Source organism: Embiotoca jacksoni, unplaced genomic scaffold (assembly GCF_022577435.1).
Source record: "Embiotoca jacksoni isolate LCO1_2020_lvr unplaced genomic scaffold, fEmbJac1.0.p SCAF_13, whole genome shotgun sequence".
NCBI classification, from domain to species: domain Eukaryota; kingdom Metazoa; phylum Chordata; class Actinopteri; family Embiotocidae; genus Embiotoca; species Embiotoca jacksoni.
In genome coordinates, this window is record NW_027185263.1 from 15,404,282 (window position 1) to 15,545,255 (window position 140,974).

Consider the following 140,974-nt stretch of genomic DNA (forward strand, 5'->3'; position numbering starts at 1 on the left):
ACACGACACGTCTGAAACCTGAAGTTTTTCCAGTGAAGTGGTGACACCTGGTGGTGAAAAATGTAAACATCTTGGACGGTGGGTTCGTGACTCCTGGCTCGTACAGTTGTATTATTGCTCATCCCCCTTATCCCCCCCCTCCACACACACACAACCATTTAAATCATATAATATCGTTTAATACCAATATGTTCTATAACCAGACGTTGTAATGTCATTTCGTGCAATAGTAGTGTGTTAGTGTTGTGCTTTGGACCGGTCGTTCGTTCATTCAGCCAATCAGAGAGTTTTTGTTGTTGACGGAGCAAATGACCAATTGAGAGAAATGCCAGCGCTGCAGTCGATGTGTCAGCTGTTCTTCACCAATAAGAATGAAAACTCGATACGTGTGCGAAATGAAACTTCACTTTTTTGTGTGCCTATTTGCATTGCATTAGGGAGAGCTCGGCGGTGTGTGTCGGTTTAGACGGTCTATATGAAATGTACGCGTTACGGAGTAAAAGATAAAACGAAGGGAGAGCAGGAAACGTGGCTATAGAGCTTGCCCGCGACGTGCGCTTCAAAATAAAAGTCGCCGGAAGTGACGCTTGAAGATGTTACGTTTTCATTAGACAGTTAAGGCCGTTGGGATGTGGTCTCATAACTGTTGTTGCAAGATCAATTTGGTTAATAGTAATGAAGTACAAAGGGATAAAACGGTTTATTTGTTGTTGTTTTTTTTAAACCACTGCCTTTGTGGAGATGGGAGTCATTATAGGTCTGGCTCACACCGGTGTTTAACCAAGCTGTGACCTATCATAATGTATTTTCATGAGTGTTATGAAGAAAGGTTTCCCCTTTTGGTGTTGAAGGGCTCAAAAACCTGATTGCTATTAACGAAAATGGTTAAGACACAGAGGTGGTCACGAATGTAAACAGGGGTTATAGCACAGACTGCGGTGCACAGGTGGGTCTGTGATGCAACCCAGCTGGAGATATTAACATAATCCTTTGGTGTCACAGAATCTGACAGGTTCAAGATTGTGGTTTATCGAGATACTACGGAGGCACAGTTTTAGGCTACAGTACACTGTATCACTGCATTTAGCCTGATTTATACTGGATCACTTGAAATAGAGGTTTACTAGCTCTCTGTAGTTGAAGTTTAAAACCTGCATAAACATTTAGATTACACACAGACACAGATCAGTTAAATAAAACTATTGTGCGTGCTGTGAAGATTTCAGTCACACGAATTTAAGAATCAGTTATCGTGACCTCCATCACGTTATGGCTCTTCTTACTGTTTGAGAGAGGATTACAGTTTCAACAGCAGATAGATGGGACGTACCATTTGTGCGTTTGAGTGTGTGGCCTCATAACTGGTGTACGTGTCAGTCTGTGAGAGTTCTAGTGTGAGTTTTAGGGTGTGAGGGTCAGTGACGGACTATAAACAAGACTCTGGACGAATGCAGAAATGTGCACTTTTATGGCTCCCGGTCTTCATGTATTTTTGGCACACTTACAAGGATCAATTAAGGAAAGAGGTTTATGTTTGTAATAAATTTATGCTTATTCACACAGGTCAGATAAGGTCCCAGAATTGCAGTCAAAATTGCATCTTCCCATTGTTGCACACCCACAAAAGCACATGAAGCACACACAAAAGTACAAGTTGTCATAGTTACTGTTTTTCCAATATACATATATTTCATGATGTTCATCAATATAATAAGACATTGATAGATTTACACTACAATTATTTTATGTACTTTAGTTTTTCATTCAGTCTCCTCTCCTTTACGTTGAGTCAACCTTGTTTAGTTTCTAATCCCATAACCAAATGACAGCACAATAAATCTATCAATAAATAAAAGAAAAAAAAAAGAAATAAAACTTGAGCACATTGCCCGTGAGCCTCCAGTCCTGTCCCTCCTGTAAGACCAGATGAACAGGGGCAATATGGGCCTGCATCCCAAAACAAAAACAACAAAAAAACACTTCCCAAGAAGAAATCAAAGTCTTTCCTCAAAAATAAACAGATTTAAACAAAAAATAGATCTTGTAGATACAAACGGCAATTTGATGTAAACTGTAGAATCATTCCAAGCGTTCTGGACAATTGAAGGTAAAAATACTTTTCCCCCTCCCCCCCAATAACTTCCTTTTTTTTTTTTTTTTTTTTACCTTTACCCATCAGTGCTGACACATAAATAATTCAGTGACATCTGGAGTTGTTACTGGACGGATGCAAAATAAAAACACAATATTCGGTTCAAAAAAAATAAAACATGTTAACAGATGTTGAGCAGAATATTGTACGTTTATAGCCAGCCGGAGAACATTCAGAGACTCAAAAGGTTCCCTCCTGTTGCTGCGTTCATCCCTTTTGGGGGTACTTGCTAAATGTTGGGAAGCATCCTGCACATATTACACTATACCTTTGGGTCTTCTGTCGGCCTCTTTCTTTCTGCTCGTTTCCTTTCAAGTTTGAATTACAAGTTCGCGAGTCATAACTCAAACCTGGATAAGACTTCTTCCGTGTTAGCGACCCCCCCAAACGACCTGAATGCGGCATTGAGATCGCTGAACAGTCCTCGAGGTTGACATAAGACAATATCCTCCATCGACACAAAGTTCCCATCCCTCCGAAATGAACGAATCACAACAGAAAAAAAAAAAAAAAAGTGCCACGGTGTTAAAATATATGCACACTTCTTTTTCATACAGACAATAAAGCAACAGAAAATAAAAAGAGAGCACTCGCTTCATTTTCACTATTGTGACCGAACTCGGTTGAGCACTCACAGGACAACAGTTGGATTTATGGAGAACACAGAAGTCCTACCCCAATCAGTAGTGTTATTTCACTTCAGTCCACTGTGTGGTTAACCCCTGTAAGATGGCTAAAAGGACCACATTTATAACCCTTTAAGGATTTTATATTGCCTAAAAAAAAAATTTAAAAAAAAAAAAAAAAAAAAATCCAATTTTACAGTTTGCTTATATAGTTTTTGTCCTCATATATATTTTGGTAAATTGCTAAGACCTTAAACCTGAGGATATAGGACCCCCTACCCCCCAAAACACCCCCGTATTACAACACCAAACGATGCAGATTTGTTATGCTTTTCTTGGTTATGTCTAATAGCTATAGTTAGTTTGTATGTCTTTTCCTTTGAAAACATGGCAGCATTATGGAGACACAGAAAAAAGAAGACTTGTGCTATAATTAGTTACAGGATCATGTGTCTAAAAACTTGTTACGGATTAAAGAGGCTCCTCAGACCTGGGTACACTTGATGAGGGGAGACTGTATTTGAGATTTGAAGCATGCGGTCCTCATGTTTTGGTTTAACTTGCATATGTTTGAATGGCACACTCACAAGCCAAACTGACGCGCCACAGAAATAGTGTGTCGTCGTTAAAAGGTCCTACAGACAGGGTCACGGTGTAAGCTATTTAAAACAGACTGGGATAGGTCAGATAACCTGTTTCTCTTCGCTTGTTTTTGATGGCAATAATTGGCAGCGTAAGCATGGAAGTCTGGTCTTTGGTAATCTTCTGGAGTTTACTTTTGGAGAAAATACATGTCAGGGGAGAGGAGGGGGGGGGGGAGCGAAGGAGGAGCAGGCTTTGTTAAGGTTGGATTCCTTTCTAATAGAACTGGCCGGCAGGACTGCAGCCTCTCTGCTTGTGTACTGCAGTGATCAAGGAAACAACACGCCCTCACTGAGATTTAAGCGGCCTAAGCTGTCGGGATAAACTGGGGATATTCCCAAGACAGAGCTATTCTAACACACACACATTGAAGCACCTGCACGCACACACACACACACACACACACACACACACACACACACACACACACACACACACACACACACACACACACACACACACACACACACACACACACACACTGTAGGAATCTGAATCAGTGAGTTGAGCAAAGGGGGGCAGGTGTGTCTACTCAGCTGGTGGTGAAGATAAAAAGTCATGTTCAAAAGAGACGAGGCCACCAAGGCTTTACACACACTTTTTTTTTTTTGTTGAAATATTGTAATTCTTCCTGTGTGACTTAAAAAGTACATTTATACAATTAAGGATTGTTAACAGTGGCATTAGTGGCCGTGAATCTTCCTGCACACTTAAGAAACCTCCATTTCACCAAACATAGATTTGACTGAGTAACTAAACTGCAACTATTTCAGAGCTTTGATTTACCACAACCACAAGAGAAACTTTGAAGTCCTGCTGTGGTTGGAAGCAAAGTGGTTTCAAATCCCCCCCAAAATGCCTTTTTTCAGTTTGAAGGAATTTCATATTCATGCCTTCTCAAGCTCGTGTGAAAGGCCTTAGTTTGACGCTGCGTCCAAAAAGTCCAAACTTAAGTGCATCGTATCGCCCTGCTCTCCTGCTCATAAAGTAGCCAAAAGGGTATTATACACAGGAGAAGATGCCGAAATAAAAAAAGTCAGAGAATAGTTCAAGACCAAACCAGTGAGGGCACCAATGAGGGAAACAACTGCAATAAAGATAGAAGCCTCTCCCTTGATGCTTGGCAGTGTATAACGCACAGAGCTGAATTACAAAAAACACAGCAGACAAGAGGTAAAGAGGAGCTCGCTGCTGTCGGCAGCAACCGGTACTGATCGCCCCACTTCCTCTTTACCTGTCTGTTCCACACAAAAATATACTATAATTAAAAAATAGAATCTATTATATTTAAAAAAGAAAAAAGGCCTTAACTAGAGGGAGAAACACTGAGACAGAACCACTGCGCTAGCAAAACACTCTTCTTAGGAATGCTACCATTTTATGAACAATTGCTTCTTGTCGCCGAGCTTTGACGGCAAATTTCTGAACCTACCTCAAAGTTAGCAGACTGCTGGACCAAAACTCAAACTGTGAATTCTCGTCACTAGCGTCCGTCCCTGTTCCTGGATCTGCAGGGCTTAATTGTCTCTCTCTCTCTCTCTTTTTATTTTTTTTTATTTATTTTTTTTTTTAATGTGCTCTTCATGTGGAGAGGTTTTGCTGCACCGAGATCTCCTATGGCCAGGCTATGGACCAGCCAGACAGCGCCATCAAAAACAAGGTTGTTTGTGCATTTTAAACAGATTACTTTTCTGCAGTCAGCCACTCCCCCGACACCGACTAAAACGTGCGGAGGGGTGCTTGACTGGAAATAACCTACAGTAAGAAATGACTGAAGTCTAAGGCTTTTCAGTGTCCACAAAGGGGAATGGGTGAGATTTAGCCTTTGCTTCGCGGCAATTAATCAATCAGCAATTTATGCAACGGTACCGTTTCATCCCCTGGCGTTTTTCCAGCCCATATCCACAGTTTAATGTGAACACATCTCCACAGTATATTGTGTGTAAAGTGTAATGTTGAGATAACATCACTAATATTACAAAAGAAAATCCTTTGGACAGATTGAAAGGCTAATCCCGTCTATCCAAAATGTACCCTTACAGCTATATAACTGGAACTATTTTCTCCTATGGTTTGCATGACCGACGTTTTCGACACAAGTTTCATCGCATGTATTTTTTTTTTTTTTTTTTTCCCCTCAAAGATACTTCCACTTACATGTGCTACAGTAAGAGCGTTTGCACTAGACTGCAATGAAGGAATGTTTTCGAAATAAGACACTACGTAATATTTAAATAAATTAAAAAAAGAAACATCTACAGACATTGGTCCGACTGTACTATGGCAGTTTTGAAATTATCAGAAGAAATTGAGGTGTCCGAGCATGCCGAGAGACAGAGGAGGATCAGGGCGTTAAAGACACTACAGATGAATGGCGTTAAAGAGAGAAATGTCAAAAGACAAATGGAGGCAATCAGATGGACGGGGATGATGATTACTAGAGATTAGTTTCACAATTCATGCAAAACATTTTTTATGTCTGATCATTATTAGGGAGCATTAACTCTCTCAAAAAGCCACAAAAGAAGCTAAAACTTGATTGTTGTTTTTTTTTAATGGTATCAAGTTATAGAAAACTGGAGCTGAACTCAGGAGTAACCTGGGGAATTTTTAAGGGCAGTTCAGTCTGTAAAATAGCTCCAATTACTGTGACTTGATACCGGAGTTTTTAGCACAAGTTTTAGTTCTCTGACTTATTATTTTGGACTGTCTTGGTGGGTACGAGTAACACAGATTAAAAAATAGAATTGGTATTCCAATTAAGTTAAATGGAGACCGACTCCCCTGTGCAAAAATACACCAAAAAGAGAGAATAAGCAGGAGACAGACGGATGATGAGAACATGCAAAATACACACTTCTATTAATAGGCAGTAGTTAACGCTGAAGCATACGTAAAATTAATACAAAAAATAAAAAGTACAAAATGCACACACACACACACACACACACGCACACACACCTACAAAACAGTATATATCAGAATAAAACTCTACAAATAACTATATATATATATCAGTTATGTAACAATTATCGCCAATCGTTGTTTCCTTTTCTGTTGTTGCGTCGTCACAAGTGTTTGGTTCTCAGTATGGCAGGTTAGAAAAGCCAAGAGTACCCAGAAAGGAGACAGGGCCACACACTCACAGGACAAATATTGACAGGGGTCCAGAGGCGAGGTGGTGGAAGTGGGAGAGCCATGGGGCCCTGAAGGGTTGAGGGGTGTTATATCGAGGCTAATCGGGGAGATATTTATCTATATATATCATAAATTAATTATCTGTGGTTAATTTCGTCATCAATTCGAGGTTTTTTTTTCTTCTGCAGTAAGGAAGTTGGGATCAGACTGGGGTAGGAGCAACTCTTCTTAGGTGCTGAAGTACACTGTGGAAAGAAAGAGAAAAAAAAAAAAAAAAAGAAGAAGAGGAAAAGTGATTCAGTCTAGTTCATCATTTTGTATTTTTCTGCAAGTAAGAAACTGAAAAGCCAGTGAGGCAAACGGTGTCAATAACATTGTTTCGAGAATTTAAAAAAAAAGCTATTAAAGCAACATGTACTTTACCGAGTAATTCCGTTGAGGTAACTGCGTAAAAATCAATGTGTTCTTACCAATAATGACGATGAGGACAATCAGGCATATCACACCCAGGATAATCATCATCTGTAGTCGGTGAATGGTCAGAAAAGAAGTCATTAGAAACAAAGTCTCGACCACCACTTCAATCTACGTAAACAAAGTCTTAAAAGTACCAAAAACATGAAACCGAGTCAACCGTAAACTGTACGTAGTTCACTCCTTCGTTACCACGAACACGTCAACATTTCACCTGCCCGAGGGAATTCTTTTTCATGCTCATATATTCTCAATTTCTCTCATCTTTTTTGCTCCCTGGCATGAAGTGGCAGCACAGTGATTCTTAGCTCATGCCATTGTGTAATCCCACGATGATGTAGATGATATATTTCAACCTTCTACCCCACAACAAGTAGTTAAAACAAAAGCGATGCTTGTGATCGAAGCCGAGAGCAGAAATCGACATTGGCTACACATTTCCTGGAGCCTCTGCTGTTTGTTTTTTTTATATTATTATTTGTAAACAAGACAGTCTGAGGCAGCTTTAATAAACCCATATTCCTGTAAGCATGTCTGCATATCCTCACCTTGGCGTTCTTCCACCAGTATTTATTCTTCAGTTTCGCAGCGCTGGTCTCAAACTGAGAGGCTCCAGCCTGCAGGGCGTCAGCCCTGTCGTCCAGTTCTGACAGCTTCTGATCACGCTCCAGAACCTTGTCCACGTTTACACGCATGATGTCCACCACCTGGGGAACGACACGGGAAGCAATGTGGCGTACTCAGCGACCGAGACGGGATGACGGCGTGCGAGGGTTCGACAGGACGGAGCAGGACTGATCGACGCGAGTTGCGACTGAAAGTCGCGCCGATCGACAGTTTGAATCATGATGCAAGCGATTTACAGTCGAACCCAGATGTGTGTGTGTTTATGTTCAGTTTGTTTAAGTACGTGGGGAAAGCAGAAGACTGAGTTACCTCAGACTGTTACGTGACCATTGAACGGGGGTTGTGGAGGATCTATCCAGGACGCTGACTTGACAGAATATGACTTTGTGTTCGCCGCGTACTCACCTCGTCCACCTGTGCCTGCGTCTGCTGCAGACGGCGGTTGCTGGTGAGGTTGGGAGGGCCCTGACTCCCTCCCTCTGGTGCAGGAGCTCCGGCTGGGGCAGACCTGATCATAAACAAACAAACAAACAAACAAACAAACAAACAAAAAAATACAAATATTTAGTTATTCATATTGGATACAACATAAATGACTTAACGATGCAAACGAGAAGGACCGATGTTCTCCATTCACAAAAAAGGAAAGACTGCAACAAAAGGAGAAAAAAAAAAGAAGAAAACGTTTGTGCTTATTACAACATGTTACTTGACTGCAAAATTGTTTCAGTGTGCAATAGCATGTCTAATTCCGCCTGTCTCGATTAAACCAATAAACTTGAAATAATAAAAAAAACAAAACAGCTTTAACACAAAGTAACCTGATCAATAGTGGGAATACATATCAAACGTCTCAGATGGCTTTGCCCCAGTGTTGCGCTACATTACATCATATAGATGATACACCATACATTATGTACTCCAGGAAAAGGTGAAGCACAAAAGGGGAGGTCACAAAACACATCACTTGAGACAGTCCTCATTTAATACTCTTCTAGTTGTTATTTAATTTGTCGACAGAGTGGGGAGTTTCTCTGTGAACTGAGCAGCACTGGGAGCTTTACAATAATGGTTCTGTAACTGAGACACGACTGTCACAGTAGCTGTATCAGAGGGAGGGAAGAGCGCTCACAGTAACACGGTGACATCGAGATTTAAGGCTGGATCAGGTCTGATTTGGAACATTTTGAGTCTTCACCGGGTCAAGCAAAGAAATTCAGCAGGATTTCATCAATGTATTGGCAATATCATCAGGAATATGTGGCAGAGGGCGACAGAGTTACACTCTATTACAAAAAGAATCAACAAGGCTTTACAAAAGTCAAGTTGATTTGTCATGAGCTGTTGTATTGTGGCCTACATAGACCTATTCTTTAGGAAGCACTGTGCAGAGATAATGACCTCAGTGAGAGACAGAGTTTAAGTGAGAGTGTCATTTGACACTGGAAAGTGAAAGCTCCATGAAAAATGCCTTTCCCTCATGTTAACATGGTTCTAGTGCTAGACTGCTCTTTGCTGCAAGAGGAGCAAATACACCAGAACAATTAAGAACATCTACCATTCATGAATGGCTTTTATTTCTTTGTTCTTTTCTTTAGTGGATTTGAATGTGAATCCTTTTTTCATCAAACATCTGTCTTTGATTGTGTAAATCGTACGTGAATGACTGAAAAACAGTAACTATAACTGTCATGATCCCAAACCAATGAAAAATACAGAGCACGTCATCATGTAGCAACTTAGCCACCATCTTCCTACACAAACAATACTGTTCTCCTGATTCTCTGCCAGGCTATCCTTTTTTAACATCAGAAATCATAGAAATGCAATTTTACTTTTATTTTTCTTCAGAAATGATTATTACCTGGATTCATATAATAAAAAAATTAAAAAAAAAAAAAAAACATTTCAAAGAGGCCACAAAATGGGTATAAAAAAAAAAATACTATTCATAGCCATCCCTAAATATACGAGGATGTTTACCAGTGAACGTTATCTTCAAAATAACATCTCAGCTTTTGTTTTTGGAAAGGACTAGAATTTGTCCTTGATGATACCAAATGTGCACAACATTTATCTCTATTTCCAGGTAAGACTCTTTTCTGTACAGTCGTACGACTGCTGGTGGAAGCATTTTGTTTTTGTGGTAAATCAGTAGAGGCACAGTTGTCTAATTTAAAGATGGGAAATTTCAGCCTGCATATTATCAGCGAGCACAATTACAACCACACAAAGCAAGCATAAAAACATCAAATACGTTTTCTATCAATAATAATATGAGTCCTTATCACATAAAACTCAATAGAGCAGCAGATACAAGTACAAGAAACCATTAAAAGCCTTAAAATACTTCTATTTTTTCGTGGAGTGTGGAGCTCAACATGTTTAATCCGTCATATATTTTTATTGTTATCTATCAATCCAAATGAAATCAACAATCACAAAGTGAAACTGTAAACGTGCACTCTATGATAAAGCTATGGCTATCGTGATGAATATGCTGGAGTTGTAACTGAACCATTCTGGTAGCGCGAGACAAAACTCTGTATAAAGGTCACCTTTACACGCTCACACATTACTAATCCTCTAACAACAACAAATCCCTTCAAATAGTAGGCCTGATGGTGCTGGTGGTCTCGATCAGCTGCCAATCAGGCCAAAGAAAAGGACACAACAAAACACTCCAGGCTACTTTTGAGAGCTATATTACATTTTTATTTCTTAAAAGACTTACTGTATATGTAGAAAACATATAGTGCAAAAAGCTAAAGATTTTTTTATTTTTTTATTATTCCATTCACTGCTTAATATTAAACTATATAACATCTATCTCATTAGTGTAATTCTTCTATCCACTTGCCAGCAACGAGTTTTACCATAAAGTGTGTGCAGAGGTTGACACCGTCATCACACGTGACCTGGCACCAGGAAGAGTTCCTAGTGGAGGTGACAAGGTTTCTCACCAGCTTCCAACATCCTGTGAAAACCGCCTATTGCATTCATTCCAGCCGGGTGGATTAACTGTGTCTGATTTGTGCCACTGATGAATAATCTTCACTTTTAATTGAGGATGATGTTGAAATGATACATTTCTTGCTTTGACATCTTGCATTCGAAATATGTTTAATTTTTTTTTTTTTTTAAAAAGACACATTTAGGCCAGAAATTGCTCTATGTGCAATTGTTCAGGTTTTACCCCATTTTCCAGATAATGGAGAAAACAACAAAACAACAACGCAAACAAAATGCAACAGGAACTCTTCTCTTGCTAACCCTGACACGCTGGGTCTGTGGGGTTTCACATCTTTCTCTCTGCAGTCAACTGCTCATGTCAGATTTGCCATGAAAGCTAAATATATTCAACCTTCTTCTTTCAAGACACAGCTTGTATAAATAGCCCTGGCCCGTGGTTTCCAGAGAGGGCTGCTCCAACATTGACGGTTCTATTTAAGAGTTTCAGGGGCCTCTAATGAAAAGAGTTTCAACAATCACTGTGTATCCTACAAGAATAGATAGATAGATAGATAGATAGATCGATAGATCGATAGATAGATAGATCGATAGATAGCTCGATAGATAATAAAAGTCAAATCAAGCCCTCGGTCTAATGGATGTGGGTTTGGGTGGTCACTGTCATGGAAAAGCATGCTGTCTGACTTTCAGGACTGGAGAGCGACATTTCAGCACTGGACAGCGCCACAGCAGCCCAGACAAGAAACTGTGCCATCCCAGCCTCTCTGTGCTTATTCTGTTTGATCCGAACCCACATGACTTTCATTTCTGACCATCTCCACACACACACACACACACACACACACACACACACACACACACACACACACATCACGTCTACATAATGACCTGTGAAACTGGACGAGCACGATGGGCCTGTAAAAAAAAAACCACCTAGCACATCGAGGGGCGGGGAGGTTCCTCTGGGGGGGGGAGGTTGGATTGGAAGCACTGGGATGTACAATCATAACCACATTTGGAGAGGATGTTCACAGACGTGAGGATGATGCCACCGTTGAATGGTATGTCGTGTCAGGCCGTTTCAACCCGCCTGCTATGAGAGGACTGACAAGACGAGGCTGTCACTGGCTACCTCTCCTTAGCCTTTATACATTTGCATCATGTCCAGTGGAAAACATAAAAGGTGTGTGTGTGTGGGGGGGGGGGGGGGGCAAACAGGACAAAGGAAGAACGACATTTTACACAGTTCGTTTGGCCCTGAAGACGCAGCCAGCCTGAAATATGGTGAGATATATAGATGTCCGCCCTCGCACGACAATCGACGACATACAGTAGGAGGCTCGCTACCCTCCCTCCCCCTCCTCCTCTCCCCTCCCCCCTCCTGTATAGGGCTGCACATATCACTAGGCCTAAGCCTAATTCACGGCTAATAATATCAGCGTCCATACCCGACGTCGAATAATGGCGACGCTCTCCGTGTCCAACAGGCTGCGTTGGAGACAGAGACAGACAGACAGACAGACAGAGACAGACAGACGCTGCTGAAGCAGCTGGTGCGGCTCGTTCAAACATGATGTCCTTGCTGTTTCTAACAATTAGCCTCTAATCGTCACCTGTGGTTCAGCACCACGAACACGAAGCTGTGGAAATGTTCGTCGAAGGAGGGGGGGGGTGGGTGGGGGTGGGGAGGGGGGCTTCATTTCACACGACGTTTTCTGCCTGTAGTTTTAATTAGCCTGTGGGTAATCACACCGACGGTGTCCTTTTCAACTCGAACCAGTCCAAACTGGATCAACAAAAAAAAAAAAAAAAAAATTTAAATAAAAAATTTAAAAAAAAACTGCGTGCGTGTTGCGCCGGCTCGAGTAGAAACCCACCTGACGACCAAACGATCGTGAAAATAAGGAGACGATCAATAAACACGGAGCTCGTTCACCGTGTTAAAACCCGCGAGGCAAATAAGGCCAATAATGTGCACCGCGTCGGATGAAGCCGATGCCTCCGTCTGCTCCAAGGTTAGGCCGACGCGCTGGCCTCACGTTCGGGTCACATTACGACATAAGACAGCTGTGAAGTGATATCAACAGCGATATTTATTTTTATTTATTTTATTTTACAATGATTTACAAGACAGCCGCGAAATAGCCGCAGTGTCCGAAGGGGGTTTAGAAACACAACAGCCCCGTTCAGACGCGGCGAATCCAAAATAGCCCCGTCGAAGAGGACAACGCTCGTTAATAATTCAATTAAAAACACGAATAAAAGCTTTGAAAACAACGTCGCACTTACATGTTCCTGGTTAGTGGGGAGCTGGACAGCTGCGCTTTGAAATCCGGACTGGAAAATGTTAGCGCGGACTGAGTGGCTGGCAGATGGATGTGGATGTGGATGTGCCTTGTGCGCTCCTCTCTACCCTCTGGCAGCCTTCCGTTTGGTTATCGTGGCGTCTCCCTGCCTATATATCATCCGAGGAGGAGCCCCGGCTTGTATCTGCCTCTGAGATGTGTCCCCTCGCTATAAAAGCCTATTTATTGTCTTTTTTTTTTTTTCTTTCTTTTCTTTTTGGTACTCCTCCTATTTCTACGGCGATGCGGCACCTCGCAGGCTGATACTGGAGCCCGGCGCTGTCAGGAGTCCGTGCGGTAATGAAGGCGTAATAAACAGCCGCCTGGATTAGGTGGACAAAGATGGCTCGGTGACGTCAATCGCGGCGAGTTTCATGTTGAAGCGTGTGGCCGGAGATCTCCAACACACCGTTTTAAAGCGCGCTCTTTTATCTGGGGGATAGCAGCTACTGGGAGTCAACTGTGGGTTTGTTTTTGTTTTTTGTTGTTGTTGTTTTTCCCCCCAGACATTACATGTCACGGTCATGCTTGGCTTTAATGCTTCCGCAAAAAGGGGGATTATTTTGCATCCAAAATCTGTATGTCAACAAAATGGCGTTCCTCGAAAGGGGGTGTGGCGAACTCCGCAGTTGGGTGCCTGTTATTACTCATAGTAAATATGGACGTGGACGGAGTGGAGAGTACACCTTGAACGCAATGTGCCAACCCTTCGTCCGAGGAACAAGGTTTCCCTGTTTTTACATTAAGACGAGCTCTTTTCGGGCATCGTGTTCTGGAGCTTGGCCCCCCCGAGGCCCCGGGGAGTCGTCCTGCTTCCCGAGGAGCACTTCCAAGAGTTTCTCAAGAAAAGTAAAACAAAAACGATGAATGTTTTTTTTTTTCTGATACCCGTATAGATTTGTAACTAAATACTGGGAGTCATTACAAATTATTTGGAGAATGGGTACAATTAATTTAAAATAGAATTATTATATTTACATTCAGGGACTTTTTGCTTTTGAAACACCTCTTTTACAAAAAAAAAATTTTAAATGTTTTTTTTTTAAATGATGACGATTGTTTAATGATGTGGTATATAATGATTTCTTTTTTTTTATATTGATGTGTGTCCAATTGATACTAGAAGACATGGCACAAGGCCTATAGTCTTTAAGGAAGTTATCCAGACCAGCCAATAAAAAAAACATTACAAATATTCCTTTATGTCTCTATTTTACCATCGACCGAGTGTGATAACTAAATTCATTATCTTCAGAAATATCGCAGGGAAAATACAAATAAAATATGACAATGATTTTAAGAGGCAGCATTGTTCTCAACAGATTTTTGTTTTTAATCTTTGGCCAGTATCATGTGTGTTTACAGGAATAAATACACGAAGAGACAAAACCGTTTTTAAAAACCAGCACTGAGGCAGATGTTTGAATGCCGGAGTTGACGAGCCTAAATCAAAATGCAGATAGTGTAATTTGTTTTTGTACATCCAATTGTATGATGTAACAGGTAATTAACATGGGAGGATTCAGGTTAAATCCAGTAATCCAAACATCAAGTTACATCAAACCTACTCAACCTAACTTGACCCCAATTGTCACATCAGCTGCTTGTTCTGCAGCATGAGTCACATGGTGCGACTACACAGACTGAAATCTCTTGCAAGACTGAACATAAATGTTGGAGGTTTTCTGGAGGGGTTTCTAGTGTAGTTTGCATAGCGTCCATTAACCTTATGCGGTTACACATTACGGTTTACCTTATAATTTTACCTGATGTTTGTCTGTAATAAATGACAATTATTACTTTTCAAATTGTACTTCTTTAGAAAGAAAACGTAAGCTTCTCTGTATGGTAGAATCAAGATGAAAGCGTTACAGGTAGGTAGGTAGTTACTTTATTAATCCCCAAGGGGAAATTTTTTTTCGCTACAGCAGCATTTATAGATACAGGAAAGATGAAGATGAAGACTAGAACCCAAAGGAAGACAACAGCTTGTGTGTGTGTGTGTGTGTGTGTGTGTGTGTGTGTGTGTGTGTGTGTGTACTCTGTTGTCTGTGTAAACGTGGGCATGTAGCACATTTATTATTCCCAGGATTTTTAGAGCGGTGTTGTTTGGACAGAGAAATCATAGGCTCCGCATGGTTTTTTACATCTAACAAATAGCCACTCTGAAACACATTGGATGAATGTAGGGTTATTAAAGGAGGCTTCGCTATATTGGAAAAATGACTGAATGTAAGTAATGATTAAATATAGGCTGTCTTTTTTTTAAACCTGTATTTTTAAGTTTTGATTAATTCAGGGATCAATACAGTTAACTAATTTCATGATCATTAAACAAGCAAGTGAGATAAAATCAGACATTGGACCTTTGAAGAAGCAGCGCAGATTTGAAGCATTTCTACATTCAAATATGTACATGTGGCTAAAGATTAAGGAACAAGAGGGGCCTTGTTGCTTGAAGTCAGGCAGGTGGTGTTTTTGAGTTATATCTTGAGCTGCTGCTGGTTTTATTCATATTCACCTCATTTAATTGTCCATTTTTTGATAGCATACATAACCCAATTACATATGCTTCCTGCAACTACAACAGGTCACGACACATGTTGGTGGGTGTTTTTGCCACCAGTGACTAATGGCCTTTTAAGCTGGCAATATATTCTCTGGGCAGCTGTGGGAGTGCAGACCCGACCACATGGTGGCACCAAAGGACAGCTTTATTCCACCGCCTCCTCCCTGAGAGTGGGCGGATGTTATGAGTAACCGTCCCCTTCACTGTGGTGACCTCAGCTGCACAGCATCCTCTACATCATCACATCTGCCACATCACAGACATTTAAGGTGCCTACAAATTTGAGCTGACTCAACTGGTTTTTAATCACGACTTTGTTCTGTTTGCATTTGTTTATGTAAAGAATCCTGAGACCTGAAGAGAAAATACAACACATATTTAAATCTTTGCAAATTAAGCTTAAATGTTTAAACTGTTGACGTTGATTGACGTTTATAAAAATTGAACTTTAAGTTGCTGGCAATCATGGTTGTAGCTTTCCTCGTCCTCCATGCGTGTACAAGATTCTGGGCAAGAAATATAGACCACAATTGCCAATAACGATCAAATTTGAGGACTTCTAAGGGAATATCCCCTAATGTATTTACATCCAGTACATCATGTGCCTGTTCAAATGCATACTGAATATAATAAATTCTTCCAAACGAGACAATGTCATATGTATGTATGATATTTTCACACATTTACAAGGAATAATGTAGTTTCATTTCATTAAATATACATTTATGATATTTCAACTAGGTAATAGTGCAAAGCTGAACTGGATGGAAGCTGTGATATTGTCATGCATAACCTGTCACTATTTCTCACACTGTGAATGAGGGAAGAATTGCAATGTGGGAGATGCAGGTGTGCCACTTGTACCGTACACCTCGGACACGCACGTCGTGATCTATAATTGATCACAGCCGTGAGCCGTGTTGCTCTCTGAAAATTCAGGCAGATATGAAGCCCCTGCCTCCATGCATCCAGAGTGTAAGCAGAGATTTGAGGTATATTCTGCTCAGACGTGATAAACCAACATGGGCATGAAACGTAAAAAGTCTAGGTTATACAACACGTTGCCGAAAATAGAAGCCTTAATAGAAGCCTTTAGAATTCAGTGAAGTCTCCTCCTCCTCATTGACACTGCTATGTGTTTTCTTGTCTGATGTGGGACTAGCGGGGGAAAAAAATGTGTGCACTTTGGAGATTTCCCCACAAAACAACCATAATAATTCCTTAAATTGTCTGAAGGACAGGCCTCAACATGGAACACATTCCAAGACGCAGCTGCCACAGACCTGGGACATTTATTTCTTTGTTTAAAAGTGCCTTTACAGTACCCCATGAGGTATACAATTTTGATGAATAAAGTGAGGTTGTCAATGACTGACAGGTTTTGTGCAGAGGTTATTATGGATGTACGGAGTTACACAGACTGCATGAACAACAAGGTTCAGAATCTCAGTTTCATGGGATGATCTCATGAGAATAGAAAAAAAAAGAGATAATTATTTCCAGAATCAATGTTGTGATAGATGTACATGATAGAAAATCCTGTAGATTGATATTGCGGACTTCATTCACAGTTGTGGTCCTGTTTTGCATTTACTAACGTTCCAACAATCACAAGGATGTGCAGCACCAAAACTTAACCCTTAACCACTCAAAAATCCTGAAGCATAAACGTCTAAACAACCAAATATAACATCCCTGGAGAGGCGCTCGAATTTTCTCAAATAAACCTTCCTATATATTGCTTATTCTCTGAATGCTTTTGTGCAAAACAAAACAAAATCTCAGTGACAATTAACATACACCAAAAGGTAACCCCCCCCACACACACACCCACACCCACCCACACCCCCACACACACACCTGGGACATCACTAACTCAGAGGTTTTGTTTTAGGAGTGATATTGCACTGCTTTTCTTTTTTGAGAATTTTTTTTTTTTTTGGCATTTATACTTTATCAGTGAGAGTAGAGAGAGAGAGGAAAGGGAGGGGAGAGGGGAGGACATGCAGCAAAGGGCCCGGGCTGGATTTGAACCCAGCTGCTGCTGCTGCAAGGACTCAGTCTTTATACGTGGTACAAATAGCAAGCTGTTTGATCATTCACAAAGCCAAGTTTGACTATTAATTATCAATGTCGTAGTTACTTTGTGACTTGTCAGAAATTATATTCAAAATCTGACATCAGTCTGACTGGTTAAAAACGACAATGTCCCTGAAAACAACACTCGACTCGTTGCACAATGACAATTGCAGATATGTGTAATTCAGTTTTGACTAGTCCAAAGATTTGTTATTGATATCTCAAACTCCATTATGACGTGTCTCCAGACTTGTGCATGGCGCTGCTCATAGGAGGCTTTCCACTGGATGTTGGGCCAGCAAATCTTTTGAGCAGCAGCAATGGCAACGGTGTGTATGATAGTTTGAAAATACCATGAAATCAAAAGAACTCATCATCAAAGAATTTGTGGCTGCTATCGTGCTCAGTCAAAAACCCTGTCAAAGACTTTAGGCTGCTCTGACATGGTGGCGAGGTCATGTTAATATGAATAACAAGCCACTCCCACCTGTTGTAGCTTCTGCAATTGAACTGTAGACGACTGATGAGAAACCCCATGAACAGCAAAAGTGACATCATTAGTCCTAGGAAGAATGTCGCCGTGGATATCTGCAATGTTCTTTGTGACTAGGAAGAATTGAATTCCAGATATCCTCAATACACATCCAGTGTAGCTCTTTAATGTTAAACAGCTTGCCATTAGTACGCCCTCTACCAGGTGAGCACTGCTTTTCAACAAACAAAATAAACACCTCTCAGTACACCCAAGATACAGGCACCCACTGTGGGGTGGAGGTGGCACACTCCATGGCCTCCTCCACTCCTTTTACACTTTCATCCACGTCGTTGTTGACGAGCACCACGTCAAAGAAGTGTCTGTACATGGCCAAAATGGCGTCCGACTCCTTCTGGATCATCTGCAAGTTTTCAGTCTAGGAGAGGAGACACAGGAGGTTAGTTTGCAGCAGAAGCAGTTTGGTGTTATTAAGGTACTTAAAGTAGTTCCAGATGAAGATGTAGCACCTGAGGAGCTGTGTTGGTCGGAGCAATGAACACCACCAGCGGTGCAAAGTCAGCAGTCCGCACGATTTTCAAGATCTGCAGGAAGAATTAGTGTTAGATTGATAAACTGCAGTCAAACAGCTGGTAGAAGGATCGTATCTGACATTTTAAACAAGAAAAAGTATTTTAGATGGGGTTTCAAATGTAATGAAAATATAGAGTATATAATACATATATTACATATGTATGTTTAGTCCTCATACTGTTAGATGTGTGTGAAAATCAAAGAGACAGCTAGTTTTATGCATTAAGTATGTGCACAAAAACTATAATATTTGATTATTTAAGTGGAATCAGTCTTGTCTTAATTACAGTTGGCTCAATAAATCATTTTGAAAAGATAACTAAAAGTGAGTTTTATGATATTTTATTTGCCCATCAGCCACTACTTTATTCTTGCAAATGGTTAGAAAAAAAAAAAAATCATGTTCAAGTTTGTTTATTAGTATTTTATTACATTCATGTGTATATGTTTTCTATTGTTATTGTGTGATGTACACTGTATTTTTGAGTGTCAGCTAAGAATCATCTTTACGAATCCATTTTCACCTTAAGTTGTGCATCTATTATTCTAACGGTATTGCTTTTTAAGTGAAATATTGAACAGAATAATTAATTTTGGGGAATCATCCTTCATAATTCCATCTTTACAAACATGTACCTTTGCTATGCAGTCCTCACTGCATGTATATGGGAACAATAGCAGCTCAGTGGAGGGGATTATTAGTGTTACAAGCATTGAAGGTGCACCTTCAAGGGGAACCATCAGTATACGCGTTTCTTTTTTTCTTTTTTTTAGATGGTTTCAAATTCCTGAAGGAGGCATAAAAACATCGACTGACTTTATGTGACTCTGGCTGATATTGGAACAGTACTACAAGTGGAATAGCAGTGATATTTTCCTTGAGTCACATCTATTGCTTTGATGTTATGTGTCAACCTGTCAAAGCTAACCTGTGGTTCTATATCCAGCACAGCGATTTGGCCCTGCTCGTGGATCTTCTGGATGGTCTCAATTTTGGTACCAAACATAAATCCCTGGAAGCTGCCGTACTCCAGCAGCTCGTTCCGAGAGATGCACTTGGTCATGGCTTCATTGGAGATGAAATAATATTCCTGTCCGTCCTCCTCGTCCTTGCGCTGGGGTCTGGTCGTGTCTGTGCAGGAGGAGAGTTAAAGAATTAGCCTTTGGACAGTTTGGTAAACTCAGCTGCTCTTTGTGAAGAAAAGGCAGCGGGTCTACTTACGTGGTGCAGGGTAGGAAAACTGCTCGGGGTATTTTGTCAACAGTGCATTTTTGATATGGCTCCTTCCTACACCAGGTGCACCTAAAAACAGCAGCATTTTCAAAATAAAATTACAGTTTAAGGCCATTTTAATCAAACATTAACCTTAATGTCATTTGCAGAGAACAAAAAATTAAACCAGTTACACTGTCAGCAGCTTTGGTTAAATGTAAGTATAAAGGTCTGTTCTTATTTAGTTTGACCTTTGTAACGATTAGACCAAACTACATGTGCACTTTGAGATAAATTGTGAGACCAAAGTTCCACAAATGTACACATGGATCAGCGTTGATGATCAAAAATGTCACAATGTTTTATAATGTAACTGAGTTATGAAACTTACCAATCAGCACCAGTGTTTTCCTTTTAAAAGCAGGGAGCTGAACAACCTCCTCATAAGAAATCACATCCAGCTGGTCAAAAACTGCAAGAGAAGACATATTGTTTTAGATAAAGTCATACTAGAACACAACTGTGTGAAAAGAACAAAAATCCTGATTATACTCACTGGAGCTGTGTTTAGCGAGGTACTTGTCTTTGCACTTCTTTTTCTTTCCAAATGGGCTGCAGGACGGAGTGCCCTCTCTGGCTTTGCTTTTACTGGCCACCCTCCTGCAGGAACACAGTTATTTAGGTTAAGCTGAGAACATTTAGCACAGTTCTTACATCTTTGGCGTGTGATGGTGACTTCATTCTGCAGAGGTTAATCTTCACCATTCTTGGAGCTCCGGGGAGGGTATCAGTCCGGCGAAGTCAGTGGCACTTCTGTCCACTCTGCCCTGCCACCAGTTGGGATCTTGCTTGTTGATGATCTGAATGATGTCACCGGTTTGAAACTTCAGCCCTGCCTCTTTGCATGGGATGAGGTCGTCCTTGGCAGGATCATAGTCAAACTGGGCCCTCATGTACATCTGCAGAGGAAGAGCACATCTGGTGAACTCCCTCTAAACCAAACATCTGCAGTATGTATTTGTTACTGGACATTACTGATAACCCGTTGACCTGTTCAATAATCTCTCATCGCCTACTGTAGGCCAGCCATGGGTATAATCTCTAACATCCACAAATTTGTTGCTGCTGAGCAAAAATTTTGACCCGACTTTTTATACTTAGTTTACAGTAAACAACTTCTACAGTTTCTCCAGATTTCATTCAATCTCGTCTAAACAATACCATCCTACTCTGCCAGTTGAATCATGGTCATCCTTTTGAAATGCTACAAATATACAAATACTTCACTTTTAAAACTTGAAATACTTTACAATTTGTTTTCCTTAAACATTCAAGCAAATTTAAGAAAACAGTTAGCCTGGAGCTGAGGAGCTTTTTGCCAGTGTCTGCAGAACATGTTGCTGTAATGGGGGCAAAATATTATGAACAATATGTACCTGCAAATGATGGACTCGTGTACATACGCATGAATAGGATTCCCTGAGAATAAATATTCACAGTGGGACTTTAAACACGTGTATTAAATGTGAAATTCACCCTTAAGCATAATATACGAATTGATTATATGATCTTGGACAGCTCAACTGAAATGGTGTAAACAGTACGTTTTCAAGTCGAGACACAAGCTCTATTTGTGCGGACCACTATTTGGTGTCCGATTAAAATCCTAAAGTATCCTTGAATTCTAAGTCTTTAAGTACAAACCACGACCAAGCTGTCAAAGACCACAGCAGGAACACGTGTATATTCTGCCCAGGGTGAATTATTACCAGTGTTAGTAGCATTCATGAACATTTGTGGATTCCCCAAAGCACTCCAGTGGCCGTAAACACAAAAACAATACAACAACTGGGAGCACTGGAGTGCTCTGGATCACCAAAAATGATCTTCTCTGAGCATTAGAGTGTGCAAAGCGTGTTAACTAAGCCTACATATTAATGGACTACAAGCTTTAGAGTAAGATTGCCATCACTGACCACAGCAAAGACAGAGCTTAATAGAAAGTAGCAACATCACTGAAGAAAATATAGTTTCTCTGTGCGGTTATCAAAAGCTCTTTTAAATTCATGTCTGCTGTACTTGATCGTATTTCACAGGCTTTTCTCTAGTATGTTGCTAAACCAAGAGCAGCCATTTATATTCCCCATGAGGTCCCTGATTGGCTGCTGGAGAAACATGTTGTGGCCAGTAGATAGCAGAATGAAACACACTGCCAACGTGTTTCAGGTCAAACTAGCAAAACTAAGGTGAGAGATGTTCTTTAGATTTAAACTAATTTCATAGTCACCTGGGTCGGGCACTGACTAACAGAAGAGTCACCTAAACAAAATAATTTTAAATAAGTGAGTGGTACAATAAAAGGCTGGTAGCAAAGTAATCAAACTAATCTTTGACTGGGACTCTGAATGGAAATGGAAAGTAGGGATTCCTGGTTTACTCATCCAATTTTAAAGGAATTTGGAAAGAATAAATGTGAAACACAAAATTCACTCTGAACAAAAAAAATTAAAAAGCACCGCAAAACCAACGTGTTCTGTTGGTCACGTCATTACCTCACAGACCCGCAAGGGACCCTGCATGTTGGGAATGATCTTCATTGTGACGACTCCATTGGTTTCTTTCTGTGTGTGAAGATGACACAAATAATGAGCAATGATAGGTAAAATGAAAATAAAAATGTACCATACATAAAATTGAATATAGCACCAAAATTATTTGCGATAAGTTATAATTTCTTAACTTACGAGGATCTTTTGGAGCTGATCTACAGTTTGGTTTGTCACACTTTTCCCATTGATTTCTGCTATTTCGTCTCCTTCATGTAAAGATCCTGGAAAAAAAGAAGCCAGTAGAAGTGGAGTCAATCCAGATATGCTCTTCTGTGCTTTAGATCAGTTTATTATTATGGCTAAAATATGTGTTAGATAGTACATATTGGATGTGCAACATATCTCTATCTATCTTATCTATCTATCTATCTAGTACATATCGTATTTATACAGTATATAGCAAGATGTTTTATTAAATGAGAAAGACTTCTTCCACTAAACATAAATGCTAATGGAATGAAGCGTTGACTCTCTGGGTACAGAAGTTTTCTTTCACCCCCCGCAGGTCATCACACTCCCCACCAACACTCAAACCAGATCAATATGTGATTAATTACCTTGTCTGTGGATCATCCCTCCATGCAATATTCTGGCCACCGTGCACCGCTGTTTGTCGTTCACTTTAAGAGTGACGCCCTACAGACAAAGATTTGGTCGGTGAGGAGGAATCAGCAGCATCAATTTTGAAATATAGAAAGTTTAAAGGCTGTTTTTGTTTTACCATTGGCTCAGAAGGATTCTTTTCAAATGCTACTTCTTTCATCTTGTCGAACTCTGTTCCGTTCATGTGTCGAGCACTACCATTGGTGTAGATATCAGCCCCCTTATTCTCATAGGTTTGCATAACCCCCTGTTGAAATAAAAAACAAACATTCATTGTTTAATCTCACATAAAATAAAATGAACTTTACTCAAAACAAACATAACTAAGTTTAAAGCTCCTATTAAACAAGTGATTTAATCCACTGTTCAGTTCATGTGCACAGTTTTGATCATTATCTCACTTATATTTCCAATAACTGCAGCAAACATGTTCTGCTCATGTGTGCCAACAGCCATGTTTCATTTGCAGTTTCAACATATGTTCAAGGTTGAAAATTAACCCGGTGTTATAACACCTCATTAACCATGACCAGTCATCTGGTCTGCCAGGTTCATGTGGTCATGGATACCACCAGGGCCATCAGGTGATCAAAGTCAGCAAAAGCATTAATGTAAGAAAACTAATTCTCCTTTAGAAAAATCCTACAATGTAAAGTGTTTGGATGAATTTTCAAAGTTTTACTTAGAGGTCAAAGATCTTTGGTGTTTTTTTTAGTCTAAAAGCAGAAAACCGTTTTTTGATGCTACTTCCATAGTGTCAACAAAGATAGTCCACATCACTGTCAGAGAGGAGATCCACATACTTTTAAAACCCAACATGAAAGAGCTCCACTGGCGCATCAAGAAAACCGAGGAATCACACTAACTGTATGAGGTACGAGATAAGATAACCTGCAATGACTCCTGAGAGAGTAAAATGCTACTCTGTGAATGGAACAGAACAATGAGTGCACAATATCAAAAGGTTTATGAATTAAACGACCATCAGAGTTATCTGTATCAGCACAAACTTTCTGCAGGAAATTGACACATCAGCACTGCTTCAGCAAAAGTTTATCATCTATCTTCCAGCATCAGCACTACAATAAACCAATAAATATCATCATCGCCCGCTTCCTCATCTGTAAACCCACATGCATGAAGGCAGTTTGGTCTGTAACGCAGACAGGAACTTCTACGGTAATTCTTAGTTATAAATGTATGTTTCTGGTACATGTTTAACATATAAACAGGTGTTCACGTTATTATTAATATTATCTGTTTTGACAGAAGCAACGTCTGGAAAACTGATTTCGAAAATTATTGTCCTATTTTTACATTGGTGAGTCAGAAGATCTGACAGGACGCAGGAGTTGTCACGACAGCCACCCGGTTGCTTTTCTGTGCAACATGATAGTTATTTACCAGCCTTCATGTGTCAGGACTGTACAGCAACAGGAGGGACTGCTCAGATTGTAAGAAAACTAATGAAATGACATCCTCTGAGAAAACATATCTGTACAGCAATAATAACAAAAAACTGAATCACCAAAAACTTATTATCTTACTTTTGGATTTTACTTTCAATCTGGAGTCGCCCAAACTCAAAAAGAAATTAACCTTGAGAATACACGTTTGATAAATGCAAATGTAGTACATGAAATTGCATAAACGTGCCAGAAATTAAGACTATTTGGGTGATTGCCTAATGACAATTATTGTTTTTTTATCTTGTGCCATAATAGGAGGTAATAACTGTTAAACCTACATTCAAAATTGTTTTGGATGTAGCCAGAGACTTTGTCCTCCCTCTCCTCTCATCAAAGCGCTGACCTTCAGCACAGAGTAGGAGGGAAACCGAAAGGGTAAATCTGAATGTCAAATATGATCTGCTTCAGCACAAAACAGCTGAAGAGCACTGGCAGGTAACAGAAGTGTTTCTTCGACCTGTAAAATATTTGCATGATTAGATTTAGAGTCGCACTAAAAGGCCTTTTAATTAAACGTGTCTCATCAGGATGGCGACAGAGAGCTCTGTCACTGAAACCACTCACATGATTGAACACATGATTAAATGTTATTCGTCTGATTGATTGCCGTGTTCCTGTGACTGGTGGGAACTACAGTGCTACAATGAGTGGGGTCAGGAAGTCCTTTCAGAGACTTGAATGCCAGTTTTGGGTGTGGAGAAGTAGCAGGATAAACAAACAGCTGCTCAAAAGGCCGAATGCACTCAGGAGGAGAGCAGAGCGTCTCTCTGCTCGCGGTGGATTTGGCTTTATTTGAAGCAGATTAAGTGCGTCAAACAGAATCTGATGGGATGCTATCTCTGTGTAAAATAATTAAATCCACAGCTATTCTTCCATTTGCTTTTACATGCAATCTGTCTTTAACTGCTATTGTTCTTGAAAGGATTTTGCCTTTCAAGTCAAAAAATATAATTAGAAATCCACCCTCAGTGTAAGATTTAGGACGGATCTCCTTTGTTTGCTATTGATCTCTTGAAGAAACACAGTATATTTGACCTATATGTGGCACACTATGGGTAATGGGCTTATCACAAAAAAAAAAAAAAAAAAAAAAAAAAAAAAAAAACCTCTAAGAGCTACAATGTCTTTGCACTCTGGCAGGAATTTGTACATATTGTACAGAAAGAGCTGGGAGGGCCACTGATGATAAAATGTTATCTTGACTCTCATCTGCCTGAAGCCTGTCTTGCTCAAACCTGTGTGAGTCCAGATTTGGACTTTAATTTCAAGGCTGAAGCAGTGACGGTGATAAGTGTGGCTATAATAACAAGTTTTAAGGAGTTTATATGCATGACTGAGTGTGTATGTAGGGCAGTGCATAGTTCTGATGCCTAAAGTGTTTGCAGTGGTTTCCATGAGGAGCAGAACTCAACTAGAACATGTAGAGAGCAGAACAGACTTCTCTCACTTTACTCTTCAAGATAAACGAGTCCATAAAATATAATTAACTGCCCACGACACACACACACACACACACACACACACACACACACACACACACACACACACACACAAGTTTCCATAGGGAGATAATGGTCCATGTGACCTGACTTAAAGACACTGGTTTTACTAATCAGCACTGAGCACAATGCGTTGGCAAGATTGTAACTCAAGGCTATTGAACTGTAAATTGCTGATGTCAGGACAGGAGTTTCCTCCCTTTTCTCACTTCCCTCAGTTGCTCAATGCTGACTTTTCAAATTCAGAGAAGATGTTCAGCACAAAGAGTTCCCCCTCAGTATCACTGGCTGAGTCTGGTTTCACCCTAGCTGTCTCTCCTAATCATCCTAAATGTTTCACTTACACTGCATGTAGGGTGTTCAGCCGGCTAAAGGGCTAAGTCGCTGGTTTCACAACATTATCTGGCTTTATAGGTCAAAAGTAAACAAGTTTAAACAAAAGCCAAGGACATTGTGATGTAGTAAACAACCTGGCTGGCTTCAACTGGCTGCTGACACCAGTTCCCCTATGGTGGCCCTTAAATAGCTGAAGGCTAAATTACACAGCACTGTTTACAATTGAACGCAACACCAATAAGTATTATCCATCTATCCTATTATATGTTGCATAACACTCTCCCAGAAACTAAAGTCGGCAAAGTGATGTTACTTTAAGATGACTTTACTGATGCAGTATACTGTACTATGTAATAATATTTGTATGGATCTATAACACTTTGCTTACAGGAACACTGACTTATGATCACAGCTAAAAATATAGATGTGATGTAACCTTGTTTCCCTCAAGTTGTCACATGACTTTCATATGTATATTAGGGGGGAAAAAATGCAGAAGTGAAAATTGTCAATGCAATGTCTACTAGATTCTAGCTGACATACTGATCAATGCAGGTGTTGCAACACAGTCTTGCTATTTTTACATTAACATCCAACTGTCTTTGGAAGGCAAGGTATTCCGCTGGATTATGAAAACATAACAGAGTCTATTTTTAGAGATATTACGGAGGAACAAACAACAGTCATGTGGCTCGTATCTGCTTCCCGGAAGCAAACATGTACACTGAAATGTGAGGGGGTCCAGAAAAATAAAAGGTAAAAAAAACAAAACTGGACACCTTACCTTGTCAGACTTTGGTTTGTTTTGAAGAAGCTGCTCCAGGTAGAGATCGGAGAGGGCTGTCCGGACGCTGGTCGCAGGCTCCAGTATGACAGCAGCTTCGTTTTTATTGGATTTTAACGTCATCTTTCCGTTAGCTTGAGAAAAAAAAAAAAAATGTGAACCCGACGTGCCCCCGCTCAAGGTCCGCAAGAGGCTGGCCACACAAATGCTATAATAGAGGACTGTGCTGATAAGGAGCTCTGACGGTTTGATAAGACTTTCTCTGAGATAAAAGTCCAAGGTTTTTTGATCAGCAGCAGGTGAGATACAGGAGATAACTGCAGCGGGGACACCGCTGACAAAGCAAGTAAACATGCAACTGACTGCTGCTGTGCTCATAGGGGTAGGCTCGTGCTGCGTTCAGGTCCCTCCTCTAAGCTCCCAAATCCCATCACTCGTGTTGTTTATGTGAGCACTCATTGGGCGGAAATCAAAGCACCAGGATGTAACACAGATGTTTTTCTTCATAAAAAAAAAAATATTGATACTCAACTTAAAATCGGCACCAACCAATTATATCATCGTATTTTTGTGTGAGCTGAATAGAAAAGAAAATAGGCCCTACTATTGATGATTTAAACTGTCCACAAGCCTGATTTAAATCGATGTCATTAATTACAATTATATTGTATTACCCTTTAACATCATAAGCTTGTATACTAATTTTAATTTTTTTACATTTTCAACCGTTTATGGACGCTCCCAACTTTCCGACCGTCATGGAATGCGGCATTACCGCAGCAGGGCTGCCCTGTCAAGACTACAAGGACGCAAAAATAACGTCGTCTATCAGACGGTGATTTCCGTTACAACCGTAAGCACCCAGCAGCGGTATGCTTGTCTGTATACTGATTTAAAACTTGACGAGGACAATCGGTGTGGGAGAGTAGTCCGATTACATTATAACGCACGGCCGCTTCCGGCATACGGACGACAGACAGACGGCAACAGTGTTGCAACATTCAGGTTGCATGTTTCAGAAGATGAATAAAGTAATAAAGTAAAGTCAACAGAGAGACGATAAAGGACACAGCAGCCTCTTCAACTCCTTATTTGAACCTCAGATCCAACTGTATACTGTTGGTCCTGGGGCCCGTAGCAAACACTAGACTATATTCTTCAATTTGAATGTATACAGGTGCAACAATTAAAAGCATGTATGCAACTTTATGTTAATGATGAGACCCAAGTGTATGAAGTCATATCTGAATTGATAACCTGGCTATTTCCCTAAAATGTCTGTGCCCCTTTTCCTGCATTTCCGATAGATTGAATTTGCGTAACACAAGAAGAATCATTTTCAAATTGATCAATGACATGTATAATACGGAGAACGCCTAATCGTCTAGTACCTGATGAGAAAGAAAGAGCATGTCTGGCAAAAGGCATTCTTTACTTTGATTGCATGTTTTTTTTTGTTTTTTTTTTAAAGATATACGGGCCCATTATGTGCTCTACAGACAGCTGAACGTCTCCACTCTTCATTGTGAGGAAGTGCAAACCACACTGGTAGTCATGGGAACAAGGAAAACCGGTATTCAGCTGGCTGAAGAGCCTAAACTCCCTGATGAGCTGTCAGTTTCTAAGGGAACTCCAGGGGGAGCTGTCGAGCAGGTTCATATCGGCCATCCACCACGAATATGACTCTTAATTTCTGCCTCTCGTGCTTAACAGCCATCAGCAAAGTGCTGATATCTCTGACCACACTGGACAACAGACATGAGCGGACTTGTCTCATCCTGGATAGTGTCAAATTGATGCTCCGGAGATATGCACCTGAACAGTGGAAGCACATGAAAGTATGACAATGGCTAACCATGACGATACGACATCATTCTTGCGTGTGTCCGTGTGTCTTGTTGCCCTCAGAGACTCCCACCTCTGCCCGTCACACGCCTTTCGTCTCAAGCCGCTCTTCCTACTCAGGAGTTTCTCTCCCTCTCTCTTGGTGGATTTGTGCTGTGATTACAGGGAGTAGATTCAGATTCAGTTGTTTCCTACAACAAAAATCTGAAAAAAATTATTAGAATTATTTCGTTTTCTTAAAGTTAAGACTAAATCCTGGTGAAGACCAGAGTTCTTCACGAAACACCTCGGCCCTTACGAGAGCCCCTAAGGTGAAAAACTGTTCGAAGCAGGGAGGACTTTTAAGAGGCTACAGAATTTCTTAAGCAGAGAAAAAAAAAAAAAAAAATGGGCAGAAAGACTAAGAAGTAGCAGAAATATACTTCAGATGCTGAATGAGATGGAGTTAAAGAACAGATTAGATCGTGTAGTCAAACTCATTAGGGACATTCTCACATTTAACACTCAACAAAATAATACAATAACTCCAGAAGTGAAAGTGATCACAGCAGGAAGACGCAGAAGAGAACAATTCAACAGGGCAGCAGCGATGACTAGAGTCTGTCACAATCTTCCATCAGCAGAATGATCACACAAACAGTTACAGCGCTTTCACAGCCTCATACTGGGTCGCAGTTCATTTCATTGCCACTAGATGTCACTGTCCAGGCTGTGTCATTATCCCAACAGTGTTTTTTTTTTTTTTTTTTTTAATTTATCCACCAATCACATCTTTTAAAAAGGATGCGTCACACCATGCAACAAGGTCAACGACAGCTCCTCACCAAGGTAAAAGCTTCTGTTCCTTCCTTACTCAAAGTTGCTGTGAGAATTTTCGTAAATCAAGTTCAGACTCCTTGCCCAGCGGATCCTCAGGATGTTGGTGAACACGGCCCTGAGGTGTGCAGGTGTCGGGCAGCTGCTGCTGATCATCTCAGATCATTCCACTCCAAGTACCAGGCTTTAACTCCGGCGTGCCTTCAGATCATAGACTCAACTAACCAGTTTGTCATGCTCCTGCTGTCTTTTGACAAAAAAAAAAAAAAAAAATCCAGTTATTATTCCTGAGTCATCTCTTTTTCTTGCTGTACTCCCAAACCCAACTCCTGCCTCTGACCTACTCCTGCTGTGTCCCTGGAGACAAGTCAGGATAAGCTCTAACACGCCACAAATCTCTGCTAACTCCACTGCCTGGTTCTGCTCTGCTTCTCTCACGTGCCTCCACCTAGGACTCCCGCTGCCACCCTAAAATGCACCATCTCTCTGGACTCCTACTGCAACCCCCTCCAAACTCAAGACTGTCCTGCTCAAACTACAGCACTTGGTCAATAAAACTATTCTTGGTTTCTCTACTCGCTGTCTGTCTCTGTGTCAACATTTGAGGCTCTAAACTGGGTCCACAACACCACCTTTCTTATCTAACTGACTTTGGCTCCCTCGACAAACAAAGACCATCCCAGCGGACATTCAAAAACACTGATATACATGAGTATTAAATCATTGACTTTCAGGGCAAAATGGCTTAAGCACTATCTCATTGTGAGAATAGCAAATATTTAACATTGAAGATAAAAGGTTTCATGTCGAGTGCAGTTAAGGGACTTTTTCCACAGAGGAAACTAAAACTCCAACAAAAATCTATCATTTTAAGAAGGAAGATATTAAATTTAATGATTAATTCCATTTAGCTGCTTCAGTTTCAGTGTCTTGCTAATGTTCACACTGGTTCACTGCCACATGTTCCTGGCTCACTGTGAACATCTTCAATAACAACAGTGTATTTCCCGTTCTGAAAAAAGCCCCTGGTTTACACCGTCCTCGAATAAAATCGATCATGAGTTAAGATGTGTCAAGTTGGCCATCAACAACTTCTTAAGCGGAAACCCTTCAGATGTGCAGTTAGGCTGCACCTCACAAGCTGAACACAACCTTTTGCAACTCAACTTCAGCGGGCGCTACAGAACCCTTCGCATCAACACATGCAGACACCGGAGCAGCAGCTGCCTTTTCCTCCAGGCCTTGCTCAAAGGCTTTGATACATTCTCTGTACTGCAACAGATCCTGTTCACATGTGGCAATATCTCAGGAATATCCCCGCTGCTGCACCAGAGGAACAGCTATTTCATTTTGCCTATGCATGATTGTAGTCTCCAGTTGAATTTTGATTGATTTGACGATGCCGTGTAGATGACCTTTCCTCGGCAATTACCCGAGCAGTTGTTGATCGGCACCGAAAGTGCTTGCAATGCCCCAAACACATTTCTTTTCTGTCTTTGGTCACTGGGGCTGAATTGATGTTTTGTTCAGTTTCCTTTGGACACCGAAAGTGGTATGTAGGTTAGTAATGACCATTTTGTTGTGTTTATTTTCATGACCCAGGCTTGTATTCCTCTGCCATGTCAGGTTTAACATATTGACTGATTCTATTTTCCATTTTAAAATAGGAATTCAATATCATTTCAGTGTTCAAATCAGAGTCCTGCAATACTGCTAACTTAGCCGTGGATACAGCAAGTTCAGCTTCCAAACCAAGAGGCTCCAAAACCATGCCTTTCTTTTAACCCTGCAACAAGTGCAGCTCTATTAGTCTCCGCTTTTTGAGGAAGTGGCACTTGATGGACTACCGTTAACACTCACCAGATTTGAAACATTGTCATTTGGAGTAACATCTTTAACATTTTCACGTGTGTGATCATCAGTGCATGAAAGCCACATTTTTGCATCAGCAATAATACGCCCATCATTAAACAGCACTTTCGCTTTAATCCACGTTTTTCCCTTTCGTCACAGAAGACCCGGCAGAGATGAACGCATACATTGTGCACATTCACACCATCATATTCACGCACCTCAATCATGCTCTTCAACCCTGCGCAATCACATTTCAACAAAAAACTCAAATAAACAATAAGCGTTAGAGCACGCAATGTTTAACATTGCGTGCTCTAACGCTTCTTTTCTACCATTTTGCAACCCATTTCTCAGCCAGCGAATCATTCAACACCGCCCGTCAACACCGCTGTGTTTCCACTACGTGCCACACCACTTCATAAACAGTCAAATGCAAATTTTGTCCGACCACTTCGACATGCAATACGTTGGATATATAAATTTGGCGGTATAGCGGTCAAAAATCTTTGCCCTTCCGGGATCAAACACCTGACACCAACAATGACCTCCCTACATGTGCACCTGAGCTACATATTACTACAGCGACACCTAATGTACAAACAATGAATAGCAAGTCAACTCTGCATAGTCCGGGTTTGACTCCTAAAGCAGTGGAGGGGAAGTAAATGGAAATCATTATGTAACGCAAATCATTCAAGTGCAGAACTTGAATAAACTACTCCCCCCCCCCACTCCTAATTTATATCATGCTTATTTATAAAACGTGGATGCCGGTGTTGTGTTTTTTTTAGCCTGTTTACATTTATAGGCAACTGTAAAGTGCCCAAAGCTGGTATATGTTGTGAGATGTGAAATGCTGTCGATTAAGAAAAACCTCATTCCCACTTTGAAATTACACGTGAAATCAGTGAAAGCCGAAATGTCCCAGTGGACATTGTCTATTTGTTGCCCTGTGTGTAGCTGGACCTTGAAGAGCCTCAAAACGTCACACACAAATGTAACCTGTAACCTCATCCGTGTATATGAGACAATCCGTGCATACACACTCAGTATCTGTAAATTTATGCCAAACAATACCATAAATAATTTTAGACATTTGTAAACACGGGAGCTTTTTTTTTTTTTTTTTAAAGTAAAAATGATCAGATCTGATCTGTGAGGTTCAAATTAATTCAATTTCACTTGTTTGAATTTTGTTTAACGTGTGTTGTTTGTGTGTGAACTGGAAAACATTTGTGAGCAACCAAAATTATGCACAAATCCTAGAACACATTTCCATTTGGTTTTTTCATTTGCAAATCATCTAGTACACATTTGTGACCATTTTGAGTCTAATTTCTCTCATTTCTCACATACGGGTACTATGGTCAGTGAAGCGCGCATGCGTGAGACAATGGCGGCGTAATACAGCATTAAACTCCAAACTCAGGAGGAGGAATGCAGTGTTTAATCATTAATCTCGGACCTTACTAAGCAATGTTGTGAGACTAACGACAAATTTATGCAAAGTGAAGTGCTAAAGGAGGAAAACACACACACACACACACACACAAACACACACACACACACACACACACTGCTGCCTCCATATGATCCGCTCTGCGATTACACGGTGACTTCTCAGGGAATTACGGTGTAAAGTTTCGGATTTCTATTTGTATTTTATCGATCAAAACCCCGCTGTGTTTACACGTGTAATGTTTGTCACGTTAAATAGGACCGTGCGAACAGCGCTGCGACAGTCTCAGCTGCTGTCCGGTGTCAGAAACCAGCAGATACCGTGGAAACACAAGACGCAGGTCCGTGCGTGTGCTGCCACTTCTGCAACTTTTCAGTTACTTGCTGACTGTCTCGGTAAGTTTAATGACACTAATTTATACCTGGCTGTTTTGTTGTTTTTGTTTTGTTTTTTTATCTTCTCACTAAACTGCCCCTCTCTACATATGAACTCTCCAGAGCTCCATCATGGAGGCACACAGATGCATTTTGACTACACCTGGCTCCGGGACCACTGCCGCTCCTCTTCTTCATACAACTCCACAACTAACCAGAGAAACCTGGACACAGCGAGTATAGACCTCGCTATCCGTCCCGACAACACAAGAATAGAAGATGGTCATCTCATCCTCACATGTAAGTCCGTCATAAGCGCAGTGAATGTCGGGACCTACTCAAGTCACAAGTCATAGCAGCTCCCCCCTGAGAGCCCCCCTGCTGTAGTGAAGAAATTTCCCCTTGGGGATTAATAAAGTGAATAAAATCAAAAAAATCACAAAAAAAAAAAATCAAAAATAATTCCTGGGTCCTGTGCATCTCTGGGTATAGATCGTGCAAAAATAAAAGCATGGCAATGACTCTAATGAAGGCATTATCACAAACTGCTAATTGTAATGGTTGAGGAATTAGCACAAGGAGGACAAGGTTGGTCCTGCAGAATTGAACAATCTTCTGGTTTTGCATAAGAATCTACATTTACAGCTCCCTTTTATGTGCACATGCGGGTGATAATCTTTAAAAAAATTGTTTTTAAATAAATCTAAACCCATGGCCAAGTCATACTCCACTGTAATACTCATATACATTCTGCTGTGTGGATTGTTTTCAGAAAGCACTTTTTTTTTTTTAAATAATTCATCTGTTCATGCATTTGCAGCTCTTATTCATTACCTGGGTTTTCAAAATCGTTCTGCATGGTTCTTATACTGCATCACAAAAAGTTGTAATCAGATGGAACAAAGAACCTGAAATGCAGTTTTTCAGGGGGAAAAAAACATAATGATACATGTCAAATTAAGTGAGACATATCACATTTAGGGCCAGTCAAATGTGATGTATTTAAAAAGATGATGTCAACTTGGTTAGCTATTCCAATAAATCAGAACTTGTTAACAATCATTACACATCTGGAGTTCTCTCCACAGGTAGTGGCGAAGTGGTTTTTGGCCTTTGGCTTAATTATGTAAAGATTCACCTTGTTGGGTAATACTCAGGGTGTAGTCACATAAAAAAACAACACCTTGGACTGTTTAAATTGTGTACCATAAAAGATATATTCACTTTTATGGAACTTAGATTGAGATATCAACCTTTATCTATTGTAACATTTTTAACAGACTTGCTCAATAAACATTCAGATACTGTCACAACAAGATGAGACCCAAGTTATACCTTTACTGCTCATACGTAACTGCTCATTTAATAGACACATAAAAGTTGCCAGTAGTTCAACAGAATGAAAAAGAAGCTCAGAACTTGCATGTGCTATTACACTGCATGCAACACAGCTGAGAAAAAGATGCAGGTTTCACTAAAGAAACACCTTTCATGGTCACTCTCCCCCTAATCCCCTCAGTCATCGCTCACTGTGCTGCTCCCCAGAGACGCCCCAGCAGGCGGAGATGAAATAACTTAACCACCTCAAAGCACCGGCTAGCTGAAACCATTCCTTATTCTGTCCGTCTCATCCTGTTCCTGCGTAGGAGGAATAAACAGTCCCACATGTAACCAGGTGTGGAACAGGAAACAGATGGTACCTGCGTTGTTCCTCCATAATGAAATCTACCTGCATAACGTGCACACCATCACCCTCACACTTCCTCTGCCTTGTTACTGCACAGGTTCAATCTCAGTGACCTTCGGAACCCCGAAACAAGCAGGAGTATGTTTTTAGTGCTGGATTATCCGCTTTTTAAAACAAAGTATGGACAGGAGATACCGTCACTGGAAGCTTTTAACACCACAGCAGTGCAGTCAGAGTCTGGTCGCTCTGAGATGTCTGGGCTTTTTACCTCTAAGGCCGTTTGTCTGGATTATACGCTACAGTTCTGTCCTGAAGGCGGACTGATGCCTCCCTGTGGGTTCCTGGGCTCCACCGGTTTCTGTCACTGTGTATTTTTGTGCGCACATAAGAGTGACACTGTATCTTACATGAAGTGACAAATGGGGATCTGCCTGTCCCCGAAGCAGGGGGTGATGCACATGCTCCTGTAGGCTCTCTCCCTGTTAGTGGAGCATATTCAAGGTCAGCTGAGTCTGGGAGTGGATTTACCATCCATGAACGCAAATCGTCACAGACATAGTTTAGCGAACACTCAAACTCAATGGTGGAAGTGCCAACATGGGTACTTGCTGCCCGGCTACTCATTTGCTGCATGCATACGTACAGATGGAAAGGCTTTATTGTCTGTTGCTGATGGACACAAATGTAGAAAGGTTAGTCTTCCATTTATGTTTCTGTTCAGAGAAATTCAATTCAACTTTATTTATATGATGCTGAATCTCAACATAAGTCATCTCAGGGCATTTACAGCCTTATAGAGAGACACACAACAATTCAACCACTCCCACAGGTGTTTTAATATGCGGTATGAACGGACCCAAACGCAGCACGCACAACAGCAGGACTTCAGGTAAGAATGTTTATTCAAACACAGGACAGGAGATAAACAGTCTAATGAATTGTGCGTATGCACAGAACCAAGTCCGGGAAAACCAGAATTCCCATAATCCTCTCTAGAGGGAGTCGGACCGGAGCAGAGGCAGGCTGATCCAATGGCGGAGTGTGAGCGCCTATGTGCTCCACACCGTCGCAACTTGGATCCGGGTGGATTCGTACCAGCTACCGACAGGCAGGCAGGTGGTCTCTTGAGGACCGACGCTGAGCGGGAGGGCAGGAGCGACTGTGTGGTTCCCGTGGACCGACACAGGACATCAGGCTGGCAGGCACGCTGGTAGAACTGCGGCAGGCTGGAGACAGGCAGGAGGGTCAGAACCGGAATTGCAAGATATACAAACTGACTTACGGGACCGCAGCGTAGTACCAGGTGAGGTTATTGTACGGACTGACGCAGGTGGAGTGCAGGACCGGGGTTCATATACTGCCAGGTGGTGATTACTGGACCGAGAGACAGCTGTGCCGACCTGATTAGGTGTGATAGTGGGAGGTGCCTGGAGGCGGGCAGTAAACGAGTCAGCACCCTCCAGACAGACTAAAACAAGAACACATGACAGACAATAACAAACAGGGAGAGACACAGGAACATGTGGAAGAGGAGATAGGGGAGGACATAGGGACAGACAGGGATCCTGACAACAGATAGTGAAGAGAAGGAACTCCCTTTTAACAGGAAGAAACCTCTGACCAGTGGTGAGATGTAACAAAGTAATACTAATTGGTTAAGTATCGTTTCATAGTGTCTGTACTTGAGTTTTACATTTCTGTCAACTTTTACTTTTACTTCAATAGATTTCCTAAATAAAATATATACTTTAACTCCAATACATTTCCCCTAAGCAGCTTAGTTAATTTTCTACTGCAAAATAAAATTGGATGAAAGTTGAAAGACCGATTATACAGACTGCACACAAGCAGGTCTGATGAATCAGTGGTCCTAGCTCGCAAGCTACATCATTGACAAATCACCTTCACGTGCAAGTGCAAACAAAGTCCTCTCAAAGCCCTGGTTTAGTTTATTTTTCCACTCAAGCCAAGGCATGGCAGATGCAAGTTGATGCAACAATATCATGATAGCTGAATGACATCACTTGTAGCCACAGTGCTCCAGTTCAAGTGTTACTTTAAAAGAATAAACTACTTCTTTTTTTTAAATATATAATAACAGCATTTACTTTCAATACCTAATTACATTTAATATCAAGTAAATACATTTGATAACTTCAGTACTATAAATATTAGATACTTTAAGACTTTTACTCAAGTAATTTCCAAATAGGTTTTAACTTAAACTTTTACCAAAGTAATTTTCTGGTAAGATATCTGCACTTTTACTCAAGTGTGACTTTCAGGTACTTTCTACTTTCTTTTCTATTGCCTCCAACAGAACCAGGCTCAGAGGTGAGCTAACATCTGCCTCGACTGGTGGCTCACTGTCATATATGCTTTTGCTTTTCATGAAGAATAATCAGATAGTATTAAATGCACTTACAATGATATTCTCCATGTCTGTCTTCCAGGGCCCGGTGGTCATGTGTCAAAGTTCAGCCTCAGCTGGCTGGCTGAGAACAGCTATGAAAGAAAGAAGCAGAGCACCGTACAGCCGCGCATCCTCTGGAACTCCGACATCTATAACAAGGCAAACGTATCGTCAGCTAAATGGGACAAGTTCATGAGCTGCGATGACGAGCTAAAGAAGTTTCTTCACAACTATCTTCTGTATGGGATCGCTTTTGTAGTGGACGTCCCAGCTACTGTGGAGGCCACAGAGGCAGTTACCCAGAGGGTCAGTCTCATCAGGTACTGAGTGCTACGTTTTGGCAAAACAACACATATCCAGCGGCAATGTATGGTCCAAGATGTTAATCTTTGTTCATTTATTCTCCTCATTTTTTGCGTGTTACTCACCAGAGAGACGACATATGGAAGAATGTGGTGCTTCACTTCAGATTTCTCCAGAGGAGACACTGCCTACAGCCAGCTGGCCCTGGACCGCCACACTGACACCTCGTACTTTCAGGAACCATGTGGGTAGGTGCAAGAGAGATGGGCTCATGTGAGATTTTAAAACAGAAAGAGTAACATTTGGAAAAGTCTGCAGCAGTTTGTCTTCCCAGAAACAATGTTACAGTTGCACTTAATAATCAGAAGACATCAGTGTCAATAGATTTCATTATACTGACTTATACTTACTTGATACAACTGATTGTCGTTTCAGAATCCAGGTTTTCCATTGTCTCCAGCATGAAGGAACAGGGGGAAGGACGCTGCTTGTTGATGGGTTCTATGCTGCAGAAAAGCTGCGGCAGAAGTCGCCTGAAAACTTCGAGCTGCTCTCACGTGTGCCCATCAGGCACGAGTACATCGAAAACACAGACAGCCACCGAAACCACATGACCGGCATCGGCCCTGTGCTCAACGTCTATCCGTGGAACAATGAAGTTTACTTGATGAGGTATGTTGGTGCTTATTTTGATGTAATTTCTTGCAGAGATTTTCACATTTTCAGTGTGCGTCTTTAAATTCTATCTAATTATCTTCACTGTTGTTTTAAATGTTGCACTATTTTCATTAAATGCCAAATTTTTCTTTTACATTGTTTTATACAAACATTCACCATGACACACTGTAATAACTGCCTTTCTAAATCTCCTGTTTCTCCTGAGAAACATTATCGATGCACAGCAGTTAGAATAGTTACTTCATTGCTGTTTCTATAGTTTTACGGGATGATAAAATGTTTTTAACTTTTTTTTCCCCACAGGTATAACAACTATGACCGATCAGTGATGAACACGATCCCCCATGACACTGTCCATCGATGGTATGTGGCGCATCGACAGTTGACCACAGAACTAAGGCGGCCAGAGAACGAGCTTTGGGTGAAACTCTCTCCAGGAAAAGTATGACTTCAATGGCGTTCCTTATAAATCTTAAATCTTAAAACATGCCCAGGCTAGAAAATGAGAATATAAATGCTTCTCCAATTTTCAGTTTCAGTGTAATCTAAGGATTTTACCCTCTTTTCTTCCTCAGGTGATTTTCCTAGACAACTGGCGTGTCTTGCACGGGAGGGAGTCTTTCACCGGCTTGAGGCAGCTCTGTGGATGCTATCTGACCAGAGACGACATCCTCAGCACTGCACGCCGCTTCGGTCTGGAGGCCTCGTCCTGAACACGAGGTTTTATTTACGCGCTTCTTCCTCCGGAGCAGACGTCGCATTTACGCTGTTTTTGAAGCAATTACTGGATCGATTAAAACAATTACAAAACATTTGTATTCATAAACCTCCATATTCTCATAGAAATGCAATTTATGTCTTTCTGTAATTTTCATACTTACCAAAGTCATCCGGTGGGCTGAGCTGGACCCCCTGGCGGGCCGGATCCGGCCCACGGGCCGTATGTTTTACACCCCTGGTCTACACCTTTCTACAGACATCAGCTGGTGTTTGCTGACAACTTGATTCTAAACTCATTCATTTATCTTTTACTTGGTGGATTAAAAATTATCTTTATACTCACAGCCAGTGTACAAAGCAACACACATGCTACTCTGTTTGGACTTTGATGGTATTCATTTTCTAATTACAGTATATCCAATTCACATGCCCCAAATTTAATTTGAATACATTTTGACCGATAAATGATACTTCTATTTTCTTAAGTTATGTTGCTACCTCTACAACTATAAAACCATTATTGAGGCCTGGGTCAGACTCAGCCCTGTCCATCATGAATAATACTGTGTGTGGATTACGATGGTTGACTTTATGTATTTGTTGGCAGGGTGATGACAACTTCATAAGTGTGAACTGTCCCAAAGAACCTCTTAATGATTTCTGCTGTGGGTGTTTTACAGCTGTTGTCCCACTGCAGCAATATGAAATCAGACTCCATTCAAATCACCTTGGCAAAAATCTGCTCTGAGCTCAGGTCTCATATGTGTAAACTATGAAGCCATAATTAAAATTAAGGTGGGGTTGTAAATTCTCTATTTGGGTCCATATAGACACCCAGCAGCTCTTTAATATTGCTCAGTTATAAAGGAAACATATCGGAGGTCTCTGTGCTGCCTTCAACACTTGCCAAATAATCATAAATTTATGGTTAACCAGTTTTGGCATTGGCAGAGAGCGGCCAGTTTGCTCTGTATTAGATTTACTGTTGGGCCAAAGAAGGAGCTGTTTAATATTTGCTTTTTCTAATGGGCAAATAAATAATGTTTGCATTACTTTATAGTACAAAATGCCCATAATTCATCTATTAATAGAGGTGGCAATCAAACCGATGACCCAACAATTTCAAGCTTACTCTTTTTTCCGATGAAAAAAATAGTTATAGTTGTCATCAGTGCATTTAAATTTTTTTTATATAATCTGTACAATAATCTGACAAATGCACATGCACAAGAGTCTATTATTAATATGTAAAAGTAGTGTCTATCAGGCTGGGCTGCTGCTACAGGTGTGTGGAAATAGTTTGTATACGGGGCACTGAAGGGTTGCCCCTGTTGTATTCATCTATGCAGTTAAACACACAGTTTAGCTTTAAATTAAACTTGATGCCATTTTAACCTTACAATACTTAATATAGAACGTTCCTGAAACCCATTAATGTTTAGATTTCATGGACTCTGATGGCGCTTCACTACGTTTATCTCTGTCGATTGCTTGTATGTTCCTAAAACATTACCTAACAGTTCATTAAAAAAAAAATGTTTAGATTTCATGGACTCTGATGGCGCTTCACTACGTTTATCTCTGTCGATTGCTTGTATGTTCCTAAAACATTACCTAACAGTTCATTAAAAAAAAAAAAATCTATTGTAGCTTTTAACATATTGGGTTTAAAGGTTTTCCATTCAAAAGAAACAACAACAACAACAACCAAAAACTAGATCACGCAATGAGGTTGCTGTGCCCAATATTAGTATACTATAACCCTCAGTATTAGCAACCTGCCACACTGATTGTTTGTATGATGCATAACTATGATCATATCTTAATAATGTAGTCATGTTGCCTAGTGGCTCAGATATATAGTCTAATGTAACATACCCCTGCTGTATAAGAATGACAATTTCATTTTCACTCCATCCTCTTCAGTGGAAGATCTAAATCTGCAGTCCAGCATTGTTTAAGTAAAAAACAAACAAACAAAACAATAATTTTTCAAATAAAAAAAGCAGTAAAAGTGATTAAATTATTGTAAATACAACTTCAAACATGAAGATGAGCCTCATCATATCGATTTAAATCTGAGAATGTCACATGTTAAAGAGTGAAGGTACCGGACATCCTGTTAGTCACATTAGTGACATCACTCCAGTTGTTTTCAACATGCCTTTTTTAGGCCTGTGGTTCATCTCCCTCAGCATGGAGGCTGCTGTTTGTGGTTGCCATGGGAACACTATATGGGGCCTGAGGAGGGCTCCTCTTAGTGGACAAAGAGAGAGTTGGTTAAACCAGAATGATCAACACCACACCATAGCAATGCTCCAATCACTGCACCAGCAATAACTCCATCTCATCCTTCAGCATACCATACATATCATATCTGTGAATGAAGTTTTTTTTGTATTATTTTACTCAATATACACTTCTGCTCACATTTTCAAAAGTTGAATGCATCAAAGTACACACATGTTCATAAAAGGATGACAATGTTAACATTTACAGATACAAGATTCACACACACTCATGTCGGACTCGCTCCTTCCCACAGGTCTCCTTTTACTGATTCTGATCCAGTCTGGTCCCGGTGTGTGTTGCTGACTGTGATAGGTCAGAGTGACCAGGTGACCCCAGTCTATGTCACTGTGGACGGAGCATTCAGGAACAGAGGGCTTCTCTCACAGACTACAAGGAGGATGCAACAATTTAATAGATGAAGTTATTTTGTTTATTTAGTCCACTAACTGTACTTGACATTGTTAAGACATTTTTTAATGAGCTTCTGACAAAATAGAACAACCTCAGGGGTTTAGTAATAGAATCTGAAGTCTGTTTCCAAATAGTATACTGTACACACATGAGGCAAATTCAAATACTTAAGTACTTTTCTGTCTTAAATTTATTCCATTATAAACAGTAGGACTAGATTTCTTCCATCACCAATACTGACACAATATACTGCTATATTCCAGTAAGAGGTACTGTGTATTTATGTGTATATTTTCTCTCCTGTTTCTGTTTCTCTCTCCAGGTGCCATCAATAATTTGCTTCCTGCACTGAGAGGCAGAGAGTCTGCCTCATTGGCTGATTCTAATTTTGAGTGAACAAATCAGCAGCCAGAGACATCGACAAAAATGTAGATCTCAAGCATAAAGGTCTGATGTCCTCTCCAGCTCCTGTCACTGTACTTGTACTTTAGAGACAATTGGTATGAAATACACTGAAAGAAGTGAATAGTGGGAGGTTAAGGCAAGTTGGGGTGCCCTTCATATTTTCAGTCACAGAAACAACATTTTGTAAGGCACATTGAATGTATTGGTTCCCCCACTGTAACATCTATTTTGAGGGTTTTATTTTCAGAGGTAGAGCTGAGTTAGACCAAGGTCTACTTTGTTTATTTAAAACAAGTCATAAAAGTCACATTAAAGTGGGAAAAAACAAATTGTGTAACAAAGACTGTCTACAGGCTTTCTGAGATGGCAATTCCTTCACTTATTATTGATCAAACAAGACATCACATGTCTGTCCATTTGTAATCGTGCGTCAGGAAATGATGGAAGTGGCCTTGCAACTCTGCTCCTGAGCTGAGGCTGATTTTTTTTTTTACTGTGTATTTCATGGTGCCTGCCTACTGATCACTGAACTTCACTACAATGATTTGACAGTTTTGATAAAATTGCATGCCAACTCTATATTTGACACCTAATGTGTTTTCACATTAAAAAAATATATTGATCTAACTGCAGGGAGGAAAGTTTAAATACATATTTGTAATGTATGATAGACTGCTCATATGATCATAATTATATGCAGCAGTAAGTGATGAGATAAATCATCCCGGATCCCATTTTCATCAGCATGAGAGCACCCATACATATTCATGGTATGCATCACATTCAGTGTGTAGAAACTGTCCCCCTAACATTTTCATACAGGTCGAGGTTCGGCATGACAAGACGTGTGGTTATCATGCAGCAGATGCTGATATACATTCTGTATGCAGTACAAGGATGCAGTCACAGTCCTCCTCTAATTTCCAACACTGACAATGAGGAGACTGCTGCAGTAACCATGGAAACTACTGAGGATACTGAGGCCTGCAAGGTTGTCCTGGTAACTCGCTGAATGAGAGGATTCGAACTATTCAGGGCCACTGTTTTAATAGGTTTTTTTTAATGTCACAACACTGACAACAGAAATTTCAGATGTAGAAAGATCACTGGAATAAATCATGAATACAAATCACAAATTGGCACTTATTTCTGTTGTGTGAAATAATACCAGATGATATGAAATGATACCAGAAACTTCCACTAGGCTGACAGTGAGCTCTTGTCAGGCAGTCACACCCTGACTTATGAGCAAGAGAACAGCTGGAGCAGCAGCATGAGGCTCAAATTAAGTTTTTCTCCTTTTTTTGTGCCATTATAGCTGTTGAAACAGCACCAGCAGCTCAGACTACACACTAGACTCAGACTATACAAACCCAACTCTGAACACTATTTTGAAAGAGGAACAACAGAACAGCATGCTGACACACACACACAAAAAAACAGCTACTGCTTTTCTCCCACTATATAAATATTCAACCAATATATTGGGATACTGTTTTAACCAATGAAAGATTTTACTAAACCTTAAGCTAGCAGTACTCTACCATCCCAGTCCATAATTCTACATCTCAGGCCCGTTAGAGCAGAAGAAGCCTGCCTGGTTTGGTGCACAGCTCAGATCTGAGCAACAGTGTGTATCTACCTGATCTGCACACAGTATCTGCAGGATACTTCCACCCACCGTAACATTGTGATTGTGACCTTTTAAACACATCCTGGTTCATCAGGTTTCAAGTAAGTTTCCATGAGATTTAAACTTACTTGAAAAAAGAACACATGAACAAGACGAGGAAGTAGGAATAATATATTTTCTGCTCATTAGTACCAACAAGCGCAGCATAGAGCTCAAAACAGAGGAGTGAAGTTACAGTTCTTGTCAGGAACTGAACTGTCCACTGTCCTGTCCCACCACTGACTCCTGCAAGGAGCACCAAAGAGAGGATGAATGCATCACAGTATAATGGGCAAGGTTAAGGTGTTCTTTGTAATGGACTGGCCGACACTGTGCATGTTTGTGTATCACTGTTTGCCAGACTGGCTGTTGTTTTCCAAAAAAATAGCAGTAAATAATGTTGAATAGGGGCATATGAGAAATAATGATTGAACCACTCATCTGTTCAAACACAATTTGCACCTTAAATGGCCACAGTCTATTGCGTGTTTGTTTTACATTGTGGACTGCACATGGCAGGTAAGGAGCACACTGTGTTGTGACACTGATGTTTAATTCATTTTTCAGAACTTTGGCAGTAGTTTCACGACAGCTCATCCTCCTTGTCTTGTAAGTCATTCTGGGTCAGGGTTTCTGGCGAAGGAATTAATGTAATTTAATCTCCACCTGGCCTTTATCGCTCGCCTCAAGGAAGTGTAAGCCAAAGCACTGCAACATGCTGCTTATCATTGGGGAGTTCACTCCCTGGTGCTGCTGCACGCTTAATAAAGGCAGTTTCACCTTTGTCGTTTCCACTCAAACAGCGTAGAGCACAACACTGACGGAGAGAGACAGCGAATCACACATGATTAATTGTCTATAATTACCAGAAGCTGACATAAGTGATTAACAGTGTGAAAAATGTTGATCAGGGGTGACTGTAGAGAGTGGGGGGTGAGGCAGTGGAATAATGTGGGGAGTGAAGGGAGGCGTGTGGAGCTCATTATCCACAAGACACTTACGTGATAGGTTGGGAAGTGAGACTATCTCAGTGCTGCAAGACTGTGTCTGAACAAAACAACATGTGTTGGCAACTGTGTTTGGGCAAAACTACAGTGAAACAACAAGCAGCCAGTGTGACTCATGACCAACTGATTGGAGTCCAAGAGTGATTCATAAAGTCAGGTGGGAAAACCATAAAAGACAGAATAAAACCATGAATAATGCAAACATTCAGTTACATTTTGTGAAATATTTATCTATTCCGACATGAGTTGAGATAGAGATTGCATAAATACAATAAATACTCCAGTTATACACTGTAGTTAAACCCAAGTTAAACTTGGGATCTTAGGACAGCATATTGATATTCTGAAAATATTTGAAGCAAAAAAGACTTTGAAAATGAACCAGCCCATCATTTTTGAACATTTTGATCACATTTGTTTGTGAGATTACACTCTAAAAATCAACCACTATATTTTTTAGCATTTCATATGCAAATTTATACAATTGTAGGGAAACAGAAAAATGTCAGCTCAAAATAAAAGCACATGAGGACAGCACAGGACGTGTTTTGTTGAAACAATGTGAATGAAACAACCCGTTATGAGGCCAAAGTGACACCAACAGTATCTTCCATTGGACGGACGGGTTAATTACACGCTTTGGCGTGATGGCGGGCTGCAGTGAAACCGTGCACTGCAGGAGTCAGCAGTTAGGTGCAACAACAGGCCAAGTTTGTTAAACACTTTTCAATGGAAGGCCAAAAAAGTTGAACAGCCGTAGTATAGTATATACAGCGGTGAGTGTTTAGAGTGACAGAAGCTTACATTGCTATAAAACTCATTTGGCAGAAAATGACTTAAACTCAAATGCATAATTTGTGTTGGAAATGAGAATTATAATAGAACTGGTAGATTGTCCCCACTAAATTATTTGTACCCCATGTCTATTAGACTTACCCCTATGCATGTTTGAGCCACAAATCCTTTACTATACGTGTTGTTACAGGGTCATGTTTAATGAGACTTACGCAATCCTGTTATTTACACTGCTACTTAAAAATAAATCATGCAGAAGTTGAAGAAGAACTTCAAGAGTTCCCTCTTTCATTTAGGGGGCCAGACATTTCAGGGCCGAATGTGGCCCATGGGCTGCTATTTGCTTACCACTGATGTACTGTATGTAAAAGTGGAACCAATATGGAAATGCTGTGCAGGCTTTATATAACACTAATACTAACTAATCTGCAGTTATGTTCACAGCTCTGTGAGGCAGCACAGCACAGTTGTGTTTTGAACAAAGTACTCACCAGAAAATTAGCAATAGATTTGGTTGATCATACAATACGTCAACAACATGAATATTTGTTTGAAATTTAAAGAGAATCCAACCATTAGCTGTTGAAACATTTACCAAAATCACAAAATATTAACCTCACGGTGGCATGAGAGGAAAAGTCAGTATATTTTATCCAATTTGGATCATGAGTGCCTGTGCCAGCCAAACAATAAACATAATTAAACATGCTTAAATCTACAAATAATACAGGAGACTGTTTTACGTTCTCTGACTGATTCCCATCTCAGCATATTATATTATACTCTTTCATATGTTCGAATCACATCAATAACTCTTCAGTCACTTTAAATGCGCGTGGAGGGCCCATGATGAATCCGACCTCCAGCATGCACCAAACCGGAGAGCAGTCTCACAGTGAAATGAAGCTCAGTGGGGCCCAAAACTGTTTCCTCTTCAAACCTCCAACAGTTCTTAGTGAAATACCTCCACACAGACTCGTTCATCCACCCACTACGGCCAGTGTTTCCCTGTCGGCAGACTGTGAGGGGGAGTGATTCAGAGCTCAGACAGAGGGAGTACACATTGGAGCAGTGGTGTTTTCTTTTGCTATTTTAGACCTGTCTGAAGATAGCTGTTACATTACACCAGCTGATTGTTGTTGTAATGTGTTTATTTGCTTTGTCTGGTAGCAGTTACAGTTTGGATGACACACTGCAACTGCTGCTTCTGTTACGGAAGTCAGGGATGCAGATCAGACGTTGGCCAGCAGATGGCAGGCCAGTCTGTTAGATGTTGAGTATTTCTGTGTGCGTGTGATTGTTTTTGTGACTGTGTGTGTGTGTTTTTGTGTCTTTCTATAGTTATGTAAACCAATTAAAGCTAATATATATATATATATATATATACTTGTTATAGACTTGATTTTAGGGTGAAGGTTCAAATTAAGTTAGGTTTAGGTTTACATTAGAGTTAGTGTAAGGATTTGGTTTAGGCACTTAGTTGTGATGGTTAGGGTTACAGTAAGGGCCAAAGGAATGTCAATGAGTGTGCTGACAGAGATAGGAAAAACAATGTGTGTGTGTGAGTGTGTGTGTGTGTGGGAGGGGGGGGGGAGTAGCTGCGAGCATCATGCAGCCGATGGCAACAGAGTCGAGAGCATTCCGGCCTCGCTCTTCTTCACCCTCCTCTTCCACTTGGGAAAAGTAAATAAACAAATAATAAATAAATTAACATGTATACATATATATAGATATAGTATTCATATATATATATATACATGCAGCAAGAATTCACTTCATGTCCCTCCAGCTACCAAGTAACTATTCCACTTATAAAAAAAACAAAAAAAAAACAGCGATGGTACAAAACTAAATCATATGCGAGAACACAGAACACAAAACAGAAAAAAAAAAGCCTGTGGAGTAAAACATCATCTGACTGGCCCAAAAGAAAAGGTCTCCTTTGCATTGTATTTTTTTTTTCTCAGCACTAAAAGCCAAACCCAGTGACACTGAACTATCATCTCACATTGGCATCAAATACCAGCATGAGACACTGCTCGCACAAAGACTGACACAATTGTGCAAATAAACCTAAAAGAAGTGGGACACAGGCAGTGAGAGGGAACATCTCCTGATACTTTTGTCATCACAGAAACTCGGAGTCTGTCAGTGGAGAAGGTGACCTATCATGAATTGTCTCGGGAAGAGAAAACAAGGGGCAGAGGATGGTAGTACGACTACATCAGCGCACAGTCAAATCAACAGCCTGTCAGTGTTACATTTAGACGATAACTTTCATAAAGTGCTGGCAGTAAAAAAAAAAAAGAAAAAAAAAAAGGAGCAATCTCACAGATGACCCTCACTGGCACAGAGAAACATTATGCTTCCCTAAGACACATTATGTCCACATATCCATTTTGTCTAATGGCATTTCTAAAAATCTAAAATCTGTCCTTCAGCAACAAGGGAAATGCCAAAATAAATTGAGTGGCAGATTGTTTAGATTCGTCATGAAACTGTCATTTTATGTGTTTGACTTGTGATCTTCACAATATTGAACTGAAACTTGGCAGGAGGACGTTTTTGTGTTTTCCACGCAGCACACAAACGTTTTAAAGGGCTTCTCACTGTGGTTTCCTTATGTCTGCTGTAGAATACTGGAGAGAGATCTCAATGTCTTCAAATGAGATCTTGAGCTGATTGTTATTCATGGTATAATGCAAATGTTGGAGGGGGGTGACGAGCTCAAACGCGGCTGAGGTTAGCGACGCTGTATCAGTTAATTGTGAGTATTGACTTTACCATTGATGGCATGTGTGCATACTTTCATATTCACCACACAAGATGCAGTGTTTGCATTTTCTTTGCCACATAAATAACTATAATCTAACCATCCCACCACCTTTTTCTTTTTAAATTTTTTGCTATACTCTAGGATTTTCTACATGGTGCCCCTGGGGGGAGTTGGATTTAGTGGTTCAGCCGTGGTCACACTGCATAAAAGAGATAGGTCTTAATATTTTATTAGACACATTATGTTTCCTCTCTTCTTCATCTCTTCACTCTCTTTTTTTCAAGCCCCAAACAAGAACTCCATGGCAACACTGATGAACATCCTGGAAGCGGGACATAGATGGACTCGATGGACAAAGCGCACCACGGGAGAAGCATGGCTCCACATTTTCTCATGTCAGAGATGATGCCCGAAGAATTTGTGATTCTCGTTCGAGGTAAACCGCCAACCGATGTAAATGTTTATTGGCTGAATAATTGATTTTAGTGGACGTAATCTTCCCTGCCAATCAAAGAAAGTAAAGCAGTGACAGTAAATCCCTTATCTGTTCCCTAAATCAGCTGCACTGCTCTGTACGTTTGTTAACATGAGCTTTTCCTTGAAATCCTGGACTGATTTAAGTGCTGCATGACCGTGACATTCATGAGCGCACCAAAAGCTCAGCAGTATCGACCTTTTTTGAGAAAGTCTTTGCATACGAATAAATGTCCGAATCAGAGCTCATAAAGACTGCAGGCCAACCTTAATGCACTGGTTAGAATCAGTAAAGACAGAAAAGCACAAGCTGGTATTCTAAAGCCACAACATCCGCCACTTTCTCTTCCAGTACAGAGGAACAGCCATCAATTCCTGACCCATGTTAATGCACCCTTTCAATATTTTATGTTTTTTTTATATGGAGTGCTGACAATTGAACACGGAAATGGAAGGCACATTTTGCTGAGTTACTTCACTGGCTCTGCATCCATCTTCTCAGCGGAGCTATGCGCTCCAATGCAGGGGGAGCCTATATGCATTGAAAGACAGGAAAATACAGGCAGATTTAGATCCAGCAAACCTGCACAGACTGTACTTTTTATCTTTCATTCACATCAGTGTTGAAGTGAATCAGCTAAGTTGGTTTTCCAAAGGTGACCCACAGCACACCCCAATAAACTGCAACTGGACTTAATAAAGGTGATCTCTCTACCTCATTGCATGTTGGACACACAGTATGATTTACATACCTCAGCTCCTTTCAAGGTGAACTCACTTAGCAGTGCAATCAGCTGCTGAAGTGCCCAGTGGAGTCGACTGAGAGTAAATTCAAAGAAATCAATTTAGGAGAGACAAACATGTGCATTAAATCTGCATCGGATCTCAGGGAGGACACGTCAGCGGAAGATCATTACACAGGTCACAGCTCCTAAAGCATGATGAAATACAACACACAACAACAACAAAGCAGCTCAGACACACTAAGTCTGCCACGGCAGGAATCAAATCAATGTGGAGAATATGAAAGTTGAGGGTCATGTCTTCTTGTACTTTACAGTAAATGACATGCGGTCAGTGTGAACTAAATCTCACCTCTGAAGCAGAAGTGAAAGCAGCCAGTGGGACAGAATGGTGAGGCGGATCGCTCAGGGATGCAAAGATTGAAAATAAATCCCAGAAATATTGAATTCAAGAGTGGCTTTCTAGCAGACTCTACATAAACTAAAACAAGATCAGGTCACAATAAGAAAAAAACAGGATGTTTCTCAAATGTTTTCCAAATGATGAAACCACTCTGTTACGCTGCTGGGAACTCAGCTGCTTTACCACAACGTGATCACGCATTAGTGGCATTGATTGTCAGGCCCCCTGACTGTCTATTAAGTGATTTTCATTCCATGGAATCAATATTTGACCTTTGACCTCAAATCAGTCTTATTAATATGTATAAATTGTGTAAACACAATTTACACATATTTGGCAGCTCCAAAGCTTAAGAGGATGAATTGTAGATACTTATAGTTGTTAGATTTGGCACAGGCAACACGTGCTGGAAAAGCAGGATTAGGTGCATAGATTACTGAACACGCACATACGTTGTACAAGTAGTATTAATGACGGTATGGTAGGCCTCAAATAAAGTCATATTGGAATGAATCCACGCCGACGTTTGCTTTCTCACAAACTCGAACATCAGTCTCGCGGGTCAAAGTCTTGTTTGTTCCATCCAACCACTCCCGGACTCCTTCTACACAAACTTTGTCACTCTTCCTGCTCTGTCACATCACTTCTGTCTTCAAACGTTGTTGTCACGACAGCAAAGGCCATCGTGCAAATCTCTCTGACGCCAACAGCTCTGACAAAACGTCAGTATTTGACACCCTGGGAATGAGAACAGGCTGATATGTTGAGTTCTTGGAATTAAACCATCTGCAATCAGAGTACTTGTTTAAGATCACCTGCCTCAATATAATTCATTTAATGTCACCCATTAATATTTTTTCACCTTACTTCACAAAATGTGCGATTGTTTCTTCTGCATATAACTGGATATTCAACAGATTAATGTGATAAAATATCAGACTTTTTTTTTTTTTCTTTTGAAGGCTTTCTGTTGAGAAACCAACCTGTAAAAGTGGAAATACCATTAATGTGACTAAATGATGCATCGACATTGATGCTACTAAAAACAATAATCTGTTGTGGGTAGGCTACATTTTCTGGCTAAATATTCTGCATGAAATATATAAGTATTGACTGTATGTTGTATACACTAGAAATTTAGAGAACGATTTATTCTCTTAATGGTGTTGCTGCATGCCTTTTCTTGCCACCATGTATTATTTATGGTAAAACGGCCATGTCTCAAAAAAGAACTGATATAGAGCAGAAAAAAAGGGGAACGGGGGAAAAACACGAGTGAAGTAGGCTGTAGCTATTATTTTAATGGTTGGTAGGAGGCTGTTTTGCATGTTTGAGGAGAGGCTTACAGCGGTTGTCCAACTCAGTAGCTTAGGCAAAACCTTTCTTTCTTTCTTTCTTTTAGTGTTTGAAGAAAAATTAAGTGGATCATTGTGCATGTGACTAAGCGCAGCATTGGCAGCTTGTTGAAACCCCTTTTTGAATACCTTAAGAAGTTTTCCAGAGTACAAATAGAGTTCTCAGTCAAGCCTGCCTTGGAAAACAAAGAACCATATCACAATCAACTTTAGCAAAAATGTAGATCAAATTTAAATGCAGTGCCTTGGTGTCCACAAGTTTAAAAGAAAAAACTAAACAAATGGCTGAATGCCATTTAGCTGCTTCAGATTCAGGGTCCTGGTCTTCACCCCGTTATGGCTGACTTAACACTCGTGCTTTTCCAGCTGTGACAGGTCAAAATGTCGTCTGTGAGAAAGGCATATTGGCTGACAACACCCTGCCTTATCTCTTGAAAGAAAAAAGCAGATCAAACGAGACCAATTGGTAAACAAGCCTTAGATGATCAATCCTGGTTTTCAGTGGGACGTCACACTGGGGGGAAAGCTCTGATTAGCTTGTTCAAATGCTGCTGTTTCATTGTACAAAAACATGATATAATGACGGATTGTGTTTTGGCATTCCTGAATTCATTGGCCATCATTCATTTTCATATATCCGTATACTATAAATCACAATTGGGACACAATTGGGATTATGACAAAAAACAGGTTAGAGGTGGCAGTCTGAACAATGCTTTAGACATTAGATTATTTCTGCTCTAAATTGATTGTATTTAACCAATTGGCACTCTGTTTGTATTTTATCAGTCAGGTTTTCAAGCTATAATGTTTTCAGTTTCATCTCTTGTGCCTTGGAGAGCACAGTGGCATGTTATTTCCATATCATAAGTTGCTATTGGATAACAAATGTAAACTTTGTACGGTAACACCACAACGTCACTGAATTCTTTCCCGTATCTACATTGTCATGGTGTTCCTGATGTTCTCACACATGCACTTTCGTTTGTAGCTATGCGGTGAAGCCTGAGTGTCGCGCACCGAGCTGTTATGTGTCATCTGTATGCATGTGCTCCATTTACACATGAGGCCGCCGGTCCTGCTCCTGACAACATTGAAGTATTAGTGTCTAGAGATGTCACCACTCAAAAATCATTAATGAACCGTGGAACTGACGACTGTTTAAACCCATCAATGCATGATTAACAACACACACAGGAATGTGTTGACTCTGTTTAAAGACTTCAAGGCCAAATCAGTATTTTTTCTGATCATAAATTAGAAGCACACCGACAATTATACATAATTAAAAAGTTTGGCATGTAAAGTAAAACCATCCATTCACTTTCTAAACCATTTATCCTGTCCAGGGTCACAGGGAGGTGGTTTCCATCCCAACATGCACAGCGGCTCACCCTGGACACGTCCCCAGTCTGTTATATAGCTAACAAGCATGTAAACAGTCACATTCACACTTACAGGGATATTAAGAGTCTCGAGTGGATCTAAGCTGCATGTCCTTGGACTGTGGGAGGAAACTGTACACAGACATGAGGAGAACATACAAAATCCACACAGAGGCGGCCCAGCCAGAGTGTTGTGAATGAAAGGTGGCATTATTGTGCTTTCTGGTATGTGACTACAAACACTGCCGATGTAAACGGACATCTGATAGCATTAATAAGTTTATAATTTGCATGAAAAGCCTTGTCTGGTCATTTGGAGGTGGCAGCATGCTCCTGCCATGTGATTTAATTTTGGTGCGTCTACACTGTTTACATTGTTTTAGACCACAGATTGAATTTTTAATCAGGTTGTTGCTTCATTTGGGAAACAAAGGTGTGACAGTAGTTGCACCCAAAGGCCCCACTAAGCTACTTCTGCTTTAAAGCTCATTCATTCATAAAATCTATAGGGTGATTTAGACAGTAAATACGTGGTTTCCTAAAGCATAGAGGAACATAATATTTCATCATTACTGTTGTCTGTGCTCCAGGTGCAGTCTCATTCAGAGGCCGTTCTCTTCACCTTCACCACCTCAACATTCGCTGTGGTTCAAGCCCAGAGAGCATGCCGAAAGAAAAAAAAAAAAATCAAAATGTGCGACCATTTATAGCCTCATGTCCTCTACCAGAGGACAAAAAGTCTCAGCAAAGTTACAGCAGCCTGACAAAACAAATTAATTATCTCGTACTTTAACGATGCTGAAGTCAAACCGCCCCACACAGGCCAAAATAATGTCAAATTTTACATTTGCCAAAAACGCAAACAGAAAATCTGTAAAATGAATAAATACTAATTCATAGTTCCTGAATTGAAAAAGGGGCAAATACTACACTTGTCAGCAGGAGTCACTTTGCGTCTTTATTCAGGAAATAGGGTATGAAAGGAGGTATATTCTCATAAACGCGCAATGTTTTGTAATCAAATTAAAAGAAGACACTGGAGTTTTCTTAAATTTTGTTTTGCGGACTGTCTTCATATCCTACAGTCCTTATCAAAAGCAAGACACCAACCAAGAGGTGAGAGCTCTGACAACAACCTGGAATAGCAATGGTAAATACCTGATTTTATCCTCTTATTTTGCAACAATGTATGCTATTTACCTTTTGGGGACTAATATGTAAAAAAATAAATTAATAAAAAGTCAAAAGGAAACCACGTTGCATATTAGTCCACAAAGGGCAAATGAAAAGACATTAGCTTTCTTTACTGTATAAGCCTTTATTTGTAAAAAGTCGGTTGTTTGAATGATAACCCTTTTTATACCACATACTTGAACACCTTGTATTTGTAAAAAACACATTTTGTTCAAACACCTAAAAAAGCTGATTGACACTATAACATTAATTTGCACTGACAAAAAAAATACAACTTCATACTACACAAATGTTGATTCCATGAGTACTGATACTCCAAATGAAATCAAACACCTTAGTAAACAACTGAATCAAATAAGCGCCCAATGTGAACAAAACAATTACAGTACAAAAAAACAAATGCATTTTTCTTCCAGTGCCAGTATATCAGATGAATTACATTTCCTTCTTATGATAAAACAACAACAACAATAAGAATAACAATCCATAACAAATGCAACAAATACAATAAATCAGAAATGAACACAGAAATGAATAAAACCGTTTACTAATTCATACTGAAAAATAAATGGGCTGTTGATCTCGTGGGGTTCTTTCTTTCTTTTCTTTGCCAAATTTGATCAAATGTTGGAAAATGGTTCTGACCTACTGGTTAAACATGAGAGCGACTCCCTGGTAGGCTCCTTCAAAGAGGGAGCTACAGTATACTGTTGTGTAACTGGGGATCAGCACAGCTTCTTGCAAGTCTCCTCATACAGTAATCGACAACAGACCATAACCAGAGGCAACTTATCAAAGAGAAAATACAGGGAACACCCACTCAGTGTGCAATCACATGGCTTACGTTCAGATGCTACTGGCGAGCATCCTTTACATCCTTTGTAGTTGAAGGGCGTTTGATGTTAATGCTTATGCTGAACCTGATAAAACTACAGCATGCACTTGGTGCATCTATTCCAAATTACGTGATTTACAGTAAATACATTTGTGTAGAAGTACATATTTGTGATTCGGACGAATCAAGCCATATGCGTTCTACGGTTACATTTGTCCTCCAGTTTTACCAACAGTTTGTTTCACAATTTTTTTTTTCCGAGTTGGCTGTAAAACAAGTGCAATTTGGAGCATGTAAACACTGGATCTTTCTTTTTCCTGGCTGTGGAGATGAGTCAGATGGTGTGGAGTAAAAAATATATGAAAATAAACCTTTCAAAATTCAGGTCATGCAAATCAAAACCTACAAGGTATATACAAAATAATGAATGCACCAACAAAAGTTCTCCCGACAGTGAGGAGTCTGTCCACTTTTTTCTGGTGTTTGGTGGGTGACATTTGCTCAAATGGGGTTGTGGTTCACTCTTTGAGTAGAGGTGGCCTCAGAAGACCCAAGAATGATTTATAACCTTTCCTATGTGAGATCCCAGCTGGTAATTATGGCAAATATGAAATGACCTCTAACATGGTGCATTCAATCAACATCAGAGAGAACATTAGCTACAGTTGAACCACACTTCAGGATTTGGTTAAATTTACTTATAGGGGTTTTGTTTTTTTAAATCTTTCAATTTTTTCTCAGGGAATGATTTTCTGTTTGCACAAATTTCTGCAACTGAGCAGCTGCACTCGGGCAACCGGCTAAGTGCCTTGCTCAAGGGCACGTGACTGTCTTATTGAGGAACAGGAAAGAACATCCCACTCGCCTTCTTAAGGCAACCCTGCTCCTCTAGCCTCTATAAGCCAGCCCGCCGGTCATGCCCTTCATTTTCAGAGTAGACTCGTGGACGACAGAGTGATCTGTTGGCTGCTGATGTTAAATGCAGCCGTTGAACTGCGCTGAAATCTCCTGCAAATCCTAAAGTCAGATCGAGATATGCGACGCGGGAAATTTCAGCAACAGGCGGTGCACCAAGGCATACTGTAATTTCCAGGCACCTTTCGACAGCATTAGCATCAGCCTCGTTCTGGAGGGAACAGGTGAACCAACACAAGCTCAGTCACCAGAAACTCCTTCACTGTGAGAGGACTTTGCGTTGACTTCTCCATTATTTTGTTCACACCGTGTATTTCTTGTGTTTCATTTTTTTAGGTTTCGTTTGCAGTATGCCAATGCTAGAGAAGCTGTCCATGCCATTAGCAGTGAGGCTAGCTGGTATTACGAACTGCCATGTTTTTGTTCATGCATTAAGAACTATTAAGTGAAAGATATCATATTTACAGTACAATTCACATGTAATTACACATATACACTAGAGGCAAGAAAATTCACATTGAAATCAGTTCAACACTTTTTTTCTCCTCCTCCTCCTCCTCTTCCTCCTCTGCTACTCCTTGAACATATGTGTCAACAGAAAGGTATCTATCTCTCATATAAGCAAAGATCCGAAAGTAAAAGCGTAGAACAGAAGATCCTCACAGCTTTTGGGATGAATGTGCTGATTTCATGTCCAGAAAGCAGGTAATACATGTTCGGATTGAAATGAGTGGTGGATAAATTTACTGCGAGCGTACAGGGGCCGCTAATGTTTCTCCTCCATGTGTGATGGGAGTTCAGTAAAGATATGCATCTACTATCTTATAAACCAATCTGAAGGAGGATTCGATTTTTGTGTTAGTTTACACACTATAACTGCATCTCATCGGGTCCTCAGAGTAGATGGATTAGGCTTCATTTAAATCAAACATATTCCATTGATTTACTTATAAAAACACTTAATAGTTGCCCGATACTATGTGCTTGTTTTGCACCAGAACAAATCGTATCCTGTGGCCTCGCAGTCTGACTGAACTCTGAGTAAAGATCCATCATATTCCATCTGAACAGTTTGACAAGCTGTTAGTGTGCAGACCGGGATGAAATGATGCAAAAAAGTACAAAAGTAAAACATTGTAAAGGTTGTTATTTGTATGAATCTGCATTCGTGACCAACTTCCTTTGTTTTAATTTGCACAAAAGAAAATCTACCTGTAACTTAAATATGGATGTGTACATCTGAAATAACCCTAATTTAAAGACCACTACCCACATCTAACATCATATACTGTATGTTATACCAATCACAGAGCCATCTATACTGGGAGCGCAATCCACATCTGATCGCAAAAAAATGACTGAAAATCACAATGTATCATAATCATAATAGTGTCATCAGAGCGTCTCACATTTAAACTTCAATTTTTTACGTTAGAATTGCAGCATATAACGAGTTAAAGGGGAACTCCAACAGTTTAACACATCAAAGTCATTTCACAGGTGTTGGGGAGTACTGCACATATGGAAAAACGATGCCTTTGTTCCGCAAGTGATGTCACTGGGTGGCGTTTGGGTGATGAAGGCGCCAGATTTTAATGAGGAAGAAGACTGAGAGGAAGAAAGAAAGGCAACATATCTGCTTGTTTTTGTTCTAAAACGCTCCATCCAGAGTCTGACCGTGTTATTGAAGGTTGAAGCTACATTTGTGGAGTGCTCTTTTAAAACTGGTATTGGGATTTTTTTGTTCAGGTGTGAACGATCTGTCTGCTTTTAAGTTCATTGCACTTCAGCCCATTTGATCTTATTTAAATATGTATTCTACATATTGCAATAAAAGCTGCCTCAGAGCTTGGGAATGCTCAAATTTAAACTTTTTTTTAATCATAATAATTAATTGTCAACTTTGGCATAAATAACAACAACTTCCTTAACTTTACATTAAATAGCAATTATTATATTTTGGACTGACAGATGACTGAGACAACAGGATGCTCAGCTGCTGACACATCATTGCTCTCAGTCTTAAACACTTCCTTTATATATAATGTATACATATATTTTCTTTTTTAATGGATTACTGGATATTTAAAGGCAATCTTCCATCTATTGAACATGACGATGATGCATAAAATTTAAACAAAAAGAAATGCTAAACTCTGATCAGAGCTCGGGCCACTCACTGTACAAACTTCACTATGACTTAAGGAGACAAAGTGGTTCAGAATTCCTTTTTGAAAACATGTTATGCACACGACATCCTACGCTCCAGAGAGGAGTGGATATTTGTGATGACGAGTTGTTTACTCCTGCATCTCAATCCTCATGTTGTTGCTCTGCAGCTTCTCCATCTTTTTATTGTCTTCACGTGTTTGTGTGTATGACAATTTATCTCTTTTTCTTTTTTGAGGATTTGATAAGGGCGACACTGTACGTAATGGTGGATTTGGTTGTGGAGGTTTTTGCTCTTTTGTCTGTTTGCCTGAAGAAGAGGTGGCACTGAGGAAGAGGCTGAAATGCACTTCAGTTGGAGCTAATACAATGATTTTTTTTTTTTTTTTGCTCTTTCCTCTCTGTTCTACAATGTCCACTGGCCTCTATAAACTTATTTGGTGGCTACTTAAACCTCACTTGATTCCACAACCTATGTATAAGATTATCCCGTCACACTTTCCAAAAAATAAATAAATACAATCAAATATCAAGGTCCTACTGTACATTTGTTTCCTTTGCAATTAAACCTGAGCACTGGAAATGCTGTGTGTGTGTGTGTGTTTGTGTTTGTGTGTGTGTTTGATAGCAAAACAACAGTAATGCATATGAATTGTAGGCCTTTTGGTCGTCGTTTCATTCAACTCATGGCTATTTTTCGAATGCCCCCCCCCCCCCCCGAGAATCACGGTGTCGTTCCTGATCCTCGGGGGTTCGAAGCGTTTGTGGGATGGCACTGACTGAGATCTGAGTGTGAAATGCTGAAACCTTTCTCCCCCACACCTTCTGCCCGCACGGTCCTTTCCTATCCCAATCAAATCATCTTGCCTTCACGAACGACGACTCCAACACTGAAGAAATGCTCAACAAACAAAGATATACTGTATACTGAATGACAACTGGTCAAACTGTGGGCGGATATGTTGACTCTTTTTGAATATACGTGTTCTTACATGTTCACTGTGGAATAATTTTCAAACAAATCACAAAAGCAATCCCCCCATTTTCCTTTTAGCAAACACAAAGCAGGATATGACGTCAATGAACGCTGCATCTAAAGAGCATGTGAATCAATCATTAGGAGGAAAGAAACAGCACAAGTATACTTTCATGAAAATACTCAATGATAAAATGTACAGAATATGTTTTTTTTTTTTTTTTTTCAAACAATCAAAATGAGTAATGCATACCGTTGACTCTTTTACCTCATAATGCCCTAGCTCTAGAACATGTTCTGACACTCTCGGAAATCACAGTATTTTTCAAGACAAAATCATATCTACAAGAATCAGTGTTTGTTTTTAAACGTAATGAAAAAAGAGCCCCCCCACCCACGAGGACGTGTTTGCTAAAAAATCAACATGAAAAGTGAAAGGAAATACAAGTATGCGTTGACTCTGGGCGGGAATGCGGCGGTCAAACATCCCATCCACGCCGACCCGCTAAGGGAGCCCATCAGGCCGGAGCTGATGTCTGATAAAGAGAACGATATCACTTCAAAAAACCCAAGGAAACAACACATCCAAATCCAAACAAGGTTTGCTGTACAGAGGAGAACCGGAGGTTTTCCGTGCATGTTATCCATGGGTGATGGCAGGAGGGGTGAGCGGGGATTGGGGGTGGGGGGGTCAGGGGTTGTCAAGGATCTCACTCAGCTGATGCCTAAACAGACAAGCCACCACTGATTTCATGAGCTGCAGTAGAGGATTTTTGATTACAATAAGTATCAATAAAAAGTCAATGGGACTCTGAGACATCGTTTCTCTCTCAAGAGCTTTCACTTCCTCTTTTTTCTTCTTTTTTTTTTTTTTCTTTTTTTTTGTAGCAAAAATATCATGCAGTCTTTAGTTCCAAAAACCCCTAGTCGGGATCTCGTGTTTGTTTGTTTGTTTGTTTGTTTCAGGAGGAAAAAGAAACTCAAAGCCTTGAAATTCTTCTCACAAATTATTCTTAAACATTCAAGTCATCCTATTAATACTTTGTACAGCAGAAAGGTCCTTCAGATTTCACACGTGTATATATAAATATAATATATATAAATATGCATATACATATGTTCAACTTGTATATGTGTATACATATTTTGGAACTGTATCAAAGCCAATTTAATGTGCTCTCAAAATATGGCCCATGATTCCTAGTGGGATGCACATCAATTCACATAGTACAACCAGTAGATTAGGTTGAAAAATCCAAAGGTGATGGGGAAAATGACCCGGGACCACTTGTCAATGGTGCTCACATCTGACAGGTTTGGGATTTTCAACTTGAGCTTGGAGGAGCGTCGTCGTAGCCGACAGTTGGCCCGGCTCCGCATGGCGCTCCGGTCCAGCGAGTGGTGGCTGAAGCCATCGCGGGGCGCCATGGGCTTCCTGAATTGGACCCCGGAGCTGTCGAAGGACATGACCGAATTCCGAGAGTCACTGACGCTGCTCCCCACGTCAGAAGGCATCACTTCGTTGTTCATCTCCAGCGTGGTGAGGAGGATGTTTCCATAAGCATCCACCTGCGAGGAGGAGGCGGGAAACACAGCGAGAGTTAGTGAGGCCTGAAACGTCCAGCAGCAGCAGCCCCGTTTCCCCTTAAAGCTGACACCTAGTTAACCCCCCTCCCATCCCACAGGCTGTCAAGCTAAAGCAAAATGCAGGGATGATATGAAATGTCATTTCTCGCATGCGACAGAAATAGTTAACAAGAGTTTCTTTACATCTATCGGTGACAAGTAGTTTCAACAGCCTTAAATTGTCTGACTTTTACTGTGAGGGCTGGCCTACAGCTGATATGATTGCTAAATACATGTACCCCAACTTTTCTTTGTTCCTCGAGATACAGATTTCTTCGCTGTGTAAATGACCTGAAGGTGTTGGTTTGAAACGGCACGGAAATGGAGTCCTTGCAATGTGAAAGAAAAATGAAGAGAACATTAAAACGGCTATAAAATACTGGCAAATAAGCACATTTTTCTAAAAATTACACAAGGCATAAGACACAAAGTTAACAGGAACAAGTTTCAAATAAGCATAGCATTTAGTACAAAGAAGAACAGTGAGGAGGAGGGAGGTGTGGGGGGGCGGGGGCGGGGGGGGGGGGGAAGCTTCATTCAGTCTGACCATTTTTAGCATCTGCCATTGCCAAATCGTTGAATTTTCTAATGTTGTGTTTTTTGTTGGATTTAGCGGGAAAACGCGCGTTAAAATAGAAGGTAGCAGTGAGAGTGAATAAAGCCTACAGCATAAACATAGACAATAACCTAAATAAGAAATGAGAATGTTTACACCACTGTTGAGCTAGATGAATTGGTATCTCAATGAAAAAAAAGGCTATGCTCGATAAAAAGCAGCCAGTGCTCGAGGGAGAAGCAATGGAGGATGGTGGGTGAATGCACGTTGGGCTGTGGTGGCATTAGTATGCTTCTGGAAGATTACTCAAGGGAACAGTGTATATATATATATATATATACACGTGTCTTTGGATAAAATGACTATGGCTGGAAATCTTAACATAGTTGTTTTGTACTTGAACTCTGACTGACACAGTAGAAGTGGAGTAAAAAAAAAAAAGAGAGAGAGACAGAGAGAGAGAGAGAGAGAGAGAGAGAGAGAGAGAGAGAGGCGGCGGATGAAGATGCAAACCTGTTCCCTCAGGCGCTTCTCTTCGTATCTTGTGCGCTCGTTGTTGGCTTTGTTCAGCCTCTCATTGATTTTCTTCTGTTGCGCAGGGCCCCGGCCAAAGAACACGTAATTTACAAAGGCATATTCAAGCAGGGCCAGGAACACAAACACAAAACAGCCCATGAGGTAGACGTCGATGGCTTTCACATACGGAATCTTTGGGAGAGTCTCCCTAAGGTGGGTGTTAATTGTGGTCATGGTAAGCACCGTTGTCACACCTGAGGTACAGCAGCACACACAAAAACAGAAAGACACCAATCAGAAGTTGTCATGTCTTTCATCACATATTTACACTTCACATTTACTGTATATTCAACTTACTACTGTAGTAAAGGGGCGGAAGAAGATTACTGAACTGCACTGTAAAAATACTTGTACCGCAATTCTGTGATACGTGTATATTTATCTCTGAAGAATAACGGAGGAGATGAGCGGAAGTCTGCGTTCAGTAAGTACAGTTGTTGAGTAAGAAGTCACATTCCACCATTGCTGTAATTTTACAATATAATGCATAATATTTAACAGTCCTCATCAAACCAATTGTACCGACACACAATATACAAAGAAGGTTTAAAAGTTGCTCTTCAGCCTTTCATTTAAAGAACGATTCCACATATTAAATAGCACGAATGACAATATGAGAAAAAAAGACCATGTTATTGTTTACATCTGTCAAGTTATTTACATATTACCTCAAGTTTTTGTTCAAAAATGCTGACTAGGTTTTTGCTTTGAACAAGAATCAAGTTCACTTTGAAGTTACATGACTGCTCCGTAGAGCCAAAAGCCTTTAAATACTACTCATATGTGGTTGTTTTGTGCACACGGCTCTTATTATTATATTATTAATATTTGGACCCACAATAATTCAGACATAAATTGGATCGTTAAATGGATAAATGTCATTAAAGCCATGAGTAGAGGTAGTGGAGAGTCTCTTTTGTGACATTCAGCGTACTACTAATTGATTGGGATACATTTTATATGAGTCACGATTGATTAAATGCAGTAAGTGCTCTTACTTTAAAACACTTCTAATCACTCTGTTGTACACCACTGTTTCTGCTTTTGAGGGTTTACACAGCATTAGTGAATTTGTGGGAACCAGAAGCAAAAGAAACATCACAGAAGCAATAAGTCTACATTGAAATAACTGATGTTAGTTGTAGCCTCTTTGTTGTATTTATTTGGTGATTCAGGAAACCGCCAAACTGAATCTTCCCTGAATCCAAAAAAGAGCTGACAATTCTGCATCACATGCCATCAAATGCAAACATTTAACATGTGTGACAGCTGTATGTTGTTTGTTCCACTGACAACAAATTAATTTGAATGGTGAACAGTCAGAGGTTTAATAATGCAGCGGGGGCTGTGTCTTACCCAGGGCCACCCGCGCTGCAGAGGCATCGTAATTGATCCAGAAGGAGACCCAGGAGAGGATGGTGATCAAGATGGAGGGCATATATGTCTGCAAGATGAAATATCCAATGTTCCTCTTAATCCTGAAACTCAGTGAAAGCCTCGGATATGAACCTGTAAGAAGAAAGGATGGAGTGATAGTTCAGGGCAAAAGTGAAAAAAAACATCAGTGGGACATTTTTTTTTTACAAAAGGAACGGAGGGGGGGGGGGGGGACGTTGGCACAACTTAAAGAGTTCCAAAGTCTGCACTTTGACAACGCGTAGGGGTAGTCATTTCTCCATTTGTTCAGATGGAGCACTTAATTTCCCCAAAGCGATGGATTCCTTTCCAGGGACAAGTTCGATTCCAATTAAACATGGCAGAAAGTCGCAAACACGGCAGATTTTTCTGCAACCCCCTATCTCAGCAGGCAGCTCCAGCATCCCTCTGAGAATTGTCACAGTGAGCTGCTCTGCTTTTCTTTCACACTTTCTCTGTCCTCCAAACATTACCAAAAGGGCATTTTAAAGGTGGATAATTGCAGCCTGTGCCTATACAGAGAAAGGGGAAGCGGAATATATGTTGCCGCGAAGCGTATTGCTATTCATTGTAAATTTTGCAGGACAACATCTGCTGGTTGTGCCGAGAAATGAACGGCTCTTTTGATTGCACTTTAATTCAAACTACCACAACAACACAATGCTGACGCCGAACGCAATACAAACATCAAGGCAGGATCTCTGTGCTCTCTACTTTATGAGGCCGGAAACTCTACAGATTGTTCTAAATATAGTTCAGTATTGTATTCTAACAACAGTTTTATTTCGAATTGCTTCAGATAAGCCTGATGGTTTTAATCTAAAAAGCTATTTGCTGTGGGGAACACACCGTGATGAATGACCTCATCATCTCCAGGTTCCTGTAAATCTTTTAATGAATCAATACCTTAGCATACATACTTTATCAAATGTGAGGCAGACGACTTAGATCTCCCAAGTACATGCCAGATTAATGGTGGCAACAAATGTTCTCAGATTTCATTAAAGTCTAACATGAGAATTATTCATAAATTTTACTTTTGTCATTTTTTTGGGGGGGGGGGGGGGGGGAAGTTGTGCGGTTGCTTAGGGGTACCCTGGATTCGATGAAATAAGATTAATAGTACATTCACACAAAGGCTGTAAATTCCAAACACATTTGTAGCATGTCTGAAGTCACATTTAGATCGTTGTCAATAAAACGCTCAGCATTACTTTCTTCGCTGAAAGATCGATGCAACTCATCCGTTCGTATGTTGAACATGAATCACAGAGCCGGGGAAATGTTAGCTTAGCTTAACTAAAAGACTGGAAACACAGAGAGTGACGAGCTCGGCTCTTTTCACAGATGAAATAAAAAACACTTAACAATAAAATTAACTAACAATCTGAGGCTCACTAATTAACACATTATATCTCATCCTTGGTTGCCTGGAAACATCATGGCAATAACACAGGAAGTTAAGAAATAGTCCAGCACATAACCAACTGTCATTTTTATACTTTTTGTGCAAATTAAACAAACTATATTATGTTAATAACTAAATTGTACATGTGCTGATAGGTATTTTTGTTTACTTTTGGACAAAAACTAGCTATTTCCCACTGCTTGTGCTAAGCTAAGCTAACTGACTCCTGATTGCTGCTTCATAGTTCACATACAAACTTCAGTGTTATCAAATTTTTCATCTGATTTTTTAGGAATAAAGCAAATAACTGAGCTGCAAAAGAAAATTTGCAATATCAAATTGTAAACATACTAAAACAGTAAACATAGTAAACAATCAGTTGTTTCAGATGGTGCAATGTCAAACCATTACATACTACCATCTACCATATTTGTCATTCTACTGTAAATAGTTTTAGGTGATTCAATCAAGTAATGCACCAAAGTATCCAGGTGTATCACATTTAGCATGTTAAAAGTCCATTTGGAAAATAACTGACTTATTAGCTGTCGATAGTACAAAACCAATTAAAGCATGTCCCTATGAAAGGTAGTGAGGTTGATGTAAAAGTATAAACAAACCAAATTTCTGTACATTTGTTGTGCTTATATTTTAGTTTAAGTAATTCTAATTCTAAAACACTGATGATGAAATACGTCACTGAATTAGTGAAGTTATTGACAATAAAAACTAGCTATGTGACTTTCATACTTCAGTGGTGATTTCATTTTTTCTGTTAACGTTTTAGAAATATGTGAAAATGGCTACCTACAATCTGCCCCCCTGAAAAGGAAATTGTCTTTCTGCCTGACCAGATATAATTATATTCCCCACAGAGACAATGACGTATTTACTGATGCCGGCACTCGCAGAACTCACAGTGGGGGAAACAGAGGCAGAGGTTTTTATGGAACGTGTTATAATCACTTTTATGCAGACTGTAATTGGGTCTGAATCGGCCTTACCTGTGGTGAACCGGACCTCCCTGGACACCAACCGGATGTCCACGATGGAGAACTGAGGTAACTCTAGCTTGTCAACGCCCGTCACAGCGTTGTCTCCCCCTTGCCAGAAGAACACGATGTCATCCGTGGTATATCCGTCTGTGTCAAGGTCAGAGCAAATGAGAGAGAAATAAAACATGGAGCATTTGAAGAGATGACCAGCGTGATAAAGAAACAGCCATTAAAGTTCACAATGTTTCTATTTTAAGTCTCTTACATGAGTTTGGATAATGAGTGAGCGTCACTTTGACAAATTAAACACTTGCTTCTGTGTTGCTTTAAATTGATTCTGAGCTGAGCTGCATGCAGTAGTGGTCTTTATATCTTTATTTGTTGACTTATTACTTTGTATGAATACTTCACTTCATCCTAAATGGTTTCATTTCGATAACTGTAACCCTTTAATGGTCTCATCAAGAGAAAAAAACATCGGAAACTTAATTACATTGTTTTCAATTATTTGTATCAATTATCAATTATTTCCTTTTCATCTGACCACACATATAAGCCTTTTTTTTTGTATTATTTTAAATTTGAGCCTCCAATTAGGATGTATAAAAATAGACTTTCAACAATCTACAAGTTTTTTTTATTACAGTGAAATTTTAAGACATTTTTCATTTCTTTTTAATGACCAAATAAATGTGTAACCATTTATATTGAACATAAACATGTTTTTTCATAAATACACTTATGTTGGGGCCATGGATCCTTTTGTTTTGTTTTCTGTAAACCATCACAGACTTGCTTGTCTTTATGTATCTCCTAGACACTTTAACCTTTTGGAGCTGCAAAGCAAAGTGATGAGAGTGACATTTGTCAAAACTGTTATGGTGATTGAATATTCATTCATTATTGCCAGTATTTCCCAGGATTTATTTTTTGAGTTGTAATGTCAGACTTTCTGCAAACTTCCCGGTAGGAAACCCCTTAAAATGGATCTGTAAAATACTGATCGAGATATATATTTTTTGTCTTTGCAAACTTGAACTGAGTGCTAAGTGTTGGGTAAGTCAGGTTGTACCAATACAAGTTGTTTTTTAAGAAGTTATCACAAAGTTATCCATGAACAAAATCTGTGAAAGTACAGAGTTCGCAACAGACATTCTGAACTTAAATACCATCAACATGTGAAAGTAACACATTCATTCTGTTATTATATGGCATCATGTCCCAATTTATTAAATCTATGATTGTGTTATTCAAGTAAAAGCTGCACTGTAGTGAGACAGTGGGAGGAGAGTGGGTAAAGGAAGACATTTTTCCGACAGAACTAAACAAACTAATAAAAAACTCCATCAGAGGAAAACATTTCTGCCCACGATTTAAATGTGTCAGCCCCCATTCAGATGCTTTACTGTTCAGACTCCTATGGAGCTGTACCACTGCATGCATTACTACCTGCATGCATATTCATGAGCATGTGTCTTTGAGTATGACGCTCCCACACATCCTCAACCGGCAGTGCAATTGAAAGTGACCACAGCAGTAGATTTATGTCAACAGGCTGGTATGCATTCACTGCAGAGCCATTTCTCAGTTAGGGAAGTGTTACCACATTTCACAATCTACTACCCCACATCCAGACCTGGATGGCATTAACTCACTAAGGCACCAGGATTCATTACCATTAAATCTCTCTGAGGTTATAGGTTACGGAAATGTGACATTGTCCATGAAATTGAAACAACTGCCTGCCAAATCAATCAAACCGATGGTTAATGTGCATTATTCGCTGGTGCATAGCATTCCACGGGCGTCTACAGCAGATATTCTTGCAACTTTTTAATTCATGGCCTATCCATATTTCATTGCTTACTGAAGTCCCCGAGGATAAACACTCGGCAGTTTTATCTCGAACAACAAGAACCACAAAATATCTGGTGTATTGAGCAAGTGGGTTTGATTGATGGAGCGGTCAATGAAAATGATCAGGCAAATACAATTTTTAATTACACCACAAGCATATTTTACTCCTGAAAAATGATTTATCTAAATTGAAGGGTTTGGAAAATATGATGGGAACTATAAATTAAAACATTTTACTGTATGAGACAGTGTCTGCATTTTTCCTTGTTTCCTCCATATGGAGCTCCATCAATTTTATATTAAATGTAGGATTGCTACTCATATGGGGTACTACACCGTATAATATATTTGAGGATCTTTTGAATTTAAAAGAGAGTGAGCTTTAAAACATGAAATTTACTAGGTAGATCACAGAAAAAGTGCTGCAATATGGGAAATTAAGGCTTCAACAATTTATAGCCATAAAAGGAAATGAAAGTCAGGATATCTCAGCCTCAGATTTTTTTTTTCTTGAGAATTAACCACCTTCATGGAAATACGCCACTAGATCCCTGAAGAGCCCATTTAATCATCATTTATGTTAAAAAAAAAAAAAAAAAAGATATAAAGATGGTAAAAGATTGTCATAAAACAAATAAATAAACCAGGAGGTAGACCACAGGGAAAGCTTCAATTATGCTAAGAATATGTGCTGGGCAGTTGCCTCTGTCTTTGAGGAAAAAGCTGAGTTTATGGGGTCAACAGTGATGCTTCTACGAGCATCCTCCCACCCTCACGGCCACGAGTCCTGGCGCTGACAGCAGCCCACCGAGCCAACAGGGAGAGGCTGAGTCTAATGATAGCCAGGAAGTGAGCACAGGTAACATGAGGCAGTAATGAGGTTTTATGGTTAAATTCACTTTGTCAAAGGAAAAAAAAATTAAGTTTTGCCTTATGACAATTGTTTTGGCATACTAAGTTACCACTAACACAATTAGTTTGCAGGATTCATTGACTGATGCAACAGAAAAAAAAAAAAAAGGTGTTATTTGGAGGTGCATCTCAATGTGGCTGTTTTGTGACGTTTCCTGGTCTTTCTGCACATGCTTTAGTTGTTTGTATTTATATGCATCCGTTTTACATCTGTTTATGGTTGTTTTGCATCCTTTTGTGGTTGGTGCATGTTTGTTGGTTGTTTTGAGTTTTACTTTGGTCGTTTGGTAACTGGCACCAGATGGTTTGCTACACAGAACTGTCCTGAGAAGTCATGATCGATTTGCGATATCAGGCTCAAATCCAGCTGCTTAGCAAAGTACGTTTTTTTTTTTGTGTCTCTGTAGAACATTTTGCAGGTAAACACCAGGGACCCCTTGACTCCTTGAGTCCCTGGGCCTGTTCTCACAGGGCCTGTTTGGTGTACAGGCCATCGGGCATACTAGGAAAAATCCTTTCCCTGTACACCCCTGTATGGGGGCATACACAGTAGGTTTTAAATAAGTCAGACATTCCTTTTTTTGTGACACTGTCTAACTCACTTTAAAGTAATGTAAGAGAAAAATTTATTCTGGTCTAGCATTATAGATGCAACTAAAACATGACTGTGAAACTGGCCCCACATCTTCTCATCTAATTCAGCAAGAAAGCAAATACAAATATATCCCAAAACGTCAGATACAAATCCCCTGAAGATAGAGCAGATAATGATAAGTGCCTGTATTTGAGAACAACTCATTGAGCCAGACATCTTGGTACTGATCACTTTCTAAATGAATCATTCCTAATGAACTGTGAATCAGGTGCTAATGTCACCTACCCAATATCTAATTATTACTTTCTAGTTACTGACATATTGATTATCATTTACATGTCCCATTTTATATCACATTCATTAAAGTGTCTATGTGGACGTGGTGGGCAGAGCTAGTATTAAACTGTATTCATCTGTTCAGGCATGACATATCGAAGGTCGAGTTAATGTTATTGTTTTGCCGTTAGCATTGAAAGTTCCAGGAGTGGCCCTGTCCATCAGTCACACTGAGGGGGAACTGATCGATGTAGATCATCACACACTGTGATTTCTTTTCTTTATTTCTCAAGGCAATAATCAACTCTGGCGGTAAAACACGTGACAAATGACACATATGGATCCCAAACAGTTCACTGATGTACAACTGTAACTACATGTAATTGTTAGAGGTAACCTGCAGTGATTTTAAGGTGGTGATCAACCAGTAAACATTTGAAGGTTGATGTGTTTGTTGTCAGCGATAAAGTGGTCACCAAGGTGTGTTTTCATCTGCATTACTCACAGCTTTCAATTTCCAGGGTGCAGTTCTGCTCATCAAGAGGGTACCTCCTCAAGTCCATCATGCAAGCAGCAGTGGTGGTTATTCTGAGAAAAAAAAAGAGACGAGACACACACAGTCAACAACTCAGACAATTATGTCTATTATGATAGAAGAGGTTAAGAGAGAGGTCATGGTTTGCCTGTTGCACAGTATGATGAACCACTAGTGTGCCCCTTATGTGCTCAAGCAGCACTTTAAAAGTAATTATTTTGTGGTTGTTTGCTGCAAATGTGAAAGCACTGCAGCAGCTCAATAATTCATGGCAAGCTTTTAAGTTTATATTATTGTGAAGACATTTTGCCATTGCCAGTTACATACATGTAAAGCCATTAAGACAGATGTGGTGTCCGTCTTAATGGCTTTGCATGTATGTAACTGTGTCGGCCATTTTTCTTAAACCTCTTAAACCTTTTAAGGGTCATCAGATCTGGGAGCATGTGGCAGAAGGGGCGGAGAGAAAACCATCGCTTCGGTTTGTTTTTAGGGGGAATTCCACCATTTTTCCAACTTCTCCAGAGACTATTAAATATGATTTATTTTTTTCTGTTCCAGAGAGTAGTCTGGAGATGCTATTTCTTTTTTATGTGGATCACTAACTGCTCAGCCTCTGTATGGGACTTTGTCGATATGCATTATTTATTGGTAGTTCCCAGATATGCATTTCTGCCAGGTAGCTTTGGAAAAGATATATGCATTGCAGTTTATTAATGTCAATAAATTCGGGAGCCCAGGAAAACAGCTTTGGCTACAAATTACACATGCAGGGGTCTTTGGCATTTAACGGAGATATTTACCGGTGCAGCACATTTTACTAATTACATTTCTGCTGTTCATACCAGCTGGTATGTGTTCATCATACCAGCCTTCATTTGCTTATTGCCCTCCTGTATAAATTAAATAGAAAAATTCATTTTCAGCTCATCATCTCGTATCAGAAGCCATCAGCACATGCACAGAGGATTTTGGAGACACACTGCGTGTGGACGTTGGAGCATGATGACAGTGGTATAAAGTTTTACCCTTAAAAGGATGCAACACATTTTGGCTACATTTTTAATCATGGTATAGCCACAGTCTTCGGTTTTACATTGATGCAGTAAGCGAATGTACACAACCATCTACAATACCCAGAATTAGTAATACAGTAGAAAATAAGCTGTTTGCGCTAGAAATATATTGCTTGAACACAGAGTCTGTAAATTGGTCACGGCGGTGTGAACAGAGTTCTGTCAGCAGGTAATTGGAAAACAAAATATGTTGTGCTGAAGCTGATTTGGTCAGATTAACACACAGGCATGTGGCACTGCTGTGTGTCCAATGTCGGCAGAAGGCACCAGAAGGGAGAAAGAAAATTGCACATAAATAACACGTGTGACAGGTATGTGTTTATTATTCACAATGACACTGAGCTGCATTCTGCTGCACAAGCATTGAGCTGCTCCAACTGCATTCTGCTGTGCTGCACCTCCCTGCTGTCGCTGCTTCGCTGAGAGGCTGAGAGGATACAGCAGGGCTACTGCTGTTGCACACTGTGACGAGATAACATCATCCCTGATTACATTGATAGGAAGCATTGCTTGCAATCATGATTAAAGGCCAAAAGTTAAAAAAAAAAAGAGAGCAAAGTTACCATTTATAAGACGGCTTCGAGTTGATTGTACATATGTATGGTTCCTTCAATCTGAACCACCATGAAGGTCGTTTGTCTCGTCTGAGTACGAGAGTCACCGTTGTTTGGTTGGATGTAGGTACAAAATCAACTTTGTTAACGTTGCAGAAAGATCAGGGTTTAAATAAAGGATCTTTGATTCAATTGTAAACAGGTTGTTCGGGTGATTGTTGCAATCAGGGGTAAAAGAAACATTCGTTTTGTTTGGGACAAGAGCAGCAGTCTGTCGTCGTCATGGTTACACTAATAAACACGAGGTTGATGTCGTAGACCACTCGTGGCTCATAGAAATGACAACTACCGCTTTGAAACAGGAAACGAACAGAGGTGTCCTGTGTAAAGTCCAATGTCTTGTGTTACGTTATGTTTTGAAACCCGACCGCCTCCATATTTGGGCTTTGTGGTTCTATACCCGCGTCACCTCCACAGGCGTAGTGCTTCCAGAGTGCACCAAAACGACACAACGCCTGATCAAACAAAACAATTAAACTATCAATAGACTACATTATTGACTATTGGATGTAAAGTAGGGACACACAACCTTACAAAAGAGCCACAACTTAACAATGTACACTGTTACATGAACTGAAAAATGGAACAAGGCTAAAATATGGAGACTGCTTTGAACCTCAAGCTAAAGTAAGGTTCTGGGTCCTCTGTGATCATAAACAGGAAGACATATCCAGTCAAGACACTGTTACAGTTCTTAAAAGACAATACCCCTGGTACAGTAGCACGGTGAAGCAGAGACATCCAGACAGCAGCAGCTTGGAGTAATGGACAGAAATGAATTCCTCACCCCCTGGCAAATGAGAATAAAAACCCCACTAGAAATAAAAATTGACTTTATATGTGACAGTTAACAAGTCAGGAGAGAATCATCATTGAGTAGGCACGAGTTGGGACGGCTCACGGCGAAGGGTTGGGGATTTGGAAATGTCAGCAGATGTAGGTCAGCAACTTCCAGTCCCACCAGAGACAGCCAGCAGCCTCAGACCTGAGCCGGCACCGCAGTCCGACACTCAGCAGTCTGTGGACTTTCTGGATTTCAACATGATATGTGAGTTTTTTCCCTGAGACACATTGGAAATACCTGTAGGCAAGTTATAAAGAGAAACCTTTTGAGAAATAAAGAAAAAAAAAATACTGGGTTTTGCTTCACATTTAACTTCTTTGATACAATTCATGACATAAGAAAGAGCTGACTGGCTTGTCTAATGCCAGAGGTAGTAAAAAAAAAAAAAAAAACAATTAAAAGGTACATTCCACACATTTTTACAAACTGCTGTTGGCGCTTCTTAACAAATATCATGCCAACATAACACCACGACTATAAGCAATCTGGAGGTGGATCTGAAAGGCTCCACTACAGACAGCGAGGCTTTCAGACAATTGAGCAATAGTTTTGACGCCTACACAGTCTACTCCTGTATCCTCCTCTGTGTGGTAGCCTGCTTACCAAAGCAGATCATTGTACTATCACAATGCTTGGCTTAATAAACAGAGGAAGATTCACAGGAATGGGAAGAGAGAAAACACAATCTGGCGAGAGCTTAGCTCAACAAAGCCCTCAATGCTCTCAGGACCCGGCGCACTATCAAACTGGCTCGTCAGTTTGCTAACGATGATTCAGCCTCTCAACTCGCTGGCAAGTTAGAAAAAGCTGCACCACACTTTCTACTGACTCCGGCTGCTTTTATTGATATTCGAAATGGCTTTGTTTGCAACACCCAAATGCTCCCCTGCACTGCTCCTCAGACTCAGCCTCTGTTCTTGATAAATGTAAACTACAAAGTGTCTGAATGTACACAAATGACAATTTTGAAATGAGTTTCAAAAGTCACATTTCATAGTGATGTTTAAGGGGTGTTTTCCTGATTTTATCTGAACTTTAAACCTGAATATGCACCATCATTCCTCCATCTTTGGAAATGAATTACGGGCAGACGTACGGCACATTTAAGGATCATTTATAGTCTCTCATCAGTCTCGTGAAAGAACTATTAATGTCCTGAAATTACATACAAGTAATATAATACTCCATTTTAATGAGAAGCTCTGAATTCAAAATCAAAACATAAAAGTGCAAAGTGTTTTCTCCAAAGTGTATCAAAAGTATGAGTGGTTCTGTCGCCGAACAACGTGATTAGAATAATTTGCTGCTCTGAAAATTCTTCTTTTATTTGATTTTTTGTTGAACTTTTTTTTAAAGCCTTTTTTGTTGTTGTTTTTTGAAAAATGTTGATAAATAACACTTTGGTCCTTAAAAAACATACTTCAATAAATCAGCTTGAGAAGTCTGAATCACTCTTTGATTAAACTGCTGAAAGGGTCCAAAGCTAAAATGGGTGGAAACCAGTGGTTTAACAATGCATAAGTTTATTATATGTAAAGTCTTAACAGGAAATGTAACTTGTAATACTATCTATCAAATGAATTTAGTGGAGCAAAAAAGTGCATCCCATTACTCTGAAATATAGGGAAGTGTGTGAAGAAGCATAGCATATAAATGTTTGAGTACAAGTATTTCAAACTTGTGCTCACTTACGATTCTTACAGTCACTTACTATTCACTGGACTGTGGGACAAATCTGTGATATAGAAAAACACATAACCACAGGAACCAGTCATCTTGGAGTGACTGGTCCACAAAGTGAACCATATAACGTCTTGATTTTACTAGGTTTATTGCAATTGATTGCACCATCTGCAACCCCCAATTACAATCAATTCAATAAAACGTGGAACTGTTTGAAAAAAAGACAAATATCAACTGTCATTTTACAAAATTAGATCTGATTTTCATTGTATTTGTTTGAGGAAAAATATGACTATCTCTGTGATACATTTGTCTGATCTGACTGATAATGTGACAGAATAAAGACTGCAGGTACACAGAAAGCACCTTCAACACTCAACACCAGATCAGTGGATAAAAAAGTGAGGGTGCAGCTGTGAAGCAGTGAGACTGCCAGCTTGAACTTAAAATGAATATTAAAATAGAACTGGTTGATCAACACAACTCAGATTAAAATCAGAGTGAGTGGTAGGAATCAAGGTAAATACCCCCCTCCCCCTCACCACCCCACCCACCAAAAAAAAAGACAAACAGGAGTAGCAGCACATTTCACAGTGAGTGGATAGAGCACAGCACAAGGTGCAGCAGTGTGTGTAATGTGATTGTCCACAGTTTGTATTCTGCTGCTCAGGAGCAGCTCAGGGGAGAGATTCAAACAGGCGGTCTTTACAAGAAAATGCAGTTAAGACAACAAAAAACCTCGAGCGGTCCGACTCCAGAGCCACAACATTCAAATGAACTGAACTGGGACTACAAACGTCTATTGTTAAAGTTGCGTCTTTTGTTCTGGGGAGAAAAAAAAAATGTCCACACAACCCTTGGGCAAAGTCAAACATTTCAACAAAGCGATTTAATTGCATGTTTACGCGAGGCTTGTAAAGGGCCTGGAAATCACCACTGCATGTAGATTATGCACTGCTTCTAATTACTGTACTCCGCTGAAAACACGGTCTCGAGGACAAACCCGAGAGCTCGACGCCATATGCCAAACACCATTACAGCAGTGGGTAATGATAACAGTAAACTCTATGTTTGAAGTTTAGATGCTGGAGAAACAGATGATGCTGTCCCTTGCAATAATCTTAGTTTCCTGTTTCACGCATGAATAAAGAGGTGTGAATGTAATGCCAATTCCTTCTGGCCATCCATTTCACTACGCGTGTGCCTGTTTGGTACTTTTCTGCCTCCAGAGGAACGCGCTGGTGCCGAAGTGGGCTGAGTGGAGCAGCTGGAGATGTTTATTCCGTGTAATTTTGGTACCATTTTGGCATGCGACTCCCCCCGTGTCTCCACCTGCGTTAATTGGTGGCGGCACAAAGTTTTCTATCCTGAACACACTGAAACGCTATCAAAGATACATTTTTAACGGGCTGAAGGAAGACTTTGCACTTCTAATATTACCCACAGCCGCGTGTAGGATGTAAGAAATCAAAACACTGGCGGGAGTCAGGTGAGAGGAGCTGGTCTGAGTTGTTCAAAAATGTATCTTTTTTTTTTTTTTTTTGTCCTTATTGTGATGAATTAAAAATATCTAAGTTAGCAATTTTTTTGCTACAGTTTTGAAAAAAATGTGAGGTTGGGTTATGTATTTAGAATCATTTGAAATGTTTGTTGTTGTTCAGGCTCTACTTTTTGTCATTAATGGTGTCTTGTCAGCCTATTTATGCTTGGTATGTTATTTATGCGTGACTCAGTAATAAAATGAATCAATTCCTATGCCTATAGAGGCACATGTCAACTGTACATTTTGAAATAACAAGACTGTATTGCCAGTAGGATTGCGATGGCACAAGTTTTTCACAGTACAATAACCACCTCAGAAAATATCAGGGTCTAATGATGTGTGGAGCTCAGGTCCTCTAAAAGCTTACTTTGAGAGATTTAGGTGGACCTCTAAAACATCGCCCATTTTCGTAGTTACAGGCTATAGATTCAGATTTTCTGCACAAGGTTGCTGAACTAAATAATAATAGTAGGAAAATGTCAATGTTGTGTGTTAATTTGCTCCTTATGTACCAGTTTTCAAACATTTTGTCTAATAATCACAATGCTGAGTCTATTCCTGCTGTGGCCATCCGTGCATTCAAATCACCACGTTTACATTGCCACTTAAATTCTTTTCACCGAGACAGATAGATGTCACATCATTTGGTTGCCTGCCTGCTTTTAGTGGTTGTAAATAAAACTTTTAGGGGGGGAAAGGATATGACATGAAAAGTGAAGCGGTGGCCAACCAGAGAGAAAGAGAGAGAACATTTGCTCCGCACTTCCATGTGCACGTGCATCTGACATGTTTAGTTGTGGTGTGCACTGGAAAACAAGGCTCCCCTCCAACAGCCCCTGGGTCATTTGAACTCTGATGATATACTGTATTTTACAATTAATATGACTATTTTCAGATAAAATGAACTTCAACAGGATTTTACTGCTGCAGTTGGTTGAGGTGGAGCTCTTTTGAACTGTGTTGTATCCAGCTGCAATTAATGATGAATTATGAATGATTCTGCTAATTTGTAAAATTTTGAAAATGGTAGGAAATGTCTTCTGAATTGATCTATATGATCATCAAATTAGTTGCCAGTTTACCAGAGATGTGTGACAGCTCAGCCTGATGGATCCTGTCTGAACCTTAAACTCACTCATACACACTTGTTTCAGCAGCCGAGCCGCGACAGTTGTGTGTGTGTGTGTGTGTGTGTGTGTGTGTGTGTGTGTGTGTGTGTGCGCGCAAGTCAGAGGTGAACAAACAGACAGACGATGCAGATGTAGCCAAGAGCTGGGATGTGGATAATGCATTTATTAATTGATGTATAAACGTTCAAGTTTTTTTCATAAGGAATTCAAGTTACAAACCGGATCCGTACGTTGATCTGCCAGACGGATTCTCGAAGAAGAGTTTGATGTGTTTCCTCCGTTGGCAGACACTTTGCAACCAAAATGTATGCAAACTGGTAACATGTCCTCTTTTATGGCATGTATATGGGATGTTATGAGTTTCACTTTCTCGGCTGCATGTGTGTGTGTGGCGCCTGTTGTCGAGTCCAACAAGCAGCGGAGGAGATGCGTTTGGGAATCTTCATTTGTTGCATGTTTTATGAATACCGCTAACAAGCACATATGCATGTTATGATAACCATCAACTTTCCTACAGTTATAGTAGTAATAAATTCAGCCTACCACTGACCTGGTAAACAGACAAAGACAGATTGTATTTATCTGGTCACCTGCTAAAATTAGTTGCCATGACTATGCGCAATTGTCCCAGAAGATAAAACAGAAACCGTCTCCCAGATATTTCTTTTGCCACTTCTACATCAGTGAGGCTGCTTTCTGTTGGACTGATAACTTGTGAAGCCTTGTGAAGAGTCATGACAGGGAAAAGAAAAACTTTTGCCATCACATCTCCTTTTGTGTCAGCATCAATTCAGTAATTCAGAGTCTCTGAATACTGATTATTGCATTAATAATTCATTACTTGATATGATCTAAACCTTGTCACTGCCGTTTGTCTTTTATTCATGGAACAAAACACGTTTCCATCCTCTTTGCCTCCATCAAACTACTTTATTTTAATGACTTGTGTTAAGAAAAGCAGCGATCCATTCTGGGTTTGAACAAACCTCAGGACGCTTTCTTACTTTTAGCAGTGCCCGAGGGATTTTAGATGGGTCCCTCTGTGCACATTTACTGTTGACTGAATTGTCTGGTTTGTCACAGTGATCTGGGACACTGAGGTGGCGAGCATTTGAAACCTTTTTTTAGCCTTTCTGGGTCACTGAACCTTAGCTTTAATGTACCCTCTCACGCCTTTAAAGAAATATCGGGACTGTTTGTATCACGAGTCACGATTCCAACTTTGTAGACTATTAACTTTATAAATAAAACTTTAAAGTCTGTTTACTGTTACCAAAAATACATCTGTCATAATTCATCCTGCCGCAGGACCGAATGAATTATACCAGCAGTGGAGACCTCGTTCTTCTGGTAGCACGTGATCTCAGACTAGCCTTATTTCTCTTTACTTGTTAACTGCCGCTTGATCAGGGCAAATGACAGACAGCACATACAGTATGTAGCCTACAATAATTACAGTTATCGTGAGTCCTGTATGTTTGGGTCTTTAGCAGCTACACGGTGTGCAAAAAATCTTCCTGTGGGAGCAGTTACTTATTTTCCCCTGGTCTAACATTTAATGGAGTATTTCTAAATAGTGGTGACACCATCCATTCATTTACTGTATATGCTAATCCTGTCTCGGGTCGCAGGGAGGTGAAGCCTATCCCGGCATGCATGAAATATTTTGACTGTATATACACATTTTTTCCGAGGCCTCAGCTTCTTGCATTATTAAAGCTTTGCAGGAGTAAAATTGAAAAAGACAACTAAAATCCACCCAGACCCTTTCCATACTGTGCTTTCCTGCACGCACTGGGTAAAAGGCAACATCCTGGACCGGATTACCAGTCAGTCGCCGGGGCAACAGGAGGACACACGCAGTCACACTCACATAGGAGACTTTTAGAGTGTCCAATTCACTTGACCTGTTTGCTGTTTGGACCATGGGAGCAAACTGAGGTCATGTGGTATCTGAAGCTGTGAAAACATAGTTATATTAAAGAAAGGCTATCAAACTTTTGATTTATGGTGTCTCCTGCAGCCACAAGTAACAATTATAGGATAATGCTCAATGCTAAAATGTAGTGTAACGGCAACAAAATGAGAGACATTAAACCACTGAACCACAAAGTTTGCTACCATTAGCCACCATAAGCTACTGGTCATACCAGACCAGTATGAAGTAAGGCTGTGGCAGAATGTATTGAAGTCAGCAGCGGTGTCTTTGATAACTACTGTAACACATTTATCATTTTAGTTGTTCAAGGAAAAATGTGGCAGTTTGTGGCCCCTTATTTTACTACAAACTTGTGGTATGTACTAATAACTAACACTGACTGTCTATGGTCTGGCAATGCAGAATATCAACAGCCACATAAGTCTTTTTCCAGCTAGCACCAGGAGTTCAGGTTTACCAAGTAGATACAAGTTGACACGGAGAAAATAAAACCAAACAGGATTTCATACAGCAAACAGATTAAAATGAGGAATGCTGATGTAAAGACACCAGGCAGCCATACAGTGTGTATGAAATGAACGCACTTATTAAGAGAACGCTTCGACACAAAGCAAAGTTTGTGCTGCTCTTACCTCAGCCCATACAAGACGGTGCCGTCAGGGTGCAGTCGGATCATTCGGTTTTTTACTGTCACGCCATGAAGAAAGGACTTCTTATCATTAAGGAAGTAGGTATCGGGGAGCCACAGCTGGTCTGCTACACGGTTGTCCAGAGTCAGGTTTAGGTTCAGCTCACCATAGGCCAAACGCTTATCTCGCCAGCTCTGCTGGAAATACATTGTGATGGTATAGTCCTGGGAAGAAGGAGGGAAATACAAGCATGAACTCATAGGCAAATACACTGTTCACATGTACACAAGGCTGTGAGCTGGTGCTAATTTACAAAAAGCACATCTGTATGTGAAGACATTTTGCCTTTATTTTAGTGTTTCCTACCACTGCTGGCAAAAAAAAAAAAAAAAAAAAAAAAAAAATATATATATATATATATATATACACTGTATATGTTTATGTTCAGATAACAGAAGGCATGAGTGATCAAACTGATCATAACACATGAAAACAGATCTGATCAAAGACATGTTACTTCTTGATTAAAAAGTGTTTCGTAATTAGTCAGTTCTAAAATCACAATTGAAAGACAGCACCATAGGTTATGTAGAAAACAAGAACAAGGTGTTGCCTACTAAAAGACAAAGATATTAGAAAAAAAACTTTACGATTAAAGAGAAAGAAAGAGGAAACAGCAAGAATATGTCAGCAATAAAGGAATACATAAATGATCCTCAGATCAGGAAAAGTGTTTAATGTGTCTGTGTAAAAAAAAAAAAAAAAAAAGAAGCTCAACAGATCAGCATTTGTAAAACAGGATGGACAAGGATTCGGCCAACAAACAAAATGGGACCTGAACTTCCGTATAACTGGAAATGCACTCAAGTGGATGTCTTTTCGCTAATGCATCATTGTGCCTCTACTCAAAGTGTCGTACTGTTGACAGTGTCATAAAACACACGTTATTATACTAAAGTAAGTTAAAACCTACACAGTCCAAAAAAAAGCCCACAATACATCTCAGATTACAGTTAATTATCAAGTTAACCTACACTTCACATGTGAGCATGACAAATATCAAGACATGTAGTATCCCTCACATTCTGATGTATTTTAATGTTATAAAATGTTCTGTGCTGAAAGGTGTGTGTGAACAAGTGAAGGGTCGCAGGGCTCTTAATGAGCACTCAGTCGTACTACTGATAACAAATCAGTCAACCCTCTCAGCAACATTTGCCTTTAAAAATGATACATTTTAGATGCAAATGTGTTTTAGAATAACACAAAAAAGTCAAATATTACAATTACTTTGAAAACCAAAGTTTAATTCAGTATGAAGAAGTGTAAAATAATTATCCACCATCACTGACACCCTGAAGAAACACCCCCCATCCTGATTCAGCCATACTGAATTGTCCAAAACACAATTGTCAGCGTTTGTGTCTGGGAGGCCAGTGAGAGATCACAGCTTTGTTGATGCATTAGCAGCTCCCTCTAGTTGTTCCGGTGACTGTGTGGATTAGCGTGAACCTGCTGCAGAGTCCCTCACTGAAGTTCCTCGTGTGCAGCCCTCTCCAGGTCATCAGTAAAGTTAGCAGCAACAAACACTGCAGTCTGCAGGTGAACTGGACATATTTTGGATGACGGGGACAAACACAAAAGACAAGGAGATCTGAACTTACCATGTTTACTTCTGAGATGGAGTCGATGCTCGCTATGTTGATGCTCATTCCTACGATGACTGGAGCACCTGAAGGAGCAAAGGAAAATTTGGTATCACCAAAACGGTACTGAAACAACAACATCCATGTACAGTACTACAGTAACTTGATTGACTAGTGAGCATGTTAAACTACCTTTACAGAAAAAAACCCCAAATATTTCCCATGTTTTACACATGGGACACATGTATGACGCACGTTTACCACATGATGCAACATATGATGACATAGGAGAAAATATGTGGAACATTTCTCAGATGGGAATTGACATGGGCTTCAAACATTAAACCATGAAACTGTTCCAAAACCACACGTTTCACACGTGCACAATCATGTGTCATGTGGTCACGTGATCACGAGTTTTTGCCCGTGAAATTCATTTGTTTTTTTTCTGTAAGAGTAGTTAAGAGCTCCTCAAACTTACTTTTCATTCCACTGAACCAAAGTTCTAACATAAAACCATTCAATAAATTCAGCTACATATCCAGTCACATCAGATTTTGTATACAAGGAAATGCAAATCCGCTCATGCTTTATTCTTCTTGCATATGAGAGCATCTATCTTCTCTTTACAATGCACTGCACCCTGCTACTCAACAATTTTTTTTTTTTTTTTTGGCAAACTACGGCTCAAACACAGGCTAGTTTGTCCAGTGTACCATAAGCCAGTGGGAGTGCAAGATGTAATGTAAAGATCAGTTCCTCTCCGAAGTTTATGAAACGTCAGAGACAAAATGCACTCATCCATACTAATTTGTAGGCTAGCAACTCATGTGAAGGAACAGGAAGAGCAAAGCACGCCTCATTTGCGCGATTACAGTGCGTGTTGTAGATATGTAAACATCCATGCATGTTGACTCCCTTACATGTACAATAAACACTTAGCCTACTTCAATATTGAGACAACTTTAGGTTTACAAGGATTATCCATTTACAGTGCAGCCAGCAGATCAAGACGGTGTGACTGCATCATATGACCATTAACAGGGAGACACAGATTCGCCAACATGCAACGTCTCAAATTCAGGAATTCATGAAATATATATATTTTTTTAAAATGCACACTCAACATCTGTGTGCTTACAATATACTTTGGATAATTGCTGTGATAAATGACAGTGTACCATGTGCGAGGGTATTCCCTGAGTTCACTCAAAGTTTATTCATTTTGTTGGCGTCAACTCTTTTCAGATTGGGTTTCATCCAAACAAACTTTGGAGTTTTAGCAACCACATTTCCTCCCTGGCGGAGACGCACTGAAGAGCGAAGACGCAGAACTGCAGAGAGAGTCATTCACGTGACGCATTACTTGTTTTTTTTCTCCTTCGTCTGTTCTCTCTGCGATGCTGTTAAAGCGGCCTGTGGCCTTTGGGAGCGAACAGATTTGCTGCCACCGATTCTCTGTGTTATATTAATACAAATTCTTTCTCTTTTTATGCATTTCCCAACGCCTGAACACCCTTCTTCATTCCCTTCCTCTTCAAACCATGTCACCTTTACTTTGCTTGATCAGGCCACAAAATATGAATTGCTGACACAGAGAACAGCACAAACAGTTCAGTGATTGGTTTGGAGCTGAATCAGTATATTCAGATAACGTTCCGCGGTTTTATAGTGGAAATGGCATTTATATTGGAGCCATAAACAACACGGAAACTGTTGTACTGCAGTATGTACTATCACATATTCAAAAAGGAACCAAACCTACGGCCTCCTGCTTAAATGAAGAGAGCAGCGGATTTGTGATTGTGCTGCTGTTCTTGTATATTACAGCTTTTCCTCTTCCATCTTTCTTGAACCATTTTCTTTCTGCAGCTCGACATTTACAGTATATCATTCAATGAATTATTGCATAAAGAAAAAGGAAGATGCTAAGGAGGAGACAAGTACAGTTTTTATTCCATACTCATCAGTAGAACCTACAAATTTGTTTAGAACACTTTCTTAAACCTTATTTTTCTTTTTAAAAATGACAGAGGCATCATTTTCTACCGTCTTATCTACTTTCCATCGGCTACCAACCTCTGTTAGCCATATTTACTGATTGTAAATCCGACTTGATACATCATTTTGAAGCTCAAGTAGTTCTCAAGTGCCAGGTAGAAGTCATCAGTAGCATCTTGTTTTTTTGCTTGTAATGTGACATCATTTGGTACAGACGGTGATGGGAGATTGTGACTCCCTGAACACGGGGTGGTTGATTTCAGGGTCCAGAAGATGGATGTGTTGCACAAGTTCACGAAACAGACAGATTTCTCTTTGACCGGAACAGATCAACAACTTCTCCTCTGAATCCTCCTCATTATACAACGCTTTGAAATGCAAAAATAATGGATAAAAAAACAAATCTTGACAGCTGCTGTAGACAGCAGGAGTCATGATGATGTTTATGGGTTGCAGACTTGCACAGTTCAGAGCCCATAAGGGTTTTTGACAATGTAGAAAAATCACGAATATGACCCTAATCTGTCCAAACACCGTCACCATGCTGAGATAAAGCCTCCAGGTGCATGAAAAGGCTATATGAATACACTTTTTGATTATTGGATATGGCTAAAAATACAATGCAATCCAAGCTGTCAGTCTTCCCTTCACTCTCACTAACTATACTGTAGTGTCTATCACTGCAATAATAGCATCGACCCCTCAAATTGTTTGTCTGGCTTCTACTACAGAGCTCATTCTACATGATAGTGTATAAAGTAAGACCGGAGTGAGCACCTTTGACTTGGAACATTTAGTTTGAACCAAAATGTTAATGAAAATAATTTAGTTTAATATTAATTTTGATGACTACTTACCCGATTTAAACTGCTGCACTGATTGGTGCATCAGTTATGGTAAAATCACACCGCAATCGGCATTAACGGACCAAGTTCTTTGTTGTATTTTCAAACCAGTACCTTCATTTATTAGATATTTAATTGTATTTTACATTAGGACACTTCAGCGTACACCCACACCCAACAGCAAATAAAACGTTGACTTTACAGGAAGTACAACAGGTTCCAAGCAACCCCAAAGCAATTCCAAACCAAAGGCTCACTAACCCGCAGCGATCAGGTAGCTAAGACCACTGTTGAATATGGCTCACACAAATGGTTTAACATGCAGTTGTTTGCATGCTTGGTCAGACTCAGACAACCTCCTGCAGGGCGCACTGCGAGGATCTGACCCAGCGTGGGACCACAGGGATTGTTGTGTTGTCTGCACCAAAACTGTTCCCACTGAATCATGTTGGGCCTCATTCATAAGTGATGAAGTGTCTCTGCTGCACTCAAATATATATATTAACATCCCCAAATACGCTTATTTCACACATCTCAATGCCTAAACAAACAGCAGTGGTGCAGATTGTAACTGTATTGGCATGGATGCATGTGCTAAATATTGCTTGTAGAACCCTGCAGCAGCTGTGCGTGTGGGCTATTTACACATATGTTAATAAGTGGACGCTGAGATCTGCACAACTCAGCAGTCATGAAGTTGTGCTCCAAACTGAACTGTGCGCTATCCTGTGGCATCCTCTAACACAATCACAATGTTGAGGTATTAAGGTCAGGGAATACTCCCCCAAAGCCTGACTGTGTTCATCTATTACATCACAGAGTGAAGAGAAAAATCAAGTTTCTACTGTTTGATTTCAAAAACATAAAAAAAACAAAAACACAACCAGTCTTAAAACTATAATATGAGACTGTGATCGATCAACTGTTCTACGTGTACTGATCCATGCACTTTAAATACCTGAAAGATCACTTCTCTCCTGCAGATATTAATTCATTATAATGTTTAAAATCCTGGAAAATATCAACCTGCAAACCACTTGAGTGAAAAGGCCCATCTATCCTCTCGGTAATCCCTTTTTTCCCCCGACTTGTCCCACTACACTAAATGCCTGGCAGCTTTGTCATATTCCCTGACCCATCTTTTTCTAGAAAAAGAGGAGTGGTGGAGGGGAAAGTAGGGCCTTGTTCCATCGCACTTTGTGAAAGCAACCAGTAACAGTTTTCCCCAGAGATGTCAAAGTACATTCGTTCGCTACATGAAAACAGAAAGCACCATCTCGCCCTCTCTCTCTCTCGCTGCATTTTTTGACCCAGCTTTAGTGAAACAGAAGCAGTCACTCCGCCGTCACCACAGCTTTCTCGAAATAAAACTGTTACCTGTACTTGCACTTCACAAGTTGAAAGAAGAACAACACTTCCCTAAAAAAAAACCTGTCAGATCTTTAAATAAGCATTTTTATGTTCATTTTTCAACCAGCGTTTAAAACATTGCCAACTACATTTTTTTTTATTTTTCTCAACACTACAACGTTGGTAATTCTTTAAAAATAACAACTCATGACCGCAGAGCTAATTACTGTCATTTGTTTTTCTAACTTTCAGATTTTAAAGAGTGATTGAGAGGAAAGAGATCATAATATCCCGTGGCAAATCTTACAAACTTACATTGTAAACAGTTATCCAAGAAGCAACTGAATGTGTCAACCTGCTCCGGTTTGCTGATGGTTGTTGGCCAACAACACGGTAGGGGCAGCTTAAAACAGATGTGTGACGATTGGCTGCATATAGATGTGCTACATTAAAACATAATAGAGGACTAAATGAGGAGAACTGATCTTTAATTGCCTCCCAGCATCGCCTCGTTCGGCTCCCTGCAAAACTGAGCACACGAGCGTCACTCGGAGGAAAAAAGAGATTTACTCAAAGTTTTCTAAATTAAAGGTGCCCTGTGGGAGTTTTGATGACTACCAGCGTGGCAGTGTAATGATCACATGCTCGAACCGCATGAACGCTCTCATGCTATGAGCACAGACGGACTGCAAAGGGTGGTGACAGTTGTTGGTGGTGAAGCACCGGTGCACAAATAATAGAGAAGGAAAGTAACTAAACTAAATTCTGTTAAAGCATTTACAGTTTAGTGTTAATCTACTTCAGGTCAGTAGTAGAGACTCTGGGATTCTTTATTTGAGTAAAGGGACAGGTAAATGTACTCCTTTATGCATCGTTTTTTTAAACTGCTTTGTATTAAATTTGCTTTCTGAAAATGTAGTTAAGTCAAACATAAACTATTTCCTGCTGAAATGTACTCAGGTAGACGTTTAAAGGAGCATAAAATATAAATATTTACTGGTAAATATACTCATGTACTTAAATAAAGTAAATGTACCACAATTTATCCAGACCCTCCTACCAGCACTCATATCTCATTTCTTCATTTCATTCAAAAATATAAGCATTACAACAACAATTCGCAGCATTACAACTTAGCACTACCTCTACACAAGCAACATTTTCAACCATTAACAAAGGCTGATGCCTCACATTTATACTACACTATACTTTTCTACACTATAATTTTATAACATACGGCTGACAATAAGAAGAAAAGGGGTGAAACTGAAAAAAAGAAGAAAAAAAACAGCGGGATGACAAAGTTAACTTTCCTCGTTGTGTCTTTTCCTGAAGCCTTTAGCCCACAATCATATACACTTTCACCAAAGTTAGTCAAGACAACAAAGAGGCTCTTCATATGGTAGTTTTGGACTGTAAAATTCACTCAGGCCATATTTGTATATTTGGACACTCTTCATTACAGCGGTTTAGTATAGCAACAGGGCATCTGGAGGTGGGCACTGAGGCAGGATATCCAACATGTCCCCTTACTGTCAGTGTGTGTGAGGAGATTATTATTGTTAAATTACACATTGAACAATGCCAACAGTGAAACTGTCATAAGCTTGTGAGCCACAAGAAACTGACCATCATATGTTGATGTTGTTTTTTTTCCCTGCCAAAAGGATTCTGATAATTTAGGGAAAGTGACATTTAGCTTTCTCACATGACGGAAAAGTTCCATCTGTGTCATGTCAGCTGAGCATGTTAGTATTTCATTAAAAGGGATTTTGCTTCAGGTTTTCCACATTTACTTTTATCTCTTTGGAGAGGTTCATTTAAAGAAATACTTTAGCCTTTTGAGCTACAGCCATATTTGCTTTCTTGCCATCCATTAGTTGGAGTAATTATTAGCATGGGTGGGAACTTCATCACAATAAGTGCTGCATCCAGAAGACTCATGAAATGACTAAAAAACAGTCAGCCATGCAGCTCGCTTTGCATATCATGTTTTCACTCCTTGCTGACAGTTGTTTTGTTTTTTGTTTTTTAGCCCTGCTGTCCTCTCTCTCGCTTATTATCTATGTATGCTGTCCTCTCAACTCCGACAATGTGTCGCCACATTTAGCTTCCAGTCTGGCAGTCTTATCTAGCCCCCGGGTAGACAAGCTCAACTGATGTAGGGGGCAGTGAGGCTGCCCCATTTCATGTTTTCCACCATAATGGCAGTTCATTGCAAAACAATGTAAGTTCACTGCTGGGGAGTGGTCGTCAGATTAACAGGAACATCCCGACTTCAGCTGACGGCAGCGAGGAAGAGTCTGTGGAAATGATCTCCTAACTGGTTGCTTTTCCACCTACTACAGTGGTTTATCACCTTCGAATCCCAGAATATCTGTCATTGTTGTAGAAATCTGCCAAATCAGGGATCATTGTTGGTTGGAAAGAGAATCAAGCAGGTTTAAATGTTCCTATATAAACAGTGCCAGTGATACACAAACTATAAAGAATGCTTGTGTCAGTTTATAGCAAATGTGTTTAATCGAGAGCACTAATCTGAGGGCGTGCCAAATTAGCAAAAATGACTGACTGCCTTTGTTGTCAATTGTCAATAGCGACCAAAGTAAGCTCCTACTGTACACTACATATTCATTCTTCAAAGATATACTTATTGTTCTTAGTGTGTATTCAACAGATTCAATTAAGTATGTTTCCTGTAAATGTATAAGAATGCTGTGCATAATCAACATCAAAATATACCTGTATTTAAAATTAATTTAATAGTTTTTATTATATGCAGAATTTCCCATTGTGAAGTACTAACCTAACAAGGATTCCAGAGTGAAATGCTGCATAATGTTTCATATGGATCACAACCGTAATGTAATTCCTTTAAAGCATCCGCATATTGTGACTGTGATTTTTGAATAGAGTTTTGTCATTCTCTGTGTAAAGTACAGGTAAGTAACAGTGTTAATTTTAGTCCAGTGAAATGAAATAGAAGGTTTGTCTGCCACTTGAACAAGTGCAGGCTTCATCAGACGTCAGGGGAGAGGTGTGTGTGCCAGGACACGGGGAGAACAAAGGTGTGTGCAAATGTTTCATTAAGACTACTAACATTAAACTGACTACACGCACAGAAAGCATGTGGGCATGTGATCAAGTCAGAAACTGAGCCAGGAGTCAGTTTATATTCATTGCTTATTTTATTGTGTAATGTGCATTGAATTTTCCTGGAGTATAAAAAATATTAAGTCCACTTTAGACTTGATAGCAACGCACCTTTTTTATCCGATGACTGAAAACAAAGGGCCTCTGCACAGAGGAAGAAGTCAATAATTTAAAAAAAAAGGTGGATAACTCCACTAATAAAAACCTCGATTAGTCTCATATCTGAATGCAACCACAAGAGGGCAACGTGATGATATTCCCTCCACATGTCCACTGCTTATAGATTGGATTATTTTAATAAATGAAGCTGTATAAATGACCTGCAAACAGGTACTGAGATGATGGGATGAATTTACTCTTTTGGCTTATCTGGAATGATTCTGTGCTGTTTGCCAAAAATAAATAGTTTCCAAAAGATGAACACACCCCATACAGCATCAGCACCTAAATCAAATTTCTCCTGAAGGAAGCTAACAGTCACGGTTTGTTGTGGCACATTTAAAAAAAGAGAAGAGTATATTTTACCCGGCATTAATGTTTAGCAGTGAAATCCTCCATGATGTTTTACATTTCACATTAAATATTCAGTTCAGATTGTAAACATATCAGTCTGGATATATTCCATTTACATTCAGGAAAGCGTTATTCCACATATCCTGTCAGTTGTACAGCCTTCTGAAAACAAATTTGCTGGACAGCAAAGAAAACACCGCCTCTTATATAAAAAAATAAATAAAAAAAACTCTGATAATCAACCCATTGCCTAGCAACAGAGGGTTCCATAGCAACTGTGCAGCATTTTCCCTACAGTGTTGCAAGAGAAGCATGATGATTTATCCAGTCGAATCTGTGTTTGCTTTTGTTTTCAATAGCTGCCGCTCTCATGAAGCCCTTTTCTCAAGAAATTAACAAACACGACGACACACGTATGTTAGGCTGCAGCCCCCCACGCCCCCCACCCCCACTACTGCATTTAATACAGTTGCCTCAGTTATTTCCATGACGGCAGAAATCAACCAAAACACAGACAGAAACTGCATCAAAAGCACGTTTGCTCACAAAGCCAAAGAGTGTCTTTTAATACTGAAGGCATCAATTGTGACCAAAAGCAGGGAATCACATCATAACAACGACTCCTTAAAATTCAATTATTCAACACACGTCTGTTGAATTAAACCTGGTTTTCATCTTTTTACTCTGCTATTGTTGTTGTCTGTTATTGTTGCCAGTATGATCGATCAGGAAAAGACATTTAATTTTGTGTGAAACCTACTGTATGTATTCAAATTAAACATCATATAGATTCCCAAAGACGGTACCAAACCTACAGTAAATTTCAGCGATTGCAACAACATAATATTTCCTTTTATTAAATAATAATAAAAATAACCATTAAATAGCTTGTATAACACCTTGTTTTCACTGATTATGTACTAATGAAGTCCTACTGTCTGCTGTAGGATTTTGTTTTCTTCTTGTTAATGAAAGCACTTCTTCATGACTCCAGCTGTACGTTTCATGCTGTTGTCATGCTGCAGAATGAATTTGTAACCAAAAAAGACACATTTACTCTCAATACCTAAAGTCTAAAAATCGTATCGAGTATTGTGGGCATCTAAATGATGGGTACACACTTGAAAATAAAAGCAGAAATTTTGCAAATCCAGTGATCAACACAAGCATGAATAATATCTGACTTAAAAGGATTGTATGTGAACGTCAGGGGAATGAATACAATGAGAAGGAGCTAGTTCTCACAATATTGTGAATGTAAAGTAGATTGTCTTATGAGTTAAGTTATTTAGGTCAACACCGGGAACTATTGTTGTTGCCTTTACTGGTCAAATTAATTCACTGTAAACCCTCAGGACCTTAAATATTCTCACAAATTCACAAATGAAAATAAACACACAAAGAAATCATGTAATAGATATGAACCACACCTCTACAAACATTATTTAGTTGTGGTTTGATCCACTAAATGTTTCTAGGTGAGGTGTACAGGCTGTTTTCCCTGCTATACATGATGATGAATGTGTTTACTGTAAACTAAGACTCCTACAGACAAATCTCCACCAGCAAATTTGTTGATCATTTAATAAATATTCTTCCAGTTTTTCTACAGGCTTCAGGGCTGTGAGGAGCTGGAGTCTGTTTCCCAGCATGCAGTGGGCGTGAGAGTAAACCCTCGGCAGGTCAACAGTCTATCACAGAGCCTACACACGTGTAGACTGATAAACACATTCACACCTACGGGCAATTTGGAGTTTCCACTTGACCTAACCTGCATGTCTCAGGACGGTGGGAGGAAACTGGAGCATCTGTTTGGAAACCAGCGCAGACGTGGAGGGAAGCACCCACAGTCCACGCAGGAAGATCCCACATCTGAACAGACTGCCAGATTTGAACTGAGGACTTTGTTGCCGTGAGGCTACACCGCTACAGTAACTACTGAGCCTGCATGCCGCCCTCCTAAAGATACACCTCACACTTCTTAGACTGATACTGTATACCAAAACTTAAAATGCCTGTATAATTGTCTCTTTCCTGACGTAACACCATTTAACAACTTTCCAAATGAAACGCTTGCTCTCTTCTTTACTTGCTCCCCTGTCTGCAGCCACCTCGCTATCACAGCAAAACGTGAAATGGCCACACTTTACGCTGTCTACACGTGAAAGTTACACGTTTTCCTGTAGTGGATGAAAATGAAACCTACTGCATGTGATTTACAGGAAAATTAAAATGTATAGCTGGAACATGTGGTTGGGCTTACTACATAAGCACATGGTTGGGGTTGGGAGAAAGAACATGATTGGGGTTAGGGAAAAAGAAAAACATGGTTGGGGTTAAGAAACAAATACAACTTGACAAAAATGTCAGCTCTTGGATTCAAACCTCGCCGTGCCACTGTGTGAGTAATGCTGTCATGCCACCCCTCCTACCTCACAGTGCCACTATAAAATGCCTGTTGTTGTCTCTGTTGCGGGACCTTGGTCACATGATCCCATGTCACATGACATTTACATGCTTGTAAGTTTCACGGCTGCACAGCCCCAAGTGGGACTATTTCACGCTTTGCCATGATACTGGGTTGCTGCAGCAAATAAGCTGCATATAAGGACATACAGCAACCACTGGTGTTAACATCGCCAAAGGTTTTCCTTCCAACACAGAAAGCATGTCAAACATTTAAATAAATAAATATTGTCTAAAAAATTGTCTGAAGGATTACTTCCATTGAGGTTTACTTTTTGCAGTGTCTGCATGTCCAACCAGGTTAAGACTGTGTGTCTTTAACCCACAAGATGTGTAATTTGATGTATGTCTATTGCAGAGTACACAAACAGAGAGGATGAATCATCAGGTGACCGTGTAAGGCCGGCTGGCTCATTCATGTCAGTCGTATTGGAAGCCTTGAGAAGGTGTGTCTTAATTTCAACGTGTCAAATTAAGCCATCTGAGTGACTGATGAGACTGATAAAGGGACGTTCACATGGACAGAGGTGACCAAGCTGAGGCAGAGGCGCTCACGAGGGGAGAAGAGCTGCTAATGAATTGTTTGGCATTCGTCAAAACCTAATTAAAAAAAAGGAGGAAATACGTTCTTATATTTGTCTCTTCTCAGTCGAGGAATACACAGAACAAAGCTCTTTATTTAATGATTAAAGTCTGCGGAAAAAAAAAAAGAAAAAAAAAAGGTGAATGCTGGAAATGCTATGGCAGATATTTCAGCATAAACGTGTCCCCAGTGTGATTTTACTGCTCAACAGTCCAGCAGGAAACAATTCATCCTGCAGTCCTGCTTAATGTTTTGCTCGAGGCTTCATCAATCGTGTCAAATACTTCCAACTTCAGCTATTTAATGTGAACGCTTCCCATAACCATTTACTATTTTTTGGAGCATTAAATAATTATTGAAATCAACATAATGTTGTTTTCTGAAAATAAAAGTAGTCACCCTCAAGTTTGTTTGAAGTCCTCATGGTATCTTTTTTTATTTGTGTTTTAGCTAATAAAACCATGATTGCTCATAATTGTCTTTAACATTTATTTGTCACTAGACTATGTAATTAAAACATTTATGGTGAAAAACATTATTTTACCTTCATACTTTTCTAATGTTTTTATCTTCTCTAGTTTCCTGTATTGTTTTTTACATTGAAGTTGGCCTTAAAAATAAAATCTCATTTACAATTGTACTGTCCTGATTAAGTAAAAATTATTCAGTATCAACACAGTTTCTAAAATTGTCAGACAGTAATAATATGTAAAATGGGTAACACTGACACAACTGAACAGCTCGGACTACGCAGTCAACTGTTAGGACAACTGTGAAAGAAAACAAAACAACACATTGGTGAATAAAGGGAAATCATTAAAGCAGCTCTGGCACGAGGACTGAAAAAGGACAGAGGAGAAGACAAAAGAAAATGATGAGGTAAAACAGGAGAGCAGAGGCAGTACATCACAGGAAGTCAGCGAGACAGAGGATAAGTAAAGGTGGCCTCATCTTATCGTCCTCTCCTGTCACAAACCTCGGACCTGATGTATGAAACCTACTTAGATTCCACACTAAAAAGCTGAAAATGAACAATGCTCCCTACTTACATACACAGATTTTGTCAGTGAATTATGAAACACTGCACGTATTACCAGCGGAATTTCCAACCCATAAATTACAATCCCACGAGGAGCATTATTAAAGTACTCTAACGGGATGAAGAGCGAAGGAGACGGTTTAGTTTAGTAGACTTCAGTTCACTCATGAAACTAAATACTGTTTAAATGCATGACGCAAGTGGAATTGTAATGTGGGAGATGTTAAGTAATTTGAATCCTATTTTGGGGGAAATATGTAATGACAAAAGTAAATCATTAAAGAAATGTGTAGGTCAGACAGTATTTAGATTTAACCCACAATTTTTTTACTGGAGAAATGGATCTAAATATTCAACATAACATTTAAAATGATGCTTTTCACCCCTCAAAAGACGAGCAGAGCTGGATCTGACGAACCACTACTCCACAAACAGATGATGGGTGCGCACAAGGGGAGGTGCAAATCATGACTTTGAAAGATAAACAGACTCTTGAATGTCAATTACATGTCCATGTATGGGAATTTAAGACAAAGTGTGTCCACTGAAGGCTTTTTCCTACCCCTTAAGCCATTATCAAACTATTGGCTAAAAAAGTGTATAATTCATTGAACAGTTCTCAGTGGTCCAGCTTATTATTTATTTACAGGCCATAATTTATTCAGCAAGTCACACATTGACAGTTTTAATCAATGCTATTATTTCCAGGCTCCTTTCTAATCTCGAATTGAACATTTTGGAGGGAAAAGTGGAGAAGTACAAAAGATTAAGTTACAGAAACAGATGATTTGTTTTCCTCTAAAAAGACATCTGTCTTTGTCTCTTTCGACTGACACCATGTCTCATAGCTAATCTCCTGAGTAGCCCTACATGTGCAGTAAATCCCAGTTGTTTCAGTAGCTTTCCATGTGTCTGTAAGTCCTGCTGAAGCTGCCTGTGTAATTACATTAACCTGCGGTAATTATGTGTGGATCCTCCTCGCCGATCATGGCTAATATGTCTCAGGAGAATAGGATTCGTGAATTAGTTCGTTAATAATATATTAATTTGTGACCCTAACACTAGCTATGGTGTTCAAGCAAGTGAATCGTCCATTTGACAAATAGGTTTTTCAAATATCTCTGAGTCTTTTTGCTGTTTTGGTCAAAGCTGCTGTGAAAATTACAGCAACCGAATAATGTTTTAGGAGTGACAGAGACCCTAAATTGTGAAATATTTGGGCACCCTGGGAGCACCGCAGACATATTTTTCCAATACTTTCGCTTCTTCACTGCCATCTAGGGTTTAGAGTTCATTTATTTGCACATGAAACGATGCCACGGCAAAAGAAACAGACTCACATTGTGCAGGTGTGATAAATACAGAAACTTCTATCTCAAACAAAACTGAGTGTGACAAACAAAAGTCAACAGAGCTGGATATCAGATTCTAAATGACAAACTCCAAAACAGGGGAAAAGATAGTATATCAAAAACATAAATGTAAAGGAGAAAAACAAAATAAAGTCAGCGAGACCAAACCAAAAAAACTAAAAAAGCTGGAATCAAAAGGGAGACTGACAGCGTGTGCTGATGTGTGTTCAAAGACTTAAACGGAAGAAGGAGAGAAACAGAAGAGAAGGTGCAGTGTGCTACGAGAGGAAAACTTCAGTCGGTTTAGCTCATCAGTCAGTTGACACATACATCTATATTTGAACCGCAGAGGCATGTGACCTTATGAGAGAGTGGACGCATCTATTCTAGATGGTTGCTTTAAATTTGGAAATGAAGACAGTCCAGTAGATGCTCCTGTTTAGACGTAAATCTACTAAACGTCTGACATATACAGCAATTCTACAGTTATTATCGAGAAGCCTTTTCATGATAAAGCAGGAGAAAACAGGCTGAGAGTAACACATGCTGACATCATGACTAAATGTTTGCATCGCGACTTTTGATCGATGACTTAATAAGAGCGGCTAAAGTGTACACGCAACGTCAAAGCCACAATGTTCCCGCCCAACAATAATAAAAAAAAAAAAGCTTGAATAATGGATCATTTTTTGAAAGCATGCACTTAAAAACATTGCTAACAAACGGACATCTACAAATTCTGGACTTCTTGTGACGACAAAGCTTAATATTTTGGTCTTCAGACTTGTTCTGAGGTAATCTGCATGGTTGTAACACAGCTGTTATAGCAGGGAAGTAACGGGATGTAGATCATATGTTGGAAATGTGCATTACAGTCCAATAAGGTATCACAATAATTCCTTCAAAATCCAACCAGCCACTTTAAATGGAGCTCAGCGCATGTTCATTCAGGAGGACCATCGTCATGTCCATTCTTAATTCTCTCACACTCTTTTTTATCAGCTGACTGCAGGTGCGACCAGTAAACCAATCAGCTTTGGCTCAATCTCAATCAGCCAATCATGCTGTGCCTGTCAAACTTTAAAACTGTCCTCCTCTCATCTCTGCTCTCCTGTTTTCCCGGCTTCTCCCCCAGGCCCAGGCAGAGCCCATCCAGGTCCCCTTTACATTTCATCCAGATCTCCAGCATCCTCCTCTTCACGTCACCACCACCAGTGTCGAGACCCCGGCTGTTTTCCTATTCAAAGCTCACCCTCCTCAAACAATATCACGTTAGGGTCTAATCGCCAAAGACTTTCACATTTCTCACACTTCTTTTCTCACGTTTCTGCTGTGCACTTTGCAATATAATTCCTTATTCATTCATTTGTATAGTCTCTCCTGATTGAAACAGTCTGATAACTAAAATCTCTCGGACATGAACATCACTCTTCCTCCTGACAAAGAACATCCGCACTGTACATAAGTGCTGATGCAGAACAGCAGCATATATACGAGAGCACCTGAGAGTGTATTACCAAGATTACACCATGGTCTACGCAGCATGAGGCAGAAGTACTGTTGCTATGGTTATCTGCAGTTCAATAAACATTGTGCACTGATTTAAAAAAACAGTTGACTCGAGCTGTGTCCGAAGTCGCTTCATTGTTCCCCCATTCCCTACTCCCTGTACAGTGGACATCAATAGTGAACAGAGATTTCCAGACACTTACTAATTATCATCAGTGTCTTGGCGCATTGCATTGTGGGATTGACATCCCACGGTAGCCTGTATTCAATGGCTACTACTTTTGTCATCCTGTTGGATGAAGAATTGTTTTGTTATTATTGTATTGTTTTGAAGGGGCACTTACAGTAGATACATTTACATAGTGAGAATTTGAACACTGAAATAAAACATCAGACATTAAATATAGTGCACTATATTGTAAATATGGAGGGATTTCAGACTATGCAGCCATTTTTTTAAAGCATTATGTTATATGACTTTAATGGATCAGCATTTTGATGTTATCAAACCAATCAGCAAGGAAGATTTGGCTGTTTATTTTAGACATGGTTCTGCATGCGGATTAAAATCAAAGATGAATTACACACACGCTATCTTTGCCTATTTCACAAAATGTTCTTGTACACATACGCAACACTGCAATAGAACTTGCAGTATTTCCATCCCAATGTGCTGTAAAATCCTTGAATTAGCGATAGATGTAGTCGACGAGGCCATATGTAGGAAAAAATACAGCAACAAAGACCAATTATCATATGATAAATCTGCCATAAAGTCTATCTTTTTGTATTTTTAATACTGTTGCATTCAACATCTACGCTCTCCCATCTTGTTTTTTCCTGCAGCCCTGCATGATGCACACATAATTTTTATGTGGAAACCCATTTTATACGTCTGGCTGTTGGAGTTCAATAATGAGATGGGCTTTTAAGCGTGCTTCCTGGTAGTGAGGCTGACAGCATCTCTCTCCAGATGCTGTAAATGAATTTTTTTCCCCCCCCTTGTTTATCTATGTGAAACAATTGGATAGCTGCATCTTGCCCTTGGGCCAGCCTATCCTGGCCTTGTCAAGGGCACACCTCCCATCAATCACTGCGGGTTCAAAAAGTGAGTCACTGGGGACCTTAGGAGGAGATTCAAAAAAAAAAAAAAAAAAAAAAAGAGGGTTGGAAAAAAAAATGCCCTGCATGCAGGATGCCTCACCAACGCCTGACCCAGGGTTTTTGTACTTTGCAGTCCACTGTGATACATTCTGGTGCAATTCTATCAGCATTTTTCTCCTTCATTTCAAAGTTGCTGAAAACAACACTTTGAATGGGAAGATGAAGTATGTCCTTTCTCCTGCATGCTATCTCTCACCACCCTTGCCCCCCCTCTGCCTGCCTACATACACACCTCATTTAATTCAAATAGAAAATCTAAGCGAAGGGAAAAGGAAAAAGCGCCCAGCTCGAGCATTTTTCCTTGTTTTTTTTCCTGTAATAAATCACTGGGCATTCTCTCTTCATCAGGATAGATATCACTTGTACATACCCCAACATCCATCCTGTGATTCTGACAACACACCCCCTGTTTTGCGCTGAATAGGCATTACTTAAAGACTGAATTACGATGGCCTCTGCTATCAGCCCATATGCAAAACAGCCCACCATTTGACATGTGGCAGCATACAGACTAAGAGATTGTTCTTTGTATTGCAAAAGTGTCCGCGGGCCTTGATAGAACTGCCGCCATATATCATGTAATAGCGGCAGCTGCCAAAACGCAGGTTGCTACTGATGTCCTGCACGCATCAATCAGCGGTCACACTCACGGAGGGTAAAATAATGGTGCGGGAAGCGATTTCTGCAAATAGCTGCACACGTGTGTGGACAGCGTTTAGTCTGTTATCTCACAGGACACAAAGGATAGCTTCAGATCAATTATACATGCATTACAGTAAAGTACATTACAAACTGAACGGAGAGTGCCGCGGCTCCTGCTGGTACTTACACGTCCCGGCTCTCCCTTTCATATTCGGTCAATTAAGTGTCTATTCTACTCGCCGGTACATACTGATCTGCAGTTTCACGCCTACATTTACTGCCTTTCCGTTACAAACAAAATCAAGCTGCAGCTGCGACTCATTTGGGTCAATGAGATCAGTGAAAAGCCAGGCTGCATATGGCAGACAGGGACAGGTGACCATATACTGTGATGACACGGCCACAGGCGGAGCTGCATCGTCACACTGGTGAAATGACCGCCACCTACAGCCAGAGATCAGGTGCTCACAGTTATGACCACAAAGCTGCTGTACGTAGGTTCTCGCATCTGTGTGGTCCTGGCACGTGTTGGTGCTTTTTAACGGTCAGGATCATTAAACTGTGAACGTGTATCCACTGATTCCTTAAAGACTCATCTCAAATTCGTTAACTGTACATTGTGATATATTCCCAGTAATTACAGAGCTTTCAGAGACGGCTGTCCTGTTGTGCTGTAACATGAATGCAGAACTGAGCAGCTACGGAAGCCAGCATGACTTTTAACAATCTGTACATTATAGAGGTGTTTGCATATGATCTGAGGTTCCCAGTACATACAGTGGGCATATATACAGAAAGTCCAAAGGTGAAAATACACCATGTCATGAGGCGTCATGTGTCGTGCGCCAAATGACGCCTCTATAGGCGCACCAATAGGATGCACAGCAACACGTAAAGACATCACACAGCATGGGGAAAAAGACAACGGTTTCGTTGCCAATTGTCCTGGTAATTACAACATTGTGGGTCGCCCAGCCCAGGATATTGTGCGATCACTGAAAGAGGTGAGGAAGTCGAGCTGCAACAGAAGCAGAGAAGAAGGTAAAATACGAAGCAGCAAAGTACAAAAAAGGTTTTTATCTGGTTTTATTTGTTTTTTCAGGTGTGGCGGTTTTAACCCTTTGAGCCCTAGAGAAGGGAGAAGACTTAGCAAAACTATTATTAAAATATGGACATATATACTGATATTTATACATCTGAACAAATCTCACAAGTGTTCCCTTTATTATTATTATTATTATTTTTTTTTTTAATAATTTTTTATTGTGGTTCCAGAGATATAATCTTTTTATTATGGGTATGCAATTTTCGAGCAGAGGCCTAAAAAAAAATAGGTGTGTTTTACAAAATCCCACAAAGTCAAATAACTAAGTGGCTAATGATATTCTGTTTTCTTTTCTTTTTCAGGTGCAACATCGTTGCATTGCTGTTCTCACTGCTGGTGGTTCAGCTGCAGTCTTGAAAAAAGAAAAAAACATTCATAGCTGCTTTAACTCTTTAGTGTAATTTTTATTATTTTATTGCTACATATACATGTTGATATATGTTAATGATGATGTTGCATCAATATGTTGACATAAAGCCTTCAGAGCTCTGCTAAAAGAACAAGGTAACTAGTTAACAGCACTGAACACACACTAATTTAAATATGGTACCAACATTTATGTCAATGCCTGATGTTTTGATATACAGTAAAGAGGTATTTAATTGACAATGCGTGGGCCCTTGTGAGTGTCTCCATCAGCTTTTCAACTTAAATCATTTTCTTTCATAGCGCCAATAACCACAGTGAGATATAGGACGGTATAGGACTATATATATATAAATATTATATTTTCAAATAAAGGAAATGCTCGACAACTCCAGAGAAGCCCCTCGAGGATTCTCACAGTCACCTCTTTAATGCTTTCTGCATTATTCTCAGTGGAGCTATATGTCGCTGTGACACTACAGGTTGAGGACAGGATGTGTTCTTCTCTGTCCTTCCTCCCTAAAAGTGAACTTTCACTAACACATCTTGTACTGAAACATTTTCCACATAAAACTTTGAGGTCCTATATTCAAAGCTACCCAAAATAATCACAGATGAGATCATCACTTGCGATTTTCATCTGTCACATGGATTTCTAAAAATCTGCAGGGCCGGACAGCACTTCATAAATTACTCCAGTACAGTACCTTCTGTTAGACATCTACAGGCTCTCCCCCTTTCTTTGTCATCCTGTTTACGCACATCCACAGCATGCTCGGCAAAAATTCATTTTCTCTCCGCTGCACAGCTGACAAAATATCATTTAAGACACACTAAGCCAGTATCACTGTTCATTACACCAGACAAGGACAAAATAAGGAAGGAACGTGTAGCTCCGGAAAACATCGCAGAACTGTATTTGTGCCGATAATCGAAATTATTTTCCATGTTCGGAAAAGGAAGGACAGAAAAAACAATGCAAACGCTGACCTAATCAACAGCCACTGCAAAAGAAGCTGAATAGTATGAAACAGCCCCATAAACTACTGCACACACACACACACAACAAATATGACTTCCACAGCAGTGTGTATTAACACTACAATATACTGTATATGCACATGAACAGTATTTAAAACAGACATGGCTGCTCCAGAGCATAATCATAAATATTCATGACATGTTTGTGTAACACTGTGACTTCATTTTAGTCTTGTAATATTAAAAAAGCAAATATTACAAAACTGTATTTGATGCTTGATCACCTGTTGTAACAAAATAAAAATAAACCAGGAGTTATACTTTGCCAGACTCCCTCATATATGACAACAGGGTCATTTAGCCAGTTACAACAGGAATAAAATTATACAGTGCCGCATCCTGGGTAAGTAAATCTAACATAAATTAAATAAGCTGTTTTTCGTTACGACTGATTGGTTGGAACTGATTTGCCTCCGTACAGATACACTTAGTTTCACATTAGAAACCTACCGGACCAGCTCAGTGTTTTTTTTTTCCCCGTGACTTTCTTGCATGATAAAAAGAAGAAGATAAATGTGTACTTTAATCAGTTAAAGAGCTTCGATTCCGTTGCGGAGTGATTTCCCATTTAAAGTTGCATGTAGTGCAACGTGAAGCCGTATGCAATCACATTAAACACTGTGGCATGTACTTTACACTGATAGCCTCTTTAATGATGTACATTAGGGGCATTTTAGTTGCAGCAGTTTAAATAGTTCTAATCAGATTCAGGTAAGAATCAAACTCCTCATGTTACATATTGTATATATTTAAGTGGATTCATGTCTTTAGTCTGGTCTGGGGTGCTGAAGTATTGTCGACATCTGGTTGGTCACTTGATAATATATTTTCTCTATGATTAGCTCAACTCAAAGTCACCATTTCAAAAGTGCTTGCATCAGAATACCCTCTGGACATTTGCTGACTATATTTAGTGGGTGGTGTTTTTTTCTATTTTACTTCATAATCATCACTTGTGTCATACATATAACATATACTTTATTCCTTCAAACAGCCGTGTACAGCCTGCTTCAAATAATTGAAAAATAAAACTGCACAGCACTTTTAGCTACATATTTATCCATAAAATCTGCAGACAATTACAGTTTGAACACATTTGGCCCTTCATAGTCTTGCACTTGGTCCGGGCTCAGCAGGAAGAATGGCATGTTCACAGCACTTGTGAGATGTCACCCCTTCATGCTTTGTTAATGGTGGAAGCTGAGATCATGAAAGCCATTCCCGCAATGATGACAGCTTGATTTGAAATATGTCCTCCAGAAGGACGAATGTGTGAATGAGGTGAGAGCTGAGCCGGGTCCCTCTTATCTCCTCCGACTGACTCTATGTTTGTTTGTGTTTGTTTTTTGTTTTTTCCCTCGAGATCAATGCTGGGACTTGCTCTCACTAGAATCTGGAGCGAGTCTGCCGAGTGGCCGATTATTCGACATGATTCCAGGTCCATATATACAAATCAATAATGGCTACAGAAGCAGTGTCAGATCAACCCGGCCCTTTTTTTTCCTGATAGTATGAACTCTACTTAGCGCAGCCAATGACGCACATAGATCACATGCAGAAGAAGACCAGTATCATGACACCTCAATGAGTGGCACCAACTTCATGGCTATAGGTGCTACTTTATAATTCTGGAAACAAATGAAAGCGCATATGCTGATGGTGATGCACACAGAGTAAATTAACAGACGGTATAAAGGCAAAATTTAGGCTTGTGACAGGTTAGACTAAACATATTATGAAGTTGATTGTGCGGCTCTCAATACATGCCAAAGCTGCACGCCTGTCTTTATCACAATATAAAACAAACAGCCATACAAATATATTTTTTCCAAGGTATATATTCAATATATCCAAATAATATGGTCACTACAAGGTAACGGCGTATTTGTAAATGTACGCAGAGTCTGGTTAATAATTAAACAGGCTTCTTATGAAACTGATTTAGCTAGGTCATGTATTTCATTACTCTACTTAATAAATTTATTCAGATACATTTTATGGGTCATCACTTTATGAAAACTAATTCATCATACAGCGGGAGGCCATGTGTCAGAGAGACCCCACCGTGTGTTTCAAAGGGTTCGGTGATACCAAGGTGAGCTGTGTCATTCAGGACTGGGCCGTGTTTGTGGTCAAGACGAGGCAGAGAAATAATCATTTGATGTGGAGACACGGAAGGTCTGGAGCCCTCTTGAATACCTTCATGTGTGCGCACGCATGCAAGGCTGTGTGAATGAGAGACGCGACATAAAAACGTGAGATGGAAAGAGGAAAATATATACCGAAGATACACGATGGCTTTCTAATTGCATTTAATTTGTGGATTCCTGTGATTTATTGTGATTAATCACCCATTTGTTCACATACATTGTTCAAACACACAGCACATATTGCCAAAGGACCGGGTTAATGTGAGACTCGGAGATAAATTGTTCCAGCTCAGATGCTTCTTTATTAATGTGGAGCAAAAAGCTCAATGAGGTGCATGTAAATCGAGGAAAATGTCAAAACTGCCAACCAAAAACTAAGAGAATCCTCTGAATTACATGGCAATCTACAAGCATGTAAAAGAGCACTACTGCTGCATTTGGGTGATGCATTACAATCAAAATGGCAACCACCGCAAGCGCCACCATCGACGGTCTACAGTAAAAGGTTCTGTTCATCATGTGAGGACGCTCTACTCTTTGAGTCTGAACTGTCTGTTGGTCGCTCGTCTTCTGGTTGATAACAGTTATGATACCAGGAACACTGAAGGCACGAGTGTTGCAGGTCTGGTGCAATCAGAACTGTTTCTGTATGGTTTGCATCAGCAGCTCGGTGCAGCTGTGCAGCACATGGTCATCTGCAGCATAAGCTGGTGTAGAAAACATGACAAATGTGTCCTGAAATATTCTCCAAACATCTTCCCAAGGCACCATCTTCACTGTCTGAACTGCTTATTCTACTAAAGCATAAGGGGAATATGTTTCTATATGACATGTGCCATTCACTTCTGTGAAAGGTCACAGTTGAATGTTATCCCATTTTCTGTCAGTGTGGTATGAAGCAGGCTGTGGACTGTAAAAATTGCTGTGATTGGGGCCCTGAGTTCACTTTGAGCGAGCATCTGCAGCTCCAGGAAAAGATGACGAACACCTGCCTAATGAACGGACTCGTAAAATGAAAGTTAGGCCAGAGACGGTTTGGGCCCTCCCAGGCATGTGAGGAAGTGGAGGAGCCAATCTTTGATTTGCTGAACACTGGGAACAGGATTTCACTTTGTTCTCCTACCGCCTTGTTTATGTTGAGCCAACAGACAGGCAGGGCTTCTCAGATGAAAGTGATCCAGATTATTCTCGTGTATTTCCTCCATGATTTGTGATCAGTCACAGAGGAGGTATCGCTCTGGTCCCTAACAGAGTGCATCCATCTTTCAGACAATGTTTTTGCCACCATAAAGCATACAGTATGGGACAACAAAGGGGTCCCTCCACTATCCAGAGCCTACATTTCTGCGCAAGCTTACATGATAATTTACAACAAAAAAACATTGTCTAAGGGACACAAACATTGTAACAGGTGTATGTTGTACGGGTGCAACTGAGTTGTGAAGGTTCAGTTCTTTATTCTACCTTAGGTTATGGACACAAAGGCCCTGAAGCTCATCAGACATTTTACAATCCATGTCATAAAGGTGTGTCCATAGAGACCGTGGGGTTTTTCTGTATGATGTATTGACAGCACAGGAGGTTATTATGATGTTTGCATCATATAGTAATAACCAAGCAGTCGAGCTGAATGTATGACCATCAGTGCTTCTGGAACAGCGTACTATTTATAGCAGGATCAACTGTAGAAATGCCTCTAAAACCTTGCCAAAGAAGTTTACCATGTGCAAAAATGAACTGAGCTCAAATAGGGTCTTGGGACCAGTGGGTACAAGCCCACTGTGATGATTGTGCTTTCCCACAGTCACTCTATGTGTCTGAAATATATTTCTCTTTTAGCATAGCCCAGTATCTCAAAGACTCTCAAGCACCTGATCCAGTTTTGCAAGAAGCTCTGCCCATTGTGACTCTGGTAATCAAAATGTTGTAGAGACGCACACACATACAAGGAACCCCTTGCAGCAGAGTGTCCACCGATCACTGAAAAACGGGGCTGGCTGCCACAAATACAAGGCCAAGGGCGGCCAACTGTGTGCCATGGAGGGCCGACAGTCTGTTCTCCCCAGCTGGTGATTTTACCTGCGCGTTCTTTCACTCTACTCGTGCAGAGTGCTAATCAGTGGGAGGGTTCTTTGATTTGATGGAAAACCTGCGGTTGCACTTCAACAAATTCTTTTTAGTGTTGGGGTCACCTGGGAAAATGCTCTGACCCAGTAAACCAAATTCAGTGCAAATACTCAATCTCTTTCTTCCTGTACTTTTCTCCTAATGTCCCTCAGGGTGCCATGTGACGTTTCTGACACTTGTAAGAGCATGGTGAGGCCACTGGATTGACTTACAGCCTCAATTTGATGCCAATGACGGTTCACAAATCCTCCGTTAGTCTTTGGATATTATGGTGTACTGGCCAGTAACGTGCGTGTGGGGGTGAGGGGGGGGGGGGGGGTCGATAACATGTCCATATTGTCTACTACATCTCCTCAATGGTGATTGACAGTGACAATCCAAATCCGTCTCAAATGTGACGACCCAGTACATTTATAGCCCCGCTTATATAATATATCCAGCATGTTCTGCAGTCACCTCCAGGTCCTCAAGAAATCTCCCGCATTGTCCTCAAAGTCAGAGAGGGGGACTCCCACAACAGATGGCACAGCATCATCATTAAAGCTTTCAGACCATCCCGTCTTAGAGCATGTCATCAAACTCAACACTAAAGTAACAGCGCTCCGACAACTGCTGCAGCCCTGCCACAACAGAGGCTGCTCTTACGTCCTAGATTGGCTCCGAACTTTGAAACTCCGGACTATCAAGGGGGCTTCAGACCTGTAGTCCCCATTTGCAGGAAGTACTGCGTCCCATTTTCTGCTTACACGCTGTCCGGGTTTTAGGTCTCTCCACACATTTACTGACACTCCCAAACTGGGTCATACTGCCATGAGCTCTATTTTCCCATTCATCCTGAGACAGCCTCACACATTCACTTGAATCATCTGCCTAACCAGCTGACGTGACCAACAAAACCATGAGCTCGACCAAACTGCTCAAAGGAATACTTTTCAGGGACCACAACATCATTTTCTTCATTTTAAGCCATGTTAAATTCACCAAAAGTAATTCATACCTCGATGTCAGAACAGGCTTACAGGAAGACAAGAAGTAGTTACAAAACTGTACAAGAAGACAAATGTTTCTAAATGTGTTTGTTGACAATCATGTAAGGTTTTGATATCATGCGGGATCCACTTCTTTAAAAAGCATTTGCTGCTAAGTTAAAGCTACTTAAAATGTCATTAAAATTTAGTAAACAGAAGTAGCATACAAGAGGCATTAATGAATCAGAACATGACAGTGAGAGACTGGAACTAAAATGGGTTTCATTCTTATTTCATTATGGTGCAATATTAAATGGGAGAAGATAAACCTCATCAGCACAGAGGCAGCAAGCAAGCAAGTAGCAGTGGCAAACACTATGTGACTGACTATAGTGACATGATCAGCCAAGCATTTCTTAAAGGTGACATGAGTCAGTTTTGTCTGTAAATGGCTGTTAACAAAAACCAACAAACATTTCCAACATGTAACCTGACGACATAAAGCTCACGTTAATGACAGAGGCAGCGTGCAATGCAAACATGTATGTCCTTTTTACTATTGCAACCCAGTTTTTACTTTAGGTATTGGATTAAGTAGTCGTAATTAGTATGAGGCAGCATTTTTTTATTTTACTCTCTTATATCTCATTACTCCCAAAGAATATAAGTACACAGTAGCCTAGTGTCATAGTGAAGTTAAATGACTCCAAATAGGCAATTGTCAGACTCTCCAGGAAACCATGCACTTGCGATGTCAATAATTAATGCAAATTCTACCAATCACCGCAATACTTGCAAGACCTTTCATTTTTGCAAAATTTACACAATTTCTTCAAAATAAAGATACTCAATAGAAGGTCTGCTGAACGTATTAAGGCACAAAGTAAGCTTTTAGGAAACCTCCTTATTTACAGTTAGCAAGGCTCTTCAAACCACATGTTGGTTGATCGGAGAAAAAAAAAGGGGAAACAGGAAGTGACGGGGTTTCTGGGAAATGTGGTCTTAATGGGAATTAGGCTACCAATTGTTAGACTTTCCTGTGTCAGTCTAATAATACAGTTAAGTTACAATTGTGTTAAATTGCATGAGTTGTATACACTCTTCTACTTGCAGGAGATGGCACTTAGTTTTTGTGCATGCAGTGTGTGTTGAACTGATATTATTCATAAAGCGTTTAAAGTGCCTATATTTAAAGAAGATGTATTCACTACTGCATTCAACACTTTTATGACTCTGAGCCCTATGGTTCCTTAACCATAAATATTTCCATATATTTCTATAATAAAAATTCTCATAAAAAAAATTATAAATATTTTTCCGGTCTGCAATGCTCTGGTTTAACTTACATAATTTAAATCCATGTAATGCATCATTTAGATTTTTATGAAAGTTGTGTACTATCATTCAGCTCTATGAACATGGACAGTTTCTTAGGATGTTACAACTAAGAGCTATATAGAAAACAGATGCATACATCACGTATGATCAAATATCACAAATCCACCGTTTTCCCTGCAAGATTTAAAACTAAATTGAAAAAAATAACAACGATAATTACAGGAAAATTCAGTTCCCCTTCAAAATCCTGAATGATGGCAAAGCTGCCATCTGGGTCTCTTGACCATTTCAGAGCTCTTCGACTGAATTCCAGTTTGGCTCCCAGATCAATGGAGGGAGGAGGGCAGTGTCTGAGCAGAGAGACTGTAGAGTGGGCTTTTCATCTGGATGTCCTGGTGCTAAGGCCACCACACATCAGTAAAACCATATGGCATCACTCTTGGCAACCTCTCTCTGGCCATTCAAACCACAAGATTTTTACATCAACACACACTTTTGGGCTAGTTTTTTTTTTTTTTTTAAATTATCATTACTATTATTATTTCAAATATGAGTGTTGGGCAGGCTGTGAGGAGCCCCAGTCAGTGTCCAGCAGTGTGCCAAATTAAAACCCTCTTTGTTGAATCTCGAGCGCTGAAGGTCGTCAGCAGTTGTGTCACAGCAGAAGTAGCTGACTGATGTTGGAAATATCAAGACATGATGGACTACAGCTCGCTGGCCTGAGGGTAAAGCACAGCTACTCTCTGCCCGGGATACTCTCGCTTTAAAACTTGCTCTACCCATTCGAACACCATCACAGCCTGCAAGACAATAGCAGCCTAGAACCAACAGATCTTCAATAAACCACATATATTAATGATGATTAAATGGGAAAACCAGAAATCAGCACAATTCCTCATTTATTTCCTGACATTTCCTCTTTGAATTTACAGTGATAAAAGTAAGTGTTGCATGATTTTTGTTACTCCATTTGTTGTTTGATATGCTCTTAAATGTGTTTTAACAGCAGCGCAAAGAAAAAATGACATATAAACCAAGGCTGCCAATATGTTGTTGACTTGTTTACTCCGTGAAGATATGAGTTTTCTTTTCTTTCAATGTTGCAGAGGAAGGGTAATTGAGGCTACTTTGTCCCTTTGTGTTCATACATAATGTAATACAGTAAGTATGCACCTTTCACCCGATCTTGTGCTCATAATTAATGTATACTTTGGTAATTTACTGTGGACATTAAGTGTGTTTTGAATTGCTGTGTACGATATAATGGCAAGGTGAAATCATTTTTAAAATATTTTCTGGTTGTTGGTCAAATCTACAAAAGAGCTTTTTGTGCCCTTTTCTCTGCTTTGACTTGTACAACTGGTGTGCTGCATCACTGTCGCCGCTGAGGAGGACAATAAAGATGAGTTCAAAACAGAAGGAAAAACAAAAAAAAAACTCTTCAAAGTATTTTAGATTTGCCCAAATTAGTGCCAACTGTTGCGGCAGCACGAACGTAAACACCAGAGAGAAAACACAAAGACTTGGCATTGTTCATGCAGCAGGTACACAGGTATGGAGCTACATGAATGGGGCAGAGGAATGTGTGACTATGTGACAGAAAAACTGACTTTAAACACAGTTTTTTTTTGCATCTGAGTGATACATAATATTTTTAAAAGGGACCAGGTCTCGCTCACTGATAATACGCCAACTAAAACTGGCTGCAAATGTGAAAACTAAATGTTAAATGTTTAAAACTACCATTAAGCATTATGAGACTGTTTCAACAGTCGGAAACAAAAATGATGTTTATTTGCTCTCGTTTCCTTCCACCGAATCTAAGAAACAAGTCTGGATGGGCAGCGCTCCAATACACAGAACGAAGACGTAACGTCGACTATAACATATTTTTACAATGGTTAACATCCGACTAACGCATCTTGGCACACAAGCCTTCATCAGAGCATCTGCTTTTGGCAAAGCACCCAAACAGAGGAAGGTTAAATGAGGAGTCGCACCCGCTATATGTTTTTCAGCGCTTGCTCTCGTTCTCATCAAGTGTGGTGTAGTCGCAGGAGTGACAAGCTGCTACCTGCAGCGTCATTTAAAAAGATCCTGGTGAACAATATTCCTCATAATAAACACAATTTAGACCGTGTCTGTTAAACATAATACTTATTAGCCAAACAAAATGGAAATGTATACAATTCTACATTTAAAATTGAACTCTATAGTCTACAAACTGCACAGTGATTGTGGAAGTTCATGTATCCTGTAATCAGGATATGATTTTGTTTTATTGTTTTATGTAGTCTATGTTTTTACACACGACCTGTCTGCACAGCATATTCAGATATTTTGTCTCTGCCTAACATTCATTAAAGATTGTTTTCAATAAGCTGATCTATTTGCTAACTTTAAGAAGTTATACACATAATCCACTGTTGCACCCATTAATGTAGTTAATTGGTAATAGGGATGCTTTTCTTTCCTGCTGACAGACATATGATGATGATATGATGAGATCCTGGTAAAAACAGAAACATTTGACAAGTGGGGACCATCATGAATTTTGCAAGCATTTTTTGAGCCATGCAACACTTGCAAAATTAATTGAGGACAGACATCTTATTATGTTTTGCTGCTCTCCTTAAACCGACATCCCACTCATGCCCTGAGAGCCTCCTTCGCTCTTTGTTTCTCAGACAGTAACAAGCAGCCATAGTAGCTTTTTCTGAATACAAAGTTTTTGGAGTGTGTTTACTGGGAACAATGAAGCGGCTGCTGAGATGAATTAGTGCAGTCTTGAATACTGTATTGAATTAAAGAGTCTTCACTATGGCTGTCAGTCAGTGTTGAGCTGTGACGTAATTGGTTAGCGGCCTCGCACAGACCGGGCCCCACATGCTAACGTGAAAAACAACCAGACAACCTCTTTCTATTCATCTTCTTTTTTTTTTTTTTTCCTCTCCAAACTTTTCCAAACCTTTTTTTTTTTTTTTTTAACATCAAAGTGTCCAAGTATTGAGGTAAAGCACTAACAATAAGCTAGAGTGCTGTTCAAGTGTCCAACTACTTTTACTCTGCTTAACATCTTTTGTGGTTAAATAGCTTCAGGAAAACAATCAACCCAAACGACAAACACAAAAGTTGTTCCCTATGCCATACACAGTTTCCAGTAAAAGTTAATTGGGCAAATGTATGAGCCATAAAACATCTGCGATCATAAGGAAATTAGAAATCTATACATTCACTCTACTGGATTTGACTGCTCTTCTCCATGTGCGCCCTACTTCCCGAGGAGCAGCCATCTTCGATATATGAATAGATGCATAGTAATGACATGGTAGCAGTCACTTCAAAGCTCTCCCCTATATTTCACCGCAGGGGCCAACCCTCGGACGGATTTCAGAGGGTTGACTCGTAAATATCCTCACGTCCGAACCTCGAACAAACGGAGCCCGAGCCCCCAAAATCAGGTGCGAGTCGCAACACGTACCTCCAAAATCGGGCCTTAATCGGATGTCATATCCCTTCAGCAACTTGTCCACGGTGGCCTTGGCCACAGACATTCCGGAGCTTCCAGTGGAGGAGCTGAGGGGCAGAAAGCACAAGCCATGTTCAAGCAACAAAAACAGGACAGCGTGATACTTTTGTCACACATTTTGTGTCTCAACAGCTCACCCGCTGTATAGAGAAGCATGGAAATTATTCATGCACAAAATCTGCGCTTATGACACGAATGCCACCTTTAAAAAGGAAGCCGCAGTGAGGCTTTACAGAGAGGAGGCATAAAGCAGCACAACATACAAATGAATCCGTGCGCGCAGGGCTTCAACATATTTCGTCCACTCTCTTCTCAAGTCAGTCAACCTCACTTTTACATTCTTGACCGTCACCAATAAAACAAGACAATCGCACCACAAAAGAATTACAGCAATTTTCCCGTGTTGCCTTCAAGTGCATCCTATATAATTGTAAACGCATTCTGACACCTGTGCTGTTGTCATAGGGACGGTTTCAAAATGTGACCCCTTGCCGCCCCGCCCACAGCGTATTCATCTAATCAGCTGAGAGGATGCCATGATGATACACCTGTCAAGCATTTTTTTTTATTTTTTTATTGATGTCAGTCCTTCAAAACAATGACCATAAAAGTAACAATGTCACAGGTTCAGGTTTGGCTCAGCATCAGTTAGAGCCCCGGCCGTGTACCTCGTGTATTTAAATAAGCGCGGGGTTATATCACAGCCTCCCATTAGGCTGTCAGCCAGCCTCGCCGGTCTGAGCCCGGGGACAGACTGTCTCCGGGAGGAGCGTATAGTCCGCTCGAGTCTGACTGACACCTATAACATTGGTGCCATGACCTGCATCACCTGACCGAGACCGGCTCTCCAGCTGAGGTTCCTCCTCACGGGGGAGGGTGCGGAACGAGTGCCGAGGGGGGAGGAAGTGGGTTCAAATCGCTCCCTTGGTAGGAGCACTAGCCCCTCGGCTCAGGCAGGGAAGCACTGTTCAATTAGCTCATAGGTACTGCAGCTGTTCATCAAGCTGGCCGGCTCCACGACTTTGTGGGTTTGACACCTGAGAGCATCGTTACGGGGGAATATGTGAACAACACACGCAAGATAACGCCCCTTTTTCTTCCCCCCCTTCCATTTGTTATTCAGGGGTGTTATAGTAAAATCCAAAAAAAAAGTGCAGCCCAGTTCTCAGTGAGCACTTAAATCTCACAAGTGAGGTTGCTGCAGACGAGGAAAGGGAGTAGGCCACAGGGGATACACATCAGTGCCTTTATCATCACAGGAATAAAGGAGCTGATCAGGAGATTCTGACTGTGATCATGTTCACGAAAGCTCGTGCGGTCATTAATGCTGTAAACATAAAAAGGCCTTGACAGGAGCTTATTTTATTGGAGCTTTGCTTTCTGTGTGAGGAGCAACAGAAGAAGAGGACCTGCTGGATTTTTTTTTTTCTTTTTTCTTTTTTTTTTCCATTTTGATTGATTTGGTTCCGGTCAATAAAATGGGCAATTAAGACAATTATATGAATAAGCACATTGTAAATAAGTACGCTTGCAACCGAGTGGCTACAGCAGCAGCGTAGACTCACATCTCGCTGTTTACCACAGCGTGATCAAAATCGATGATCGGCTGATTGATCCTATCATTTAATCATCACTTAAGCCTACTGGAGCACTGAGGGATGTGGTTTGAAGCAGGGAGAGTCGCTCTATCCGACACACACGCACGCACGCACACACGCACGCGCGCACACGCACATCGGGAGCAGGTTACGTTTCACAATAGGCTTGATAAAGTGCACGCGCATGTTTTTGCGCGCGCCACAGCTCCGTCTAATAGAGCATATATCGGCAGCGATGCCCCTAATAAGTAGGCCTGGGTACCCCATTAATGCGATTTGCCACATCTCAGCCTTTTATTGACCGTTAATCACGTCTATTGGTTTGAAAGGTGTTTTTTTTTTTTCTTTTCTTCTTTTTTTTTTTTTTTTTTTTTTTACTTCAAGCGACGTTTTCTTACCTTTGAACAAAGCATACGAAGGACAAAGCCGCCAGAGCAGAGAAAATTCCACATAATTTATCTTCTTGACGACCCAACATCTCCACAAATCCTTTCATATAGTTTCTATAATCCAACCAGTCCCGTGGTCCTCCCGAAAATGCACAAAGTAAAAACTGGCAATCAAAAAATAATTGCCTTTTAAAAATATCGAATAAACTAGCCTACATCTACGCATGCGATGTCTTCATTAAAATCGGCTTCTGGATTTGAAAAATCTGGTAATTGGCCCCCGCTGTTTTCCCCAGCTATGGAAATCCGTGCAGGTCACAGAGCCCCTCGACCAACACCAGAAGATCAGACATCTTGCTCAAAAAACTGCATACACAATACTTTTAAAAGTGATGACAAGTATTCTTCCCCTTAAAAAAACAAACACTGGCATGAATGACTGAGCAGCAGCCTCTTGATGATCAAATTGGTGGATGAAATTTCCCAGTCCAAATCTGCAGAAGAGGCATGGTTCCAGCGATGCTCCGGCGCCAGACTATTCCACAACGTGATGTTGTTAAAAGATATTTGTTTGAGCTGGATACGCTGGTCGGCTGGAGGGGAGCGGTGGGTTTAAAAAAAAGAAAAAAGAAATCTTCATTCCCTTTTTTTTTTTTTTTCCCCCGTTGCTGCTGCTGCTGCTGCTGATGATGTAGATCAGCGCAAAGTCACTGAGGGGAAAATGCACATTGAAAAAAAAAAAAGCACTGGGTAATATCTGATGCAGACGTCAGAGCAGGCTATATCACTCCTCTGGTGAAAAAAAAAAAAAAAAATTAGATGCCGAGAAATATGGATGGCCCCTGATACGCCAATGCATGTATCACACCGGCGGATTACATGTCAAAGATGCAAACCTATCTGAAAAGTCCACTTGGCTCCGCTGTCCAGCGGTAAATGGCGTTTGAACGCGTTAATGTGGTCCGTTCGTCTTCTCCTCGAAACACTGAACCAATGTCCAAACACTCATGGCGAGGGAATCTCGTCTCCTTTTTCCTGCGATTTTTTTTTTTTTTTTAGTTCTTAGTTGAAATTTAAAATAATGTCCTAGAGGGGGTGGGGGTGGGGGGGGAGGGGTGGTGGTGGTGGGGGGGAGGGAAAGGGGGGGGGGGACACCTGAGGTGAATTCCTTAGCGACAGGCTGTTGATGCGCTCAATTGTCTGTCTATTCTCTCTGAAGCGCATTAGGATGCTGGGAGTGTGTGCCGGTGCGTTTTCATGCATTTCTTCCACTTTGCCACTTTTTTTTTTTTTTTTCAAAAACACACTCTCACAGAGGCACGCGCGTAAACGCACTCACACACAGTTCAGATGCACACACACACACACACACACACACACACACACACACACACACACACACACACACACACACACACAACAATCTTTCTTTATTTCTTTATTTCCTTATCAAGCAACAGGACTCGTTCTCTTTGTATTTGAAACATACAAAACCCTTACTGGAAATTGCCAACACGCTGCACATCACAATTCAAGAATCACACAAGCTTGTGTTTTATACAGAGGAGGAGGTTGTTTTTTTTTTTTCAGGGATCTCTGTGCTGTCCAGTTGCTAAGCAACCCAGCCAGCACTGATGCAGTTGTGGTGATTCGAAGGCTATGCGCAAAGGCTCATTTAAAGGAGTAGACCCAATGCTGTCACCACTGTGGTGTCAGTGGGACAAAAGCAGACAGCAACTGATGTACCATGGAGCCATTTCTGTTACAATGTGTGTGTGTGTGTGTGTGAGGGGGGGGGGGGGCATTTACAACAATGTAAGAAATGTGGCGTGTCAGGGGTATCACACTCTACTTTTGCTTCATCATCATTGTGCTCCTCTTCATCATCAACCTCATCACCATCATTGTCAGGGCCTATGACGAATCAAGACAAGTCAATCAGTCGACAGCTTCAAATATACATCTTATACTTGGAAACATTTGTTGCTATGCTGAATATTCACTCCTGTCCTCCGTACAAAGGACAATTCACTTCATACCTCCCACAGGTGATGTCACAGCTGTGAATAAAAAAAAGGTATGAGGTGGAAAATTAAAAAAAAAAATTAAAAAAAACTATTTGATTTACTTTTCTGGAGATATTTTCAGATTTGAACTATAAAATATCGATAAAAAAAAGCAGATTATTCATACAATAGTATCTCGGCTCGAGCTTCAGAAGAGACAAAGCCTATTAACTGGAGTGTCTTCAACCCTCCAATCATACGACTGACATAATGTGGAGATTTGAAATAGAATGGCATCGCAATTACATACTGTGCATCAAAGGGTAATACCATGACTGACCGTGACCTGGCACCCAAGGGTGGGCAATTAGCATAACATGATCTGTAAGGCTCAGACTGGCTGTCACAGTTCATACTTGTTGCATCACGGGGGTTAATAGTCATTTTAAACACACAAGCTTTGACAGTTTGATGGTTAGAAATCTGGTGTAAACTATCTGATTCAGTAAACCGAGTGTGTGAGTTGGTTTGTGAATTTGGAAACAGTTTGATCAAACAAACAAAAAAAATCCTAACTCAATGTCTGAAATGCAGCTTGAAAGTCTTGATTTTTAGTGATTTATTTGTTTTTACTTTATGTAATCAGTCAGATAAATTCTGTAGGATCAGAATCAAGTTTTTTGAGTAATCAGTATTTGTGCAGAATACTTTCTTTGAGATGTCATAAACCTTCTGACTATTCTGTAACGATGGGTTTCTTTGCAGCAAAATGCTAGAAAGGAAGTATCTCTGTCTGAAGTTGTATTGTATAACCAGCATTGGGAAGGTTACTTCTGAAATGTAATAAGTTAAAGATGACTGTTACCCTGTTAAAAATGTAAAAAGTAACGCATTTATTTCAATTCATCAAAGTAATATAACTTAGTACATGCAACTTTTTTTTTTCTTTTCCGTGTAATGTTTAAAACTGGACAAAAACCTGAACAGTCCTAAAAAATGGGTGTAAAATAGTCAGTGTAGACCTCCCAACAGAACTCAACATTAATTACTGTCATACTTGTATTAAAAGTTATTCAACATAACTTAAATTAAGAATTTAATGTTTTAAGTATTCCTCACATTCTGAATGAAGGCAAAGGTGTTAAATTACACCTAAGCTACTTTAATGGAAGAGAATGTCTTTTTCTTGGAAAAAAAAAAAACTTCTGAAAATGTAATTTCTATGAACAGAATGGATTTTCAGAAATTTAATCAATGCCAGCAAAGGGACTTTAAAATACTCATTTGAAATGGTCCGAGAAAAGTTATAGTTATTTAAAAACAATTATGTAAATTATAGGATACTAAAAGTGCAATCTCAATGTAAGTCAGTGTTCTATTTGTCAAGAAATAACTCAACTGATTTTATATGCAAAAGTTCCCTCTCCCCAAAAATGTGTTTTTCTTCTTGTTCCTACAGTTGAAGGCTTGAGCTCCACTGAGCAGAACAATGTATGTACAGAGTTTAAAACAAGAAGGCTGTTGTGACCATCAGCCGCTGAAGACGGTTTCTCTGTGCTCACTCAAAAAGCTGATTTTATGTCTCAAAAGCTGATTTTTGAGTGAGCCTACGAGCATGATTTGTGACATCACAAATCACAGTTTGGAAGCCAACTGTGGTCCAATTGAACTTATGCAAGTATAATGTGGAAACCTGAAATCTCCAGTGCACAAAGACTGAGAATGAACTATAAAGTTAAGTATTAGACAGTTTTTATCCAGCAGCATAATAAGTGAAATATATTTGCATATTCTCACATTTTTAATGAGGGAGAAGAAGTAGATGTAACTTTAAGGATTTGTATGTAATAATAAATGTAGGGAAATTCTGAATTTGTTAATAACCTTGTTATTCATCCATTGGGCCTTCATCTTACAATCTGTGATAGACATTTAAGCTAACTAAATCCAAATTTAAAATAGGATTTAGTGATTTAAATGCAAATTATTCACCAGGCAATCTGAGGCGAAGCTGGCTCGATGTACTCTCATTTGTAATCAGTCCATTTATGTATAGGTGCCGAGGCAACCGTAATTGTGTGCTGCATAATAGCTGAAAAAGCAGACTTGTCCATATGCATTCTCTGAAGGCAATCCATCTCCCATAGGTTGTGTTGGGGAGCCATGGCAGAACAGTGGCAGTACATAATGGAGTGTAATAAGGAGTTGGAACCTGTGTGACAGCATGCTGGACGGATCCCTTCAGTCTCTGGGCATGCTCAATGTGCCCTGCGCTATAACTGGTCTCGCTCACAACAATGCTCGCCTTCACAGCATTCCCTGTTTACTGCAATTAACACTAATTGGCATCTATGACAAGGAGATCCAAGTCCCTGAGATGTGCATGTACCGTGCTCTTTTTTTGTTCCATTCATATGTTGCGTAACACATATGAGTTACTGGGTCACCCTTGCTCCTCTGATATAAATAGCATCATATGGTTAATGCATTGGTGCCTTCCAGTCACTCGCTTTTTCCTCTTGCTGTTCATATCTGTCAAAGACCCCAATCGACTCGAAGTAACAGATTTAATTGATGCGTTTAGTGCTGCTTCATCCTCTCCTCAACAAAACTTCGCCATCAGTCTGCGACCAAAGTGAAAATGTGGGTTTTAGCAAAGGGGGTGCCCTTAATTAGAGTTCATTTAACATGAATATGTTGTGGGATTCGTGCACTCCCTCTGATTAGAGAACACAATCAAGGCTTCTCATGAAGAATTTAAGTTCAAAGACGTTTAGTTTACGGCGATGAGGCCTTTAACTATGAAGGTGAAACAACAGCTCGAGTTCACGTTCGGTCGCTGTGAGAGGGGTTTTCTTTACGAGTTTAAGGAAAAAGGTTTCACCGCTGCCACCTGTGGAAAGCAGACCGGGAGAGACAGAAGTGGTGACATTGGCCTGATTCAAGTCTGAACATGAAGACCTGTGTCTCTACTACTACTAGATTGTGTTACACACCCAGACTTGATGGAGGAGTGGGTGATGAGACCTCGTCTGAACCGAAAAAACAACAACAAAAGAAAGAAAAGAAACCAACGAGGAAACCAAAATGTGTCCACACAAGTCTGAGAGCAGCATTTTAAGATCCACAGGTGAATTCAGGTCTCTAAATACAACCGGCTACACACATGCCGAATGGAGCTTAGCTGACCTCCTGACTCATGACCTACTTAAGAATGACTTGGACAACCCTTCAAAAGCCCCACGGAGTCTGAGTCAAGCTGAAACATGAGGTCAATGCAAGCATTGTGCCAGGTTTTGTTTTGGCTCTGTATGTATGTGACTTTGCTATGATTTTTAACCACATTATCGTACAGTGTGATCACGGAGGAGCGCCACCACCCTCCACACCCCCTTGCTGTCTTACAGTGCACCTTAAAGCTTTGAGAAAAATGTAGGTCTAACTTCAATGTACATCACGCCACTGATTGACCACACTGATGAGATTGGAGGCTTTGAAAACACACAGCACACAGCTCTGGAGCACTACCTTGAAGCAGGCTACCAGGCAATTGTTGCTATGCTACCACAGAAAGCCCAATCAAAGTGCAGCGTGTTGCTTGTCGAGGTTGAACTGCCCCACAATGGTCCAAATACTTGTGAGGAGCGCTGTTTACACTCAAACCATAGACGGCACACAAGAAAGAAAGAAAATGCATGCTAATGCTTCCGCTTTGTGCACATCAGGTTACTGCAAGGAACAAAAAAAAACAACATGTTAACAAGCCAGAATGATGCATCACATGAATAATACCCACATGCATTATATAGTACAGAATGGCAGATGAAAATCCTGTTTGTGATTTATGCCCGCAGACTGCTGTGAGTGACATCCATTCACAATTATTACACATCTTCATAAAAATGAAAGACATCCAGCCTCAGCACTTGGTTTCATGCTCGATTGTTCATTTCTGATGTTATATTAGCTCACTGCAATGTACCGATGTTCCAACATAATTGGAAATTAATGAACATGTCCTGATTGACCGTAAACAAGCGAGTCATAGCCCTGGAAGGAAATCAGGGAAAATGTAACATGCATTTTAAAGAGATCCCAAAAATATGATGGTATGTGGTGCTCATCCTAAGGGGGTTAGAATTATACTAATCAGACTAAGCAAAGGTTAGATGTGTCACGCCAACCTCTGTAAAGTAATGCCCGTGTTTTTATGCAGTTTCATGTAGAGTGGAAGCCGGCAGCTTAACACACTTCTCTACCTGGCCATTCCTCGAAGTGAGGAAAGGAAAGGTGCGCCACCCTGCAGGCAGCACACAACTAACTGACCTGAAACGCTCATCTGTCCGCCACACCGGAGGAGTGCACAACTCAAATGGTCACATGGCTCGCCGGCTCCAAAATTAGCATGGGCGAGGCGCAACACTTGATGCTAAATAGCCATTGATGGAGGACAAACACCAACACGGATCTGTAATTCTGTGTCCTAACGCACCCATGTCCCTTTGCAACATTTGGGGCGGTGCATATTTAACCAGACCTCCGTGGCCTTTCATTGATACAATCAAAATGAATAATTAAGTGTTTGTACAGGTCTGGCATGAGGTTAATCTTCTCAATGGTTTATCAATATCAAAACAGCACGTCTGTGACGCATACGCCGTCCGGCAAAGTCTTTTGTCAGTAACAGCATTGTCTCGCTGTGCCTCTTGAGAATGAAAGTACGCAAGTGTGCTTCTTTGTCTTTGCATGTGTGAGTAGGTACATGGTGTTTGCCTGTGTTTGCCATGGATTCCTCTTTCCCCTTTATGCTCAATGTATCTTTCATATTACACTGTCTTTCAGCTAGACAGATTTCAGCATGCCATTGATTTATCTTTTATCAAACACAGCCTTACTATTCCTCCCTGCGAGCGTGGCTTGAAGCAGTGAGGAAGAGGCATCATTTGGTCATTCTGTTATTTCGCTGGCAAAAAAAAAAAAAGGGTAACTCATGTAACGCCCCGATGTGAATTCAAAGTGTCCTCGCTTCAGTTTTTCCTGAAATTCAAACGTCAAAGCCTGGTGCAACAGCCTTCAGTTGTCTATAAACAATGGGTGACAACACTACAGCAAACGTGGAATCACCACTACACACCAAAAATATGTAGCACTTCATAAATAGTAGCATTTTGTCAAAAATAGCTGTGTAGTATCCCTTCCTCTTTTCCTATCTGTATTCTACGTGGGATTTCTACACGGAACTCCTGCGAGAAAGGGTTAATGAATTCCTCACACAGATAGATATTGCCATGGAAACAGCTGCGTGACTGCTTGCAGCTTGTATACACACAGGAGGGGAAGAAAAAAAAACAAAAAAACAATGGTGCCAAAGGTATTTTAAAATTCAGTGAGCAGAGGCTTTCCAGTGCACATAGCTGCATTTAAGAGTTGTTGGTTTTTTTTTTAACCAGCACGGAGCCACAAAGAGTGAGGAGTAGCCACCTTGCACCCTCACCACACACCACCCACCCACACACCTACACCTACACCCACACACACACACACACACACACACCACCTGGTGCTCCTCCCTCCATCCCTCTTCCTCTCTCGCTTTCTCCATCTTTCAAATTCAAAGAAATGTGATTGACATTGGAGATGAATTTGCAGTAGCCATGGAGTTAATGCATTCAAAAATATGAGGTCTGGATGTGGTAGATGGGAAATAATACTCTGCTCTGTCATTTCCTTTGCAATAACAAAGAACACACACACACACACACACACACACACACACACGCACAGACACTCACACACAAACACAATTTCAGCAGAGAATAATTAATTCACAATATGAAACAGACCTTAGGCAATGTGCCTGGCGGTTGAGCTGAAAAAGGAAGGAATAGATTGAAAATTGATCAAAACCACGCATGGCCACACACACACACACACACACACACACACACACACACACACACACACACACACACACACACTTTTTGTCCACATGCACATGTAATAACTATTTGTTCCTTCAGATTATACGATCCTGCCCATGTTTTCAAAATAGGTGGTAGAGCACACGGTGTGCTGTGCTGGTGGGAAAACCTAATCCATCTCAGCACAAAAACATGTTCTTTTAGTGCCATTAGCCATCCTCCCAATAGCGAGTCAATAGTCTCTGCCCAAATGGACTTTTATGCTTGAGTCTGCAAATATGACTCTATAGGTTGGTTTCTGCAGCATTCACCACTGGCACTCAGTTGCTGAAGCAAACTAACTGTATTTAGATTCATAAATATTTTGAGATGCATTGAAAAGCTTTTAAGTCTATAGAGAGGAGTTGGCATAGTGATGCAAGGTACTGTAGGTACAGCGAGCATGTGAGCATGGAGGTAAGTAAACAAATAAACAAATAGGAAAGATAAGTAGGCTTATTAACATTAAGAACACCTGGGTTTTTTTGTGACTTGCAGAAATCTGCAGTTTCCGGCCCATTTTGGTCTAAAAGGTTCTCATGCACTCATGTTTGTTGTTGTTGTTTTTCTTTGTCCCTCCTCCAATCAGAAACGAGAGCAGGGAATTCTCCCAGGAACTGAACCATATTCCATCAGCATGTGTCCTGTCCATTACGCTGGATGTCGAGTGTTTAGTATGCCCCGTTTTGTTTTCATAAACATACACTATATAGTGTTGCAACAACAACATTCTAAGTGCTTTATGTTAAAAGCAGTACAGGCATATAACGTACTGCGGCTGGGAGAAAATGAGCGGAGACATTTATTTGCGTTAGGAGTCTAAGAAAAATTTGTTGGAAACCAGTTAAAAAAAAAGTCTGATCTATAAACTGTGATGCTTCTGCTGTCTGCGATTCCTCATCATGTTTTCACCCAATTTGCACCATGGAAACCAATAAATACAAAACAGCCGCAGATGGACACAATCACTTCACTTGTTCACATTCATTTAACGAAAATGAATCTGAGCTATTTTCAGAAATCCACAAACCTCGTCCATAATTAGTCAGGAAGTGTCGCAGGTCGGGCCTCACATGGGATCCGTCATATTCATAGTGGGAGGCATCAGTCCATCCTGCTGAAGTTTTTGAGCCACATTCGTCCAGGTTAATTAAAAAGAGACGGACTTCAGCAATCCCCTCGTCACACAGCACGACCAACTGTGGTCAAGTATAATTACACAGCTGTAAGCAGATCATAATTGGATAATACTTTTTTTGTAATTCCTTTTGGGATCCGATACTCTGCTGGGAATTTGTAATTGATGAGATAGCTCACAGCTGCCAGAAGTTACAAGATTAGGTGACTATCATAGCTTATCACACAGACACAGAGAAGTAAGTCATAAGGCAAATTAGTGGGAGGCTCTGTGACTTTGTCAGGCAGGTACGTGAAGAGATATTATCTTATTTGCTAAATGAGTCGTGGATGGACACTATAATTTTTTATGGCGAGACATTACACGCCAGCCTTATACAGTGACATGGAGGCAAGAAAATCTTAAATCTTAATAATTCGGAGAAATGAAATACACTCAATGCTGACAGTGTGACAGACTTCAACATGTTCCTTCATAAGAAATCAAATTAGAATCTATTTAGGTAAGGCTGCAATGTATCGATGACGTATAAATATCGTTATATGAGATAAGATTGGATTTATGACATCATAATATGGCACCGTTATTTTCTTTTCCTGATTGTAAAGTCTGCAGAACAGTAAAGGGATGTCATTTTCTGAACTTGTTCGAGGACTCTCTATCATTCTATCATCATCTTTAACCGCTTATATCCACACAACTGATATATTAAAAAATGTACGCGTGTTAATATTTTGTTAAAGCACCAATAGTCCTTATTCGTGGTGTGCCATAATGTAGACTGAAGTTAACAATAATATCAGTAAAAATGTCATTTTGAGAAAAAAATTTTTTTATCTGGCTTGTTGACATAACGACATCATATAGACCGCAACAATATGATATATGCAAGGGACATAACTTACACACAGCAACAACAAGCAACAAGTTGAAAGCGGCTCAACGGTAAAGGAGTCTGTTCTACAAAGACAAGCGACTTCAGTGGTGTGGAAGAAGTTTGGTCACAAAAGCTCAGATGTACAACAAAGCACAGTAACGAGATGATGAATTAATATTGGAAGGGAAACTGTCACATTTATGATGACATTAACCTATAACACTTATTTTGTTGCAGAAATACCGTGGAATATTGTAAACCAAAGCAATGTCAGCCTGCAGTATAAAAGGAACATTTCATGGGATCTTGCTGGGAGTGAGAAGATAAGATTGATGCCGTTGTCAAGACTGTAAGGTAAATGTGTAGCTGCAATAAGAAGCTCGTTAGCTTAGCTTTGTACAAACAATAGAAATGGGGAAACAGTTAGCATGGCTTTGTCCTGAGATAACATTATCTGCCTATCCGCATCTCTAAAGCTCATTAGTTAACAAAAAGTATCCAATTTGTTTAATCATAACTGAACACTGAAACATTAGCTTGATATTCAGCATTCACATGAGTTTGTCACCAATCTTTTCACTTCAACTGCAACAAGAGAACGAACAAGCATATTTCACAAAATGTCAAACGCTTCCTTTAAGCATAGAAGAAGTGATTTGTCAGACACTTTTTCTCCTGTTATCTGCTGAGTTCCTCAACATGCAGATCATGCATGTTTAAATTTCAAAATGTTTTCTAGTACATACCGTTCGTTTTCATCAAAAATGGAAATCACACATCAAACTGGTCATGTCCGCCCTTGAAACAATTGCTCTGATTAAGGATTTAGTGTTTTAGATGTCAGACTGACAAAAAAAACACCTCTATGATTACATAAGGAAATTATAGGTTTACACTGACATTGCTGTGACTTTTCTCAGTGTCTTTCAGCAGGCAGGAGGTTCTCACTAGCATTGTTAAGTCACAAGTCTCCATCACCCACACCTCCAGCATAATGACAACCAGCAGCTGTGACTGACATAAAGCCACATTTTCAGAATTTCCTTATTATTTCTGAGACACTTAAACCACCTGGGAGAGGAGTTGTTAAAGAAAAGTATCATGATTAGGTAATATACAGTAACTCGACGCTACATCACATGGCACTATTTCTGGTTTGAGAACAAAAAGTCTTGTGATGCCACTCTGTCGGCTCAAAGCATCGACCTCCGTATTGAAGCAGGTGAAAATGGAAGAGAGGAAATGTCTTGAGATTCCAATAAACCCAGAGCTTCATTTCCAAAACAGAGAGGAAATCTTTGCATCTGGTGAGTTGTGTTGATTCACTGGAATTGATCGATAATTCTATCAACGCACCCCAGATATATTATGGTCATTTTGTGCGATGAGGCAGTAAAATCTTACTTATTACCCCTTTACAGTATTGTGGAGCTCTTATTTATTGCACACATTATTTAGTCTGATATTCGCTTTTGAATCAGCTCTAGTTGAATGCTGACCTTGAACCTCTGTGTTGTGACCATAAATATCTGCACACAGGGTGCACAACCCTGAAATGAATATACATTTTATTTTCCAAAAGAATGTATTTACCAACTTAAAATGTAAATAAAACCATGTCGGTGTTCTAGTAACACTATATGTCACTGAAATTGATGGGTAATAATTCAGGAGGTGTAAAAGCTATCGACTGCCTAATATGTAGCATCTGGAAGGAAAAGGGCCTCTTTTGGTTTTCGGATGCGAGTCTAACTGAAGCAGTCAGTAATGTATGTAAAGGAGACCTCTACTAACTTTTTGTGCAAACATTACTTTGTAATTGGAGAATTTGCAAAGTATTTCAATTAAGAAATCACAGTTACTGTACAGTGCAGTCCATCCACTGCGTGTGATCGTGCCTATAGGAGCTCAGGATGAGGGTGTGCGCTGCTTTTTAATGGAGGTGGGGCAGTCAACCAGATGTACATTTGCCAAACCAACATATTAATAGGAAACTCACGATCATAAAGTTTTTGTTGGCAATTAATTGTCATACAAATAATTATGATTAAGAATTGAATTGTCTTTTTCTGTTGATTTAATGCCATTACTCTAGTACAATGATTAATACACATACAATCATCTATTAGCAGTAATGTTTGGCTTGGTGGAGTCAAATGAAGCTCAATGATATGCCGTCGCTATGATATTAGAAGATAAAAGTTCTAAATTTAAATCATACAAATGTATCAAAATCTGCCTATGTTTGCTATCAAAATATACAATACAAGGGGCAATCAGAAAGTTCAGAGCCTGCTCCCGATGCTTGCGAACGGTACGCAACACCATGATGTGCACAGAGTCATTCCAAGTTTCGTCACGTAAACAGCATCAGGACCATAATTACACACATTTTTTGTGACCACTGGTGCAGGGTCAACCACGAATTGACCAGAGAGTGCATATCAAATTTTGTGTCAAACTCGGAAAATCAGCAACAAAAACCCTTGAACTGCTTTACAAAGTCTAAGACAATATGGTGTTGTGAGTGACATTTGCATTTCAGGAGATGTAGAACGTCACTGTCAAAAACTGAAGAAGGCGTGTCAGGTCAGGAGCGCAGCCAGGCATCTTGAATTTCTCCCCAGGGTCAGACTGTCAACACCGAGTTCTACTGTGACGTTCGAGGCATCGGATGAAAACATTCGGCGCAAACCACCTGAATGTGGCACGTTGGCAATTTGGTTCTCCAACATGACAAAGCACCCACTACTCACAGTTCATTGAAAACTTTTCTTGCCACCACCCCTACTTGCCAGATTTGGCTCCCCGCAACTTCATTCTGTTCCCCAGGTTGGCAGCCACTGTGGGAGTTTGGCTGCCCCCTACTTTTTGTTGTAACATAACATCAATCAATAAAAAAGTGAGGTACTTCTGTTCTTTTTGTTGGAATAGTAATTTACAGCACGTGTCATGGTTCAAGGCACGTCTCCAGACACAGCTGCTTGCTGACCCCCGCAGCCTAAACCCAAACAGCCAATCACAGTTTATCTGTCAGCATGTGCATTTCTGTCAACGTGTCCACATCTGTTAATACACCAACCAGTTTGTCAGAAGGGGCTGCAACAAGCTGAACCTACACACCAAAGAACACACAGCCCCGGGTGCTCAGTGGTTCTGTAGCACAGAAATCCTTGTTTCTAATTTCTTTCCTGATTAAAACAAAGGCACATATTGTATTGCCCTCTATACTGTACGTATATAATCTTGGGGGCCAAATAATGTAACAGATAAATTTGCTTCATTTTGCTTCATTCAGAAATTACAATCTTGTCAGTTTAATAGAGGGTGAAGCTATTAGCCACATGTCAGCCTGCGGTACAACCTTGACCTTCACATGCTTTCATGTGGCATGGCCGGCTGCTTCACTGATGCACCTCCACAGATGGTTTGCAGCATTTTCTTGTCTCCTTTACAATAATTCCTATTTCCCTGCCTTTCCCAGCCAGCTAAAACCCATCCTTGGGTATTCCCAACAAGGCAGTTAATCCTTACTTGGCAGAGATTTGTATGATATTTGGCCCCCCAACGCCACCCGTATGATAGCAGGCGAACCCATGCCTTTTAACTCCTCAGTCACTCAGCTGGACAGATGAATTACTTTGACATCACACTGAAAAACAAGCCAAGTCAACAAGCTTAGCTGCTGCACGCCGGACTTGCTACAGCACATCATGCTACTATCCGACCCGTACCAAAGGTCGGCCACAGGAGAGGACACCAAGTAGTTGTAATCCAGAATCTGTTAAATGCAACAATCCTTAATGGGTTAGGGAGTATTAGAGACCAACTGAGGGGGCTATTGTGACAGATGGCTTATGTTTATTTGACCCACAATAACCACTGCCATCAATGTCTTGTGGCGAGCCGTGGAGGAGAGAGTACTAAATCAGCCAAGCCATGGACAAAGTCCAAAATAAATATGTCAGCCCGGGGCCGCCCGTCCAGGTTGACTGTTAAATGAAGCACCATCAAAAAGGTGGTTGACTGTCCTCAGCTGTCACAGTCCACCCCCTGACAGCCTCTGCATGTGTCCCTAACTGGAGAAGCCTCCGAGCATTTCCTAGTAACCAATGGCTGCCAACCTGACTGCAACAAACATGCGCTCACGACGGCTGCCCCTGCAATTTGGAAATGCCACGAAAGCAGTATACTAACAAAACTACAGTAACTGTTACCAACCTGCAACTGTAAATGCTACCAGTCATATTCAACGTTTTCATTGTGCTCTTACTATAACACCATGAAGTTAAATGACAGGACTGTTATTCAATGGATTTCTGTTGACTTGCACCTCGAACACTGACCTTGCAAGATGACTGGTTCCAAAATGCTATTTGATCAATAAATTGTTGAAAGTGTTAAATGGTCCAGTCATTAAGCTGTCAAACGTATTTGTAAGATGACTTATAACTGCACAATTAGCCTGACTAATATCAATAGAAAAGTCTTTCCTCCCTGGTATGGACCAAACAGTATTTATCAAATCTGGAGGGTCAGAGGTTCTTCTGAAATACACTTTTATATTGAAAAGCACAAAACAGGCTCCATCATCTCATAATCTATATGTGGGTATAAACTGCTCCATTTATCAGTTAAATGCCATTGCCGATGTCCTGGATGCCACTATCTTAAATCAGGTGGTAGGAGGCTGTGATGTACCAGATTATGCTGCATCTCTGTCATATTTCAGCCATGTGATCCCAGCTGCAACAGGAATGACACAGGTGTCACTTTCAAAGAGGAAATCCCCCCTGCTGGAGAATCAGGAGATCAGAAACATTCTGACATCGATGTGACCATACAGCAAACATTTTCAGTGGCAAAAAGTATTCTGTCTGGATCTCTGAAACCTTATATTAACAAACAAAACTGAGTTAGAGAAATGGAATCTTTTGACATGAGGTCCAATGGTGGCAGCAGATGCTTCCTTCACCTATAGGATGGGTAGAGAACGGCTTCAGTCAACAGACTTGAGTTGCTCTCTAAATTAATTATGTGTCTTGTTGTCTCTCTTGCTTTACACGATGAGATTTGTTAACCTGACCACCACAGTTTGTCATGTACCAACAACAAATGCAGCTGAGCGCAGATTTACAAACATAGAGGTACATCCTGTTTTCCCATCATACAAGCCTCTGACTTTGCTAAGACCACTCATATCACAGAAGTAAATAATTTAAAGACAGTTGCCCTCTCTAACAGGGATTCTATGAGCAGAGAGGAGACTGGAGCCATGAGCTGCCTCTGAGTGTCAGCTTCAAGTTGTTGTTTTCATATAGGCTGCTGTTTGGTTTCCCTCGAGGCCCACTCTCACCATCATCCACTCTCTAAACTGGGCTGTGTATGTCGTCCATACACACCCATAACGTCACTGTAATGTACTTCACATGAACCTTTGCTCTCACCACTGTTTTATTACTTTTATTTACTTTGTCAATCTTGTTGCCAAAATACAAAAATGAACATTAAAATGAAGTAAAATAAGTCCAAAATATTCACTTGTAGTCATCCTGAGGGTTCACTGCTGTGACCTAAACCCATTCCTCCTTGCTATGGAGCAAGTTATCAGACACAGTTACGAAGGCAAAGTTTAAAGACGCAATCAAAAAGATAGGAGCCCCGAGCGCGGCTAAAATTATTTTTACTGTACCGTGAACCAACCTCTTGTCATTAATCTTACATTGCTCAAGCAAGCCCTACAAGCAGTGTGACTGGATGGCATCCATATGATTCAGATCACTGTACAAGCCAAACCACTAAAGCGCATCATCTGGCTCATCAAATCACAGTCCAAGTATCCAGATCCACCACTAAATCTGTCCTGGCATAATTGGATGATAGAGATTGCGGTGCAACAACTGAGGCCAGCATTGTCTGCCCATTTGACACTATGCTAACTATGCCAAGAGCTTTCATGTTTGACACCAGCAAACACATAGTTGTAGTGGCACATTGCCACTTGCAATTCTATTGTTGACACTTTCTCATAGATTTTTTTTGCTGTCTTCTCTCTCTCTTCATCTGCATACATAATGAATAAGATGGTGTCACTTTGCAGCTATTGCTCTCGCTAATATAATTAGGTATTAGCTAGAAAGACATTGTGCGTGACTATAGAGTAATCTATACATTTTCCTTTCATACGGCAAGCTCGGATAAAAAAAAAAAAAAAGAAGCTTCATTTCCACTTGTGAATCTGCCTTCACTGTATTACAAAATTTTCAACATGTGGACACATATTATATTTGACGTTAACAGAAGCATTGTATGCTCCCTATAATATATAAAGTATATAAGTGTAAAATGACCAGAGGTCAATGCCATTACAGTCGCAAGTAATCAGCAACCATTGTACTGTTTATGCCTCATTGGTCCCACTGATTATGAAGAGATCAATACATGGATACGTTGTCTGTAGGAGAGGCTGGATGTTAAACATGCCCCTTCTTTTCCTTAAAAAAATTCCATTATTCAGTAATGATAATAATATACTGACTGACTATTATATTGATGAACATAATTATTAACATCATTCTGTGACTGATTAATTGCAGGAATTGATTTTAGGTATAATTAGAAAGTATAAACATATTCTACACAGTGTGTACTATGTACAATTGTCATAGTACATTTTAGCAGCAGGTATTCAAAAACAGTTAACATACTTTGTCACATAGACTGTACGTAAAGATGGACGACGCATCTCCACGTCGCCCCAACTGTATAAGAGTGACGCGACAATAACCTGGATATGTGCCCTGCCATCTTTAGCTGGTGATGTCATTTGAAGCCAGTAGTGGAGCCACGGTCTAAGTAACAGCAATGTGTTCAAAAGCACTAAATGTAAAAGGAACAGGATTTGGGAAAAAGTGTACGAGTTGCTGTTTCTTTGTTTTGTCATATTTTAGTTTGACCTTGTCCTGTCCGCTAACATAGCAGAGGTGGGGTTTAGGATCTGTACTGCAACCAGCGATCAGGGGGCATTCCATAGGTTTTGGCTTATTATATAGTCTATGTTTTTCATCCTAATGAGGTAGTTAATGCTCAATACTGTAATTACTAAATATGTATTTTATTATTATAATAAACAAAAATATGATGTGTAAAGAAATACCTTAGTAAACATGAACACCATTAATAAATTATTATTTACACATAAGTTAACTGTTAATTAACTGAGGTTAATTAATGTACCCTTATTGTAAAGTGTTACCAATATGACTTTGTGTATCGATCAAAAGGCAACTTTAGAATGTGACAATCATTTAAACTTCACAAAAAGAAAGCAAAATGTTTTCTAATACATTTTATTAGCACTTCTATTACATTCATTTACTCAAGATAAGCTGGCTGAGCTGATATTTCTTAAAAATGCCTATTTCATACAGTAACACAGTCACGTCAGGAAGCCCCCCCAAGTACAGCCAGAATCTAATGCATTGGTCACCAGAGATCTCCACTGGAGCAACATGAAGTAAAATGCCTTGCTTATGTACACTCCACTTACATTTCCAAACGCATCAGTGTAAAAAATGCCCTCGTTTGTTCTCCTATGTCTGGAATATACACTATTTAGTTAAATATCACTCATACTAATCTTCCTTGAGGCACCTATTTTTTCCAATCTCTCGTGTAGACTTTGTTCTGGCCCTGGTGATCCAAATCAGAGTCTCCCAACATGAACAGCTGTCGCGCTCACACGAGGGGAAGGGAGGTGTGTGTGTGGGTGCGTGTTTGTGTCTGTGTGTGTGTTTGTGTGGTGGGGTTCAGCCAAGGGACCTGAGCCTTCTCAAAGCAGCTGTGCTACTCTGTTAGAGGTGGTCTCACAGAGATGGGAACAAATTCATCAGGTGTAAGCGGCGCATATCGCTCTAATATGTCTGTTCATCACAGTCTGAAAAATGGAGAGAAAAAAAAAAAAGACAGACCTCATTTAAACTCAGTTCTAAATGCAAAAGATGATTAAAATCATGTAATGTAAATTCACATAGCAAGCAGCTGGCTCAATCAGCTATTAAATGATGTTATGCTATAATTAAGCACAGGATGCATATACTATAATCACAGTCAATGTTACAAATAAGCACATGACTGACTGACTGACTTGTTCTCTCTCTCTCTCTCTCTCTCTCTGAGATGGTCAGTGCTGAATTAAGCGCACTTGAAGCCTGATTATGCATTCTTCCGTAATGCGGCCTTCAGTGGCCACTAATTTAGAAACCGAATCTTCCCCAGGGCTTCTTTCTGCTTTGCTTGGTATATATGGATTCCCATATAGATGATTCACCTCGCATTCCGAAGGCAAGGGGCTGTGAACTCATGGGCAGGTCCTACTGGGTCAGGCTTTGGACCTCTATATTTCCCCTGGCAGGCCATGCTTTCACACTGAACCAACCCAGAAAGTAGCGGTTGTTACTGCAGGCGAGCCAAGCCCTTCTCTCTTGTGGTGTCAAACCAAATGTAAACTAATCTGTCAACCTAAATGTGCACAACTCAGTATTCTGCATGTCTAACAGACCCGAGGGGAGAAACTCATATACTGTACAGTATCAAGCAGAGGCAACAACCAGAGCCAACTAAAGGGCCTGGAAAGCAAATCGAGGAAAGAGAAACGGAGCTTTGGAAGATGTTATAAACCGCAGGTTGTGGTTTCATCATTGTCTTATGTTATTAGTTATGATACAAAAAAATAAAAAGTGAAAAACATTACATAAAAAACATTGTTGAATTATATTCTTATCCGAACATTTAATTTAAAGACTTTCTGTCATTGTTAAAATATTTGTGAAAAGTGTGAAGTGTGTCCAGCATCCCATCTCTCCTGGGTGTCCCATGGTTATTTGTGTGTGAAGATCCAGAGTAGGTGCATAAAATGTGACCCATTTGTGCCTTCTGATCTCATCTGACAGAGCTGAGAAAAAATGGTGGCGACAAAACAGTGCTGATTTGTGCAGATGTGAACTGTCCTAAGGGGGCCTTTTTGCACACGCGCTTCATTGACTTCTCAACTGAGGGTAACTGTGGAAGTGGAGGTCAGACCCTCGTGCCCCTGCACAGATATTCACCCTTTTAGGGAGAATGGGATGTTGGCAGCAAACGGGCAGCTATAGGTGTAATATCACATTGTCCGCACATGTCAGCACTCATGTCCACTGGTCCTCCTGCTTCTCGCAGAGCTGATCTACAGTCCTTAAAGTGAGGAGGGAGTTTCAGAGGCCGATCCATGGCTACACTGATAGATAGATGCAATTCCAATAAGTAACCCCTGACATCCTCTGGTTAGTCTGCAGTGGTCTGGAAAAGCTATTGGTTTCTCTTCTGGTGAAGAGAATTAGAAGCCACTACATCATTCGTTGCACACTGTCAGCCCAGAAGTGGCGTGCGACTGTCTCCCTGCCATTTATCATGCCATTACAGCGGAGGTATACTGAGCAAGGCCACCGAATGAAAAAGAAGAAAACGTATAATTTTAATGGCGTTTGGAATTGACTTTAGTTGTCAATGCCAAAACATCAAGTACTGTTCATTGGACCAGTAGTTTAATATCATGGCATATTCCATCATTGTCAGTCCGGTGTTCAAAATAATCAATCTGTTTGTCAAGTCCCATAAAAGTCTTACAGTGTAATGTTGCATTTCCCCCATTCAGCACTACTGATTTCATTCCTAAAACACTGTATATGCAGAGGAAAACTTATATCTGTTTAAAGCAGATCTGGGCTACACAATGGAGTAATTATTAAAAGTAGCAATTTCAGGAAACGTTATCATTATTTCTGCTTAGAGGGTTTGTTTCTGTTTGAAAATTAAAACAGTAAAGTGCTGACATGCCCTCTTGTCCTGCCACTGTATGTGCTCACATACAATCAGAATGTGAAAGACAGGATTGATTTATGAATGTACCTCCTTCTGCCCGGAGGTATTGATAGACCACTCATCACACCGCATGTCATTGCCAGTATTGGTTGCGCTGTATTTCAGGGAGGGGGGGCAGTGACCTCAGATACTGTTGTGGGATTGCCTGACTGTCACTCCCTTCACGTCAAGGGTCACACACAGCCCTCGTGATACCACCTTGAGATCTCTCCTCCTATTGTTGATAAGGAGCACTCTGTCTGATTATCAGCGGGTTTTTCTCTCTGATGCTCAAATAAACAGGGATTTCAATGTGTATATATTGTACATACGTAAAAGTTGCGATACCACTATCTAAAACAAAGTGGTCCAATTTAGGGCCTATGGACCGAGTTTGGCCGGCACCTTCTTTGTTTTGGCCAAAGTGCTGTAAAGTCCGAACTGTAATGGCAATGAATTATACATTTTGTGCAGCTAAAAACTACATACTATGAGTTTTACGGCAATGTACAGCATCATGCTGTCAAGCCTCGATATTAAATTACATTGGCCTGCGTCTTATCGTTGAAGAATGATGGCATTCTCTTTCTCTCCTGCTGATGCTTATGTGTTGATCGTGTGTCCTGCGTCACTGACTTTGAGCTACCAGTCACGATGAGAAGTCAATGCAATGGCACACTAACAAGAGAAAAATTGGCAAAATTATAAAATTATCACACAAATTAGAGTGTTATGATGATAATGACATTTTATTTCAGATTTAGAAAGTTCGTTTTCAGTCAGCTATATCACATCTAATGAAAAGTAACTCCACATAGCATTCTTTTTGCTCCATCTAGATTCATTTTTGGCTCTTAATAGGTAAGAATTTGTCCACCTCCCATCTAAAAATACTCCTTCACAAAGGCTTACTCAAGTAAAACTACAGAAGTATTGTCAGCAAAATAAGTAAAGGTAGTCATTATTAGAGAAAATTTTCCTTTGATAGTGGTGTATATGTAAAAAGAGGCAGAATAATATTATTGATATGGTGTCTAGTTACTGTTGTACTTGGTTGAAGGGAGTGGAGGCAGAACCCTTCATTTCATAAAGACATTTCTGTACATAAATACATCCTAAAACACATATTGGCCTAAAAAACATATAAAAAAAAAAAAGAATAAGCTACTACAGCTGCCACGTAAATATAATGGAGTAAAAAGTACAATATTTCACTCTGGAAAGTCGTAGAGTAAAAGTATAAAGTAGCAGAAAGTACAGTGTTATACGTAGTTATTTTCCACCTCTGCAACAGTAAACCCATGAGGAACAGTTGGAAATAAATAGCTCCTGTTATGATGAAAGATGGAGCTAAGAACATATGCTGCTACAATAAAACTGAACTATTCTCACAAATGAAATTAGCTGTGAAATACAAAGAGACTCAGTTGGACCGGCCTCGAGATGATTCACTTGGAAACAGAGCTGAAGGAAAAGGCTCCTTTAAATTAGCACCTATAGGGTTGCATGCGTTAAGTATTGTGGTCTGCAAGCACTCTAATCACATGTAAATATGTTTATTTCTATCTGCCTGTGTGTGTGTGTGTTTGGTGTGTGTGTGCAGCTGGTGCCGTGTGTTTTCCATAATGAAACCTGCTTGAAATATTGCAGCTTTGGACGGCTTGCGCCTCCGTTTATGTTTGTGTTGGCATGTGTGGCACGGCTTTGGAAGTGTGACAGGTGAAGCCTCCACCTGGCCCCGCTGGGTCCACCTGCTCCATCGCTGGCAGGTGACGCACAGGGCGGGGGGCTGAATGTTGCCATAGGGAACGGGCGGACCGGCGAAAGGGTTTCTTTTAGGGGCAATCTGGAGGATCATGGGTGGGCACTTAGCTCCTCGGGGCTACTGGCATCTGTCGGCGCTCGTGGACTGGCACAAAAGGCAACACGTCATTAACTTCATTATCTCACCTGGCATTGTTAGTGTGGGTGCTAGCATATTCTTTTATTCTTTAATAGTGTGCAGGCTGTATCAAATATGAGGGTGTGCATCACTGCTGCTTGCCTCCATGTTATTTTTCTGTCTCCTGCTCGTGTTTCATTGGAGCGTCTCCTCAGAAGCCCCCCCGTCCCCCTTTTTTTTCATGTTGGTACCATTATAGCACCTATGACTGCCTTCTACAGCTCTATGTGTTTTTGTGCACCTAAAGCGACTGAACACAGGAGCCCTCCACTGACAGCATATATTTGCGCTGCCTGGCCACGTGACGAGAAGGAATCCCGCATGTGGAACTGAATGCACGTCCTGTTTTTCAAACAGACAGTGTGTTACAATGGGTGGAAATGTTTTGATGAAAAGATGACTAATGGTTGGGAAATCCGGGATGCAGTGATGTAGATGTTTGGTTTTTGCACTGCGTAATTTCGTGACAGCATTTTAAATTAGATTTTACATCCAGAAAAAAAAAAAGGAAAAGGGCTATAATTTGAGATCTTTAAGAAAAATATACAAATGCAACCACAATCCAAATGTATTTAGGAGCTGATATCAAACCGTTATAAGATGTATGTGAATTCAGCATCTCATCCTCATATTTTCAGGTGTATTTGTGTATAAAAAGCATTGTGAATTTGAGAGTGATAGATTTGCACTCCGAATCAAATCATAAACAAAGCAAGTAGTACAGCGTGTGTTTCAAAAGAGGGTGCCACACTGCAGTTATTGACTGTTGAAGGTGCCAGTGAATTTGCATTTCTCGGCAGGATCCAGTAAAACAGGGGAGAAAAAAAAAAAAAGGGGGAAACCCCCATGAACCGAACAAAGCCCACAGAGAATTTTTGGTCTCATGAAAGTAGGCCTCACAGTGGTAGCAAGATGAACCGCAACCGAGCAGTGCCTCATGAGTGAGGCGTGGGTTAGTGGAGAATTACTCTACAACAGCATGCCCATTGGTTCAGAGAGGAAAAGACAGCTCAATCCGCTCCTGGGGGGGGAGGGGGCTGGTGAGAGGTGGGCAGCATGGAGAGATGAGGATCCAGGGGAGGAAGCATGCACGGGGAAGAAAAAAAAAGAAAGAAGAAGAAGAAGGGGAAAAAAAAAAAAAAAAAAAAAAAAAAAAAAAAAAAAAGGACCTCCAGAGAGCATCTAGAGAGGAAGTGGTCTAAAATACGGACCTGAACAAATATGATGATAAGATAAGAGCAACAAAGGTAGACAACAGGGAAGAAAAGGCTATATTAGACAACGAAGGCTTGCAATATAGTTGCCATGGAGATGAGCAAGTCTCCTAAGCCTCGTCATTTCTCTGACTCCTCCTGTGAACGCTGGGATAAAAATAGACATGGGCAGAGAACAAAGACATATTTAAAAAAAAAAAAAAAAAAAAAAAAAAAAAAATAGTCAAGATGAATGAAGAAGAAAGGTCGTGGGGAAAAAAAAAATGGGACATGTGTGTAGAAGTACATGTGTGTTTCTGTTTTCTATGACTGGTGAAGCCACCATGCGACCACGCTTCAAATGGTGGAGAGCCGTGAGTGATGACTATAGTCTGCTTGTCTAGGCTAGAAAATCCCATCATTACTATTTGGCATTATTAAAGAAACAGAATGTGACGAGGCCGCTGGCTTGGTCTTCACTAACCACAATGACCACACACAGGAAACACTGGCAGCTCGTTTTACTCTTCCTCCTCTCTATTCTTGCCACTTCTATTATTGCTATGATTATTATTATTATTATTATTATTATTATTATGTATCAGGTAGTAATGATGTACAGTACATTGTGTGTGTGTGTATTGAATTTCTGTACATGTTATTTTGCCCCCGAGCCCTTCACGTCTTATTAGATCTGACAAAGTGAATTAAAAATTGTGGGTGAAATAAGAAATAAGAGTGTTTAATCTTTGCTAATACGTCGTGAATTATATTTGGCAGTAGGTTCCTCAAAGTTGCAGTTTCACACGCATTGTAACATTTCCTGTAAGTATGAGATGCATATATGTCATTTCTATTTTAGCTTTTCCTCACACTGGCCTGATGTTAGCTTCATCAGGAAATTACACCAGGAAGTTGTGGACTGCTAATTCAAATCCATTGTTCAACCATGTACCATTCTTGTAAAGTTTATTGTGTTCAATGTAAAAGAGTTGGGAAATGCTGCAGATCAAAATTGTTCAAATACAACCAAGTTTCCAAAAAGGTTGGGACGCCGTGGAAAATGCAAATATTTAACCGAAAATAGAACAGAGGCAACATATCAAATGTTGAAACTGAGAAATTTGATTGTGCCATGAAAAATACATGCTCATTTTGAATTTGATGTCAGCTAAACGTTTCAAAATAGTCCAAAGTTTTTTGGAAACAGTCTTGAATAACTTAACGCCCACTAAAATTTTGTCTTAATGTTTTAACTTCTTGACTTTGTACAGCTGTACTCCAGTAAAGAGAGCTCTGACCCAGTATCTCCCATCAGTGACTCAGGAAGTGATCAGAGGTGATGCAGGCTGGAAACGTTCTGCCGTTAAATTCCTCTTTAGAATGGGACACCAATATCTGAAATGTCTCTGAAAGGACTCATGAGTGCAGAAGCGACTCTCTGGAATCCAACACGGACACGTCCCTGCCTGGTCCATGCAAGTTTTGTTTTCACGAGTAAGCCATCAAAACAACAAACCCAGAACAAAAATAGCTTTGCTGTGTTGACTCAGGGGAGAGGACGAGCCCGGAGAGAGACCCAGAGAGTGGCAGCTGGCCTGGGCTAACAGGACAACTGCTAATGGGACGCTCCATCGGCTGCTCCTCTCTGCCTGCCCACCGCCCAACCGAGCGCCAACCTCCAGGCTTCTAGAAAATGTCCCGAGCTCCCCAACTGTTTGGCATCTGAACAAATCACAACATTATTTACACACAACATCCACAACGCTATAAACACCACAACTTTGTAGTGCATGAAATAAAATGGCAAATGATCATGTTTGTGGAAAGCAGCAGCAGACTGTTTTGTGAAGCATTTTTAAACCCATTTAAAAGCATATTTTAAATGAAGAAATAAAGAATAACAACCTTGGAGATACCTTAAATTAAATACTGTGATTCTGTCATTACTCAAATAATGTTTTTAGCCCAATATTATTCTCATTAGCAAAATTTTTAAGAACCTCAATTAAAAGTTGTATTTTTACATATTTGAAATGAATAAACATTTTCCATATTATATGTAGTGCCCTGTGCACAGCAATATCCCATTCATGTGGTGCTCAAACCAACAAGTACAGCATGAATTGTCTGTGGTGATGATATGGTGTTCCCATTAAGAAGTGAAGAGCATCGCCCCCCTGGACCTCTCTAATTTCCAAAGTGAAACACATCACTCTCCTCAGCAGCATATATGATAGCCTCTTTTCTCTTGTGCTGGATATATAGCTGCCATCAGTCACCTGTCTGCATGCCAGACACCAGAGTTATGATGATTGCGTTGATGCAAGGCACCCCTGCACTTTCTCATTCCTTCATCCTCCGGCCTGGATGAGCAACACATGGATCAAACCTGCCTTTGCAGCACCATCTGGTGACCACTGCTGTGATTCAGGGAGCACTTCTCGCAGATGAATGAGAGAAGAAGAAATTCAACTCTTACCCTTTTTCTTTTCTTTTTTCTCTTCGTGTAATACCAGTCTGATCCTCTGGATGGTGTCTCAACCCTGTGTCCTTCATCCTCACTGTGGTCTGGTGGATTTCATATCACGCATACAGAAAAACCAACATAATGATTCTTATACTTCTCTGTTTCATTCTTGGCATGGTTCCTCTGCAGGCTGTCACGGTTTGCTACGACATCTCCTTGAAGAATTCGTGCTGGCCTTTGTGTGGTCCCTGCTATTATTTCACCTCCAGCCACAGCTCTAATTAAAGCTAGTTCGCTCTGACACTACTGGAGACACACGTGGACAGAAGACCATACATTAAGACAACATCATGGATTATCTTTCCTAATAATGTTTATTGTATTTTTATTTTTAAATTTAAATGTCCCTGGATGGTTTATTCTTAAATTATTAAGAATTTAAAGAATAAATTGCTTCATCTTCAATTGCAATCTCCTATTTTGTAGAGGAAAACACATTAAGTAGAAAAAGTATTTTTCATATTCGAGTACTTTGGTAGTTTAAATTCCCCGTTTCACATTTATTTTGAAAACCAGCAGAGGGATGAGACGCCCTGACTTCTGACCTCTGTGAGAGACAGATATGAGATCCAGCTCTTTCTTTTTGATGAATAACACAGTAGGATATAACAAAAGTAACTTTGATGTTGGTAGATACTGGAACTGTGGCAAAAATGTTCTTTATAATAACACAAACCGAAGATTTAGTTTTGATTGTTTAATGGAACAACTTGCAGTTACATCACGTATTCTGTTGAATGGGGAAGTAAAGGCTTCGATCAATGTCCTAAGTTAATGTTTCCTCACATAGTTCTTCTTGAGAAGGTGGAATTCAGGCACACGTCTTATCATCGGCACTTTCGTTATGTATGTATTTGTATATAAACTGTATTTCTAACCAAGTAGAGAAAAAAATTTGTATAAAAAAGAATTTGTAGATTCACACAATAAAAAAAACAATTTAAAAAGGTGTCATTTGTGGTGGCTTTCACTGTCATTATAATTAAAGCATGTGAGAGATAATTATATTCAAATATTACATCAAAGCTGCTATTATTAGATTACACAAAGACAGGTGTACGACTCTGGTGACCTAACAAACCACAGCATGTACACACTGATTCACTGTGCCAAGGATTCGACCTGTTCCTTCGTCATATCAGAGACAAGCTGCCCTTATAACCATCTACTCCGATTAATCTTTATTTTCAGAAAGATAAAATTAGCAAACCTAAAAATATAAAACAAACTAAGATTAAAGATTTTCAAGCAAAAAAACTAACTTTGATCTTAGAAAGTAGACAATAAAAACCTGTCCCGTGCTAAAGGCCGAATCTTGATTGACAGATTAGAGACAACACATTGATTTGAGTCCATTTGCACAATTTATCTTATTATCATGAGGCAAATGGAGAAGATGGTCAACCTTTATGAAGGTGCAAACCATCATCAGGCATTATAGTCGGAGCTGAATCCTTAAAACAAGACATACAACACTGTCATCTAACATGGCAGTGCGTAAGTAAGACTGTTGGGTTTAAAGTTTGTTTACTTCCCTGCTGACATTCATCTCGCTCTAAAATCATGTCTCTACAGAGTGATGAATGTTCTAATCAACATTTTACAAATTTGAGTTTGATACAACATTTTCTGTTTGTCTTTGTGAAAACATTAAAAGCTCATGTTTAAGCTATTTAAGCTAAAAAAAAAAAAATATATAAACAACAACCATTATCGAGCAGCCTTTTCTATATGCACAAGCCTGAAAACAACATTCAAAATAACATTCTTGAACCCTCTGGATCACAGTGATGGAGTTTACAATCAGTCAAAATTAATGACACTGAACAGAAGCGTGCATTTGGTAAACTTTTTTTCTTTTAACCTAATTTATTCATTGTATTTATATTTTGTTTTTAAAACGGAAATGAGTCTCTGTATCCGTCTCTTGTCATCCAAGAAACATGAAAACATCACAGCAAAGTCTGCAAAAATCATTTTAGCTCAAAGGTTGGTGAAGATGTGATGACATTTGGGGGCTTTAGACCTGTAAAATAGTACCTTTGTTTTTTCAAATCCACAATTAGTTTAAACTTTAGACAGTACATAAAAGTGTATGTTGCTTCCGGGTCAGAAAAATGAGGCCGATGCGGAAGCTTCTTAAACTGAAACACCACCGACGGCCACTAGGGGCTGGCTCCAAAAAGGCTCTGGCTTTTTAGACTCCCATTGAATGTCTTTCATGAAATACAAAGTCAATCAAAAAAAAATTCTACCAGTCATTGTAGTGTCAGTTGCTAAAGTCACTCCTTTTTATTTGTTTTCTGGCGGTCCATCGGAAAATAATCCCTTCATTAATTAGATACTAACCACCAGCAGTATTTTGGGGGAATGTCTGTTTGTTTGACAGGCCTGTCGTGCAGTCAGGTTTCTGCTATAGGTGGGCGGGGCGCATCATCTCGGGTTCCCAATAACATCCAGTCAGATTTACTGCTCGCACCTCCGCAGCTCATCCAAATATGGTTGCTTCTGGCCCCAAATATAGCAACACAGCGACAGCCAAAGTGCTGAACTCGAGGCTTCAGAGCTGCCGTTCACAAACTAATGATTGACGTCATGGTTGGTTATTGCTCAAAATTGCTGGTGAAAATTATATTTGAGAAAACCTGAATCAAACTAAATTATGTGCCACTGCAAGTTATATCAAAGATATAAATGTAGAGAGATATTGCAAGGTTAAATAATCCTATTAAATCAGATAACAGCATTTCTATAAGATATGATTTACTCTTTAAACTTATTTAGTGCAATGACGATATAACAGTGACGACAATGAAACCTCTGATTTGAAAAGTGATTGTAATTCATGACTTCACTGGGTTGACCTCGAGGGAAATAAGTACGAGTTCACTGTTGTAAACTATTTTTCATTTTGCGGGGGCCTCCACACAGAGATAAAGAGTTACAGTAGCTGAGCTCTATTTTAACACATTTAAACTGTGATACTTTACACTGACACACAAACACCAACAGAAGTTTTACACATATTGGCTCTTTTCTCTGGCTTTCTATTTCTAGAATCGATCATGAGAGCAAAAAAAGGAGAAAAAAAAAGCTGACTCATTATCAGTCACAAAATTCCATTTCATGGTGAACAGCTAGACTAAATAACTGCCTCAAAACAGCCGGATTCACGAGAACCCTCTCA

General features: G+C 40.1%; 4 protein-coding genes across 5 annotated transcripts; 1 reads left to right on the plus strand and 3 right to left on the minus strand.

Moving 5' to 3' along the window:
- Positions 1–1,527: 1,527 nt before the first annotated feature.
- Positions 1,528–13,338, minus strand: vamp2 (vesicle-associated membrane protein 2). The gene is made up of 5 exons (XM_069146864.1): positions 12,922–13,338; positions 8,065–8,167; positions 7,581–7,739; positions 7,029–7,080; positions 1,528–6,803 (listed from the first exon to the last, which is right to left on the minus strand). Coding segments are annotated over exons 1-5 (333 nt in total). The 5' UTR covers positions 12,924–13,338; the 3' UTR covers positions 1,528–6,786.
- Positions 13,339–18,262: 4,924 nt separating this feature from the next.
- mpp1 (MAGUK p55 scaffold protein 1) lies at positions 18,263–27,581 on the minus strand. The gene is made up of 12 exons (XM_069146865.1): positions 27,205–27,581; positions 23,235–23,363; positions 23,071–23,149; positions 22,649–22,734; positions 22,457–22,525; positions 20,667–20,863; positions 20,461–20,564; positions 20,296–20,376; positions 19,914–19,994; positions 19,621–19,823; positions 18,628–18,702; positions 18,263–18,536 (listed from the first exon to the last, which is right to left on the minus strand). Exons 1-12 carry the CDS (start codon positions 27,556–27,558, stop codon positions 18,360–18,362), a joined length of 1,635 nt encoding a protein of 544 aa, XP_069002966.1. The 5' UTR covers positions 27,559–27,581; the 3' UTR covers positions 18,263–18,359.
- A 5,540-nt stretch (positions 27,582–33,121) lies between these two features.
- On the plus strand, positions 33,122–41,143 carry tmlhe (trimethyllysine hydroxylase, epsilon). Its single transcript, XM_069146866.1, has 7 exons — positions 33,122–33,573; positions 33,676–33,852; positions 37,693–37,972; positions 38,084–38,203; positions 38,391–38,627; positions 38,937–39,075; positions 39,209–41,143. The coding sequence occupies exons 1-7, from the start codon at positions 33,417–33,419 to the stop codon at positions 39,344–39,346; spliced, it is 1,248 nt and encodes a 415-aa protein (XP_069002967.1). The 5' UTR covers positions 33,122–33,416; the 3' UTR covers positions 39,347–41,143.
- A 12,868-nt stretch (positions 41,144–54,011) lies between these two features.
- Positions 54,012–113,331, minus strand: gabrb4 (gamma-aminobutyric acid type A receptor subunit beta4). 2 transcript variants are annotated; one of them, XM_069146867.1, is made up of 10 exons: positions 112,254–113,326; positions 110,210–110,304; positions 81,035–81,102; positions 79,374–79,594; positions 69,883–69,965; positions 65,747–65,884; positions 63,275–63,427; positions 61,856–62,112; positions 61,026–61,115; positions 54,012–60,729 (listed from the first exon to the last, which is right to left on the minus strand). In XM_069146867.1, the coding sequence occupies exons 1-10, from the start codon at positions 112,349–112,351 to the stop codon at positions 60,376–60,378; spliced, it is 1,557 nt and encodes a 518-aa protein (XP_069002968.1). In that variant the 5' UTR covers positions 112,352–113,326; the 3' UTR covers positions 54,012–60,375. The 2 variants fall into 2 exon arrangements, with proteins under 2 accessions (XP_069002968.1, XP_069002969.1); XM_069146868.1 differs by lacking the exon at positions 61,026–61,115 and having other exon boundaries at positions 112,254–113,331.
- Positions 113,332–140,974: the final 27,643 nt, after the last annotated feature.

What these genes read in the sequence shown, in the direction of transcription:
- vamp2 (XM_069146864.1), bottom strand. An exon ending in CGCAGGCACAGGTGGACGAG is followed by an intron (nt 7,740 to 8,064) that starts GTGAGTACGCGG and finishes GTCGTTCCCCAG; the next exon opens with GTGGTGGACATCATGCGTGT. An exon ending in ACTGGTGGAAGAACGCCAAG is followed by an intron (nt 7,081 to 7,580) that starts GTGAGGATATGC and finishes CACCGACTACAG; the next exon opens with ATGATGATTATCCTGGGTGT.
- mpp1 (XM_069146865.1), bottom strand. Translation starts at nt 27,558, where the DNA reads ATGTTTACTTGCTTTGTCAGCGGTGTCCCCGCTGCAGTTATCTCCTGT. An exon ending in GTTTTCCTACCCTGCACCAC is followed by an intron (nt 19,824 to 19,913) that starts GTAAGTAGACCC and finishes CCTCCTGCACAG; the next exon opens with ACACGACCAGACCCCAGCGC. An exon ending in CGACCAACACAGCTCCTCAG is followed by an intron (nt 18,537 to 18,627) that starts GTGCTACATCTT and finishes CTCCTCTCCTAG; the next exon opens with ACTGAAAACTTGCAGATGAT.
- tmlhe (XM_069146866.1), top strand. Translation starts at nt 33,417, where the DNA reads ATGTTTGTCACGTTAAATAGGACCGTGCGAACAGCGCTGCGACAGTCT. An exon ending in GTTACTTGCTGACTGTCTCG is followed by an intron (nt 33,574 to 33,675) that starts GTAAGTTTAATG and finishes TGAACTCTCCAG; the next exon opens with AGCTCCATCATGGAGGCACA. An exon ending in TGAAACTCTCTCCAGGAAAA is followed by an intron (nt 39,076 to 39,208) that starts GTATGACTTCAA and finishes TTTCTTCCTCAG; the next exon opens with GTGATTTTCCTAGACAACTG.
- gabrb4 (XM_069146867.1), bottom strand. Translation starts at nt 112,351, where the DNA reads ATGAAAGGATTTGTGGAGATGTTGGGTCGTCAAGAAGATAAATTATGT. An exon ending in CCATCTCAGAAGTAAACATG is followed by an intron (nt 79,595 to 81,034) that starts GTAAGTTCAGAT and finishes CCTTCTTCCCAG; the next exon opens with GACTATACCATCACAATGTA. An exon ending in ACCGTCTTGTATGGGCTGAG is followed by an intron (nt 69,966 to 79,373) that starts GTAAGAGCAGCA and finishes TTTTTTTCTCAG; the next exon opens with AATAACCACCACTGCTGCTT.